The 140,703-nt window shown below is 56.0% G+C and overlaps 1 protein-coding gene across 1 annotated transcript; it reads right to left on the reverse strand.

The window, feature by feature from the left end:
* Positions 1-4,958: 4,958 nt before the first annotated feature.
* Positions 4,959-78,821, reverse strand: COL13A1 (collagen type XIII alpha 1 chain). Its single transcript, XM_073878895.1, has 36 exons — positions 78,806-78,821; positions 76,431-76,481; positions 69,980-70,015; positions 69,133-69,159; positions 68,049-68,075; positions 63,365-63,391; positions 63,242-63,268; positions 62,429-62,455; positions 60,507-60,563; positions 55,617-55,724; positions 53,496-53,522; positions 52,680-52,715; positions 43,287-43,331; positions 42,342-42,374; positions 41,604-41,630; positions 39,168-39,221; positions 38,276-38,362; positions 36,712-36,765; positions 35,512-35,556; positions 35,067-35,135; positions 33,995-34,018; positions 32,142-32,195; positions 31,047-31,091; positions 30,520-30,672; positions 29,808-29,906; positions 28,446-28,490; positions 26,138-26,179; positions 25,216-25,242; positions 24,215-24,295; positions 20,886-20,921; positions 18,088-18,141; positions 16,905-16,958; positions 15,928-15,963; positions 10,750-10,836; positions 6,875-6,913; positions 4,959-5,404 (listed from the first exon to the last, which is right to left on the reverse strand). Exons 2-36 carry the CDS (start codon positions 76,458-76,460, stop codon positions 5,402-5,404), a joined length of 1,722 nt encoding a protein of 573 aa, XP_073734996.1. The 5' UTR covers positions 76,461-76,481; positions 78,806-78,821; the 3' UTR covers positions 4,959-5,401.
* Between the last annotated feature and the right edge of the window lie 61,882 nt (positions 78,822-140,703).

Below are 140,703 nucleotides of genomic sequence, written 5' to 3' on the forward strand. Positions count from 1 at the left end.
CTGTCCGGGGGCAGTTCCATCTTCTCCCTCCTCCAGGGCAAGGCGCTTTCCCCAAGACTCTGGGCTGGCTGGGCTTCACTTCTTGGCCACCAACCATGGACTCTGGCCCTTGAGGAGGCAGAGAGAAAGGGATGTTTGAGAAGGGGCCTCACTGGGGATTGGCTTGTGGGGACACCTCCCTGGGCCAGGGGGATCCCACAGACCTGGCCAACCCCAGTGGACTCCCAGCATGGACCCACCCTCTCTACCCCCTTTCTTCTGCAGAAATCTCATTTGCCTTCCCCTGATTTGAGAAGCAAGTGTGGCCCAGGCTGATGCTCCAGGGAAGGGGCTGGAAGACGAGGTAAGGGAGAGAGTGCTTGTCCACGGCAGCCAGCTCCTCTCTCCTTCCTCGGTGGCAAACTCCCTCTCTGTATTCTGGCCACACTGGCAGCCATGCAGTCCTCTGGCTGTGCCCTCATCGAGCACTTAGCACATACGTCTTTGCATGGCTGGGCAACCCTGTTAACTCCTGGAGGGCAGACTGGGTCTCGGAGTCCATAGTAGCCCTGGCCTCCTCGCCCACTGCTTACACATAGTAGATGCTTTACTCAAGTAGACTGATGACTCAGCAGGTCATAGGTGTTTATGAGCCTTGACCATGGGACGGAGACATTGAGCTAGATCTCCAGGTCCCTAATGAATTAGAAAGTCCCTTCCCTCCAAGAGGTCACCGTCTGGTGTGGAAGACTGATTTTTCCTCCTCTAATAGAAGGTGCAGGAAGAAAAGAACACAGAATTCCAGGTTTTTCTAAGGAGGGAGACTCACCCAACTTAGGAACCCAGAAAAGTCTTCCCAGGGCCCTGGTGGTCTGAGCTGGGCCTTGAAAGGAGGGTAGAATTCTGGCAGGTGAGAAAGAAGAACCATGCAGGCAAGGGCCTGGCGTGGGTGCGGGTGTGCAGGGGAAGGCAGAGGGTGAATGCAGGGACCTGTGAGCCGACCCAGACTGGGGAAGGCCCTGCGGGGCTCGGCCTCAGTCCCGCTCTGCCTCTGTCTACACCGCTCTTCACGGATGCTTGGCTGTTCCCCGGAGGCAGGCCTTGGGACCTGGGGTCCTAGGGACCAGGGGGGTCACTTTGTGTGGGGAATTCTGCCTTAGCATATAAAACCCAGATCCCTTTCCCCGCGCCATCTACCCTCCCCCGCCGCAACCGCAGTGAGGAGCCTGCTGCCTCAAGGAAACGCCACCTCGAAAAATCTGCTCCTTGAAGAGAGGAGCAGCTGGTCCCTCCCTGGTCCTTCCTTCCCTGCTCTCCCTCTTCGTGTGTGCCCTCTTCCCCGGGTCACTCACCAGCGGCCCACCCTTCCCTTCTTTTCAGAGGCATGGAGCCATAGGTGCCTGACTCTCAGGGTGTCTGAAAGTGTGTCCAGGCTCAGGGCTGGGGGTGGGGGGTGGCCAGGCTGTGCTAGTGTGGGGGAGTACACCAACAGGGGCGCAGAGAACCAGGTATAGGGGAAGGCCGGGCGAACCTTACCAAGGAGGCACGGTGTCCTTGAATATTTGCGGGGTTTTAGGGACTCCCCCTGTGTGCCAGGTGGTTACACCTGTGTCACTTCACCTTTGATGAATTTAGCAGTGTAGACGCTAGTCAGAGAAAGAGTCTCTGCTGCCATCCCTGCCCCAGGAGAGCCGACCCCACGCACCGACCCCGCCAGCTCCGGCTACTCGCAGTCCCGTTCTTCAGGGTTACGGAGCACGCGCGTGCAGCCCACAGCGTAGCCATGCCAACTCCATGCAGCACACTATCCCAGCTGGAGAGCGCTAGCTAGAGGCGGTGGGGGACGCTCCAGTGTCCCAGTCCTGCCAGATGCCCACCGGGCCGTGGAACCAGTGGGTTTGAGGTTGTCAGAGGTCACCCAAGTCAACCTCCTCATTTGACGTTTGGGGATACTGAGAGCTGGGGTAAGTCGTCCTGTGCCACATAGCTGACCATGGAGGAGGGACTGGAAGCTGAGCCTCCTGACCTGCTGGCCAGCGCCCTCCCCCTCCCTGGGCTACGCCGAACACCCCCCAGGTCTGTGGCATTTCATTCTGCCGGATGAAGACAGGGCCCCCGGCAGGGAGGCCAGCTCTTGGCCTGGCAGGGCAGAAGCACAGAGTGAGGCAGAGGTGGGATGGTGTGGGCCTGGGTAGAAGGAGCCATTCCTTCTTTAGCGAGGTGGGGCTTTCTTTGGCCCACGTGACCACAGAGGCACAGGTCACTGACCTCGGTGAGAACAGTGATTTGGGCCTGGACCACCCCGTTCCACTGTCACCCGCGGGGGCACTGGCTCAGTCTCTTGTGAAGCCAGGTGTTTGCAGGCCTGCGGGTGGGCAGTGCTGGGCAGTAAAAGGGTGCCTGAGCCAGTGCGCCGGGCTGGACACGGTAGTGAGCCCCTGAAGGCAACGGGTCTCAAGACCCGGCATTTGACAGTTCATAGAGAATGTTCGCCAACAGGACTGTAATTTGCCCCGTGGGGCGGGGTTTGGGGGCCGTGTCCACTTCCTGGGCAGGCGGTTCTCAGCAGAAGTGGCTGCGAGTCCCGGGAATGGAGTGAGCATCTCTAAGCTCCGTGAACGCTCTCTGGTACCGGCCCCGGGCACTGCCCTCCACTGATCTGCGCTCCTGCAATGCTCCCATTCCTCTCCTTCTGGCGCACCGTACTCCTTGTGCTTCTGGCCTGCCAGATCCCCAGCGACTCTGCAGACTTCCCTACTTCTAATCTCCCTGCACCACCTCTGACCCAGATGCCAGTTGAGTGGAGAGGCCCAGGGGAGCCCCGAAGTCAGGCCCTGCAGGGAGGAGGGTCCGGGCTGAGGAGACACAATGAGCCTGCACACAGAGTCCACCTCTGTGAACTGCTTCCTTCTGGAAAGGGTGGTGTGGTCACTGAAACCGGGCGGATTGTTCCTTTTTGTCTCCGACTATGGGCAGCTTGCAGGGAAATGTGTGGAGGACCTTTCCCGGCCCATCTGGGCCTCTTGTCACCTCCTCTGTACTTATTTCTCCTTGACACTGACTTTTAGACTTTTCCTCACGTATTTCTTTGCTATTCTTTGTATTCTTGCGAGGGGCTCTTGGATCCCTGTCGTGTTAGCTGGGGTGTAATAAGGAAACGGATAACACCAGGACTTAAAGAAAGTGCGAGAGGTTTCTACTTGGCCAGTTACCAGGGCGTTCAGCTCCCACAGAAGCTCAGGGTCTGGAGCCTTCCCGCTAATGTTTGACTCTAGTCTGAGGCCATCAGTGGGTTCGGACTGCTCCAAGGAGAGCCCGAAAGGGAGCAGGTGTATGAGAACCAGATTGCCCTGATTCTTCAGGACCTCCATTGGGGTGGAAGGAAACAAAAGGAAGGGGTGAGGGGCAGCACTGCAGGTGCCAGAAATTAGCAAATCTCCGGCCTGCCTCCCCCCGCAACCGGCAGAGGATGTGGGCGGGGCTGCATTGTGACTTTCGTGGGCCGCAGACACTTTCGCCTTTGTGGCAAAAATGGTATTTTATGACTGCTCTGGTAGAAAGATGAATGTAACCCTGGCAGGATTCATTATTGTAGATTCATTTTTCCCCCTGAATTTAAAAGAAATAAAAATGAAAATATTTTCTTAGCCCCTGGAAGTACCGCGGGCCCAGGCTTGTGGCACTTTGCCTAAGGCATTGGCCCTGGCTCAGGGTGAGAAGTGTCCCTGGACTCAGGCTGACTTGGAAAGGGCCCCATCCTGGAGCTCTCCCACCATGTGCCAGCTGGTGGCTTGGGCGCGGGGCCCTGGGGTTTCTGCCCCGTGGGGAGGGGACAGGTGAGCTCCGTCTGTGACCAGAGAGTGCCACCATTTTGCGTTTCAGACAAGGAAGGTGAGACTCGGAGGAGGAAGCTCTCTGATTCCCAAAACACGGAGTGGACATCTAGAGTGGGAATGGTTGGTCCCCGTGGGTCTGGGCAACCTGTGGGACCCATTACCACCATGTGGCAAGGGTCTCCTGACCGAGAAGCCCCCTCACGTGGAGTTCATGGGACTGTGTGTGGGCAGAGTCTAAGTTTGCCACTGTCCTGTCTATGAAGAAAGGACCTATTAAGAAAAATGAAAATGATGGGCGCCTGGGTGGCTCAGTTGGTTAAACGTCCGCCTTTGGCTCAGGTCATGATCCCAGGGTCCTGGGATCGAGCCCTGCGTAGGGCTCCCTGCTCGGCAGGGAGCCTGCTTCTCCCTCTCCCTCTGCCTGCCGCTCCCCCTGCTTGTGCTCCCTCTCTGTCTGTGATGAGGGGGGATGGTTACGCTACCCAAGCAGTTTGTTATTTTCAAGCCCCAAAGCAACACCAATTTATGTTTTCAACCACCACACAGTAAACCTTCGGGCCACACCACAGGTAGTTCATACATAGTCTTTCAGGCACGGTTCCTGAGACCTTTACTAAGCTGTGCGCTGCGAACAGAACTCTATAACCCTCTATTTCTTAAAAAATAAACCCAACTTCAGATGGCCAATGTGGCCCAGATTTGTGAGTGTTTTCTGAACGTTCTTGCTTGGAGCAGAATGGCAATGAGGCACACCTCTCAGCTGCTGGAGTGAGGGGGCCTTGCAAATCTGTACCCCATGACCAGCCACCAGCAGCAATGGCTGTCACTACTCACTGCCCTCAAAGGGAAGAAACACACAAAATCACCCCAATACCAAAAGCAGTAACAAATAGCTCTTTGGAACCCTGGGGATTTCAGCAGACCTGAACTTGACCTTGAAACGCTCAAATGGCACCACAAGGAACTTGGGATATGTTACATACAAGAGACTTTGCTTAAGCGACCCCTCTGTCCCTCTCACTGTTGGACCTCACTTTTCCATACGCTACCCTATACTTCCGAGGACCCCTCCTTCTGGGACTTCCTGCTTTCGCAAGAGTGAATGTATTTAATTTAATGATTGATCAGGATCATGAGTTGCCAGGTTTCATTTTTTTTTAATAATGAAAATCCATAAGAGTTTAAAATATTCTTAGACACACCTAGTGGGCAAACACCACTGACCTCCACGTCCCCGTGAATTCACACATAAGCTAGCGAGCACCTTGGTGCTGGCTGGCCCCCTTTGGCACCAGAACACAATAATTTATTAAGCTTCAATACTTAATAAGTGTGCACAAATATCATGCAAACATATGCCCATACTCACAAACAAAAAGTGTATTAGAGTTGTAGACTTATACAAAACATCTTGTAAACAAAGGGAAAGAGGTTGGCATTCTCTGTACAAAATATGCAGGTTTTTCTTTTTTTTTAATAATCTGTAAGATGCATCATACTTCTGGCATTTTCAAAAAGTGAAAACTGTATAAAAATAAATATTCTATGTACAAACACACACACAGGCCAATCCCAGGTTAGAGGTATCACTGCAAAACAAAAACACACACAACAAAGTAGAGTTAGTGTCGGTGGGTTTGTGGGTGTCTCCTTCCCTTGTGGGAAAGGAGTGTGCTCTTTGGAGGGCTGGGGTGGTGGGCAGCTTTGGATAGGGGCACCACCGCCCCCTGGGTGGAAGGCCCTGGTGCTGTCTGCACCCTGAAGACAGAGCATCGCTTTCACCGTCCTGTCACCCCCTTGGTGGACACTAGAGGGCATCTGCTCTCCATGTGGCCTTTGGAGGCCCAGCTGTGGATGAATCACTCCATCTTCTGGACTGCATTTATGGCGTGAACCAACAGAGATGAGGCTCTTGGGCTGCTTCCCCAAGACACTGTAGCTCTTGATAGTGACTCTTCTTCCCCTGCTAAGCTCAACCACTCGCATCTCCTGGTCAGGGATGCTTTGGGTACCTGGGCGTGTAGGGACCCCGCCTTGGGCCTGGTGTCTTGGTGGTTTCACTACTTTTAACCGAATCCTGTGAACTAATGAGATTCTGGGCATTTAGCACAAAGGAGCTATCGTCTGATTGTAAGTGTGCATCTGCTGTCACTGAGACAGGGCTAGATTAGCTAAGCACCAACTCGTGGACATGCTGGGGTCTCCAGCCCCTTTATGAGGACAAACCAACACCTGGAGACCACGGGGTGAGGGCTGTGAGACATCTCAGCAGGAGCAAAGTGGAGAGGGGCTGTGGAGGAAGGGTGAGCAGCACGTTAGGGCTTCTGGATTAGCAAACTGATGCCCTTGTCAAGGTGAGGAGCCCTGTGCTTTGGGGGCCCTGGCTGGGTGGGGTGATTTTGTGCAGGGGCACAGCACTGTGGTGTCAGACAGTTTTAAGGATGGCAATGCCAAGGGCGAACAAATGAAAACTCACTGCTGGTAGGAATCCTGGGACCCCGGGAGGGGCTGGGCTGCAGGACTCGTGTGTGCAAACATGGAGCTCTGGCAGTTTAAGTTCAAGGGGAAGGGTAGAGCGGTGACCCGGCCAGTCTCTAGGAGGAGGTAAGGAAGTGATGGGAGTGTATAGTTTAAGCAACTCAGATTTCCTACATCTGGATAAATGTCATCATGTGGCTTAATGGCTTAAATGACCTTGTCTGAACACTGTGAGAATAGCTACTGATAACTAATTTTAAAACGTGGTCTAGTAGTCCTTGGAGGAAAGGTGCTGTGGAAATTAACCACACAAAGCATAAGATGTCAGCTGTGTGGCTACATGGAAATTCGAGACGCTGGGGTGTGTGGATGCCTTAAAAAGCATTTTAAAAAGTTCTCTAAGTGCATGCAGTGTGTGGGATGTTTAATGGGCACCCTGCCTTCGGGAGCATTCCTTCCTTGACCCACGTCATTTGCAGAGAGGCCCAGGATGGAAACTGCACGTGCTTAATCACACTTGAGAAGGGGGCCGCAAGTACACCTGTGCCCTCAAGGCACCGCAAACCACTGGGCAGCCTTACCTTGTTCCAGCAACCCTGGACTGGTAAGCCGTCTTCACCCTATAGTGAGGAAGGAAGGCAGACGGCTCAGACTCCGAGACAGCCCCCCAAGCAGGTGGGACGGGAGACAAGGGGCACAGACACTGCGGCAGCTGATCAGGATGCAGCCCACCTCTTGTCTATTTCTCTTCTCTGCTGCAGGGCAGAGCCTCGGAAGGGGCTGGGAAGCCAGCCAGGCGGACTTCCCATTGACTAGGGTCCCATGTAGTTGTAGTGCGAGGCCAAGAGGGGCTGCCCTAGCCTGTCGGGTCAGCCCTAGCCTGTTAAGGACAGCCCTAAGCCCTGCGGGTCTCTGCTCTGGCTGGACTGAGGGCTAGGGTGCTCATGGGTAAGTCACTCAGCGCTTGGCGGCCTGTCTCTTCCTCCGTAAAACCTGGGGAGGCACGGCTATGTGAGATGGTCGCTACGGTGCCCCCAGCTCTACTATCTCAGTTGCTTCTCTTCCTCAGTGGTAAGAGGAAGACGTCTAGGCAGGTCCATGGGGTAAGCATTGAGAAGGACGGGCCACAACGGGGCAAGCCGCCTCACAGCGATCACCACGTGGCCCTGAGGTGCCTTCCGCAAGGCAACGCAGGCCTCTGGCACAGCCCTGGCCATCACTGGGAATTTGGGGAGGGGGGTGAAGTGGAGGATGGGATGCTGTGCGCCGTTTGTCTTCTTTGCTGGCGGCCCCCCCGCGGAGCACCTGAGTCTTCTTGGGGCCCGATGTCCCGGCTTCTCTGGCATACCCTTTGGGGAATCTGGAACTTTTGTGAGACAAAGTGGGGAGGGTGGGGCTGAGCTGGGGCACAGATCTGGCTCTCGGTCCGTGTCTACTAGAACTGCAGCCCAGATTCTAGAATTCACAGTCCAGGGCACAGCAAGGATGGACACAGGGTTTCAGGGGGACCGGAGCAAGTGGTCAGCCCAGAGGCAGTCGAAGGGGAGCCCTCTGTGCCCCAGACCAATCCCAGCACCACGACAGGTGCCTAAACCGCTCACCTGGCGTTCAGCAGGCAGCCGGCCCGACACGGAGGGCCGAAGAAGTCTAGTTACCTTGTGCTAAGATAGCTGCCCCTGCCCCCACATCCACAACAACACAGCGCAGGAGACGGGGAGAAGAGCAACGGCAAGAAACACGGTTTGCATTAAGGACCAAATAAAGATGACCTTCGTTGTCCCCTCTGGGTCAGGGAGGGTCTGCAGGGGGAGGTGGGACATTCCAGGGCCTCATGAAGACCTTCTGCCCCCTTCCCCAGCCTGCCACGGTGCAACACTCCACATGACTCTGGAAGGGAGAGGAGCCTCCGCGGGCCACAGTGGCATTCCCATTGGCACATGAAGGGGGGGGGGGGGGGGGTGCGGAGGAGAGCGAGGCAGGCAGAGGGAGCGTGGGAGAGAGGTGGCTGAAGCTGCAGCGGGCGGGACTCAAGGCGCTCAGACCGTGGGAGGCATGTGGCAGAGGGGAGACCTGGCTGGCGATTAGCGGAGGTCTCTGTAGGGGCCAGGGAGTCCTCCCATGGTTGCATGCTCGGGTTCATGGGGCCGGGCGGTGGGGAAGTGGGGGCGGAGAGCAGGGGTGTCAGTGGTGGGGAAACAGGAAGGAAGCTACTCTGTGCTCTTTTGTTGCGTGCAATGGTCCTAAAAAGTCTCTACACGGGGCTCTGTGGTCACCTCTCAGGGTCACAGAGCATATTTTCTTATAACTTTTTCCCTTCTCTTCAAAGATAATTCCCGTGGGACCCTGGGGCGGGATTTGGGACCCGGAGCCCTCATCTGACTATTGCTTGTATAAAAATAGCTCCATGAACTCCAGAACTCCTGGGGACATTTAGGAGAGAAGGAACCTTTTAAACCAAGTGCCTTGGCATGAGGGGCCATCTTCTATTCCCCTTAAAGGGAGGCGAAAAGATAGCTGTGGGGGCGAGAGTGTCCCTGCCCCGAGGGGGCTGGCGGCTGGGGCCCAGCTCGAGCCGCACTGTGGCCACTCCGCCGGGACATGCTTGGAGAGTATTCCTAAGTGCCTCCAGTCTCCTGTCTTCCCTTCCTCAGTAACATTCCCAACCATTCCATTCTCTTCCAGACTTGCTGGTGGTGAACCATCTAAAGATGGAAGGAAGGGAAGCCAAGGGAGGATCTTCTAGGGTCTTCCAGGGTTTGAGCAAAAGGGACGAGCCCTTTAGTCTCTAAAATCCTGCTCTTGGACTGTCCCCTGGTGCTGGTGGTATCACTGGGGCAGCGACCCCAGACCCAACCTGGAAGAATGGGCAGGGTGGCCCCCTCCTCTACCTCCGTTCTAGAACTTCCCAGTCTCCCCGTGTTTATGAGCATGCCCATCGGTCCCCTGCCACCTCACGAGATGGTTGAGTGGGAAGGGCTGTGGGACTGTCTCAGGCATCTCATTCAAGTGTTTTGCCAGGTGCTCAGCAGATGCTTTTGCCGAACCAACTGCCGTGTGTGAAGGAAGAGGAGTCAGGGTTGCTACGAGCCTGCCCAGAGAATCCACTTCCCTAGCTTTCTTCCTGGGGGTAGGATGGCTAGAAGCAGCTGTGAAAGGAGAATCATATGCAGCCAAAGCTGGCTTAGGGGGCGGGCGGGACGGCTCACATGAAGGGGATGTGCTTTTGAAGCAGCTGTGGGAAGAAGCCAAGAAAACATCCTGGCAAACTTTGCATGCTTGAGGGGGCATGGCGGGGGCCCCTGAGGACCGGCCAGGGCAGGGTGACCCTTAGCGTCTACAGAGAGAAGGGGCGGGAGGCATGTAGCGGGGGGCGGTGTGTGGCCAGAGAGGCATGCAGGCGAGAACCACACACGTGGGGAAGCCCGAATCGGCCATGCAGGCAGGGGAGGGTGATGCCATACCAATGGGCATGGGGCATCCAGTCCGTCCAGCCCTGGTAACCCCGGCTCCCCTTTCTCTCCTTTAAAACCTCGGTGTCCCTGTTCACAAAACCAACCACGATGATTATTTAGGTCAAGGCTGGCCAGCTCCGACTGTGGAGTGGAGAGGCCCAAGTCCCACCCCAGCCAGGATGCAGGACCCTCGAGGCAGCTACAAGTAGGGCCCCAATCCCAGCGGATTCCCACTTCCCAGATTCAACTTTTGTGCTCTCTCTGGCTTCCACGAGAGCTGAGCTTTGGAACATGAACAGCCAGCCCCCTCTCCTTTTAAAGACTCACTTGGAATAAACATGGATGAACTTCAAATTTAGCGTATCATAATTTTCGGAACCTTCAAACGGATTGTGAGGGCACTTGAGAAGCCCAGCTAATGTGCTACAAATCCTTCCTTATAAGCTTGTTTGGGGGCTCCTGGAGGGGCTCTGTCTACTGATTTTGGTCTACGGCTTCACAAGCTTTAGTTGCATGGCTAGTGGCCATGGGGAGGCTGTATATTAAAAGCCCCCTTTCTGGCCTTGGTCTACCCCGTCTGGGGCCTGGTGTCCTGCATCCCGACGGAGGATTCCAACAGCTTGAACTGCTGGCCACAGAGGTGGCCACGAAACGAAGAAGGCAAATGTGTGGCTCGCAAATGCTACGCTGGCTTCCAGAGCTATCCTGGAGCGGAGGGCCGAGGCCTGCTCCAAGATCCCTTTCCTCGGGGACCGGGTTCTTGTTTCCACACATCAATTGTTCTGCATCTTCAGAGGAAAGGGATTCAGCCAGAATGACTTGCAGCTGTGGTTTGAGGGCACCACCACCAGCAGGCAGAATTTTCCTGGCCAAGTGACAGGATAGATTTGACAGCATCAGTGTAAGTATTCGCTCACCATCTTAGCTTATTTGCCTTCTTGGTTTCCAACTTGCAAACCTCAAGGAAAAAACCAGAACAATGCAAGTGATAAATGAAGACATACCAACGGGCAGGGGGCATCTAATCCAGGCGCTCCTTGGTCTCCCTTATCCCCTTTGGACCCTCTAGAGCCTTTCTTCCCCCTCTCCCCCTGTAAATAATGGTTTAGTCCAAGAGAAAAAAATAACATCAAAACTTTAGGATCATTCATGTGTTAAGGTTAGAAACAGAAAAAGAAAAAAAAATAAGGAGGGAAAATAACATGGCTTAAATAGGATATTCTTCCCAATAGGATTTGAGGTCAGCACCCATCCCCACCCCTCTATAAGCTGGGAACCTTGGCTAAAGCCAGTGGGCAGGGCGGCAGGGGAGGAAATCGAGGCCTGCGGGCTGGGAGCCACTAGGGCTCAGAGCTGGAGGTGGAGGGAAATGTAGGAGGAAGCTACTTGGGGCCAGTTTTGCTAATTCTGAGCCCAGAGTAGGCCTGGGATGAACAGGGCGACCTACTTCCTTCTCCTGGAGGGTCCATTTTTGAAAGACTTTGACCTGACAACTTTGGTCCCAATTGGTTTTCATTCCTTTGAAATTCTATTAGGAGGCAGGATGATTTTATTTAGAGCCCTGGGGTGTGTGTGTGCGCGCGTATGCGTGTGTGTGTGTGTGAATGTGTGCACATACTGTGTGCACGTATGTTTGTATGAATGTGTGTGTGCTTGGGAATGTGTATACACGTGTGTGCTTATATGAGTGTGTGCTTGTGCATGTGTACAAGCTCACACATGTACGTGTGTGTCCAGAGCTCCTGGGTGGCCCCTGGCTCTCTGATAGGTCCTCCCACTGTATGTGGGTCTCTGGTCTCTGGTCTGAATCAGAGGCAGCTAATTTGTACACAGACAAGTTGGTTCAAGGAACTCATTTGTTTCTGAAAAACTTCAGTAAGCTTCATCTTTCTAAATCGAACCCCCTTCTGTATGTGTCGGGGTCACTCTCCATTTCAAAAAAGGCTACGGGGACTTCTTTGCAGTGAATTTGAGTTTGGATTTTCCTATGTTGGGTCTCCTTACAAAGGGGCCAAGTGTGCCCGTGGGGAGTCTTCTTGGGGACAGTTCTCCTCTGCTGCAGAAGGCTGACACTCCCATGCGGGGGGGCTTCCAGAATGCTCCTCGAGGTGGACAAGGCCTTGAAGGCAGGCAGCACAGGGATCAGAAGAAAGGCTTGGAGCCAGAGCGGGTCCCGCCTATGACCGGCAGTGTGTCTTTGGCAAGTTACTCAACTTCTCTGAGCCTCATTTTTCTTCACCTGTACCATGTGGATAATAGCACCTGCCTCAAAACTTTGTTGTGATGTCTTTGTGCACATTTAATGGTGCCATTTAATGGTGGCAGAGAGTCCGTGCTCGGTAATGATAGCTGCTTCACCGTGATTACTGTGGTGACAATGACTTCCCGCGAGCCTGTCCTGGAGCCCAGCCGGCTGCCGCGGTTTGGCCCGGCACGTCTACCGTGTTCCCATAGTAGAAGGTTGCACGGCTCGGGGGGGGGGGGGGGGGGGGGCCAAGGGCAAGAATGTTTCTTATGTTTCTCTGAATCTTTGGAAATGCCTCAAATTTCTTGGTTCCAGAGGTTCCCTATAATCGCCAGTGGATTGTTCTGAGTTTTCTAAAGTGCAGACGCTGCCTTGGAAAATGATGTGTTCAGGAGGAACACACGTGTATAAGCGTATTAGGTGCCATCCCATTGGCTCTGAGCTACGCCCGCTGATGAGCATGCGACGGCGTGAATAGTCCCCGAGCAGTGGACCAGCAAAACTGCTAGCTGTTTGACGGGAAGCCCCAGGGTAAACTTTCTCAGCAAAGTGGTCCCTCTTTCTCCTCGGGTCAGGCCAGTGTAAAAGTGAACGCAGTCGCCTACGTCCAGGGGCTGGACAAAGCTCCCGAGGAGTTGGTGGGGGTGGGGTTCCAGGTCCCGAATGATTTGCCTTCGGGCAACAGAGGGTCGGCAGCGGTGGCCCTGACTTTCAGGGTGTGTGGCTTGCACTATGGGGAGGCAGGTCCTAAGGGCCCAAGAAATGGCTTTAAAGCGGGTGTTCTTCGAAGGTATTAGAGTACTAGCTTTACCTACAACCGCCCTGCCTCCCACCCCCAAGGAGTGACAAGAAAGTGGCCTTGGTAAAGAGGGGATAGTAGGCGGGGAAAGGGCAAATAAAAGGTTTCTTTAAAAAATACAGATAAGGAACTTGATTTCAGAGGAACTGAGTTGAAGCTGGGAGAGTGGAGGGGAAAGATGAGGGGGATGGGGTCTGGCGATGGGGCGAGCGCGTCTGCGCCAAGTACCGAAGGAGAGAAGGAAGGAAGAGTCTGGCTTAGACCAAAAGAGATAAGGGAGGGCGGAGAGATAAGGAGGCCAGGCGGACCTGGCAGAGCAGGCCTCTCGCGCACACCCCAGCATGCGCGCACACCCCAGCCGGGGCATCTTGGAGAGTGACAGCAACCGCCCTGCATGCACGCAGACTTTCCAGTTGGCTGGCTTGCAGGCAGCTCCACCCCTGCACCCAATTTTCCTGATGCCAAATGCCAAATTCATGCCACCCTTTATCTCCCCGCCCTTTTAAGTTAGCTCCACGTGGGACTTGAACTCACGACCCTGAGATGGAGACCGAGCTGAGATCAAGAGTCGGACACCTAACCGACTGAGCCACCCAGGCGCCCCTGGGGCACCCTTTATCTTGTGACGAACCTTTTCATCCTAAACGTGGCTCCTGGGCCAAATTCTCGGGGCTGTTAGAGGCCGGGAAGGGTGTCCCTTGTGACAAGGACAGGGCATTCTTTCCACGGCCATGTGTGCTCCCTTAGAAAACGGCCTGTTTTGGGCTCTGGGCCTTGAGTGCTACCACAAGGACCTTCTTCATTTCAGGAACGGGAGAGAGGCTCCAAGACTGTTTGCCTGGGTGGGACACAGAAGCGTAGTTTTAAGACGGGGTCCCCGTTCATGGTAAGACGGAGCAATGGGCTTGCGGCGCGCCCACTTGGGCCTCTCTAACGGGCCCAGGCATGACGTGCAGCGAAGTTCGAGAGCGGCCTGAGGCAGCCACCTTCTCATGCCTGGTGGGGCCGGGGCTCGGAACACCTGCAGCTTCGCCTTCACGAGCAACGGTGAGGCTTCTAACTAGAATGTCATCGAAGCCCCTCTGGTCTTTTCCTTTGACCAAAGCGTCACTGTTCTGAGCTTCCAGGCCTCAGGAAAAAGAACTGGCCATGGCAAAGTGCCGACTCTGCGTAGAACTTCCTTTGTTTTGAAGGCTTTCTTACGAAGCCCTCACATCTCCCCACAAGAGGTCTGCTAGGGCCAGTGGTATTAAGAGGTCTGTTTGAAGAGGTGAGGCGCAGGGGGCACTCTTCCAGGACATTCTGGCGTCCTGAGAGTCAGATCTCTCGAATGGAGGACACAAGCTGTTCCTTGATCCGCAAACCTGCTCTTTGGAACTAGTCAGTTGTTCTTTAGAGGTTACCGGAAAGCGAGTTCGTGCAACCTGTTTTCTGGACTTGACCTTTACTAAGTGACCTATTGCTAACTGACAGGTGGGGCAGGGGAAGGTTTGTAGGGCCTCAGGGAGGAGAAGTGGAGGAGAAATATTCTCCCGCTGATTCCTGGGGCCTCACTGGCTCATTCAACAACCCCAGAGCCTTGCCTCAGCACCGCCTGCCACCCGCCACCCGCTGCCCCTCCACCTGTGACACGGGCATCGGCCTGCCCCACCTCCACCTCCAGGGGAACGTGATCATCACTGCTTGTGCAGCCTTAGAATGGCTCACTGCCGCAAGCCAACTGAAAAAGTCGTAAGAAATAGTTAAAATATTAATTGAATATGCTAAAGACAACCAGAACACTTTAGAAATAAGTTAGAAAGGAGATTAGTATGCCAGCTAAGAGGTGGAATGATCAATTTTTTTTTTCTTTTTCCTTTGTGGCCTCAGTTCTTTGATGACACAGGAAGGAAGGTGGGCTTTCCCGCCTGCCTGACCAGCCAGCACATTTCCGGAAGTAGGTCTGATAATTCCAGTGGTTTCTAGACTTGGTCTTCCATGGACAGTTTGGTAGGCCTCACTCTGCCTGCTTCCTCTTCTTTATAGAATATATGGAGCAAATTGAGTTACTTTCGACAAGCTGCCAGGAAGGAGAACTTAAGGCTAGAGAAGAGTTCAATAAGTATCTTAAATGGAAGAGACAGGAATTGGTGCAGGATATAAGCATACAGATTCTGGCACTTTCTATCCATGAACACGGTTATCAGTGTTCAAAGATCAGCTGGAGGACCTGGGATCTGGGAGCCACCTGTTCTGCCTCTAAAGCTCTGTGGGAGCTTGGTATATTTTGTCGTGGTCCTGGCCTGTCTCTCTCTCTGTTCTTCCACTCGTTCTCTCCTCCCTGAGACCCTTGGACAACGTGACCCACTAGAAGATGCGCTGGGGCCTCTACGTGCTGTGGGTCACACTCTGGGGACCACTGTGATGAAGCAGCAGGTGAGACCTTCTGTGAACGGACCCACAACTCATCTCTGCGTCTGAGGCGGTTAAATGGTCCCCGCTGGGCCCAGACGTGGCCTGTGTCAGATACGTGGCATGTGTCGCATCCTACCACATGGCTGTGGGGCCTGTGGACGTTCAACAGCTCTGTGTTGGTGATGATGGTAGAAACCAAAGGGACAGCAAAGGACCTCGGAAGATGCGATTCATTTCATGGTCCTGCGGGCTCTTTCCAAGAGAAATAATGGCTGTGATCATTTTTTAAAGTGTTGGCTGCTTACAACAGAAGTGCGCTTGTGCTTGGAGCCGGAATTTTTTTGTCTCTCACCAGTGGCCTGGGATGCCTGGCGAAACGAAATCTCAGAAGGCTATGACTAGGCAATGGTGGGTCTAAAAATACCATTGAGGGGTCCATTGGCAGGGCGCTGCAGAGAGTGGGCACATGGCTCCCGTGGCTGGACGGCAATGTTAATCTGGTGACCACTGTGGGATTCAGTCTTCCATTGCCAGGTGGGAAAAAACCATGCTTCCATTTCAGCATTAGGCCCCAGGCTGCCTGCACGCTAGAGTAAGCTCTTTACTACAAAGCCTTTTAATTTCAGATGATTTACCAGGAAGAACTGTATTTGCCAGTGTTGGGTCAGGAATCCCCAATTGATCATTCCACCACATCATGAAGACATTAGTAACCACAGCCAAAGTGCAAGGGCTCAGACTCACCCGGTTTCCTTTGTCTCCGGGTGGTCCATGTAAACCCTGCAATAAATCAAAGAAATGAAGACACGTTCATGAGAAAGGACAGGAGGGCCGTCCAGGCCTTCCTTCCAGGCTCAGAAAGGTCTGATGCCTAATTCATCAGAGACAGGCTTAATTATCCCAGTTTTACAGAAAGGGACAAAGGGACTTGCCCTCTAGACACATAATGAGGTATGGACGAAGCCAAGAATAAAGTTCCGGTTTTCTCTCTCGGCAGCCGAGGCCCTGGCCTGCGGCCCTGTCCCTCGCCTGTCCCTCCTGCTGACGGGCGGCAGGTGCTGAGGACATGGTCTGTGCACGGAGCACTCTCCCGGCAGAAGAGGTGTATGCATGGCTCTCCCGCCAGGCTCTTGCCAGAAAAGTGACCCCAAAGCTGCTCTTTTCAATTATAGGCTGTCCTCCACGACTTCAGCTAGGGAAGCAGCACCAGGCAAAGACTGGCTGGGGTTGGCTGGAGCAAACTTGCTTGGGCAGCCACGCATGGAGCTGATGAACAGATGTACAACCTTCAAGTGGGTGGAAACAGTGGTCCTGGCTCTCTTAGGCCATCCACTTTTACAACAACACAGCAGGAAAACTGGGGGAGGCAGTCCTGTCATGAAACACCTCCTTCTTGCATTATAATGATCTGGCTTTGCTTCTGTCCTTCCTCGACGGCCATGCACATTCATCTGTGAGACCCCCCCTGCATCCCATCAGATGGTCCACGTGGCTGAGGACCTGGTACCCCAACAGGGCCCATGTGTCCCCAGGTTTGCCTCAAGCAGTGCCCAGCCGGGAAGTTCCACGACCACGGGGCTGTTGGCAGCTTCCTCTGTCATGGAAATCAGCATTCTCACTCGGCTCTGGATGTTTGCTCCAGGCTCTGGGTAGTCTGCCCCGGCAGGGCTGCTACGGGGGTAGGGCTGGGGGAGAGAAAGCTCCAGTCGCGTGACACTTACAGGAAGGCCAGCTGCTCCTGTTGGTCCCGTCACCCCCAGGTCGCCTTTGCTGCCCTGAAACAGGAGAAAGAAACCCATGAGCCCCCCCCTGATGTGGGAACCACCTTCCGCCCACTGTTTTCTGTTTCTGTAGGAAACTCCGGGAACCTCTCCGGTCCCCTTCAAAGAGCCCTCTATGAAGCAAGGGCTCAGCGGAGGGTGTGACCCGTGTGGACTCCACCGCGGGGCGGGGGGGGGCCTTGGAGGCCTCCCCGCCCCTCTCCAGCGGAGCCCATCCCCCAAGGCCCTCCGGAAAGACTGGACAGTGCCCTGAAGCTATTAGGTGGCCTCAAGCAGAAGCGGGGGGGGGGGGGGACAAGGAGCAGGAAATGAGCATGGACAGAGAAGAGGGGGGGAGAGAGGAAAAGAGCTTTGCTTTCTTCTTTGAGGCCACAACTGTCACCCCTGAAAGCAGCCATCCTGGTCCCCAAAGTGGCTGTGATCTCGGGGAGGGACATCTATGCCCCTCTTCAGAAGCTCCCCACCCTCTGCACCCTCAGCCATGTGGTCAGTGAGCGAAGGGGACGGAGCCTCCCCTGTGGCAGAAGGTCCACAGATGCCCCGCACAGGGTCTAGCGCCCCCGCAGCCCTCTGGTGATCTCCCGCCCCAAATGTGCGGAACCTGGGGCCTGGCCGGGAAGAGCGGACCCGGATGGGATGGGCGGCCCTCCTCCTCCCCTGAGCCAAGGCCCCCAGCAGCACGGCACACGCACCCACTCCACGGGAGACAGTGACTGTGGGAGCTGGCCTAACGCCCCCCGGCCTCCTGACTTCTTGATGTTGCCCGGGATTTTCTTACACTACCTGGCACTCCGTTCCATGCTGTCTCCCTAAATCATCACAAGGCTTAGGTGTGTCTGCTCCCTGGGGAGCAGCACCTGGGGCCCGGCCAGACGGAGCCTGTGACCGATGCCAGGTGACCGGGAGCTGGGCACAGGAAGCTGTCCGTCTGTCCACTCATAGCGATAAAGTGAGCAACCCAGTTCGGCCGGCTCCCCCACAGGCTTTTGTGAGGGTCACCGGGCGAGGTCACGGATGAGGTGCTTGCTGGGCTGGGGGGACGGGTTGGGACTGAGGACCTGCGGCTGGGCAGGGGCGCCGGACCCCTCCTGGTGTGCAGGCTCTCTGGAGTCTGAGCACTCACCCTCTCGCCCTTTGGTCCCGCTGGGCCTGGGACTCCGATTGGTCCTGGAGTACCCTGGGGGAGGGGGGCGAAAGAAAGCAGAGGTGAGAGGGGCCTGATGTCGGTGGGGAGCCCCGGGAGGCCCGCCCGGCACTGGAGATGAGCAAGGTCCAAAGGCCCATTTTCAGGGTTGGCGAGGGCCAGGCTCGTTCAGGGCAGTCATCGGACTGGGGCGTCTTCCTGTTTGGGGTGGGGGCCTCAGGCAGAGAGGCCTCCCCCTGCCTCAGAGCCAGATTGGAGGAGGGAAACCCTTTTGCTTCCCTACCAAGCTTGCCAAGGCTGAAAACAGTAGGAGAACTGCTGCTTCATTTGCTCCCTGAAGCGCTTGGGGGGGAGGGGGGAGGCCATCGGGGTGGGGGCAGGGGCCGGCACCTGTTTGCTGTTGCAGCTCCACATGCAGGGGTGGGGGGCTCATGCCACAGAGACCGATGCAGACGCACACACACAGAGGCAGGTGCGGGGGTGGGTCATTCAGCTACTGCTCACCCCACCCGCCCCACCGTGGGCCACCCTGGCCTTCAGCCTCTGTCCCCGTGCCCCGGCCCTGTGGGGCAGGCCAGACTGGAGAGTGATGGGTGCGCTTCCGGTGTCTGCAGGCACCGGCCTGGCAGCGAGGGGGGTCCCACCCGCTCTGGACTCAGGGCTCCGGGGGAGTCGGGGCAGCTGGAACCTTCGGCTTAGAGGCAGGGCGGGGTTAGCTATGGCACACTTAAGCACCTTCCCCAGGTCCCCGATGTCCACCCCGACTAGAAGGAGGTCTATAGTTCAGGTCTATATTGCGCTGCCTCCGTGTTTAGGCTTCCTGCTCAGACGAGGCCCTGAGGATGTGGGGCTGGCAAGTGGGCAGTTCCCGGCGCTGCTCCGGGCTCGAGCAAGTGGGGAAACACCGACTTACGTTACAAGAAAAAAAAAAAAAGAGCCATAAGACATCCTCCGTGCCCCCTCTGCAGCTATGAGGGAAGACTATGGGGTGTCAGAAATGAGAGCGGCCTGATCAGGGGTCTTGGCTGAGGACAGCACTGCAGGGTCACTGGCCGGCTTCAAGTCCAGCCTCGAAGGCCTATCAACGCTGAGATATTGGAGAAGCTTCTTGGCTCTCTGAGGGTCCGTTCCCCCCCCCCCCCCCGTAAAAGGGGGATGATGACACGAGTGTTTGCTTTTGAGGCCGCTGCCCGGTTGAAATGGATGAACGCACGTCACGCATTTGGCACCGGTAAATGTTAGTATTGGCAGGGCAGGTTATTCCTCCCATAACACTTTTCCTTTAAGGTTGTGATGTTGATTTAATGAGATAAATACAACCTGAGGTCCAAAGGGGACAGAATCTATGACTTTGCCCGGCTCCCCTCTGTCCGGCAAGAATGGAGGACAGTTTTGGATTCTCGGATTCCAGCCACAGATCATCCCCCAGCCCTGACCGGCCACCTGGGGAAGGCACGCCAGGTGCGAGGAGGGGGCAAAGGGGCGGACTCGGGGGCTGGGGTAGGGAGCACAGCCCAGAAAAGAGGTCTAGTCTCTGAATGGGAGAGTCTACAGTGTGGCCTCCACAAACGCGTGGTGGGGAGGGGCTCTGGAAAGGATGTGGCCTCGGGCGAGGCCCGTCGCCTCCTCTGCTTTCTGAGGGCACATGCCATAGGATGAGGCTCTAGTGGGGCTGCGCTTGGCCCTCCCCCTCTCAAAGCTCTAGGCTCCCGTGGGCGCCAGCTGTGGATCCCCTCCGCCTCCAGGCCTGTCCTCCCCTCCATAAATGAAACCCTCCAAATTCATCTTCCCCCCGAGTGTCATCCCAGCCAGCTCATTAGAACCTTGTCTTCCAGGCCTCAAAACTGTCCCACAAGGGCCAAGCCGGGACTCCCTGGCTGGTAGGGGCTGAGCACACACAGCTCTGGTTATGGCTCGTGGGCGGGGAAGTCCAGCCGCAGGCCCTGGACGGTCAGTGATCCCTAGACCCTGGGAAGGTGCCAGGCTTCAGTGGGAACGCCGCTCCCCTAAAGACCTCACGGGGCGCTCTGGGAGGGGCCTGGAAGGTGGACAGGAGAGGAGAGACTCTTCCTGATGCTTCAGTGGTTTGTCACCGGAAGAAGGGCCAGGTGCTTTCTAGTCATGAGTAGGTGATGCCTGTTTTCTGGAATCAGAAAGAATGGAGAAAGAGGGGACCCAAGTGTTCCTCCTTTGCTCTGCATAAACCCCGTGCTGAGTTGCGGGGCGGCCAAGGCACCACAGGAAGCAGGGTCACGGGCCCGCAGATCCCTGAGCTGGGACTGTCCCATATGATCCTAGATGCTACACCCGGCCTCACCCCAGTACATACCAGAGGGGGCTGCACAGGACTAGGAAGCCCTTGTGGGCAGACAGGAGATGGACAGAGCTCACAGCACGAAGACAACACAGCATGACGGGCACATACAGACACTGTTGTGCTTGGTGGGCACGAGTCGTGGTCCCCGCCCCTGGGGCTGGGCTCCCAGGCCTCACTCAGCCCTCCACCCCATGTCCAGCGGTCAGGAGACCCAGATCTGAGGACCCTGGATCCATACGATGGCCAGGGGAACGCAGAGGAAGTCCACCCATCTTTGGTCAAGAGGCCTGAAGAAGCATTTCTGAACTGGGCACAGGTGGTACATTTCTGGTGTTGGTGATGGGAGAAGGCAGAACTCACTGGGAAAACGAGGCCACAGCGGGACAGGGACAGATGAGAGGGGTCACAGGCCGGGGGTGGGGTGGGGCGGGCTGAGGGGTAACGGAGAAGTGACACTCACCGGTGGCCCAGGCCTGCCGTCCAAACCTGAAGCTCCCTGGATGAAGGGAACATGTTTGACCGAAAGAAGGGGAGGGGAGGAACAGGGAGGAGAAAAAGGGACCGGGGGAGGGAAGAGGTGAGTGAAGCAGTGACTCCGGACAGACACAAATGCTGGTCATCAAACAAAACGGGAGAAATAAGCTTGGGAGGACAGGGGATGGTATTCACACGGAAACCAACAAAAACGGACACCGAGGGGCAGTGTGGCCGGCTGCCGAGCAGAGGCCGGTAGGGAGCAGTGCAGACGGCCCTTCTCATCCTGTGCCCCCTGCCCCCCTCTCTCCTGGTCGCGCCTCCCAGAAATCCCTCTGCCAAGGGGTTGCAGCGCTCTGGGGAAAGGGGTGCCGAAAGAGAATTCATGGAAAGGTGTCTGGAACCAGAGGGAGGGCATCCTTCCCAGGACGGGTCTCCCTACAGAGGGACAAGCCTATGTGAAGGGTGGGTTGTCTTCCCAGCCTTTTTTTTGCACGGCTGCGGAGACGGCCAGGCTGGGGAACCCTGAAGAAATCAGTACTGAGTTATAGCACCTGGCTTGGGAACGTGGCTAGAAGCTGGCCTGCGCTGGGGGTGGCAGAGGGGAAGGCCCTCGGATGTTGGTCCTCCCGATGCCTGACCTTTCTCTGGCACTGCGTGGTTTGCAAAGCTCAGCACAAACGCAATCCGTTCCTGTTCTCCCAGACAGGGGCCCTTTTAGAGAAAGAGGCTTTGGGGGCAGCTGACTGGGACAGAGGTCTAAGGCCACCTATGCCCTGGAGTAAACTGGCCGGCGGGTGGGATGCTAAGACCCACTTGCTATGTAGCATCCGGTGATATATGAGGTGCAAGCAGGTGCTCTGCCTCCAAAGCTGGGCTGGGAAGCTGCCCCCAGGACACACCTAGGAGACCCAGAGGGAAATCTGTCTAATGATCGCAATGTGACAAACCAGAGAGAAGGCAGTGGGGACACTCTAGCCCAGTAAGGACTGAGTTCTTAAAAACGGCTACCAGCTGAGCCTCAGAAATGAGCCTAGGCTTCAGGATTTTAAAGGTGGGGGAATGCCCCCAGGCAAGGGAGGACAGGGAAAAAGGTATTGGGTAGTAGGAGCCTCCAGGGTCTCCCTTCTCAGATTTAGGATCACACACTTAGGGGATGATCCTAACTCATGGCCTAGAGAGCTGAGGTTCTCCACCCCACGGCATCATCAGCATTTCCTGAGGGGAGAGGGGGAGCATAAAATAATAGAGATGCTTGGGCCCTCCCCCACCTCAATTCAACCAGAGTCTCCAAGAGTGAGCCCAGGGTAATGACTTGTTTGAAAAGCTCCAGGCAACTCCAGTGTGCAGCCAGCACTGAGAATCACTTCCGTAGGGCCAACAGGAAGAATTCCATAGGATGTTCTGGAAAAACAGGCTGCTACTCTATGGCATAAACTATGGAGGTGAAGCTGAAAATCCGAACTTCAACTAAATATCCACAAACTTTGTCTACGCAGTATCAATACCGACTTATCTTGAGACATCTGGAGCAGGGGGCACGGACTGGTAGTTTTCAGGCCATGTGCAGGCCACTGACATATTTGGCATGGTCTGCGGAGTTGCAAGTAATTTTGATTTAATGTTAGAAAATGGGGAGATTTCACATAAAATGCCAGATGTCCAGCTTCCTTGGAAAAATGAGACCATCTGGAAGTACTGGGCCCTCATTCCCCCGTGACGACAGTTAGCTGAACGGAGGAGGGACTGCTCTCCTTAAGACGGGATGCGTGGCCTCCAGCGTGCCCCAGTCCCCACCACTCCCTCTTGCCTCTCTGAAGTCCCCGTTGGTTGCCATTTGTGGAGATGCTGTGTTGTTTTCTTAAGCTAGCAAAAGTATTTCTCTGTACCCATGTCTCTACTGAAAGTTGACAACTTAAAGACAGGACCGGGCACTTTTGTCTTTCCTCTGGCACTTTCTTTGTTTATACAACCTGTTTGGTCTCTGCACCATTTGCATTTCGACCCCGGACTAAATTCTCCAGTATTCACTAGGGCCTTGGGGCTCTGAAGGTGGACAAGGGGAGATTTGTGGTTGAGTGGGGGCAGGAAGGCTCTTTTCTTGTGAGGAGTACTTAAACATTCTGGACACAGCTCAAGACATGGGAAGATGCCTGTTAAAGTCATCAGTTCCCTATAGTCTGTCAGGCACATCAGCTCCTTACATGTCCTACATCTGATGCACTAATGAGGGAGTGATCATACCTTTTGCTCTTGCTGTTTCGTTGCTGTGATTATATTAACCAGACCTTCAAGCTCTGCCAAGCTGGGGTAATTGGGCTTCTCTTTGTTCTCCTGCTCTTTATGGCTTCCCAGGGTGGGAACTGGCGTCGCGCCCAGGACAGAGGAAGCCCCAGTGGCTGGAAAGAGCCCCTTTGCAAGGCGATGGCCTCAGCAAAGGAGCGGCCTCTGGCATGGCCTAACCACTGACTTCATATGTGACCTCAAGTGACTCTCTCTTCTCTGGGCCCATCAGTAAAATGAGTAGATGGATCCGTGACGTCCATTCCGGCTTTCGAAAACCAAGCCACAAAGAGTGCCAGCCCCACTGGGGGATGAGGGAGGAGGAAGCCCAGGGCTCCAGGGTGGGTGGTAGAGGGCATGCACCTGGACAGAGGGGAGGCATTGATGGGGCCAGGAGCCCACTGGGGCTTGGGGCCAAAGATTCACCCAGGCCAGGCCCCCACATCTGGAAATGTAGATGCCTCCCGGGCAGCACCTCGCCCCAACCTGGGGTCTGATCTCAGGACAGGCTGAGATGAGAGATCTGAGTGGCCTTAGCCTGCTGGGACCAGAGAATCTGCCTTTGTACAAGCTTTTCTGCTGTAGCGGGTGCTGAAGGTAGGGAAATAGGAGGGAGCTGGAGAACATTTCACCGTCTTGTTGCTCCCAGGTCCTCCAAGCTTGGCTCCCATCAAGGGCAGATTTTTATTGCCTCCGAATCAGGCACATGTAGGGCCTGAGGCTGTTCTTCAGGCCACTTGAGGCTCTCCAGCTGGGGGCTCCTTGGGTGGGGGGCCCTGTCTTATTTAGTTCTGCCTTCTCTCCGACACCCAGGTCGGGACCTGGCCCAGAGGAAGCCCCCGGGAAGGGAGTTAGAGTCTACAGTCTTGCCCAGGCAGGAAAGCAAAACCACACGGAGTGTTCTGGAATGCTCAGAACTTTCGAACCCCCAGTTTTGCAGCAGCCTTCTCCCGGGGTCCGGCACGCCACCCCAGCCTCCTCAGGACCACCCAGCTAGGCTCCTCACAGGCTTGCTGGCTCTGAGATACTTACGGGTAATCCCAGCGGCCCTCGATCTCCTTTCTCTCCCTGGACACCCGTCTCTCCCTTTGCTCCATCTAGTCCTGCTTCCCCCTGAAGGAAAGGGAAGGGGGAGATCACACAAGGGTATGTCTCAGACAACTCGTTCTTGCATCCTGGGGTCCTGGAGACGGGGTGGGTTGGGGAGACGGGGGCAGGTAGAGGATGGAGGGAGGAGGGGACAGGGGTGGCTGGCCCACGGACGGAGGCTCAAGGAATCCTTGAATTCCTAGCCTGGTTCTACCTCCGTTAGACTCCTCGGTATCCCTGCGGTAATTGTGAGGTCCCCAAAGGAAAAGGGGATGGGTGGAGCAGAGACAGACCCACAGGGCAGTTCCAGATCAGGCTTGGGCAGAAGTGACCGTTTGCAGAGCAGAAGACTGGGGCCCTGCAGAGATTGGCTGGCAGGTGCCTAGAACGCCAGCATGGGAGCTCTGAGGCTCCCCAACTAATTGGGACGAAAAATTGCCCAACAGTCTCCTGAGGAATACTGCGGGGGGGGGGGGCACGGGACAATATGCCATCAGTCCCAAGGGCCTCTTATCCAGTTGAAATGCTTTTGAAGGGGGAGATTGGGAGACCCCCCCACCCCGGCCAGAGACCAGTGGGCTTGGACCCAGGGAGGGGGCCCACACTACACCCCTCCCTGTCTCCACCTCTACTTCAGGGTGAGTGAAAGGTCTGGGGCAGGTTACTTGGAAAAGGATTTCATCCTTTGCTAAGACTCCAACCCATTACTCATAGGGTGGATTAATGGATGGGAAAATTCTAAATCGGAAGCCCGCCCAGTGTCAATGATGGATGTTAAAAGGACTTCATTCTCTCCCGGTTGTAGCCACTGGCCAGTGTCAACACGATTCCATTCAGGGAAGGGACCGGCTGGGCCACCCGTCTCCAAAGGACTTTCCTTCTTTTCGGCCCCCTCTGACACCGCCCCTTCCCACCCCAGCACCCGTCACGTGACCTCTTCTTACCTTTGGTCCAGGAACACCTTGGAGCCCCTGTGTTTGGAATCAAAACGAGGCCCATCAGAAATGCATTTCTAGGTAAGTCAAAAACACCTTGTCTGCAAGTTGGACCACAAAAGAGCAAGGGCCTGGGGTCCCTGCTCAGGGGAAGTGGAGGGGGTGCTAAGGGGGTTTGTGCTTGGGGCTCCCTGGGGTGGAGTCTGAGCCAGGCCTCCCCAGCCAGGGACTGACTGTGTCTCTCTGTGACCTCCCCCCCCCCCCCACAGCTGACCTAGAGCCTCATGAAGGGAAGATGCAGAAGGAACACAGCAAAGGTTGATTAGATTTATGGATGCGAAGTGCTTGGAGCAGTGTCGGGCACGTAAGAAGTCTCGGTAAATGCTGGCTGCCATCGTTCTTACTACTACTTCTGCCAATGACAATGGGTGACGCAGGGCCGTGGGGCCTGGGAACACCGCAGAGGAAGGACCAGCCTCTATTGGTTTAGGATGCTTAGGGGCCCTATAAAAGCCCCATCTTTTCACCTGTCACCGGGAAAGGCCAATCCAGTGGGGCTGGTTTTACATCACTTTCCATCTTAATCCAGATGTTTTTGCTGCTGGTTAGCCAGAAGGAGGAAGGGGGAGAGCAGGTGTCTGATAGCAAAGGGCAGAGCTTAGTGGCAGAGGGACTCCTGTGGGGTGGTGGGACCAGGCCCCGCGGCTGCCATGCCAGTCAACTGTTTCCAGGACAGCCGGCACGGCACAGTCTCCTTGGGTGTCATTGACATGGTGCCGGTTTAACATGGGAGGGCAAAGGAGTAGGGAGGGGCTCGTGGATGAGAAAATCCCACCCTGGGAGGAAGAGGTGACAGCAACTGCCGGGGGGGAGGGGATGGTAGGGACCCAATCACAGTGGGCTGAAATGCTGACAAGCCCTCCCCACTTACCGGAGGTCCGGGGGGCCCCTCTGGCCCTGGAGGCCCAGGAACCTAGAATCCAAAGGGAGATGGTTAGCCCACCCCCTGTTACACTCCAAGTGGCCTCCCCTTCTGACATGGCCCACAGTCCAGCTGGGGACGGCAAAGCCAGAGGAGGACAGAGCTGCCCAGCCTGTGGTCTCCCCAAAGAAGGCTGAGAACAGGGCAGAAACTCATGTTGAAAAAAAAACAAAAACAAAAACACATTGCCGGGAAATGCTGTCAAAACGTCTAGCCTTCCAGATTTTCTTGGGGAAAAAAAAAAGAAAGAAAGAGAAAAGAAAAATCTGGCAGCAGTAGGCCCTTGTTCGTGCATGGCCATAATTGCCTGGAACTGAATAAAAGCTTTCCCCTCCAGGTGGGGCATGAAATCTTCAGGTTACCCCAGTCCCCACCACTCCCTGTTGTCTGTGACCTGGAACTTTGCATTCATTTGTTGTGTGCCTGGCATTTGAACTTGAGACCTTTGGCTTACAGGAGCAGAGACTGGTTATATGGAATGGGGGGAGGCTGAGCAGCTTTTGAAAACATCCCTCAAGTCCCCTCGGGCTTGTAACAGAGACTGCTGGTCTCTGCTTCCCTTTAATTAAAGGCAGGAGGGAGGCAGGAGGGAGGCCTGCCTGCTTCTTTCTGAGCTGGTCACCCCATCTCAACTTTGGGGCTCTTCTTGCCTTCCCAGGGTTCGAATCCCACAGCGTGTGGCCAGAGTGGTGACCCCTCTGTCAGGCCACCAAAGAGGAGACCCTGAACTTGGGCAGACCGGGTTCCTCTCATGTGTCTCGGATCCATGGACTTCTCAGCTCAATCTCTGGAAACTCCAGATTCTTTTCTTAAAAAGTTCACTGCTTTCTTTCTCTATTATAAATAAGTGATTCGTGCATCCTGATTGTGGCGGTAGCTACAAAGACCTATGAACGTATTAAATAAAATTCACAGACCTATACACACTCCCCCCCAAAAGTCAATTTTACTGTACGATAATCTTGAAAATAAAAAAAATGTAAAGTAATAACAGACCCATTAAAATATTTTGTAAATTAAAGGGAATTGAAAGAATGGAAAGAATAAGTATGTGAGTACTCCTAATACTCTGCTTTACTTCCTTCCACTCTTTTTTTGATGCATAAAATGTACATGAATATATGTCCATGCTTAATGATGATTTTTTTATATATAATTTGATTCTCTGCTGTTTTGCATTTAACCCAAAACCTGTTTTTTTATTTTTTTTTTTTTTTTTGCATGTTCCCCACAAGCCTCCTTTCCATGTCTCGACTGAGCGGCACGAAATGAGTTACTCCCCGGCTAGGGCCTGGAGCAGGGCTTGGCACAAGGAACGCTCCCAAACATGGGGACTATTATACCATTAATGTTATTACCATAAGTTATTGAATCATTTCCTTCTTGTTAGAAATGTAGCTTGTTTCCAATTTTTACTTCCTTCTGGAAGGAACATTTCTGTGTGTGTAGTGCTTTTCCTGAATCTTGGAGCATTTTATCAGGAGGCCATCGGTCTCTAACTCAGAAACATACCATCTCATCAAGTTCGCTTCCCTGACTGTGGACGGGCCCTGGTGACACTGAAGGTGACAGGGGTCCAGGGACCTCTCTGGGGGCTGCGAAGCCTTGATGGTCCCTCCCCTGGCTCTGTGTGGCACAGGTCCTCCCACCAAGCATCCTCTCCCTCACGTGCTGCTGAACTCTGTTGCTTTCTGGGCTCTTTCCCTGATATGCCCCAAATATGCCTGATTCTCATCTTATGAGAACCTGGCTTCCACCCCAGGACTTCTCTCTCCCCACTGTTCTCTCCTCTTCCCTTCACCGCCACACCTCTCAGAGTAGAATGCGTCTCTCTGGAAAGTTTACTTCTTGAGCTCCTAGGCAAACTCCTACACAGTCTTCAAGATCCTGCTCAAAGGACCCATCTTCTAGGATGCTCATCCAACTCCTCGAGCGGCTCACCATTCTAGCGTTTGCTGCTGGGGACCGTTCACTGCACAGAGGAGGTTCTGTTTCTTTTCCTACCTCCAGACTCTAGCACCGGGAAGGAAACCTGGCGGGTGCTCTGTGAACACCAGTGGGGGGATCGTGCCCTGGGGCTCCGAGGCTGGGCTACTGTGCTCAGTGAATGTTGAGCTTCTTGCTCGCTCCCCATGTCAGGCAGCTTTGCCTTTCCTTCTAGAGCATGGAAATGCTGCGCGTCCTGGAAGGACTGTGGGCTGAGGAGGTCCCTGTCAAATACCCCCCATGACACAGAAGGCCAAGCCGCACAACCTACCTCCACTCCTGGCTCCCCCTTCTCCCCGGGCTCTCCTTTCTCTCCCTGTGGGCACAAAACACCATATGCTATGGGTGCCGGCACTCGGGGGGGCCGGGCACAGGGACACCCTCACATCTGTGACAAACCACACTGGGACTAGACAAGGCCAAGGTATTGTCAAGGACCACCTCGGAGGCTGAGGGGACAGTCAGCCTGCAGTATGAAGATTGGGCAGGGGGCCCAAGATTACAGTCTTTGGGGATCTGAGGTCCCAGTACGTGGGAGGAGAGGCTGATATCGTGTGTGGACCCTGCGGTGACCTGTGACCTGTTTCTAACCAATAGAATATGGCTTATGGCCGAGGTGATGGGATGTCACTCCTGTGATTATGTTACAGGCTCATGTTACACATGCCTACGTTCAGGTTATCACACACACACACACACACACGCACGCACACATGCACACACACACACACACACAAACAGCCCTGTGTTGGCTGCAGGCACTCAGAGAGACTCCGGCTGGCCTTGGCTTTGAACAAGCAAGCTGCTCTAATGTGAACTGCCTGCTGTGGGCAAGAGCCTGTGGCCAGGAACCATGGGCAGCCCCTAGGAGCTAAGGCACTGACTTCGCCGACAGCAGCGAGCCTGGAAGAGGATGAGCATGTAGACCAGCGGCTTGACCACAGCCTCGTGAGCCACCCCCCCAGGCAGAGGACCCGGTGGAGGCGAGCCTGGACTCCTGACCCACAGACACAGATCAAAGTGTGCGTTGTTTTCAGCCGCTGAATGTGTGATTCATTACACGGCTACAGAAATGACTCTGGCTCTAGGTACAGGGAGAGGGCCAGGGGTGGGAGGTTGATGAGGAAGCTTCCGCACCACATCCAGGAGCAGTCCCTCCAGCCCTGGAGCTGCTCCGCGGTGGAGGGGACACGTCAGGAGGCCGGGGGCTGCCTGCCTGTCCCAGCTGAGTCGGGCAGCCCTGGGGAGTGGCTCCCGAGGGACGCCTGCACCGAGTCACAGGTGGGACTGTTTGACCTCTGAGGTTTTTTATACTTCTAAGAGGAGAATTCTAAGACTCTAGCACTTTCGAGCCAGGCTAGTGCCTGAAGGCAGAGGCCACCACACTGTGACCTGAGAAGTGGGAACTAGTGTTCACACTCCAGTGGTCCTCACGGAGTAGCTGTTCATCAGGAGGACCCGCCGGCCCCCTCCTCCCCCCGGAAAAGGCCAAGCAGGCAGAGGGTTAGTGCAGCCTCGTTGCAGGGCCAGGCATCCGCTAGGCTGGTGACCACTGTGAGGGGGCACCCTCGCTCCCATGCCCTCATCCACAGTGGCCTGCTGACAACCTCGATACCCCACCCTCTCGCCTTACTGTAAATCCCGGGAGCCCGATAGGGCCAGGCAATCCTGTTGCTCCGGGTCTCCCTTGGCCACCTGGTTCTCCTTTCTCCCCAGTTGGGCCGTCTAGACCCTACAGATCGACAAAGATCTCTGTTAGTCAAGAGCGAGGGCATCGGTTGAGCATCTGTGACCAACTGTGGCATGCACATGTGACTCCCTTCCTTCAAGGGCAGGGGTCCAGGATGGTGCCCACTTCACAGAAGAAAACCACTGAAGCCCACGGAAGACTCCCGGGTCAAGTCAGCAGCCTCCGCGGACTAGGCAAGGTGCTTTCTCAGCACAGGCAGCCTCCCCTGGGGGTCGGCCTTCTGCATGCTTGCCAAAGAGGCAGGATTACACCCATGACCTCATCACCTTCCCAACAACCCAGTGAAGTATCCAGGGAGGGCATGATTAGCCCCATTTTAGAGATGAGAAAACAGAGGTCCTGCAAGCCTCAGGGACTTTCCCAAAGACACAGGAGATGACAGAATAGGCCCCTTCTCTTTTGGGGGGGGCAACTGGCCTTCCTAAAGCCAGGGACTTGAAGGAAACCCAGGGGAGTCCCCAGCCCCCAGCTCCCGACCCCAGGTTTCCAGCCCGGGCTGCAGGAGGCACCCTACAGAAGCCATGCTGGGGGTGGTGCACCTGTGCAGGCAGACATGCGTTCCCAGGAGAGGGTCCCGGCCGGCCCTGGCACTCACCGGGGGGCCTGCCTGTCCTGTCTCCCCTTTCTCCCCCTTCTCTCCTGGGCTCCCTGGGTGTCCGTGTTCTCCCTTCATTCCTGTAGGTCCAAACTTTCCTGGGGGGCCTTGGGGACCGGGAGGGCCCATGTCTCCTGGCTTGCCTCGAGGTCCCTTTAGAAGATATTAGCAACACTTATTATATACACTGATGGGGGGGGGGGAGAGCACGAAAGAATGGGAAGTCCAAGGGACATGGCTCTTCTGTGCTTGACTGGCCCAGGCAAGAGCCTGTCCACCTCCCTGGGAATCGGAGAAACCTCAGGACCAGCCCCAGCCCATCCCAACTGGGTCTTCCCGGCTCCTCTGGGGCCAGCATGTGGGGCTCAGGCTCCTGCAGGATTGGCCCCCACGTGCCCCCACTCCCTTCCCCACAAGGCTCACATCTGGGCCTCTTCCAGAGCCTTCGGCTCCCACCCCCCACCATCCCCCATCAGCCCAGGTCAAGGTCCGTCTTCGGACACTCGTCCGGGAGTGTCTGTTCTTACCTTTTCCCCGTCGTGTCCTGGAGGGCCCGGAAGTCCAATCTCCCCCTGTGGCCAGAACAAGGGAAGGTCAGTGTCAGAGCAGAGAAGAGGCACTGTCATTTACGGCACACTGCGTCTGTGCCAGGGTCACCCCGGAGCTCTGTACTTGCACTGCCCCCATTTCAAGGTGAGGACCCCAGGGCAGAGCTGTGCGCATGAGGCCTGGGGCGTGCGCAGCGGGCAGCTAGATCCTGGCTCCACAGTCCACATGTTAGCCACAGTCCCGCACGCTGCCTCTGAGCACCCCGGGTACCCCCTGGGAGGGGTGTCGCCTCCCAGTCCCCCTCCCCAGCCCAGCCCAGCCTGCCCCACAGGGAGCTCCCTGCATCTTCACATCAACCCAATCCTTTTCTTTAGGTCAGGGAGGGAGATAAAAGAGGCCTGGCCTCTGTCTTTGAGGCCAGTAAAGAACGAGCCACATCACCAAGGCAAAATGACGCTATGAGAGGAGCAGAGAGGAAGGGGCAGTGAATTCTGCCTGGTAGATCAGGGGAGGCTTCAAGGAGGAGGTGGCCTTGGAGTTGGGCTTGAAATATGAGGACTTGGAAAGGTAGGGAAGAGGGGAAGGAACTTCAGGGCAGGGGCCCTCAGGAGCAGAGGACAGAGGTGCAAACATGCAGGGCCTTCTGAGAAAATCACAGGGGTGGGGCAGAGTCTAAAGGGGAACAAAAGCAGGGAGCAAAGGAGAGGGGGAGATCGGGGAGGAGCTCAAGTGCCATGTTCCCTGGTGGGGGGGTCAGGGTCCCCTTGTGGTTCTGCCTGGAGCAGTGGCTTGTCTAGATCCAAGCTCTACCAGAGGAGAGAAGCCTGTGAATTACGGGAGCCCAAGTCAGACAGCGGGGGAAGAATGGCAGACTGAGGGGGCAGGAGTGGGGGTGGCTGTGGTGGGGGCAAGACAGGGCCTGGGGGGCCTGGGAGCAGTGGGAAGAGTCAGAGGCCAGGCTGCAGTGGCGGCTCTGCAGGGAAGATGGGAGGGTCCCCCGCTGGCTCCCGCACTCGGGGACACAGGCAGTGCCTCTGTGGGGTCTGCCTCTCCCTTGTCAGGACAAGTGTTACCTTCTGGCCTGGGGCTCCGGGTGGGCCTATTTGTCCGGGAAGACCAGGGGGCCCCTAGGAAATAAAAGAAAGACCTGTGGAAGAACTTTCCACCCAAGGAGGGGTGGCCTGTTGCCAGGGGGGGTGTATGTGGAGGCTAGTTTATGGGGATCAATCATTTTCAAACATCTCATCAGTGGCAGGAACATTTTTTTGTAAACGAAATAGCACGGGGACTCTACAATGTAAAGTGGGTAAGCACTGAGTGTGTCTGGGTTAGTGTTGGGGTTGGGGTTGGGGGGGATCCTGGAGCCACGCCTACCAGGCTCTCCCTCGTCCTCCCTCCGAGCAACCCCTGGGCTCCAAGAAGATAAATTTCACCTCCCCCGATAGGGACTTCAAAATGTCTCCAGGAAACAATGCAAATATCCATCAATAAGTGCAGGTGTGCGATAACCATCCAATGGAATATTACTCAGCAGTGAAAAATGAAGCAAGCACGGGGGCCTGCCATGTCATGGATGCAACCCAGACATTCTTTGCTGAGCTAAAGAAGCCAGACACAGATGGCTAGGCTGCACAATTCCACTCAGATGATACTCCAGAAAAGACAGATCGAATCCACCACGACAGAAAGCAGATCAGTGGTGCCCGGGGGCTGAGGGTAGGAGTGGGATTGACTCCTGAGGCACATAAAAGAACTTTCTGGAGTGCCTGGGGTGGTGGATACATGGGTATATACATTTGTCGAAGCTCATCAAACCTCACAGCTAAAGTGGGTACCTTTTATTGTATGTAAATTATACCTCGAAGTTGACTTTAAAAGAAAAAGAGATTCCATGACAGTTTTGTTTTGGATAGCTATTTCAAATAATATATTCTAATGTCCCCAAATGAAGCTCATTGATTTTAGAATCACGTGATGTTAATACCAACCTCTGGGGTTGAGGCATGATATGATTGGTGTTTGAGTCTGGGTCTGTGCATCCCCAAGTGTTCTGTGCCGTATGGCCACTAAAAATAGTAAGTGAAATGAGGGGCGCCTGGATGGCTCCGTGGGTTAAGCATCTGGCTTCAACTCAAGTCATGATCCTGGGGTCCTGGGATTGAGCCCCACGTCAGGCTCCCTGCTCAGCGGGGAGTCTGCTTCTCCCTCTGCCCCTCCCCCCACTCATGTTTGTGTGTGTGTGTGCGCTCTCTCTCAAATAAATAAATAACATCTTAAAAAATAAAAATAAAACATTAAGTGAAATGAAATTCCAATAGTTTGAGGACTTTGTGATCTCCTTTCTTCTCTCCGCCTGGAAGTTAAACCTCATGGTAGTTGTTTTAACTATAAATATTCACTACAAAAATCCACAGGCCTGTCACTGGTAGTAGGTACGCATGCAAAATCCGGGCTTGGAATTCACTGGTTTTCCAAGTGCAGAAAATGAAATTGATTTCTAGGAAAGGTGAAAACATGGAGGTTGAGTAGCTCCTGATTTTTTAGGGTTATGGATTTTATGAGCTGAAGGTTGAATACAAGGAGAAACATAAAAGCATCCTCCTTTGTACCTCCATCTCCTTGACACGGCTTTGCAGAGACCCAGCATCTATGCTGAGACAAGAGTGCGCAGTGGAATGGGTGAAGAGCTGCTCCAGAGGACAGTCGGGACCACCCCCTCCTCCGGGGTAGGGGAGGCTACGGAGAGCCCCTGCTGAGGCTCGGCTCACCCTCTGCCCCGGCACTTCAGGGTCAGTCCTAACCCAGCAGACCTGCACCGGCTTTCTGGAGGCCAGACCTCAAGTCCTTGCCCTCCCCTGGCCCCCAACCCCCCGCCCGGGCCCCCCCAGCCCTCAGCCCGGTGCCCAAGGGAAGGAGGAAGACTTACCATCAAGGCCAGCGTTCGGACCTCCTAAAAACCAATGCCATGCAATCAGTTGAGGAACAAGTCAAGAGCCATCTGGAGGGTCCCCTAGGCCCAGGCATGGAAACATGGGAGCTGGGCCCCCCTTAGGAACACAGTAAGGTGGGCTCCGTGCCTCCCAACTGCATGCCGCTCCCACCTCTCCCCAAGGTTCACAGAGACTGGACAGAGAATGCTCTCTATCTCACCCAGGCTGCTCTGAAGCTGTCCTACACCAGACTCAAACAGGCCCTGAAACGGACTGCCCACTTCCCTTCACTTTGCCAAGGAGGGAGGACACAACATCTCTGCTTCTCCCTGACCACTGGCTGGGACCCTCCCCTGTTCTCCCCTCTTCCCCAGAACCCAGATTTCAAGGCTCCGACATACTTCCTCGTAAACAACGAATGCAGAATAGGAAGATACAGAGCCACTCAAGAACCAGGGGGACTACTGTTGGCATGCAGACAGGATCGTACACCCCATAAATGGATCCACAGAGGTACAAAGTTTCCTTTAAAGGATTGGTTCTCCACCCGGGGGTGGCGCTTGGCCCCTGGGGACATTTGGAGACATACTGTGGCTGTCAACCGGGGGTGGAGTGCCCCTGGCATCTAGTGGATCGGGACCAGGGATGCTGTGAAGCGTCCTACAACATACAGGGCTCCCCTTCCCCGACAACTCCCCACAAAATGACCCTACGGATATTGGAGACATGGGGCTCCAGAACCCTGGATGGACCAGCACCCCCCAGGGTGCCAGGATGCTCCAATTATGGTGCTCAGTTCCCCAGAGCCAGGATAGCCCACCGGCCGGGCCAGACCAAGAACCAGGACCCCTGGCGGCCAAGTGAAGGGGGTGTATTTGCCTGGAGGCTGGAGACAGAGGCCAAGGGAGAGAGAGCAAGGGGGACACTCTCCTGGAAGCTCTGCCCAATAGCCTGCCCTCAAGCACACTAATGGGGGCATTGAAGCACCCCCTCATAGGGCCGTGGTGCAGGGCCCAGAGGCCCCTGAGTGCCTCCCGATCTCTAGTCTCTGGGCCAGCTCCCACTCACCTGGAGAGCCTCGTTGATGTTTCCGTTGTAGTCCACCATCTCTCCTTTCCCTGGTTCCCCCTTGGTGCCCTGCAAGACAAATGCGGCCTCAAACCCAGGCCGGGGCCAGTAGGGACGGGGGTGCAAGGCTGCCTGCTGTCTAACAGACGGGATCGTGGCCAAGGCAGGCTGTGCCTGGCTGCACGCGGGAGGACCCAGAGCTGTAGGCCGGGGAGTCAGGGGTTTCTGAGAGAGGATGCCTAGAGGTTCTAGAACAAAAACAGAAGACTCTTTGCGACAGACTCCAGTCTAGACAGACCTAGAGAAGACCGAGTCCCGTCATGGCTGCCATGACCGTAGAAAGAGGTCTCTCTCCCTCCCGCTCAAGGCCCAGAGTCCAGCCATTCACGCTGTGACCCCAGGGGAGCGAGATGTTGTGCTCTGACTCCGGGGGACATGCACGTACCTTGGGGCCGGCTGGTCCCTGGTCTCCAGCTGCTCCAGGCTCCCCCTGTTGCATGACAAAATTGGAGTGAAAGGGGGACAAGGCTGGATCCGAGAGCACCTGCTGTCCCCAGAGGGGCCATTGTAAGGGGCCCTGGAGGGGCTGGGAGGCTTATCTTCGCTCAGGCCAAGAGGCTGCCGACCTTCCTGTGCAGGGAAGTGCAGGCTCCTTCCCTTCAGGAAGCATCTCCACCTGCCTCGCCTCCTCTGGGCCTCCCAGTGCCTCTGGGCTCCTCTGGCTTCTCGCTGAAAGACCTTCTTCCTGGTCTGGGCTAGTTGTTAGGGACTGCACCTGTGACCCGTGTCTGCCTGGCCGCCTCTCCCCCGCCCCCTACGGCAGCCACCTCTTCGGAGGACCAGGCCCTTTGCTTCTCTTTATTTCCATTTGGCTCACAGAGCAAGAGTCCGTGACCTGAGGGGTCAGTAATTGCCACAGAGGGACCATGGGTTCTTTCAGGGGCCTCTCTGCATGTGACAGCCCCAAACTGCAGGATGGAGAAAGGGAGTTCAGCGGAAGGCAGTAGGAGCGCTCAACCTCCCCACTGGGTGGGGTTGGGGTTTGTTGCTGTTGGAAACATGACAGAGCTATGGGGAATGCATGAAAACAAACCTCAGTCCCAATGGTGCTGGGACAATGCTAACATCAAAGACAAATTTTAAAAAATCAAGACAGAAAGTATATGTAAAGGGACAACAAGCCTTTAATATAATTTAATTCCACACGACCTTGCAGCTGATCAGCTCGTAGAATGTCGAGCCACTATCACCTGCTGATGACCTGCCCCTACCCTCCCTCCTCCCAGAGCATTTTTTGTCCCTGAGCACCATGAGGGACAGGGCAGCCCCGACCTGACCCTCCCACAGGAAGTAGCTGGGGAGAAGTGGGAGCCCCACCTTCACCAGGGGCGTGGAAGCTAACAGAAGCAGGGGCTCTGGGTCCTCCCCCAGCCCAAGTGTCTGTCCCTGGACCAGCCTTTGCATGACTGCTGACTCCATGGAAGGCTCTCCCCAGCCAGCAGGAGAGATGGCCACCCGGAGTCACGGCCCCATCAGCTTTGTACCCCAGGGGTCCGGCTGCAGGGACGGCCACCCCACTTGCTCTCCCTGAGCTGGGGCGTGAACTCCCAAGCTGACCTCATCTCAGACCTGCGAGCCTCTGTACCTTGTCTCCTTGCCGTCCTGGGGGGCCGGCCTGGCCATCAACCCCAGCTTCTCCCTGGGGAAGAGGAGAGACACGGGTGTTGTCTTTGGATCTCTGTCTTTGTCTGCACTGGCTTCTACTGACTCACCTCATTCTTCCCATCTGCCTCCCACCCACCCGTGGGCCCAGTCTGGGTCTCACCTCCTCCTGGCAGCCTGCCCTGTCTGCCCCTTTCCTCCTCTGAGTTCTGCACCACCTCCTGGCGTCCAGCCGGCAGTGCCAGGCGCTCCTCAGCTCCGGGTAACACACAAGCCAGCTCTGTTGCAGCCCCCGGGTGGGGACCGACATGCACCCCCGGCTACCGGGAGGCAGGTCATTTTGGAACCTAAAGCACTTGGGAAGGCACAGCTCAGCAGTCCCGCCTGGGAGACAGAGGGGACCATGAAGCCTCCAGGCCCGAGAGGCCGAGGATGGGAGGCGCAGAGAGAGCCGGGAGGAGGCGCCCCCTCCCCCCCCGCCCCGCGCATACTTCCCTTGGTCGGCCCTTTGCCTGGTCCTGAAGGAGGACACGGGCTTGGGAACAGTCTTCTAACTTTCCCCTCTTGTGTCCCAGAATGCAGGGACAGTAGTGACCAGGCTTCCCCGACCCCAACTCAAAACCCAAAACCTGCCAGGGATCCACGCCCCATGGGGTCAGACTCCGACTCTGGGGACGTCCCGGAGCCCTGCGGGCAGGGCCACCGTTGGCAAAGCTGGTGCTCAAGCCAGGGAGGCTCTATTCCCGCCACGGTCAGATGGGCACTTGGGGGGTCCGCCCGAGACCCTTCCCGCCACTTCATCTTGTCTGTCTGTGGGCTTCCTTCTGGCCCCCGCCACGATACCCCTGTGAATCGTGGGTCTGCTTCTCCTGCGGGGTTGTGAGCAAGCTGAGGGCAGGTTCTCTGCAGCCTCGCAGCCCAGGCAGGGCCCCGCCCACAGCAGCAGGTGGGTGGAATGAATGCATGAATCATCTGAAATCATGTCCTTGCCTTATGAGCTCAGAAAGAGGCCATCCTCACTTCCCCGGGGCTGCTGGAGTAAACCGAGAAGTGCAGGAGGCGTCTGCTTCGGGAAACCCAAGCCTCACCACTGCAGTTTCCACCCAGGGTAAGGAAAGTGAGGGCAGTCCCATTGGCAGCTGACCCCACTTGCTGCTACCCGGCCCCCCGCCCTGCCCCCCCCCCCCCGCCGGGTGCCAGCACCGGGTGGGGCCCAACTGATCACTGATGTCTATTCAGAGCCTGGGCAGGGGGCCCTTCTGGCTGTCCTAAGCCCTGCAGCTGTCCGTCCCTGACTCAGTTACGTCGTAGCTGTTGAATCATTGGGACCATCCATCTGCCCTCGGACTGTTTCTCTTAGATAGTCAAACAGTCACCACTTAAAATCAGGAGCTCAGTCCAAATTGTCTTTCTAGAATCCACTGGAAAAACCACGTATCTGGAGCAGGAGAGAAGGCAAGGTGCCCAGGACGGAGTCCGCAAGAATGGGCTGAAGATAAAGGTCACAGGCAGCATCTCCCTCGAGTGCGGATCCCAGGGAAACTCACCTTTGGCCCTGGGGGCCCAGGTAGCCCTGGGGGGCCGGGCTCCCCTCTGCCCCCTCCGATGGAGTTACCAGCATCGCCTTTTTCTCCCTGGGAGCAGAATAGGGGAGAGTGGGGGAGTAACCATCACTGGCCTGCCTAGCTCCGGAGGGAGGTGGCCCATCCCTGTCTTTTCTCCCCTCCCAGTTCCAAGGAGTGGGGGCAGCAGACCGCCCCTCGGTCCAGGCTGGGCACAGAGGCTCTCAGAAGCCTGGCCTGGTCTGACTGGCCATGGGATTTGCAGAGAGAAGGGACATAGCTATTACAGCGGAGCAGGTATGGAGCAAAAAATGAGACCCCCTCATGCCTTGGGCCTAGACTCTGTCTCTCAGAGTGGGTCCATGGAACCCACCTTCTGGGGGTGGGGAATATTTGAAAGGTGAAGAAAAGGGTCTGGTGGCCAAAGGGTGTTAGGGAAGGCAGAGGGAAATGAAGAAGCTCAGGCTTCTGCCCCGCAGGGTGCTCTGAGCCCTGGCAGATGAAAGTGCCCTGTGACGTTCCAAAGGGGCCTGACTCACACAGCTCTCCCCACACTTATTCGACCTTAAGTCTTCTTTTCTTTTTTTTGATGGAATGTCATGGAGCTCATGTCCTAGGGAGCACATTTTCAGAGCTGACACAGACATCTGACAAGGTCACCGCTACTGGTCTTTGAATATGGGCATTTTTTGCCAATCAGGGCCTCCCACGTGGTACCCCACGCACGAATCTAGCTGTGTTCCAGCTTCTTTCCCCCAGTCTGGGAGGGACACCTCCGATACTGGGGCCCCTGAATGGTCAGGGTCGGGAACGTGGATGCGGATGAACCCCAAGGCCTTTACATAGAACCCACCATTTTGAGCTTGCTAATACCCACCTTCTGCCCCATGAGGCCGAATAGCCCAGGGGAGCCTACAGCCCCCTTTTCGCCCTGTGGAGGAAATACAGACAGTGCAGGGTTAGGAACGGTTTCTCTAGGATGCCTGGGAAGGCACCAGCCCCACCAGCATAAGGCCTTGGCTTTCTCTCCGCTGCCTCCCTGCCGCTTTGTGGGCCATCTCCCACCAGACCCCCAACTGCACCTGACTCCTTCCCTGGGCCACTTCACACTGGTGAGGGCCTGGATCATTGTTCTCCTTCTCCCGTATGGGCTGGGCCCTCATCATTCATGAAGCGAGAGGCGCTAAGAGCATTTAGCTCCTTTTGCTGGGTCTCCTGGGGAGAGGCGAGCAGTGTAGAAGGCCAGTAGTCGGGAAAGCTCTTCATTTTAACTGCTCTGCTCTTTTCATTTTGTAAATGTCTAGCATTTAGAGGCCCCCAGTCTCGGCCGACCTCCTCCCTGCCTCCAAGGAAGACAAACACCATCTCACTAGACTTCTCCTTTGGAGGACTATTTTGAGAAGTTTGCTTCCTGTGATGGGTTGGCTTGCGTCCTCCCAAAATTCCTATGTTGAAGTTCTAACTCCCTGTAGCTCCGAATGTGACCTTCGTGGGAAATAGGGTCATTATAGATGTAACTAGTGAAGTTATGAGTAGGGTGGGCCCCTAATCCAATACGATTGGTGTCCTCATAAAGGGGACATTTGGACAGGGGGACATGCACACCGGGAGAACACCATGTCAAGATGAAGGCAGAGATTGGGGTGATGCTTCTACAAGCCAAGGAACACCAAAGGCTGCCAGCAAACCGCTGAAATGAGGAGAGAGGCAGGGGACAGATTCTCCCTCACAGCCTGCAGAAGGAACCAGCCCTGCCGACACCTGATCTCAGACTTCTGGCTTTCAGAACCGCGGGACGATAAGCTTCTGTGGTTGAGCCACATGGCCCGTGGTCCTTTGTTCAGGCAGCCCTTGCAAGCTAATACTCTGCCCTAAGCATCTTCTTCCTCCATGAAGAATTTTCTCCCCCATGTCATGCTTCACAGAGCCCTGCTCTCACTGCACAGATAAAGAGGCTCCATGGCTGTGAACGACCCCTCCCGGCCTCAAGTTGCAGAGGCAGGCCCGCTCCCCAGCCCTCCCGAAGCTCCGTCTTCTACACCATGAAGACGGCACTTGGCCCTCCCAGAGTGGCCCGTATCGGGAGAGCACCCCAAGAGTACCCCACCAGGTCAGCACCCGAGAGCCCCCTCCACAGCTTGATGGCTGCTGGTTCATGTAGCTAATTATAGAAATGGAGGGCCCTGGGGTCATAATTTGCCAGGTGTCTCAGTGAATTTTCCAGCTAGAGCCATGGAGGATGCCACACCAAGTCTTTAGGTGTCATCCGCTTGCCACCTGCCCTGGGGTAGAAGGTGAATGACAAAACAGCCTGGGCTGTGCTGAGCTGGGGCATGCCCTGAAACAGGCCGAGTCTAAAGGGGAAGGATGCAGGTGCTGCCCTACGGAGGCCGGCCGTGCGGGCCGTGGGGATGGGGGGAGGGGAGGCCTTCCTTCTGCTGGTCTTTCCTCCTGGGAACCAATGCTTTCGAGGGGGGCGGGTGTGCTCCCGAGTGCAGGATCTCTGAAGCTTTGCCAGGCCACCGCGGCACTCCCCTCTTCCTGGGGACACATGCACCCCGAACACACTGCAGGCAGCACACGGGCCATGGGGGTGGGGCAGGGAGTGGAGGACCAGCAGAGGCCAGTCTGAAGGGGACACACACTCAGAGACACAATATCCTACCCTCTGCCCCCTCTTTCCCGGCAAACCTGGGGGCCCTGGCTTCCCTGCTGCTCCTGGGTCTCCCTTTGGGGTAAGAAGAGAAAGTCACTGATAAGAGGATTGGGGGGGTGGTGAGGGGTACCGTGGACAGTGATCATAAACCAGCGTTTCAAGAATACTAGTCCCATAAGACGCTCCTCTTAAGAAAAGGATGCTCTAGTCAAAAAGTTTGAAAATGCTGCACCAGAATTACAGTTTTAGAGCTTCCCAATATACATGTAGCATCTTAAAGGCCTGCAGTAAACAAACAAACAAACAAACAAACAAACCCCTGTGAAATATTTTTAACTCTGTACTTCCCAAACATATTTGGCATGGAAACTTTTTTCATGTTACATCCCTTATAGAATGAGACAAGAGAGACAGAGAGCCCTGCAGGCACAGGGAACAAGAGTTAACTGCCTGCTGGAGCTGGTGTGCAGGCAAACTGACCGAGCTCCAGGCCAGGATCCAGGGAGGGGGATTCCCTCCTGGGTGGACCCTCCTCTGCTCAGTCGGGCCCCCGGCTCCAGGCCAGCCTCAGGGGGGGCCGAGAGCATAGCAGTAGCTGCCCCCCCTCCCAATGCTTGATGCTCCGTGTAGCCCATAACATTCCCTCTGTATCAGTACCTTGGCTCCTGGGGTCCCTGGCTCACCCTGTTTGGGAAAAAAAAAAAAAAAGAAGACGACTCCGGTAAAGAGATGAAGGAGAGAGAGTGAGAGCTAGAGCACGAATAAATGAGCAAAGGTCCTCATGGGGTGCGTGAAGCATCTGGCCAGCCCAGGGCTTCCCTCTGCCTAGACTTCAGGTCCCAGGCCAAAGGAGGCCTCCTGGACTCTTCCCGATTGTTCCCCTAGGTGAGGGATGTGGCAAGTGTGAGCTCGGGGGGAGAGGAAGGAACGGCCATTTGCTTTGGACATGGTGCCCCCGGTCTGTGGACCTGCCGGGAGATCCACATCTGTGCTTCTGGGTGTCCCCATGCATCTGTCTGCCAACCAAATGTGGTTAGTGTGCGATTCAGGGGAAGGACTCCTGCTCTCCCCTCGGGAGCTTTGCGAGCACGCAGCTGTTGGGATTCTGAGGTATAAAGGAAAGCACTGGGTCCCCTTGGCCCCTGGCATGGTGCTGCTCTAGCTGAGGCTGGCAAATCTTAGCTACTTACTATGCAAGGCTTAGTTAAAACGTCTCTAGTTCGAGTTGTGCATAATGGCATACACGTTGCCTTAAGAGAAATGTTTCTGAATCCTGTCTGCCTCCTCCTTGGCCCAGGGGCCACCCCACAGAGTCCCTGAAGCCCCAACCCCGTCTTCCTCTCTCCTTCCCTCCCAATCTGCCCCTCATGTGCGCAGTGCTAACGTGCCACTGACCTTCATCCCAACCACAGCAATTCCAGGAGCTCCCTGGCGGAGAGAAGAAAAAGGCATGGCGACCTGGGGCGAGCATGGAGGGAGTGGCCAGTTCCCAGCCTCCCCTTGGGGGGAATGCGAAGGCAGACTGTTTGCTTCTGCCTGCTGACCGGACCCACGGCAAGGGTGGGTGGTTGCGTCTGGCACAGGGAGCGTGGGTCCCCAGGAAGGTAGAGGCTCTGAGCAGCACGGTTGAGTCCCCCCAGGCTTCCCACCACCTGCTCGGCTCCCAGACCCTCCTGGCAGGGAGCCCAGGAGTGTCCAGATGGGGGTGTCTCTGGGGTGCAATGTGGGATAGGAAAGGGGGAGGAGGCGCTGGGAGGGGAAGGGGGTAGAAGGAGCACTGCGTGGAAGGGAAGGACGGGAGATGGCTGATTTCACCCCTGAGTGGGCAGGTGGGATTCTTCTCACAAAGAACTCTCTGGATCTGTGCCTTCATGGACTGGGGGGCAGCTGGGAGTGAACCCCATTTCCACATCAGCCCAAGACCAGCCACTTTGCGGTAAATAGGCTGCCAGATGCAGCGCTTAGTCAATTGTAAGTGGAGGGCATATTTAGGGAGGCCTTACTCCCCACATGGGATGGCAACCAGAGCTGGGCTTTCCCGAGAAGCGTTTTTATGGCCCAGAGATGCCCGGGAGGAGGCCTGGCCATGTCAGGAGGGTGCTGGGGAGTGCTGGCTCGTGGGCCAAACAGAAGCGCCCAGCCCGGAAGAGCAGGCTGACACCGCAGGGGGAGAGGGTAGGGGGGAAATGTGTACCCCGTCTTCAGGTCTCCACGGCGGATATGGGAAGGAGAAGGAGCTGGGCCTCCCAGGTGTCCCAGAACTTGGGAGAAAGGGCCGGAGCTCAGGCAGGGGCTGCAGGTGGGGGGGGTGCTACCGGAGACAGGGGGAAGGGCAAGTACCTTTGCTCCATGTTTGCCCGGCATCCCTGGCATGCCCCGTTCTCCCTGAAGGAAGAAATAAAAGAAACACTGAGAAGAGGCCCAGACTCGCCCGAGGCCTCGGCCCTTGGAGAACGGCCTGCAGGGATGTCCACGAGATACTCCTGCTGGCTGGTCTGGAAGCTTGGGACGCCTGTCCAGCTCACGATGACCTCTGAGGACCTGGTAGCCACCGCAGGCCGTTCCTCTTAGCTACGTGAACTCACGGAAGGCCCCCCGAGAGAGAGAGGCTCACCAGCAGAGTCCGAGTCCCGAGGGGCTGCAGGAGGGCCTGTGCAGGACCTACCACCAGCCAGGGGCCCAGCTGGGTCAGAGCTCGGTGCACTTGGCCACTCACCCACGCATCCCTCCCTCTCATCGCCACCTAGCACTTCCGGCTCCGTTCTCACTCCAGAAGCTTCGCTCTCGTGGTACCTGCTGGCTGAGCCACACGGGCTCCTGCCTCTCCTCTTCATCTGGGACTCCCCTTCCTCCCAGCTTCCTTGGGTCTAACCCTTCCCAAGGGCATGGGGGTCTTGGTCCTGCACGGCGGAGGGCCAGCCTGTGGTTTGGGGGGTGAGGGTGGAGGCAGGGTGCTGCCTGGAACCCATCCATGGGCACCAGGAGAACTGTAGCTTCGGGACACTGTGGGGTTTGCTCTACGAGCTCAGCAGTGGCCCGTCTTTCTCCTCAACCTCTTTTGCCTCCCCGCGAAAACGCCAAACCACTGGGGCGGGGCTGTGAGCTCAGGACAGGAAGGAGATGGCGCTGGAGATGACAGCCAGTGACAGATGGAGGTCAAGAGTAGATGAGTCGAGGCAGACCTACTGTGTCCGAGAAGGGGCTGGTGCTCAGGAGAGGAAGGAGGGCAGCTCCGGTCTCGGCAAGTTGAGCCCCAAATGAAGCCCCAGCCCGGGCTCGGAATGCCAGCAGTGACAGGGGACAGTCAGCGCTCGGCTGTGGCTCCCTGTGTCTGAAGACAGCTGCAGGCTGGGGATGGCACCACAGGGTCCGGACACACTGTGTCCCGGCCCAGCCTCCCCACTCGGGTCCCAAGAGCTGTGGCCTTCAGGCCAGGCCCCAGTTCCCGCAGGCTTCCGGGCAGAGGGGGACACTGGTCCCACCTGGCCTCCATCTTTTCCGCTGCCTTTATCCCTTCTCTTCTGCCGTGTTCTGGGAAGTCCTATCCACCCTTCTGCTGGCCAAAGCTAGAACTTCTTCCACCCTCTCTGCTCCCTGACTGGGCCTCGGCGCTGGCGTCCGGGGAAGCTCCCCGGGACACTGGCTGGACAGTGACACTCCCTTACTGCAAAGTAGACACTGCCCGGCATTGACCGCAGAAACGGGGCCAGGCATTCCGTCCTCGGCTTCCTTCCCAGCCTCATCACCTGACATCCTGACACCTACTGCCTGTTTCCCTGAAAACACCACCCATTTTCAGGATTCCATGTCTTTTTTTTTTTTTTTTTTTTTTTGAGAGAGAGGGAGAAGGAGAGGGAGAATCTCAACCAGGCTCCACGCCCAGCTGTGGGCGTGGAGCCTGATGTGGGACTCGATCTCCTGACCCTAAGAGCGTGACCTGAGCTGAAATCAAGAGTCAGATGCTTAACCAACTGAGCCACCCAGGCGCCCCAGATTCTATGCCTCTCTGATGTTCCCTCGACACCCTGTTCATTTTTAGGGGCCTTGGTCAAATACCATCTCCTCTGTGAAGCCTTTTGCTATGCCCATACCCAATGCTGGTTCCTGGGTGCAGCGGGGACCACTCAGCATTTGTAATCAGCAGGCATGAATTAATGTCTGCCTGGGATGGTTCACCTCCATCCTCCTTGGATTCAGTCTCCAAATTCTGCAAAAGGCCCAGAATCTTTAGCTCCAAACACAGGAGCCCTTCCTCACCCTGACCCCTGACCCCTGACCCCTGAGTGACAGGCAAGGTTAGTGGATCCGTACTCAGGAGGTGAACACAGCAGATGAGTCATTGCCCCAGGCCCCAAATTCTGGGAAATCCCTCTTACAGGCCATTTACTGTGTCTTCCATGGGCCTGGCACAAGGTTAAAGGCTTTCCATCTTTCCTCTATTCAACCTCCAAGACTCCTCTCCGATGTGGCACTGGATTTTATTCCCAGTTCACAGGGGAACAAATGGGCTCTGAGAAGTCAGGTATGATGGCCAAGGTCATGCGGAGTAGGGATTTGAACACAGGTCTTTGCCGAAGTCCTGGTACCCATTTCTCTAAGCCAACCCCAAGCATCGATGGGCTGCTTCTAAAGCCCCTCTCAGCTGGAGGGCCCTCAGGTCCCTGCCTCGGAAGGGTGCAGGGGTCAGCGCAGGAGGGCAGCTCCTAGGGCTGGGGGGCTGGGTCTTTAACCCCACGCTGGGCGGGAGGACGGAGCTAGGCAGGGCCCTGCCCGCCAGCACAGGCCTGCTCTGTGGCCAGCAGAGGGCGCCACAGGACCTTGTCAGAAGTCTGGTGACTGTGGCCACGAGGGTGTCAGAGGCCCCTCCTCAGAGGAGTCCCCGCCGAGGGCCCCTGTCACTGTCTCCTTCCGTGGACCCAGGATCTCCTGCTAACATTCCAACTGGTCCAACCAGGTTGACTTAGCCCCAAAGACACCCCGAAGACAGAGTCCCCAGCAGTGGGGGGTCCAGGTGGGAAATCAGTTTGGCCCTTCCACTTCTGTCTTTCCCTCGCCTTCCCTCAATGACCCTGGCTGCCTCTTCTCGTCTCCATCTGGGGCAACTGGCTGGGAGTCAGGAAAGGCTGTGTGACCCTAGGTAAGCCTCTTTCCCTCTCTGGGTCCAGGCTCCTCCTCTGCAAAGTGAGTCAGACTAGAGTCCACTGGCCTGCTACTGCTCTGGCCCTTTCTCCAGCCACCGCCAGCCCTGCCTACCTGAGGCCTTTAGCCAGGAGAGAGGTCGGAGCTGGGGAGGGGACGCTGGGTCTGTCGGCAGCTGCAAAGCAAGGCTGTGGAGGTGGGAGTTTAGCTGTGGGGAAAATGCTGGTCTAGGACGGGTCTCAGGGGGTCTCTGCTTTCCCTCCCTCCTACCTGGAGGGACAGCTGCAGAAGCTTCAGCAAGGGGGGTGGGGTGGGGGTCTGCTCGAGCCCCATCTCTGGGCTTCTGTCTCCAATCTCAGCAGGAGCAGTGCAGAGCGAACCCCGGGGAGTGAGGGTTTCCCGCTAATTGGGGTTGTCCTCAGCCCGTGCCGGCTTGTATGTAAAGACAAAACCACCGTCTCCAGGGAATTCCGGGCCCCTTGGAGCCTCCTAAGGAGGCAGCCCTCCTCGTTAGCGTGGCTGACCTTCGCCCCTTCCCTCCCCTCTGGGTCAAGTCGCTTAATTCTACAGATGACCCAGGCTCTCTTGATCCCATCCCTCTGTCGGGCAGGAAGCAGGGGTGCCCCCGGCTGACCCCACCCTGCAGGCTCATTCCCCTCTCATCAGGCGGGGCTTACCCCAGCCTCACCTCTGCCCTGGGGACCGGCCCAGTCTGACACCAGGAAGCACTGATTCTTGGATCTGTGAGGTGAGACAGGGCTGAGTCATTGTCAAGGGCTTCGGGGTGGCTGTGGACAAGGGCACCTGTCTGCAGGGAGTGAGAAGGGGGTTTCTTGCAGCTATTGCTAAAAGGGGGACCATGACTTCTGTTTACATAATTTTTCCCCTCAGTGTGTCTTTATGAGGGTCCTTCTGCCCATTTCTCTTCTTAAAAGCGTTCCTGTTTAAAAGGTTTAGGTTCGGAATTGTGCTGATTCACTAACTCAAGTGTCTTCATCTTAAGTACAGAGGGAATTCTCATAGTCTGTTCAAGTCTAGGGTCCCCAATTTATCCCCTCTCTCTTTGCCTCCCCTTACCCTCCCAGTAGGACACCAGGAGCTCCCCCAGTGGGCTCCTAGCAACCCCACCTGGGCCACTCTGTAGCTGGGGAGGTGGGCCCTCTGTGCATCGCCCAGGGGCACAGAGCATGGATGGCAGAGGCTGTAGGGGAACCAGGCCAGAGACCCCCAGGCCAGGACATCCCACCACCGAGAAGCCTGGCTCTTTAACCTCTTGGTTAACCCAGGAACGCCTGATTGCTGGCCAGGAAGGGGTAGATTCCAGTCACTGTGGCTAAGAAAGCTCTGGGTGAGCACAGGTGGGTAGAGAGGGGGCTGCCTCGAATGACCTTGAAGGCCGGTCCCAGCCCTGCCTTTTATGATGCCACTAACTCTCCAGCCGGGCCTGGCACAGAGCGCCTTGCAGCATCAGTAGGTTTTCTATTCTGGTCCCGGCTTCCAGGTGGAGGGACCCCTCGATTACCGAGACGGGATGAAAGGCAGCTCCTTGGAGCACAAAATGGCCATGCTCCTGTCCTGTGGGAGTGGCCTCTTAATTGGTGATTTACTGTTTGTTGGATTAAGCAGGGCAGGGATTTGGCAAGAAGACACAGTCTGGAGGGGGGTGGGGGGCTTCAAGGTCAGCTCCCCAACCAAGCAGAGGTCAGGCCAGAGGAGTATGGGAGATGAATGGATCTCCCTGGGATGGAGCTCCCATGCAGCCCAGCGCCGTGGGGAGGGCCCCGGGTGAAGCAGCACCACACACAGACTCTTTGTTCTCTGCAGGGAGGAGGAAGGCCTGTCTGAGAGCTGTGCAGGGCTGGGGTGGGGGGTGGGGGCAGAGGCCAGCACGTGGCTCAGGCCTCGGGCCTGGACCAGGTCCCTTTCCTGGGCTGGGAAAGCCGGGCGAGGCAGGCTAATGTCTCTTTCTGCCCTAAGGGCAGAGGGTTCCTAGGCCTCCCTTCCAGGAAAAGGCAGCTCATTTCCTTCTTCGCTGCCCTAGCCAGCGCCAGACAGGAGAGGACTGGAACCGGGGAGTTGTCAGCTCCTCTGGTAATTAGGACCGGCAGGAAGTGATCTGGGGAATTACCGGGGTCAGGCGCCCCATCGAAGGCCGGGGCTTTGGAAGGGCGGCTGGTTTGTAATCTCGATTTGAGATCGGTTGATTTTGTAGTTAGCTCCAAAAAGAAAAGTCAGCTCTAATTAATCTGTGGGCTTTGGAGTGTGGGAGAAACAGGGCCCAGAGAGCACAAGCTGGGGGCTGGAGGCTGGCGGGGTGAGACTCTCAGCCCCCACTAAGGCCTCAGATCTGAGGCTCATGTCTCAGATCCCTGCTCTGCTTTATTTTAAATGGTCTGGATGTGCCCGGTAGGATTTCACGGCTTTGAAAGAGTGCTGTCCCCACCCCAGAAGGCTCCTGCATCTACCATATCCATCCGCACGGAGCGCTCCACTGTGCATGAATGCTGCGGGAGGCCTGGGGTTCCTCAGGCCCTCCGAGAGCCAGAGGGGTACAGGGGGGCCTTAGGAAGAGTGCACAAGTTGCCTTTTCCTGCCTGTAGTGGAAGTCCCGGGGCCATGCTAAGTCCTTGGGGGAATCATTTGGGGGGGATCAGTGCCCATGGACAAACACTCCACTTCCTGGGCTCTTTGACTGAAATGCATCAACCCCAAGGTTGGCTCGCAGAGAACCTAGGAAGCTCAGAGAAAGGCCCGAATCCAGCCCCAGCCTTCTCCCTCAGGAAGGAGATCAGCCCAGTTCCCACCTTCTTTCCTTCTAGGGGAGGAGGGCCTACGGGAAATGGGAAAACACGGCATCTGCCGCCTCTCCCGGCTCCTAAGGCCCAGGTAGTACAGTCATTTAGGGCAAGGATTTGGGATGAGAAAGAACTGTTTTTACTACTTCCTGGCTGTGGACCTTCCGGGACTCACCTCTGTGGGCCTCAGTTTGCTCATCTGTAAATTAGGGCTAAGAATAAAGCCTTCCTCTGAGGGTTGTTCTAAGGCTTCAGTAATATGATACGGGCACAGTGGCACGTCCACAGCTGGCCCGTTGAAAAGGCCAGTGAGGCAGCTGTGATAATGTTAGCTGTCATTCCGCAGACATGTGTCCACCCACGTGGCCCCCCGCTCTGACTGGCAGAGCGGAACGATCGTGCCCTTTTGCAGAACTGAAGAGGGGCGAGAAGGACCGGCATGGCCATACGGTGGGGGGGCCAACCTGGGCTGGGTGGGTGAGCTTCTGCCCCTCCCGCCCTCACCCCAGTGCCCTAGACATCTGACCTTTAGGGCCTGTCTGACCTTTGCCCCTGGGGGCCCCACAGCCTCCAGGAGGAATAACCATCCTTAGAAGCTGCTCTGGCACATCCTGCCCCCCCGCAGGAAGGGGCTGTGTGCTTCAGGCACGGTCCTACCCCCAAGACTGCCCGCGCATCAATGCAACCCCTGCTGCCGAGTCAGCTGGACCAGCTCCGACACACTTACAGATAAACTCTCACCAGGTTTTGTGATCCACATACAGTCTGACCATACCCACCAATCCCCTTGAAAGAGAGCCAAGGTTGTAATGTTTTAAACACACCTGGCATCTCACAACATATTTAAAGTAGATCGGTGGTCATAAATGCGGATCAAATTGGTACCACATGGGTGCGCAACCCTGCTCTCCGTGTCTAGGCAGAAGGGCTGGTCCCAAGCAGGGCTGGGGGCAGCGCAGGGCCTGCTGGCCACACTGGGCTTTGATCCGAAGGAGCTAGAGAGGAAGCCTGCCTTGCTAGCCTGGCTGGCCTTTGAGAGGATGCCAGGCTGGGTCCAGCTGCCTGGGGCGGGGGTGGGGGGGGAGGGCGGCGGAGGTGATGATGGACGGAACTAATCATTAGCAAACTCTGCAGGCCAAGAAACATCTTTGCTAAGAGTTAAATTCCCCCCTTGCTGAAAGAAAGACCTCCCTGTATGTGTATCAAGTCTCCGGGACAGGGCAATGGAAGCAGATGAGGAGGGTCTGTCGGTTACCCCATGGGTTCCCCTTACATCCCAAACACAGGGGCAGTTCCACTGCCTCTGTCCCAGCTGGGTGTTCCCACCACCAGCACTCGCTCCTTCCTCCTTGGGCGGTGGGGTGGGGACAAACTCATCCTCCCAGCAGCCAGCTGTCTCCCCCCCCCCCCATTCCAAGCCGAGAGAAGAAGAAGCTCGGGAGATAAGCCTCCACATCCCAGAGAGGGCACAGGGAGCCTAGGCTGAGACCCTCTGCGGAGGCACTCACTTCTGTTGCCTGGACAACAACACTGGCCTGGGGGCTCGGGCGCGTGAGACCTGGCTTCCAGTTCCAGCATGATCCTTCACCAGCTGTACAACCTTGGGCAAAGCAGTAACTTCTCTGAACTTCTCATCTGTGCCAGGGGGATAATGAGCTCTAACGGGTCACGGTGAGGACCAGGAGGGATGGGGACTGAGTGAACTTTGACCGAACCAGAGATGCGAAGTATTGCGGTACTTGTCCCTGGGCGTTAGCCTCTTGATCTCAGAGCTCTGATGGAAAGCAAACTTCTGCCTGGGGATAGTGGTCACTGGCTCAAGACCCCGCGGCCCCAGTGGGGCTGGGACCGTGGGACGAGCACCTGCAGCCTCCTGAGAGTCACCTGACACCACAGCCTTAAGCTGAGGCCTCTCCATCCTCAGAACAGTAGACCCCCAACCTCCTTTCCAGATGCACCGGGTTTTCAGTTGGTCCACAAATGTAGATGCCCGCCACTGGCATCGCTGTGCCCCCGGGGGGCCTGCACCGCACCAGGAAGCAGTAAGTCTCGCGAGTCTGCGTGCATGGTTGGAAGCAACCACAGAGGCTATAATTTCCACTTCCCGACACAATACAAACTTCTCAGTTTATGCCGAACTAATTAAAGGTCTCTCAGGTCTTGCCATTTCACCCCCCCCCCCCCAAACACCCATAAAACAATGCGGTGAAGGCAGCCTCCCAATTATAGAGTGCGAGGAATGTGCTTCTCTGGAGCACTCTGTCCCTTTCCCAAATCCCTCCCCCTTCTTGTTCCCCCTTTGCTTCCGGCCTCCTTTCTTCTCCTGCAGCCCAGGTCCGGGTTCGGAGCGCTGCACAGGGCTCCCCGCAATGGGTGGTGCCACCGGAAGGACCCAGGCCAGACTGAGTTCCTACTCTGCCGCTTGCGAGCCATGAAACTCTGGGCAAGCCTCAGGTTCCTCATTTGTTAGATGGGAGAACAGTACCAGCCTCGCAGGGCAGTCACATGGAAGGACAGCCTGGGCACACAATGGGCATTCAGTAAGTGGTGACTACTGCTAAGATTATTCTTTATGTTATTATCGTTATTGTAATGACCACCCCTGGGCCTGTGCTCAGATTGTTTCCCTGTCTAAAATGCCACGTCCCTTCAGATTTGCTGGTTGAGGGACCACAGTGGTGGGTTAAAAATGGCCATGAATGCTTTGCTATTCCTCCCACAAGAAGCAGAGGCAGAGTTCCCTCCCCTCGCCCCACTGACGCCACATGACTTGGCCATGTGACTTGCTTTGACCGACAGGACCTCAGATAGTGTGATGGCCTTGGATGCTTTGGAAAAGCTCTCATGCACTCAGACTTGGCAGGTTTGAACATGGCCCTGGGCCTACCATGCTGTAAGAAAAGCTGTGTAGCCTACTGGGAGCTGAGAGGCCATGGCGGGGAGAACAGAGCTCCCACCCCCACCCCCCTCGTGGCGTGCACCAGCCACCCAACATGTGGATGAGATGGCTTGGCCTCTCTATCCATCATCTGACACAACTGCATGAGTGAGCCCAGAGGACAGCAGCAGAACTCCCAGATGGCCCATCCATAGAACCAGAAAGAGAGAGAGAGAAATCATCCTTTTAAGCCAGGAAGTTCAGGATGGTTTGTTACACAGCTACAGGTTAACTGATACGCCCACCCAGTCACCAGGATGGGGCTCCCAGGCTGTCTTCTCCCAGAAGACTTCCACAGACTCCTCCCAATCTGGAATTAATCTCTCTACCCCCCACCACCCATATTCACACAATGCTTTGTAACGATTGCTTAGCACAATCTGCCTTCACCAGGGTTATTTGTACAGGAATCCTTCTGTCTCTCTAGACTGCAGGTTGTCAGAAAGAAGGTCTGGGACCCCCCCACCACCATAGCCCCCACCGTGCTCAGCATGGAGCTCTGCCCAAGGGCAGACCCTGGTCATCTGCTCCCATTTACCAGGCCCTCGGGGGCCAGTGAAGAACCTGGCCTGCCTGGGTAGAGACACAGGGATGCAGGTTGTCCGTGGGAGACCCACCTGGGTCTGGGGTCGGGCTGGGCCACTGATAGCCTGAGGCCCTGCCCCTCTGAGCCTCCTCCTGCCTCAGATGGAGACACAGACTCCTGTCCAACCCACCTCACAGATGTGAGGCTCACATTGGGCAAGCGTGTGTGCAGACATGTGTGTGCGTGACCAAGTCCTGCCCCTGCTGGCGCTGTGGTGGAGTCCTACTTGGGTTATCACTGGGGATGTAGGGTCCTTCCCTCCCCTTCCTCCTTACCTTCCGGCCGTGGTAGCCCTGGATTCCTGGGTCTCCCTGGGGGAACAAAGAGAAGAAAATTAGTGAGCTTTTCCCAAACGCCCCATTTTGGCTTGCGCACTTGCCCTCACATTGCCATTCCTCTTCTCAATGACTGTAAATCCTCCAGCCCTCCCTGGAACAATAGCTTGCTTCCTCTGAAGCCAACAGAGACTCTTCTTTTCAAAACAAGTCCCCATCCTGCAGAGGCGGAGGCGTGGTGGGAAGGGTCCACCTGGCAGGGGCCCAGGAGACCTGAATTTTGCTTTTGATTCCACTGCTGACTCTCTGCTGAACTGGGACAAGTCACTTTCCCCCAGGGCTCTCAGCCTCCACACGTGCAAAATGCTTGGGCAGGGTCAGTGCTTTGCAGCTCCTGGTCCCCCGAGTGCCAGGGCACCCCGCTTCAGAGGAGAGTCAGTTTGACACGTGGGCTTCCAGACAAGGTCTCCCAAGAGACCAGATGATCCCGAAGGTCCCTTCCAGTTCTGACTCTGTAGGAAACCCTCTTTTATTGGGATGTGTGACAGTGCCCCGGGCATCAACCTGGAGTCTCCAACCAGACCCTAAGCTCCTTGGAAGGTGGGACCACAGTGTCCATACCAGTCAGACTACCGGCTGTGCCTGGACACACAAGTGCAATCTCTGCGGGACCCAAGCTGTTACCAGGAGGAGGGTGACATTTTGAAGTGAACAAAGTGTGACCCATCTCTCACGGAGGCCACTCTCAGCGGCTCACTCGGTAGCCCGCAGAGAGCTCTCCCACCCATTCAGCGCACGGCCCGGAAGGGCCCTCACCTTTGGTCCAGGAGGCCCGGGTAAGCCCTGTGGAAGCAAGAGCAAGGTGAGTGGAAATGGAATGTGCTGGCAAACAGAGCAGGTCGGCGTGTTTGCTGCGGAGGCTTGGGGCAGAGGAGTGCTCATGAGCTGTGGGTGTGCTAGAGAACAGAGCTAGAGGATCCTGGAACGGGATCTGAAACCTGTGGAGTGTGTGTGTGCGGACAACAGGCTCATAGTGCCCTTCGGAGCCAACGTGGGGGCCGTGGGTGTCCCTGCTGTGCTCAGCCACTGGAAAATAGGTCAGCGGCAGCCTGTTAAAATGGCAAGTGTGGTTTGGTCCGCGTCCCTACCCACCCACCCACCTCCTAACCGGGACTCCTCCCTGGGACGCCAACCCTGCCCAGCAGAGCCTTGGTTTTGCCTTTGGCCCTGCCAGCCTTTGGGGGAGTCTTCTGTCTCCTTTGGCCCAGGGTGCTGTGACCACAGCCCTCGGCCGTGGGGAGGTGGTGTGGGCCGCGGGCCTGCAGGAGCCCGAGGGGAGAGGCGAGGGCAGGCTGGCTCCACTGCGGTCTGGGGCAGAGGTTTGGGCAGCACACACAGGCTGGAGGAAAGCAAGATGCCCAAGTCTGGTCTGTTCCCATGGGTTTCAAAACATGCTTCCTGGTTTTTTCCTTTATATAAACACCCTAACAACGAAAGCCACCTGGCTTGGGTTCAGTGAGTGGGAACCTGACATGTTTGGGGGGGTCAGGGTCAGCGAAAAAGTGGATTTTGGGTATTTTGGGGGGTTCTCTCAGCTTGGTTTGGTTTAGTTTCCTAAATTTCACTTCCTTTCAGGTTTTCCGTTTTCCCATCTACAAACCCATGGCAGTGAGACTAGTCTTTCTCCCTGGGGTCTCAAAACATAGAAGTATTTAAAATCCATTGTGGAGGTCGAGCTGGGCAGGAGGGCAGGCAAGTGAGGTTTTCACACCGAGCTGAGCTGCCACGCTGGGTGCCCTGGGTGGCCAGAGCTACCGCCGTGCCTAGAGGGGCCCTACACTGAGCCTCAGCATTGGCGGCTAGAGCAGCTGCGAGGCGCAGGTGTGAGGCTGAGCGACACGGAAGGCGGCCGTACTCGATGAGTGGCAGGGACGCCGCCAACCCAGCCATTCTATCACTGGGAATCTATTGCAGCGAAAGCATCAGAAATGCACACACACATTTATGTTCAGGGATCTCTATCACAGAAGGGAGCTCTTTACTCATAAATAGGCCCAGCAGCCCTAAAATTCATTTCATGGGAGACTCCAGCCCAAAGAAAGGGTGTGCTTTATGATGTTGAGTGAAAAACATAATGGGACACAAACTGTGACGTTACTCAGAATGCGACCAGCCTGGAAAAATGTTTACGAGCAGACAAGTCTAAGGAGAAAAATGGCAGGACCCTCCAAAATGTTAATGTTGGTGAGCTCTGGATATGGCAAAATAGACAATTTAAAATGTTTTCTTTGTCCATGTTCCAAAATTTTCACAATCATGCATGGTGCTTTTGTCATAAGAAACAAAAACAGTTCTTTTTCAATCATGTGAAAGAAACATTACTAGACAGACTTTGTCCTTCACCCTGTCCCTTCAGTAACATAGGACATTCGTCTTGGCTCTAAGATTGAAAGAACCCATTGAACTGCCCGGCTGCTCAGTTGCACTAAATAGGTCGAGAGAGCAAGGTCCTGGCCAGGGCTTGGAGAGGGGGCGCTTGGTGGACCCTGGGTTTGACCTACTGCCTGAGCGTTGTCTTGCCTGGAGGGGGCGCCTCTTGGCTCCTGGGCCCACAGCACGACCCAGCAATTCCACCTCTGGGAACCTAAAGCCACAAAAGGGGCAGCCTCTTAGCGATTTCCTCCCTGGAAGTCAATGACTGCCGTTGAGGCCTGGCCCCAGAGCTGGGTTTTCAGAACCAGAGCACAACAGGTGAGTGTGGCAGGGATGGGCAGCTTCTTGCAGGAGCCACCCACGTCCAGTGGCCTTGCTAAGGTGTTTCTACCGTTGGGTGGGGACCCAGGTTCTTGTCAGCGATGTAAGGTTTGGATGCTTCCAGAGAATTCTTGGGACAGATCTTGGAAAACGAGGTGGTAGAGAGAGAAAGAAGATACTTACGGGTGGCCCCATGGGCCCTGGCAGTCCCGGGGGCCCCAGAGGTCCACTTGGTCCAGGCGGGCCTGGTGGCCCCGGCGGGCCTTGGATGCCGGCCTGGCCCTGTTCACCCTGATGTTGGTGGAAACAAGAGTTAGGGGGAGAGCCCCGGGGCTGGGGAGCAGCTCCCGCCCCAGTACCATGCACCCAGTGAAGGCCCCGTGGAGGGCTCTGGTGGGCAGGCGGTGTGGCGTGGTGGTGATGATGCTGTGGTGGTGACCGCATGCAGGGACCAGTGGCAGCAAGGAGATGGCCAAGACACTAGGCCCCCAAGAGGTGGGGGGGGGGTTGTCCAGAGAGGACCTGCTGCACAAGCAGCTGGTCCCAGAGCAAGAGCCCTGCTGGGGCAGAGGCCGAGGAGTGAGCGAGATGACCCTGCCCGACCGCCGGCACGCTCCCGGCCCGCTCAGATGCCGGGGGTCCGGCCCAGGGGGTCCTCAGCCCGGCCTGCCTCGGCCCCTCCCTCTGTGTGGCAGTCACATCCTCTGTCTACGCCGGGCCTCCAAGGCATTCAACGACAGCAGCAGTCCCTTGTTTCTGCTGTCTGATTCTCTGGCCTTGAGTGTCATAGAGGGTCCTTAGGTCAGAGGCCACAGAAGTTGGCGTGGTTCACTAAACCACTGGGCACTAGATCTTGTGTAAAACATTTGGACTGGGGGCTTCTGATGTCGCACTGGGAGCCCTGGCACTCGACACCCACATTCCTGCGGGCAGTCACACCTCTCGGGCCTGGCCTGGGTTCCCCAGGTGCCTCAGCCCCCACTCCCCCATCCTTTCTGCGTGTGGCCTGCTTCTGTCACTTCCGTCATCTGTGCCTGGCCTCAGAGCACAGTTGAGTCTGCAACCCTGAGCTTGGTTGATTTTGACACTGTCAAGTGCCGTATGCCTACATGGGTCTCGATTAGTATTCTTCTGCCCTGCCCCCACTCCTCAGTCAGCTGCTCTGAGCCCAGCCCTCGTCACCCACTGTGCCTGTGTCCCGGATGGGCTGAGGGCCCAGGGAACTAGGGGTGGCATTGTGTTTCCTCAGGAGGAGGAGAGAGCCTGGTCCATGTGACCCACATCATGGGGCCGGGGGCCAACCAGAGTCCTCCAAATCTAGACCGAAGCTGTCATGTTATTTTCTAAGTGAGCTCTCCAGGGACCGTCTGGGCTCAGCTCCTGTGAGAAGGGGCCCATCCCTGCAGACTGACTAAAGCAGAACAGGCTGGCAGGCGTGCAAGCTCCAGGCTGGGATGCAGAGGGACCCGGGTGACTGGGATGTAGGGGGACACGGCCAGCTGGAGCTTCAGGCCGGCCAGCCTTCTCGGGGCGCTCTCAGCAACCCTCTGTGACAGGAACAGGGGGCTGAGGGGCCGTCAGCTGTCCTCCCTGCTGCAACCCCACGGGAGGAAAAGATGAGTAGAAACAAGGGGTGAGCAGCCTCAGAGTGAGAACTGTGGGATTCCAGCAGCACCTGCCGGAACCTCCCTCGGCTGGGACATCCTAGTGCAGATGGCACCCAGCATGGTCACGCTGGGGCCTGGCCTTCATCCTGCTGTACCCTCTGAGAAGCCACTCAAGGGCACAGAGGAAGAGGCGGGGGCAGAAATGGGTCATGAGGCCCATTCCACAGAAGAGAAAACAGGCTCAGAGAAGTTGAGCTCCCTGACCGAGGTCACGTGGAGAATTCCGTGGGGAGCCAGGACCCAAACCTGGAACTCCAGACTGTTCTTATTCATTCCAAATAAGCCCCCAGGAAAAAACCAAAACAAAACAAAACAAAACTGCTCCCTGTCCAACTTTCTGCACTTCGGAAATGACCTCCAACACCATCTGCCAAGTACATCATATTTCATATAGTTTCCTCTTTCAGCAAATGTCAGACTCAATGTTTAAGCGTCTTACAGAGCCTGTAAAGCAATATTGGTTTATTGATAGGAAATGGGCAAGCCTTTTTATGTCCCATGATGGCCAGCAGCAGAAAAACCCTAATCTCCAGGCAGGCTCTGCAGCAGGCAGAGTAGGGCCCCCTATGCTTCCCTCTCCGCTTTGGAAACCAGGTCGGGGCAGCACAGAAAGTTCTGGCTCGCCCACGCCTTGCTCTTGAAAAGGGAGGGAGTAACGTGCAGGGGCCTGGATAGAATCCTGGGCACCCTCTCAATTTCTGCATCTGTAAGGTGGGCATGATGACGACGGCCCCTGTACCCCCGGGTGGCCAGTGTGACCTTATACCAGATAGTCCATGTGGCATTCTTACCGCAGTGCCTGGAGCCCAGGAGGTGGCTAATGCAACTAAGGCCAGGAGGTGGCTCCTGGGGGCTGAGGCAAACGGCCAGTCTAAGAAGCAAGGACAGCTCTTCTGGAATGGGGTCTGACACAGGTAGGGGCAGGTGATGGGGGTGGGGGCTGGTGCTTCTCTGAGCTGCCAGGGGGCCCCCTGAAGAGCTGTGCTTGGAGTTGGTGTTGGGAGCACATGGAGGCTCTCGAGGATCTGGCTGCTGTAATGGGATATGCAGGCTCGAGTAGCCCACGCATCACGTGTCCCGCTGTATTTTTAGCTGTTAATTGGAGGGATTTTTCAGCCTTGTTCAATCAGGAGCCTGAACTGCTGGCCTCTGGGCTCCTGACTGCTGAGTGTGGCCAGATGGTGGCTCTGGACCCTGCTGTCCGGCTTTCAGAGAACATCTCAGAGCCCCGCCCTTTCCAGCATCCCCGTGACCTTGGGGGTAACCCCTGCACAGTGTGGGGAGGGCTGGGGGTGTAAGTGGCAGCCGTGGGCCGCCTGGCCTAGAATCCCGCTGCAATGCCTATGCCTGGATCCCTGGCTCTGCGGTCTCTTGTTTTCTGTTCTTTGCAACCTGGTTCTGTCCCAGCCTCCTTGGGTGCGTAAGGCAGGAAGAAGGAAGCAGTTGCTCACAATGATTACACCCGTTGGTTGTGGGCTACATTCCCTCTGCAAATTCCCTCACTCCTCAAACTCAGGTGACAAGTGATCAGGTGCTAAAACAATCCTTTTCTAAATATAAACGGTGTAGGTCCAACCGAGAGAGCCATGAATGTGGGGTCTGAAGACCTGGTCGCCGGCTTCCCATTCTGCCTCTCGCTGTTTGTGGGACCTTGGGCACAAATTCACTCCTCTGGGCCTCAAATTAAGAATAGCTCTGGAACCACGCCAGGAGCTATCCGAAGAGCTTTGCACACACAATAACCCTATGCAGTAGGAATGGTTAATACCCTCATTTTACAAACGAAAAAGCGGAGGCACAGAGAGGTTAAGCAATTTGCCCCCAATCCCACAGCTCATAAGCGTCCCAGAAGCTGAGTGCCCTGCAATCTACTGGGTGTGTGACCTCAGGCAGCTGCCTTCATGTCTCTGAACCTTGACTCCTCATCTGTGAAATAAGCGTGATCGTGCCTGAGTCATAAAACGGTTGAGAGAATGAAATGAAATCAGACCGGTCAAAGGCGCAGCCCTGTGGCTGGCGCCCAGTGGTGGCTGTCGCTGTTTTGAGGAGCAGGGGCGTGTGGTATTGGTGGATCTCCTGGGCTCGGGGGTTGTGTATCTCCACATCTGTGACATTCACGGGTCCCATTCTGTCTAATCGACTTGAACTGAAGTAGAGTGGGCTTCTGCCTTTGTCTACCGTCCCAGCCGGCCCGTCGGGGCCCGGAGACCTGCCAAGCCCCTGGGGACGCCACACGTGGTCTGGACAAAGGGAAGGTGTCTACCTGGAAGGTCCGTCTTTTTATGACTGGGGGTGGAGCCAGTCGCACTGAATTGAGGAGAGGCAGCAGCTGAAGAGAGAGATGAGTTGGAAGGCCAGAGGGCAAAGGCCAAAGATCGCAGATGTTCAGAATGATGCCGAATGTCGCCAGGAAGGCAGGGTGCCCAAGTGGGAGGGGAGGAGAGGAAGAGAGAAGAGTGATTAGCAGGCATGAGGCACAGGGAGGGAAGGTGTGGATGGCGCCCTCTCGCGGCTTGAGGGGGCGCAGCGCCGAGCTCGCCCTTGGATGGCCCAGCATCCCCAAAGGAGGAGTGTGGCCCTGCGGGTGTTGGCCAGCAGCAACCCCTGACTGGGAGAGTGGCCTCCTGACGCACAGCCCACCATTGCACTGCCGGCCCTGCCTGTCCCTGGCGGAGGACGGGGGCTGCTGGGCTGAGGGCAGCAGATGCAGAGGCTCTGGTCGGGAGCCACAGAACCAGCTAAATTGGTACTCAAAGCCAGGCTGGTGTGTGGCAACCACTGGGTTCTTTTTTTGGTTGAACGAGAAAGGCTAGCATCAGCGAATCTGAGGAGGATGGTCAAGGACAGTGCCAAGTCGGGCTCCCGGGGGCTGAGCCGGCTGAGGGTGCGGCCAGTGTGAGCACAAGCTAAGTGCTGCTGAGGTCTCCCGCTGGGGCTGGTGGGTTTGGAAAATAAAGGCTGGGGGCAAGGATGTCTCCAGCATGTTCAACCACTTTTGGTGGGGAGGCAACGTTCAATCACATTATCTAATGCGATTTTCATTTTTGGAAATTCTCCTTGCTTCCAGTCTCTCTACCAATGGAAGCTGAGTGCCCTGCGGCTTTAGGAAGTGGTTAGAGCCCATGTGACAACAAAGATGGTGTATAATTGACCTCTTGCTTTTGAAAGCATTTTAACTCACACGTGGCCCCTGGGATGAGTGTTAAGAACCAGGGGCCGCCTGGGCTGAGAACTGGGAGCCCAACTGTGGCTGGCCTTTCCAGGTCCCTGCTGCCTTTAGGGGCCTCGGCCGCCCCGAGAGCCCCGCCACCTCCCACTGTGGGGCCCGGCACGTGCAATGTTGGGCTCTGCGTCCAGGGAGTCTCTCAGCAGAGAGGGGCCCGGAGACCTTCCAGAATCCACAAACCTTGAGGGTAATGATCTGGTTGGAGCGCAGAGCCGAAAGAGTGCTGCTTAGGTGCTCCTGGCGTGGGAGGGGACCGAGGTGGCAGAGACAGGGCGACCGGGGCGTGAGTGCTGGAGCCCACAGACACCAGGTGCCCTGCACTCTGTCCCAGGGTACTCCGTCCCCCCACTCCCCACCCCTCCTCTCCCTCCCTCCCTGGGATGCTGCAGGCTGGAGCAGAGGCAGGGACCAGCCTGGATCTCCCATCATCCTGTGAGCCTGGAGGCCTGCCACCCCCCTCGTTCCTGCAGAACCCTGGGAAAACCAACAGGCCCCTCTCCCTAGATGCCCCCTTGCTTTCCTACCCACTTCCAGATCAACAGGGGGGTGCCCGCTGCCTTGCTCTGTCCAACAGCTGAGCACCCAAATCTGCTCTCACCCCTGCCTGACTCGTTCCCTACCCTGCCATGGCCGGCCATAGCTTTGCTGCACTCCATGGCCAAGGTGCTTCTGGAGCCTTCCATCCCTGCTCTCTCTCTCTCTTCCTCCCCCTCCTCCCCCACCCCACCCCCACACATTCACTAGGGACGGACAATGACACGCTGCCAATTACGTGTCTGCCGTTGTGTTATCTTTTGTGCCGGGGGATGCTGTCTTCCTTTCGGGTAACATAACAATCCTGTGAGCCCATCATTTCAAATCAACACAGCTGACCTTCTATTATTGTATCAGGACCAGGCGAGCCGGAATACCGGGGCCCCTGCGTCCCCAGGGCACACGCCACTCACGGGCTGTCTGTGTGGCTACCGGCCGGCGCCCCCTGCCCGGGGCCCAGCCCGGCTTTGGCCTCAACCCCTGCCCCAGCTGCTTATGGTGAAGGCCCCCTGCAGCCTCTCCCTGGCCCAGGAACCCCGGGGTCAGAGTCTGAGTGGCGGGGCACTGCTAGAAAGGCCTCCCGGTGGCCTTCCGGAGCCACGGTGACTCTGAGCCTGACTTGCACTTGTCTCCACTTCCTTGGTCTCCTTGCCTGATGGGGTGGCAGCCAGGGAAGCCACACCGTGTGTGTGCTTCTGGGCACAGTGAGGCCCGTGGCACAGGGATGGACACACAAAGATCCTAGGGTCTGAGAGGGACATGTTTCTAGTCCCAGCTCACTGGGGCTCTCAGCAGAGGGCCCACATCTTCGCCCTCCCTGTCCCAAGAATGACCTCTTACTATACTGGTGCCCACGTCGGCAACCGCCTAGTAGGACCGCAGCCGGCTTTGGGCTCTATATCTGGGGACAAAGCAAAGCAAAGGGAGGAGCTGGGGCCTGGGGGTGACCGGGAGACCATTCCAGCTCAGAAATCCCCACCCTGTTTTGGAGCAGGCCTCCTCTAGTCCTAAGGAGGCAAAGCAGAGACTTTATCCTTGAATCGATACAGCCAGCCCCCAGTTATCTCCCACCCCTGAGGTTTGGGTCATCTGCAGCAATGACTAACCCAAAAGTCCCTCTGATTCAGCCGGAGCAGGCAGCCAGACATGCACACCCAGTCACACACGCACGCCGGGCAGGGAGTCAGACCCACAGACTCACAGCTGCACAGCCTTACAGAGAAGGCAATGTGCAGAGGAGAGGCAGGGCCAGACACCCGGAGTTCCAGATGCACACACACGCTGGCAGGCTTGCAGGCCAGCCAGCGCAGGCGCAAACACCCGGAGACACGCTCGGGCGGGGGAACACGGGCGCTGGAGACCAGTTCTGCGCAAGCACACTATGGACCACCAGGCACACTCCTGGGGACCGGCTCCCCGCCCCCCACAGCTGCTCTCTGGCTGCTGAGCACAGAAGGGGGCTGTATGCTTCTGTTCCCCAACCTCTGTGGGCGCTGGGGGCCCCAGGTGGATGAGGCTGAGCTGGGGGCGGTGCCCCAGGGATGGATCAGTTTTAGGGGTTCACTTACCCGATGTGGGTACTCTCCACACTGACCCTGGGGAAGGGAGGGAAGGAGAAGAGGGCGTTAGGCACTCTGGGGAAACTGCGCCTCAGAAGCATCCTCAGGACCAGACCTACTCTCCGCCCACCAGCCCTGCGCTGGTCCTGGATTTAACTGAGGCAGGAGAACTAACTCCCTCCCTCTCCCCTGGCTGGCAGCAGAGAAGAAACCCTGAAGGCATGCCTGGACATGGCCCCATGGAACACAGGATAGGATTCTGCTGCCATATCCCACTTGCCATGACTGCAGTCAGGAGTTATGCTCCATGCCTGGCTGGAGGTAGCTTCCAGAAAGGTCGACCCTCTGCGTGGGCCCACACAACGGTCCTGAGCAGAAGCCCCTGGATGGGAAGTGCAGACATGGAGGCGGGCTGTGGGCCCTCGGAGACGCCTTTTCTGAGGTGGGGGTGCCAGGTCCCTGTACCGTTTGCCCAAGCCCAGCCCAGCAGAGTCTCCATCAGAAATTTAAGGAAATGGAGGATGTACGAGGCCAGGAAGGGAGCTAGACCAGTGGTTTACAAACGGACACCTCAAAATCCTAGAGGCACATGGCGGTGCATCAGGAAGCACCCTGGGCAGAGAAGGGGTCTGCGGAGGGCCAGGCTCCCAGCCACCCTTCCTCCAGAGCACCCTCCATCTTCTCTACTGCGGCACCACCGAGGGTGCCCTGGTTCTGTGGATAAATACTGGCATTTGAAAATAACCACTCTGGACCACTTTCTACCATTAGGGAGGCTGTTTCCTGCCATGAAAATTCCAGAAAAACCTCTATTAGGCTTACCTTTTCTCCTTTTTGCCCTTGAGGTCCCTAGGAAGAGACAGAAATGGCAGAGTTAGAAAGTGAGGCTAAGTCCCCCGGGGCCCGAAGCCTCCCTGCTGGGGAACTTGAGGGTGAGGTACCAACCGGCTGTCCTCGGGGACCCGTCAGGCCCTGCGGGGAGGAAACACACACAGGTCAGCAGGCGCACCGAGGCCGGGCAGGGGCAGGGGTGTGGGCCCCAGGCGGGGATCGTGCTGGGACCAGGGCTAATGCACAGTCCTGAAGGCTGGCCTCCACCACCCAGGGCCTGGTCCTCCTGTGCCCGAGATGGTCTAGGTGGTGTGGCCCATACAGTGAGTCTCAGCTTCCTCCTCCGTTGTGGGTGTGACTAGGTGACTGGCGCCCGAATGGGGCCATGATGAAGAGAAGACACCATCCCTCCTCCGTTCCTCCATCATCCCCTCATGGGCCAGCTGTGAAGGAGGCTGCATGGACACCTCAGGTGGGGCTCTGCTGTTGTGGACTGCCCTGCCTCACGCATGGCCTTCTTCTCATGAAGCAAAGAAGTAGAGGTCCAAAGCCTCTAGGGGACCCTGGCACATTCTGTCTTCTGCTCAGCACTGCCTCAGCATGAAACCCACTGAGCCAGAAGGGCTTCGGGGTACATGTGGGGGGCTTTGGAGAAACCTTTGGTGAAGAGAGAAAGCAGGAAGTTGGCGACTTGAGCCACGTTCTGGGCCCCTCAGAGGAACAAAAGGGGTCTTGGGGCTCCTTCTGGGGTGTCTTGTCAAGTGTGCAGGGCTGAGAAAGAAGTCTGGGTTCAGGGTGGACCCCTGTCCTTTGAGGAGGACACAGGGTTCAGCTAGTTGTCTCAGCAGCTGACCTGAGGCTGGTGTGGAGGGAAGAGGGGAGGACACGCACCTCGTGCTTTGAGGACCCGCTCCGAGGCTGGCGTTCAGGATGGGCTGAACTCACACCCACACTGGCCCACGGAGAAGACGCTCACGTCAGCTCCACCTCCCAGATGAGGTGATGGAGTTGGGGCCCTGCGGCTCAGTGAGCAGGGGTGCTGGGACAAGAGCCAGGGTCCGCTGACTGCAAAGGTCCAGCTGTTTACACTCTGCCACGCTCTCCGAACTGAGCTGGGGCTCAGAAGGCAGGGCTTCTAGACTTGGCTGGAGCCACAGGCAGTGTCTCAGCCTCTAGGGCCCTGAGGCCCCCTCAGGCCACCATCCTGAGGATCCACCTGCTGGACCCGTCTCTTTGGGATCTCCCTGCAGGGGCTCATGTGGGTGGGAGAAGAGCCTCTCTTGCCCCCGACTTGTCAACTGGACTAATCACCAAACTGGGAAGTTCCCAGCAGGTTCATGGGAGGGGACAAGTGGCCTTTGGGACAATCCATGGGGCACCGCAGCCCATCCGGCTGACCAGGTGTTCAGCATAAGACCCACAGAACATGCCACATCTGGCAGGGAAGCAGCCTGCAGGTGACCGGGCCGCCCCCTCTCATGACAAAGAGAGGCGAGGGATGAGAAGGGGAAGGCCAGCGGCTGAGGACAGCAACACAAAGGTTTGGGGCTGCAGAGCCTTGGAGGCTCCAATCCAGATGTCCCTGATGGTGGCCCATGGTACAACAGCGGTTCCCAGAGGTATTGCGTTGACACCACACAGTTTCGTGTCAGTGGATTGCCAACATTTAAGAACAAGGAGAGTATGACACAAATCCGGATTTCAAGTTTCTCTTAAATATTTCAAGGTCCAACAACAAACGGCACCAGTTAGCTCTAGCTGAATAGCGGCTGCCCCCATTAGATGGGTCACAGGGGATGCGCTAAGGTGCTTGGCCCCCCTCCCCTGGGCCGGGTACTGTCGTGAGCCCTTGGTGTGAATGCCATCTTCCCACCCTCAGGTCAGCTCTGAGCAATGGGATACGTGCACTCAAGAGTCCCGGCTCTCCTTCCTGGCACCTGTGGGGTCCCCAATCCTGTCTATACCTTACATTCAGTTCTGGGGGCTCCTGTGGGGCGGGTGGGGCAGGGGTGATCCCCTTTTGAGGTGAGGACACTGGCTAAGCATGTGAGAGTGAGCCCTAGCCCCCCATGTTGGACGCCTCGCAGAGGGGAAGCCACTTGGGGATGGAGGTGAGTAGGAAACAGATGATAAGCAGGCCAAGGTAATTACACTAGACAGTGTGTTGAATTAATAGCGCGGGGTCCCCGTGCCAAGCCAAACAGAAGCCTGATGGTTCTGGGGCCTGTCAGATTCTGATGGATGACTAAGAGGCAGACAGGGGATCTATTACACTGGTGTGGGCTCATGGGAGATGGGATGACCTTAGCCTTTCCCCCCCAAGTTAGTTCTGTCCCCCAAACAGACAGGGGAGACTCATGGGTGGTTCACTGGGGTGGGGCAGTGGGATGGCAGAGGAGATGCCCCATAGAAGGGTTCCTTTCCCTCAAGACAAAGGGCTCTGGCAGCAGAAAAGAGTGTGGTAAGACCCCACCACATGGGTCTCAATCCCAGCTCTGTGATTTAGAAGCTGTGTAGCCTTGGGCAATATACCCAACCCCTCTGTGCCTCTATCTCCCCTTTTGTAGAGTGGGGATAGTAAGCTGTTACGAGGATTACGGAACAGTGCCTAGTTGACCATCTTATTACTTCTGGGTTGCCACGGACTGTGTTACGGTTAGTGTCAGGCCACTAGGAAGGGGAAGAGGGTGGCAGGGAGGGGTTGAGGGAGGAAGCACCCCAAACGCCTGGCATCTAAACCCCAATGCCTCTGGAACAATGGCAGCATGGAAGGGTTCCTGCCTTGGTCTCCATTGCTTCCCACGTGTGCCAAGCAATGCTTGGAACAGGGGAGGGGCAACAGGACATGCACCTGCAGTGGGGCTGGCCGTGATGGATAGGAAAGCTGGCCGGGCACCTGGGCTCCAAAGCCAACTCTCCCATCCACGGCCTCCAGAGCCTCACTGCCCTTTTTCTGTGGCTATTTTAAGAACATGCCTGCCTCGGGCCTTTGCACGTGCTGTTTTCCCATGTCCGGGATGCTCTTCCCCATTCCTTTTTCTCTTAGTTAAACCCTCATCCCTCGGGCCACCGTTCACGTCTTTCTCAGAAAGCCTCTCTGACCCTCAGCCTGGGTGAGGTGCTGTTTACTGGGGTTTCTCAGGCTAACTGGCACTGCCTTTTTATAGCACGATTGCCAAGGTAATTTGTTAATTATGCGTCTGATTGTTTAAATGCACGTTCCCCCACTAGATGGTGAGCTACAGGATGGCAAGGACAGTGTCTTTCTTACTCCTGTCTGAACCCCCGCTACCTGGCACAGTGCCCAGCGTAGTGCAGATACTCAGTAAGAATGTGTTAAGGGGAGGCAGGGGGCGGGGAGATAGGGAAGGTGAGAGGGAAAGGGAGGAGAAAGGCAATAAAATGTGGAGGGAAGGAATTAGAGAATTGGATTTGGATCGGGTTTCTGATGCTCCCTAGCTGTGTGACTTAAGGCAAGTTACTTAGACTCTCTGAGCTTCAGTTTCCACCGTGTCAAGGGGCTACTAGTAGGACCTGGAGCACAGGCTTATGCTGAGGATGAAGGAGATGACACGCACAGGACTTAGCTCCGTGCCCACCACATAGAAAACCCTCAATGAATGTTAGCTGGGCCTGAGTTAACTGGATAGGCTGAAGCCCAGAGGGTGCTGAGTTGCTAAAGGTCCCATGCAATTTAGGGGGAGCTGGGGCGAAGGCCAGGTCTCCTTTCCCATCCACAAAGTTAGCCACCTCTGCACCCCAGTTGTGAGCGGAGGGTGTCCTCATGCCTGCACTTGGAGCAAGACGTGCACCAGAGCCGGGCTGGACAGGGAGGCGGGGAGCCTGCCATGCTACACATTCCAGGCCCTTCTGTAGGAGGGGGGTCCTCCCAGTGTAGAGATGACCACCCGGGGGGGGGCTGGATAGCATCCCAGCCCGGGGCTGGCCCATCTACTCCTTTTTTTTTTTTTTTTAAGATTTTATTTATTTATTTGACAGAAGGAGAGAGACGCAACGAGAGAGGGAACACAAGCAGGGGGAGCGGGAGAGGGAGAAGCAGGCTTCCCGCGGAGCAGGGAGCCCGAGGCGGGGCTCGATCCCAGGACCCTGGGATCATGACCTGAGCCGAAGGCGGCAGATGTTTAACGACTGAGCCACCCAGGCGCCCTTGGCCCATCTACTCTTAATGGCCCATCCCTTCCATGGAGAACTGGCCCCCTCCCCTGGAGGGGGTGGCCCTGGAGAAGGGGCCCTTCTGGAAGGAGTGGCCTGGGGGAGACCGTAGAGACAGGAAATCCCTTTACAAGGCTTTGCAGAAGGTGGAAGGGGCTGGGAGGAAGGTGGGGACACCCGTCCGACTCTCCAAGTCGGCTTTGTGCCCAGCCGGGACAGGAGCGCTTGGAGTCCTGGGGCAGCCCGGAGCAGGGCCGGCACTAGGAAGTCCGGTTGCAGAAAAAGAGCTAGATGGGCTCCGCCCCGCCCCGTCCGGTTTACATTCAGCCCTGAGGCAAAGGCGTGGCAGTTCGGGAGCCCCTGCCTCTACCTCTGTGGGACACTGGTGACCTGGACCCTCTCCGGACTTCCTTTTCCTCATTTTTCAGGTGGAGGAGCCCCCTGCCCACCTCTCCTCCCTGCGTTGATGTGAGGACCTAGGGGTTGCGTTGTATACAGCTGGGGAGTGACCGTGGGGGCAGCCACTTGAGGGTCCCTGTGGGTCCCCTTTGCGGGGCGGCACTTGGCTGCGACCAGGCTGACGCCCCCCACCCCTCAAGGGAAGGCAGGAAAGCTGGGGTCTTACCATCTCCCCTTTGGGTCCGGGGTGGCCCTGGAAGGAGAAGGGTGTGAGCGCCGGGTACACTGCACCCCGAAACCCCCGCCCTGCCCCCTCCATCAGCCACTGCTCATTTTGCACACGTCTTCTTGCTCCCTGCCCTGGGCCCACTGGCTCAGGCGTGGTCACCCGCCCGCCCCCCCTTTAGCTGGGTCTTACTTAGCAGCTGCCAAGCCCTCAAGAGCCCCTGCCCCATGCACACACCCGGGGCAGCTGGGAGGCACGCTGGGTCCTGGGGGCTGAGTGGGAAAGACCACCAGACCCCTCGCTGTGCTCAGCTCTGGGCTGCAGTGGGGGACTGACCAGGCGGGTGGCCAGGCCCTCACAGCGGGGGGCTGGGCTCCAGGGCGAGGCGAGTGCGTGGGGCTGGGCTTGGCACTCGTTGCCTTCCCTTGTCATCTCTGAGGGCAGCAGAGGGCTCCAGCTCTCCCCCAGCTCACGCCTTCCGAGGAGTGGGGCGGGGTCTCCCTTCCCCCAAGAACATTTGGGTCTGGGGCCCAAGCCCAAAGGATTAAAATGGACAGAGAGAGGAGCTACGGATGGGGACACAGACTCCATGTGGATGTGGGTATGTGGGGAGTCCACCAGGGCGGGAGACTGGAGGAGATAGGGTGGCGCAGGCGGCTGCCTGGTGGTGCTGGGGAGCAGGTGTGAACCGGTGCCCACGCTCCATTTCGAGTCAGCGGCTTGAGCTCTCCACCTGTCTTCCCTCCCTGCTGCCTCCCCGCCTCACCCCCTACAGCAGCCCCTTCCAAGGGCGCCTCAGAAACACCAGCTTCTAGGGCTGGTTCTTGCTCCAGACGCTGAGAACCCAGCTTGGCCGGCCGTGGACTCGTGCCCCGGGGAGGCTCCCTGGGGCCCCAGCGGGGGCAGCTCATTCCATCGGCCCCTCCCCACCTCACATTGGCAATGATTTCCTGCCCCGGGAACATCCATTCTCGCCGGAGTTTCTCCCGCCGAGTAAGGGTCTTGCAGAAGGACTGAGGACCCGGGGTTAGTGACCTGGATCAAGCGGGGGAGAGGAGCTCACAGCCCGAGAGGGTCCACTCACCGGTTTGCCATCGAGCCCAATGGGACCCTGAAAGGGAAAGAGGCCACGTGTCAAGACGACAGCACAGGTCTCCTGCCAAAGAGGCGGCCCGGGGTAGTGGTCAAGGGCACAGGTTCTGGACTCCAAGTTGGGGTTCAAGTGTCTGCTTGACCACTTCCTGGTTGTATGACCATGGGTAAGCTTAAGCCTCAGTTTCTTATCCTACAATGGGGATAATAGAGTCTTTCACGAGGGGTCTTTGTGAGGAGTGAACGAAATGCCACCTGTCCAGCACCCGGCATGAGGGACAACCTGAGGGAGGACAGTCACCAGGGCGATCGCAGACCTACCTCCTCCTCCTTCCCCTGAGTGGAAAGTGAACTGGGTGTTGCTAGGAAGCCTGGGACTGGCTAGCACCAAGGGCCCGGGGAAAAGGAGAGCTAGCTGCTTCCCTGCCCTCCTCTTGGAACCTGTCCTCGACCCCTCGGGCAGGGGGTCACAGGGCATCCTGAGGGCCACCCGACCGCCTCCTGCAGGCGGGTCTCCTCTCCAGACCAGGTCGGAGGTTGCTTCCCTGAGGTGCATCATCTGTCCCACATTCCAGGGTCCTGCTGGGGCTTACCCAGCCTGTGACTTCCCCCGCTTGTCCCTTCATTTCCCTATGACTGCCCCTGTCCTGTCTTGCACTCTGGGCTGAGTGTCAGCTACTCTCCTCAGCGGCTCTCTGGGAGAGGCTGCGGGAAGGGGTCCTTACTGACCGGAGTTTGGAAGGTCGAGAGCAGCTTGAGGGCTGGCCCCCCATGAAGGTTAACCCAGCCAGGCCCAGGGGTCCCCGGGGCCATGGCTCACCGGGGCCCTCCCTACTTACCGGAAATCCAGGGAAACCTCGAGTGCCCGGCTGACCCTGGAAAGAGCAGGAGAAGACTGAGGATGGGTGAGGAGGGGATGAAGCTAGACCGCGTCCCCTTTGCTCCCAGAGGGCCTGTGTGTTGCCTCCCACTCCTCTGGGGTCCTCCGGGGGAGATACTCCCCGTGGTGAGCTGGCTATAGGGGAGGCTGGAGAAAGATGGAAAGAACACCAGAGGAAGCCTCCTCCGGGGCCTGGGGAAAAGGAGGGGCCCAGCATCTTTCGGGTCCTCCATGCCCTGAACCCCGACATATGAGCCGGTGGCTGGAGGACATGGACAGTGGGGACCGGCCTGCCGCACTCTGAACTCCCGGCTGCGATCTTCTGAGTCCTTTTTATTTACGCAGTCGTTGCCAGGGCCGATTGCATGAGGATGGTTTGGACAGCAGAAGCTGACCTTCAGAAGGTGTGTTTTCAGGCCACACGGGTCAGAGCTCTTGTTTTTCTCTTGCCCTGGTCCAGCGGGCCCCGCCCCCAGTTGGGCAATCTCTGGGTCCCCCAATCTTTGTGCCCGTTCACGCCCATTCTCCTGCAGGTGCAGAGGGCCACTTGGGTCGGTATTTGGGCTGGAGACTAGAAGCCGCCGGTCACGGCCCGGTGGCCTCCGGTCCAGACTCAGGGCAACAGAGACGTGCTGAGGTCAGAAGCAGCGTGGGGCTGGGCAGACCCAGGGCTGGGGAGGGCTGAGCGGGCAGTCAAGGCCAGTGGTCCCTTCTTCTCACGTGTCATTCACAGCCGATCCAGTCTCACTAGCCCCGTTCCCGCCCCATCTCCCCCACTCCTCGCTCAGGCACACGGTTCACCTGCTTTCCCTGCACATACCCCATCTTCCCCACTGTCAGCCCTCAGCTGGGCGTCTCCCTTTGACCGAGGCGGCCACAGTGTCCTCTCAAGCTTGGGCCTCCGAGTCTGGCAGGCTGAGCTATAAGTCCTGCCTCCAGCAGCCTCAGCTGGGTGACTAAGTCCTTAGGCTTCCCTTTCCTCGGTCCTATAGCATGGGGACAAGAGCGTAACCTCACAGGGTCACTGAATCACATCCAATTGTACTTGTAAAGACTGCTAAAATGGTAGCTGCCGCTAATCCATCAACGTTTGCTGGATTGAACCGAACCAAGGAGCACCAGAATAAAGCCCTCGGAGCCATGGACGACGGTCCCTGCCAAGTGGCAGTTTCCAAATCAGATCCCATCGGGAGGGAGATTTCTCCACATCCATCTGCTGTGAAGCGGGAACATCTCCAGGCTGCTTGGGTCTTCCGTGAAGCCACGGCAGGAGGGCCCAGAGGCCTCTGCTCGGGGGACACGGCTGAGTGGGACGGGGACCCTGCCATCAAGGTGGGAGCGTCAGTCAAGTGGGGACGGACCTGCAGTGTCCTACGGGGTCGGTATGGGCTTGTGGCAGGCAGCCCAAGGGCAGGAGGGAGGACATGCCACTCAAATGTCGGAGAGCCCCGGGCTTCGCTCCTCTCAAGGGTAAGTGATGCTAAGAATAGCACTAAGGAGAAAACCCGGAAACCCTGAGATGTGGCCTCTGGAACCTCACAGTGTAAACTTTCAGCTACTCCGAATGCTGAGAGGCCCGAGGACAAAGGTCAGGAGGAAAGGATTCCAAGAAACATCTTCAGGTCCCGCTCGGGATAATGTTTACACGGTAGGGATAAGCACATGGTTTGCTAATTACAGAGCCTGCCCGGGAGCAGGATGCATCTCCCCAACTCAGAGCCAAATCCAGGGCTAACCAAGGCTTTTTCGGGATCTTGGGAAGAATGTTGTCACTGACCAAATGGAAACTGGGACTCTACTTCCTGGAGATGCTGGGCTGGGTAAGGCATCCTGGAACTGGATTTTAATTACATCTCTTCAGTTACACGCTGAAGTCGGACCTCTCTTGCAGTGTTTATTGGCCGGTCATTTACTGGTGAACCGCCTGTTCGTGTTCCTTACCAACAATTTCCCCTTGCTTGTTTGTTTCCCATTGGCCCGAGAGCAGCTCTCTGTCAAGGTCGGTAACTCTTTGAGGGTCACGTGCGTCGCCAATATTCCTTCCAATTTGGCATTTGTCTTTTTCATGCTGTATTTCCTGCCCGATGGAAGTTTTGCATTCAGGTGGACACACTTATCAATCTTCTCCTATGGCTCCTGGGTTTTATTCCATGTTTCCAGGGGACCTCCCATGGCGGACTTCATAAATGTCTGCTCACGCTTTGTCCTCGTATTTTATGGTTTCATGTCTTACATCTGAATATTTTATCCATTTGGTATTTATTCTGATATAACAAGTGAGGTACAGATTCAGTTTTTTTTTTTTTTTTGGTTTTACCTTTTGGTAAATGGCTTGTCCCCTGTCCCAGCATCATCTCTGAAACAATCTATTTTCCTCTTCCTACTGTGAAATGAAACCTTTACCACGGACTAACTTCCCAGATGCGTTTGGCTTTCTTTCTGGCCTTCCCATTCTGTCCCCTTTAACTGCTCTGTTTTTATAATACCCTGGATATCGAGTAGAACAACCAGTCCTGTCTTCCCCTACTCCCCTTACCCTATTTTTCAGAAAGTTCCTGACATCCTTATGAAAGCTTACTTTTTTCCCCCCAAATGAAATGAATATTATTCTGTTAGACTCCAACCCCATAAAAAATTCACTGGGATTGGGATCATATTAAAATTATGGATTATAGATTTATTCATAGATTAATAATGCATTAATACTATGTCCTTCCATGTAAGAACAAGGGGGATAAGCTTTACATCGCTCTCCCAAATCTCTTCTCTTAATTCAAGGCCAGGGTGGAAAGGGAGCCAAGTGGATCCCTGCTTTTTGGAAGTGGACCCCGATGCCTACTCCTACCCGTAATTCGTGTGGGGTAAAGCCACAGAGACAGACAGAAGGCTCACTCTCCCTTCCTTTCACTCTGACCCCTGAATGAGGGTCAGTCCCATATCTGCCCAGAGTCCGCCTCCCACTCCAAGTCCGTGCTGACTAACTTTCAAACAAGACCCCGTGTTGGTCAGTGTGTAATCGTTGGCTGAGGTGACAGAGGGTGGGAGAGAAGAGCCCTGCTTTCTATAGGATCTGCTAATCTCTGTGGTGTAAATAAACCTCCCACCACAGCTGATTTTAAGCTACCAATGTGATGCCACTGAACACAGAGTTGGGAGGGGGTGTGCACGATCTGCTCTCATGAGCCGGGTGAGCCAACTCCAGCTCTGACCTCCAGCAGCAAATGGGGGGCCAAACATCTCCCTTTGGACATTACAAGGACATCTCAAGTTCATCATGTTCTGGTTAAACTCATCTTCCCCAGCAAAATCCGCTCCCCTATCTGGAGAAGGCTACCACCATCTACTTGGTTACTCAAGTCAGAAAGGTGAAGTCATCCTGAACTCCTCCTTCTTTCTCAATCCCCAATTTTACCATCAGTAAATAGGTCACTTCCACCTCCAAAGTTCCTACCAGTCCAGCCCTTGATTACCGCAAGTGCCTACCAGCCAGTCCCCCACCTGTAGCGGCTTCTTAAACACGCTCCATGCCAGGGCAGGGATAGGAGATCTTTTTAAACTGCAAATCTGAGCACGTCCATCCTCAGCTGAACACGCACCAAGGCTGTCCACTGCCCTCAGGATAGAGTCCCGACTCCTGAACACCCCGTCCAGGTTCTTCTCGACTGGGCCCTTGCTCACCTCACTGGCCTCGGCCTTGCTTTGCCATGTAACGCACTTTCCCTGTTTCTCCGGTAGTTTATAAGAACCTCTTACCGGGGGGCTCCTCCCCAGCCTCACAACCTGGGAACCTCTGCTCTTCCTTGATCATAGTTTAGTTACCCCTCCTTCCTGGAAGCCTTCTCTGTCTGCCCACACCCCAAGGCAGGTGCCTCCTCCGCGTATCGTTCCCCATAATCCTCGGCCACAGAACGCTTGCCCACTTGGCCTCTCCCCCTTAATGGCAAACATCCCCTTGGTCTTCCCCTGCTCCCTGCGCTCACCAGCTCTGTGTGGCTTCCTGGGAGGAGTGGAGGTGGTTGCCCTGGTCTCTAGCGAGGACTCAGCGGGGGAGGCCCCAGTCTCTGGGGTGATGGTCACCCCCACAGGCCAAAGTAGAAGGAGGCTGGGCTTGGTTAGGCCTCCCGGTACTATAATCCCTCTCCTACCACCCAGGCTGCACCCACACGGAGAACTGTTTCTTCTCCTGAAGGTAAATATCCCTTTTAAAGGGTAGAGCTTGAAACAGGGAGGGCAGAATTGCGGTGAGAATGTTGGCTTTGGAATGAGGCGAAGCTGGACCAGCTCAAGCTCTAGCACTGACCTGCTGAGTGGCCTCAGGTGAGTTAGGAAAGTCTCAATTTCCTTCTCTGGGAGATGGGCTGGCGGGCCTGCCCCACAGCTTTGTTGGGAGGACCGACAGAGGCCTGGGCATAGGTGGGCTTCCAGCACAGGCCGTAGGACAGGATAGGGGCCCAGGGGACGGAATTTATCACTATTACCTGAAGAGAAGGTACTTCTTGCCACTGGAGTCAAATCCCGTGCAGGAGGTATGGTTCCTCATCATGCACACTGAGCCAGAAGCCAGGGGAGCTGAGGCAGACCCCTGCCCCCGAGCATGTCCTCCAAAGGGGGGCCTTTTCAACAACTTTTAGGTAGCTCGTTGGCACGGTGCTGCCAAAAGGGTGTTGGAGGACCGGGGTGATTGACACAATGGGGTCTGTGGTCAGACTGGGAGGCAGGCCGAGGTGGTGGCCAAGGGGTAGGGCCTGTACTCTGTTACTCTTCTGTCCACCCAACAGGCCGTCCTGGCTTGGTCCTGGCCGTTAGAGCCCGGGGACTGGCTTTCTCGGTGACCTTTCTTGGTGACCTTGCCAGGAGTGGCTGGGTTCAGGGCCTGCTCGTGGTGGTTCCTCTCATGAAGCTTACGGCCCATCGAAGCAGTGGCCACATGAGCCCAGAGGCCCGGATGCCAGTAACCCCATGGCCCGGCGGTCTGTTGCAGCGGTGGGGGGGTGCAGAACGTAGACTGAGCCACGCGGCCCGGGCTGAGCACCTGAATCCCCACGAGGCCGCAGTCGAGTGAATGATCTTGGGCAAGTCGCTCGGGCCCTCTGTGCCCGGCTTTTCTCACCCATGAAATGGAGGGGCTAATAGTACCTCCCGGTGGGTTTCTTATGAGGATTAGGTGAGTTACAGTGTGTAGCAGTCTTAGGACGCTGCCTGCCCCAAATTCAGTGCCACGCGTCAATCCTTAACATCGTCCCTGGGGTCAGAGCCAGAGGGAATCTTGCCCAGGAGGCCAGGTCTCTGCAGCCCGGGACCCTTTCAACCCTGCCTCCAGCCTCGGCCCCCCACCGGTCTGCCAGCCCTGCTCCCCAGCTCTGCCCTTTGGCTCCCCACCCTGACCCGCCCCCCGCCTCCAAGCAGCCCTGAACGGCAGAGCCTCAGCTCCTCGCTCTTGGCACAGCCCCTGCTGTGGATGGGATTTAGCAATCGGCTCTCTGGTCCTGCTCCCTAGACTATGGGTAGGAGATGCTCCCACTTGCACTGGCTCCTCCTGGTGAAGGCAGGGGAATGGGCGGGCTGGACTCCACACCTCCACTGGGCTGGCCTCAGACTCCCAGAGGCTGGCCCTCTGCTTCCCTCTCCCTCTCACTGTGCAGGCAGGACAGGAAAAGTGCACAGTAGAGCATGGAGATGGTGGCCTGATTTATGGGGGAAGCCCTGGGTGCCAAGGGTCCTGGGTTCTAATCCTGTCCCAGCCTCTATGTGTGGGCCCCTGGCCCCTCGCTGGGCCTTAGTTTCCCCTTCTGAGGGGGCTGTGCTAGACCATTGCTGAGGTCCTTTCTACCCTGACATTTGGTGATTGTCCTGATGCCCTGTGGTTTGGGCTCTCCTTACCATGGTCACAGTATCTTCCCACATCATCACCCAGGTCCCCTTTTGGTCCCTAAGGAAACATATTGGAGGGGAAGCCTCTGATTTCTCCGAGCCCCGGGCCACTGGGTAGAGGGACTAAGAACGAGGTCTTTAAGGACGAGTGGTGGGGCAGGCCTCTGCCGCGACCAGGAGTGGGTGCTTGGGGCAGCGGATCTGGATGCTGGGTGTCTGCTCCAGGGGCTTCTGGAAACAAGGCTTGTCCCCTGGAAAGCTGGAGCAGCCCATCTGGGGAGGGGTGAGTACTTTCCCCCTGCCTGTAAACAGCAGGGCCACCTCGCAGCTGCTGGCTTCCTGGCCAAAGGGTGGCCCTCGTGAACCCTCCCGAGAAGCTGCAATTTAGGTATATTTAGGCAGGCCTGGCCTGGTTGACCATATTATAGGCGGTGGCTGCCAGGCCCAGAGGCACAGCCAGGACTCGCTCCCCTCCACCCAAACCCTTGTCATTAGCTAGCCCAACACCCCCACCCTGAAGAAGAGCAAAAACCACTTACAGGAGGGCCGCGGGGGCCGATGATGGACATGCCGGCGTCTCCTGGGGCCCCCTGTGGGGGGGGGAGAGAGAGAGAGAGAGAGAGAGAGAGAGAGAGAGGAGAGGGACGGGGGGAGGGGTGGGCAAAGGAGGAGGTAAGGAAGCGAGGCTGGCAGGTGGGGAAGGGGAGTGGGGTGGGGGGTTGCCCAGCCAGAGGCCGGGAGAACAGAGGGGGCGGCCGGGGGGGGGGGGGGGGGGGGGGGGGGGGGGGGGGGGGGAGGAGACACCGGGGGCGCAGGGGGCATCCGGGAGGGAGTGAGAAGGGCAGCGGGAGGCCGGAGGAAGAGGGAAGAGGTGAGTGGTAGCATAAGATGTGGGACCAGGGAAGGGGGGGCGGGACCCAGGCAGAAGAGGGAAGAAGGGATTCAGTGCAGGGATGAGCAAGGGCAGCTCAGGGAGGGGAGGGCACACAGCTCAGCCACGCCGCTGCTCAGGCCGCAGAGGCCCCCTCTAGGCCCTGCCCGGTGCCCTCCAATCTGCCCCGGCCCCACCCTAGCCTCAGAGCCTCTGAGGCCTTCGCCCGCCCCCCCCCCCGGCCCCCCAGATGCCCATGTGGCGCACATCCCCGCAGCAGGTGAGCGGGCTGCTCCGTGGATGGAGTTGCTCGGAACAGGGGTGGGGACAAGACCCATGCTCGCTGTGTGGGCCCCACGGCCCTGAGCCTGCAGGCGGGGGCTGCCTCGGACCTCCTAGGCCTGACGTGAGAGTGACACGGAGGGGTGAAGTCGGGCGAGAATTCTCAGCCCCGAGAGGATGGCGGCTGCTGCTGAGCTGGGAGCTCCAAGTGCCGTCCAAGGGTGGCCGGGCTGCCCAGATATCTACAGCCGTGTGGGGGGGGGGGGCGGGGGGTGCTGGGGGCAGGGAGGGCGACAGAAAGATGAAGGTGTCAGGGACACAGATGGGGGTCAGAGACGATACCCTGGCAGAAGGATCTAGACCATGCCCTGCTGTGCGGAGGGCTGACTGCTGCTTCCCACCAGGGGGGCTCCCAGGCCTCCCTCCCAGGTCTTGCTCTGCCAGGCAAGTCACAGAATCTCTCCCAGCCCACATCCGTCCTCTGTGAACTGGATGCTGAGGGCTGCTTGGCTACCCTTCCAAGCAAAGGCTCTAAATGTATTTGTGACTGTCACGCCTCACGCCCAGGTGAGCAGTGATGTCAGATTTGTAACTGTTTACATCACGGCAATGATACAGTAATCACTACACGAGGCGCGGTAGTGCAATGGCTAGGAGCCAGCCAGAACCCTTGGGTTTGAAGCCCAGCTCTGCTCCTTCCCAGCTGTGTCACCTTGGGCGACTTAACTTCCTTCTGCCTCAGTTTCCTTACCTGTCTCATAGGATGGGTGTGAAAGTTTCATGAGATAATGTTGTAAAGTGCTGAAAAGAATGCCCGGTGCATGAAGGGGCTAGCAAGTGTTTGCAATTGTCCTTAGGCACCGTGTCTTTCATCTTTCTCCCGGGCAGCGTGGAGCCGCAGGAGGGAACGCCGTGAGGGTGGGGCTCCTCTCCAGCTCTGTCACTTGCTGCTGTGTGACCTTGGGTCTGTGAAGCTGCCTCTCTGTGCTCTCATGTAAATAAGAATATTGAAGCCTCCCTGGAAGGGCTGCGTCAGTGTTAGTTGGGAGAACAGAGGCCAAACACCGTGGCACCTGGCGGTTTGTGCTTAGTACATCATAGCTGCGAGTGTTTTGCTGCCATTGTCATTATTTTGGAGATGGAGAGACTCGAGAAACATGCACTGCCATGTACAGGCAAGGAAGTACTAAGCTGGGCATCGGGAGGTCTGGCTTCTCGCCCCTGCTCATCATTATTGGTGTGGGATCTTCAGCAAGCCTCACCCCTGCTCGGGGCCTCAGTTTCCTTCTCTGTAAAGGGAACTGGTTAGATGTGTTGCTCTCTGATCCTTCAGGATCCACCAGGGCTAACGCTCAGAATGGTCTCGTGGGCTTCTGGCTTCTGAGCGGGGCTTCACTCTAGGCCCTGGGAGTCTCTCTGGGGCAGCACGACGAGAATTTCTATGTCTGAGGGCACCAGCAGTAGGCTGGGGAGGGACTAGAACCAGCTGCCCCAAACAGCGATGGTGCTCCCCTTGGCTCGGGGAAGGGGGACAGCGAGGCCACAGGCAGACTGGGTGTGTGGCAAGACCCATGCAGCAGGGAGGCTGGGCCCTTAGCCAGGAGTCAGGGGCCCGGACACTGGGCCTAGAGAGCCTGTGAGGGCAGAGTGCTGGGGCCTGTATGCTGGGAGGGGGGCTGAGATGGGGGCCTCTGGAAGCACCCCGAGAATCCAAGGGGAAGAGACTGGGGCAGAAAGGTGGAGGGCAAAGTGAGGACTCACCTTCTCGCCTGGTTGGCCCTTTACTCCCTGGGGCAGCCACATGCAACGCAGGAGAGAGAGAGAGGGAGAGAAAAAGAAAAGATAAGAGAGAGGCACACGCGCGAGAATCTGTGTTAAAGGCACAATGACCAAACAAAAGAAATCGCTGTGAAGTAAGAAACAAAACAAAACATAGAAGTTGACACATGACAGGTGTCCCTCCTCCAACAAGCACAGTGCAGGGTTGGCTACCGATTTACCCCCCAGGGCCCGACAGTCTAGATAACTGAGAGAAACAGAGGCAAGATGTGTGTGTGTGTGTGTGTGTGTGTGTGTGTGTGTGTGTGTGTGTGTGAGAGACAGAGAGAGAGAGAGAGAGAGAGAGAGAGGGAAACCCATCCAGGTCAGAAAATCTGCCTGAGAAGCCACGAGAAGCCATGTCCCCAGCTCACTGGGTCCCCGGAGGTGGTGGTGGTTGGTGGGGAGGGAGCATGAGGGAGACTTGTCCAAGGACTATGTTGTGAAGTGGAGTTTAGTTGGTTTGAAGGTCCACGTGAGCACCAAGCACAAAGTTTTGCCAAGCTACACACGCTGGGAGCCCTCAGGGCTGGCCAGGCAAGATGTCGGGAGAGGGACAAGAGGAATACGGGAGGACGGACAGTAGGACAGACATCTGAGAGGATGGAGGATGGGTCTGGGATGCAGAGCAAACTGGGCGGTCACCAAGGGTCCCTGTAACCACAGCAATGCGCAGAGAGACAGCTCCGATCTACCCTAATCCACTGAAGCCGGGGGTACCAGCTCTGGTGAGAACCACAGGGGCAACTCAGGCATTTCACACCCCCTGGCCACCCTCATCCTTATCAGGTGGCTGGGGCCAGGACTCCTACTGGGCAGCCAAATGGGTCCATTGTCACATTGAAAATAGCACAAGTAGCATGAAAACCCCAAGTGGCTGGAAAACAGAAATGGGGGGCTTCCTGTGGCCTTCCCTCCTGCCCCCACCACTGAGGGTCAGAACTCGGCTCTTGATGGACACTTTCTGGGTGCACACGTCCACAGGGGCCCAAGAAGGAGGGCAGGAGCGGGAGGGCAGGCAGTGGCACTCAGGGTACAGAGTCCTGACGCCCACCTGTTAGGAGTCAGGATCTCGGCGTCTGACAGTCAGCTTGGGTGCAAGCCCCAGCTCCACCCCCCAATCCCGGGCAAACTGAGCCTCAACAAGCTCATCAATAGGACGGGTTCCTGGAAGGCTCCGGTGGAGAACGTGCCTGCCTCAGGCCCACGCACGGCGAGCCCCTGAGAAAGGCTGGCTGGCTCGATTCTCCCTGCTGCACACAGGAAAGGACCAGTGACAGCCTGAGGGACTCAGGATTTGGAGTGAGAAAACTAAGGCAGAGGGACAGGGTCAGGCAGGACCTCGGGAAAGACACTTAACATCTGAGCCTCGGTTTTCTTATCTCAACAATGGGTGGAAATTGTGCCTCCCTCCGGCAGCTCTTGGGACCCAACGAGCTAGTGTGAGTGAGGCTCTCAGCACAACACCCAGTGCACAGTGAGCGCTCTCGGGTGTTAACTGTGACTCAGAGGCCTTTCCTCTGAGCACCGGGCTCACACCAGGCAAGCAAACTCCCGCAAGGATGCCATACCCAGGCCTAAGGCCAACCAGTGAGGAGGTGAGGTCACGAGGCAAGGCATGTGAGTGGCATAGAAGGATGGCATGGGCGGAGTTGGGGGGCCCCGGGGAGCCAGAGGGAGGTAGAGGCTGATAGCTCTATCAGGGGAGTCGGGGGCCGACGGGGAGAGTAGCCTGGGCATGTCCTAGACTCACTTGGTGCTGGTGAGGCCGGCGTGTGGCCATCACCCCCTCAGGCTGCCCCCAGTGCCTGAGCTGCCCTTTCTAGCCCCTTGGAGGCTAGCAGGCACCTGGGACAAGCCTGGCTCTGGGACCCCGAGATCTAGTGCCGGCCCTCCCATTTCTGAGCTATCCCCTCCCTGCGGAACATTCCTCTTTCTTCTCTTGAGTTCTCAGCAGGAAACATTCAGTGTCTAACTCCTAGCCTCACGGTGAGGATTTGGAGGCACCGCCTGGGAGCCAGCCCTGTCCCCCACCCGCTTCTAGTCTCTGTCTAGGGAAGGCACCCCTGGAAGCCGGGTCCGCTGCAGCTTCCATGGGCATCTGAGGCTGCATTTGTCACCGTCTGTTGCTGTTCTTGCTGGGGGTGGTGGCAAAGGAGCTGGAAGTCTGGAGAGCTGCTAGCCTCGGGAGGTGGGGGAGCGGTGGAGCGGGTGGGAGTCCCCCTGAGGTCAGGAGGGGCTTGGGCCTCATCCTGTCCCTTGGGGGGGGATCAATAAAGAACTTTATCAGTGCCATTTCTTGGATTTTTCCTTTGCCATGGCAGCTGGATGGAGAGTAGAGTCATACTGCAAGATCTGAAGGATTGGAATAAGACCTCCTCCCTTCTTCTTTCCAGGCCCTCTCTGAAGCCGACTTGGGTGGAGGAAGAGAGAGGTCTGACCCCATCCTTGGGGCTGGGGAGGTTGCCATGGTTTGGAGGACAGGGCGGCACGAGGAAGCAAGCAACGGCCACCCAAGCAAGTACAAACGCGCCAACTCACCACACGTCCAGGCATCCCAATGGCACCTTTGTCCCCCTGACGAAGGAGGCAGAAACAATTAGATGTGGCTGGAGCCAGGCCAGCATAGGAAGGACCCCATGGGCTAGCTATGCACCCAAGACCTGCTTTGCATGGGCGGTTGGGATGATGCCCACTCAGCCCCCAAGGACTGTTAGGCAAGCAGCCACCCCTACCACGATCTGCTCTCAGCGAGGTGCTGTGGAAAGTGCACTAACCTAGGAGTCTGGTCCCCAGCCTGAGCCTCAGCTTCCCTATGGCGTTTCACGAAGGGTCCAAGGCCCTTCCCCTCTTAGACTTCTGCTGTCACAAGTCTAGCTTCGGCTTCACCCAGGACGTGCCATATCCTTGTCCCGCTCAACTCCAAGGCACAGAGCCCGGTGAGTGGTGGCCCCCGTGTGCCAGGGGAGCGGTCTATCTGTGCCAGAGCTGAGGCGCAGGGCCCACGTCCCCCAGGCCCCCCGTCCGAGGGTCTACGACAGCGTCCTCTCCCTGCCCTCCTCTCGGCGACCCCCGGCACCGACAGGAAGGACGGTGAGCCGTGTGGATACGGCCGCATGACGAGTTTCAGCCGCTCAGAGGGATCCACTTTGTTTTGTAGCCAGGGGTTACATCTTCTCCCTCTGGAAATCTGCTTAGTAAGTTTTGTTCCTCTCCCTTTTGGTAGAAAATATTTTTTTGCAATCATACGTGTGCAGACATCATAAAATCTGGGGTGGGGCCTGGGGTTCACTAGAAGTCTAGAAGGACAGAAAGCAATGGGGGCCAAAAATCAGATGGTGTTTGTTCTGGCTTCCTGGGCAGGAGAGAGCTGGGTTTGTGGGTTCCCCTGAAGGGTGTGGGCACTTCTGGGGGCGATTCTGTGTCTGCTGACCCCACTGAGGCAACAAGCTTGAGGGACAATTAGCATCTCAAGATGTATGTGGATGCACCCAAGGACAGCAAGTGCTCTGAAATGAGGGTCTTCTTACACACAGGGGTCGGTGGTGTCTCTAGGAAATGGTTCACCCTTTGCAAAAGAGTGGTGGGGTAGCAGCATTGGTGATAAGCCTGGATCTGTTTCCATGCCTCCCTCAGCACCCGTGTCTCTCTCAAGGGGCTGCTGGAAGGATGCAGTAAATGATGCCCTGGGAAAGCCTTCTCCCAGCGCTTGGCCCCTGGGGTGTGTCACATATGCAGTGTCTACAGGTAGTGAGCCCGGCACGGCTGCGGGCAAGGGAATTATACAGCACGTTTGTGCTTCAGAGTTTTGCATTTCACAAGGGGCTGGCTGCAGCAAATCTTTTTTGCGGGTCCCTCCCAGGTACCCCCACGTGGAAGCACGAGGGGGACGAGGACCCAGGGGTCGGCGGTCCGCCCTTCCTGCTGAGGACACCAGGCCTGCCGCATGCAGGCTGTGACACCCCCATGGCCCGCTCACTCCTGGGCTTCTGAATGATATTGCAGGCTGTGTATTTTGGTTTCTCTTCGTTTCTTTTTTAAAACTAATGTTCTTTGCAGTCCTGGCCATAAAATGCTCGGGTTAGGGACAGGCATGGAAGGGCCAGAGACTAGGAACTCTGTGTAGCAGCCCCTGCTCTGTGAATTGCCCCCAAATGCTTTTTAAAGGTGGACGTTGTCAGAAAAAAACAAAGTCTGCCCACGTTCTCCCCAGTCATCTGATCTTTCCCCTCCTTGGATTTCATGGGACTGATTCGCCCATCCTCCTTTGCCCTGGGGCTCGGTACTTACTGGGAGAGTTTCCAGTTTCAAGGCTAAACACCCTCCCACATGCATTTCATTAAGAAAGTCACTGCTGGACTTGAATTCTAGAAGCTGCTAGATGAGTCAAGACATTACAGTGTAATTCACGTCTAAAAGAAGAGTAACCGGGATGCACAGAAGGGTCTGGAATCCAATGGATGTGGCCCTCGGTGCAGGGAGGGCAGGCCGGGGCCAGCCCCGGCTCGCCCTCCACACTGCACCTCGGCCCTCTAGTTGGCTCCCGCCTCTCGCCCGATTCCCCCCCCCCCCCCCCCCCCCCCCCCGCCATCCCAGGGCCCCAGGCATCTAGCACTCAATGCATCTATGCCCCAGGCTACATCCCACAGAGCCATGTCTCTGAAGACTTTACAGACTGTTCTCAAATGTCAAGCATGGACCATAGGAAACAGAGGTATGAAATGTGTGTGACAACATGGCCCCCACGGGTCTCCACTGAAGCTTGGACAATTGGACAAGATATTTTGCCTCTCTGAGTCTCAGTTTCCTCATCTATAAAATGGGTATGATAACAGCCATTTCACTGAGCTGTTGAACAAATCAAATATATGAAGAGCGATGAGCATAGTGCCTGGCCTGCAGTAGGGTCTCAATAAGAGATGGCTAGTGGTATTACTTCTACTTTTAATCCAAAGTCCCCATGGTTACTTGACTCAGCCTCTCTGGCATTCAGAAATGGTAACTGGGGGGAAAACAAAGTTTTTGTGTCCCCTTTTACTGGAGGTCATAGGACAACGGAGGGACAGTGGTCTTGAGCTAAGCTGGTATGCAGGAGGATAGCCAGCGAGGCCGGCCAGAGGCTGCCACCCTTCCAGACCCCCATTAGAGGGCCTTCAGTCTAGAGGTCAGGTCCAGCCTTGGAAGAGCCTGCATGCTGCCATCTGCCTGCCTGGGGCCCCAGGAGGGCTCCCCAGGAGCTTCACCCCCGGCTGTAGGTTAGAGGTGCTGGAGAGAGGCCTCTCCCCCAGACACACCTGAAGGAAAGCAGCCACCCAACCTCGCCAGCCCTTGGCGCGAGGAGAGCAGGCAAGGGAGATAGAAAGGAAGGATGAAGTTGAAAGCTACTTACTGGGAAGCCGGGTCTTCCAGCAGGACCCTGAAATAAAGAGGGAAAGAGTAAGGTTTACGAAGGTCACGGTGTTAATACCTGAGCGTCCCACACTCTGCCCAACCAGCTGCGTGGCCTGAAGCCAACTGTGCTCTAGAAGCCTCTGTTATTTTATGAACAACCTGAAGGCAGGACCTTGATCACTAAGCTTCCTTTCAGTTTTAGCATTCATTCATTCATTCATTCATTTAGGAAAGCAGTTAGGAGGGGTCTCCTCCATGTCAGGCCCAGGGAAGGTGCAAGGAGAAGAAAGACAAGAATGTCCCCTCCCGTGTCTCGGCCCCTCATGACTCAAGGATCATCAGGCTGTGGGTCTCACTCACTTCTCTCTTTGAGTCTTTCTGTCTCAGTAAGTGCGATATTCTACCACTCTTTTCCGGCCCGGAGTGGCTCCAGGTGCCCGTCTTCACTGACCACAGCATGGTCTTTCAGCTCTGTCCCCATTACCCTCCTCCTCCTGCTTAGCACAATCCGGGGCACACACTAAAGCCTCCATGTAATGGATAGGAAATCCCACTGGAAAGAGGAAGACCTTCAACAAAATGTGTATCAGTGCTGATAATTACCATCTGAGCAACATGCAGAGCGGGTGGCTCCGAAACCAAGCAAATCCCAAGAAAATCATGTCTTTTTAGTTCTGGTGCTCAGCTTCCAGATGGATCTGCTACAAGAGGGTGGCTGAGAAACAGCTCAAATGGTGCCTTGGGGGCATCAGGGAGCACCTCGTAAAGGGGAGGAAACACCTGCAAAGAGCTTCTGGAGCTGAGACGCAGCGCTGGCAGGGCCGGGGCACGGAGTCCAGGAGAGGTGGTGACAGAGACGGTAGGAAGGATTTAGTTACAAGCACGGGCTCTGGAGTCAGCCTGCCTGTGCTCAAATCCCGGCTCTGTCACTCCCGAGTTGGCACCTTAATGAGCTGTTTGGTCTCCCTGTCTCTCAGTTTCCTCATCTTGTAAATGGGAGAACAATGACAGCTATCTCTTAGGATCACAGGAGATAATGTATGCCAGACACAGGGGCTGGCATACAGCAAGTGCTAAATAAATGCTACCTATTACAGTTATTGGAAAAGAGCACTGGCAGGAGGTGTGTGGAGCGGGCCTCGGTTTCTCCTTGCGGAGGAGACTTTTGCTACAGATGTATTTTCTCTCCTTCCAGACATCCTGCTCTTCCTGTGACGCCAAGGCAGGGACCAGGGTCCCGGGGTGCTCACTGGAACACCAAGACCATCTGCTGCAGGGCTGCTCAGGCAAAGCCGGGCAGCACCAGGAATAAGTCATCCCCCCTCTGGCCCTTGTTCCTGAGGACACCCCGGAGGCGGTGGTGCAATGACTCACCCACGGAGAATCGAGGTCAGGGAGTCCTTGGGGAATGCTGGGTAATGGTTCTCATGGGAACAGGATGCATCCCCATCTCTTCACTCTGCTTGATTTTGCCCCCATGGCACTAAAAAGTAAGCTCCCCGGGGCAGGGATTTTTCTGTTTTGTTCCTGAATGTGTTTCCAGTGCCTTGAGGAGTGCTGAGCTCATGGTCAGTCCTTTATTCCTATTTGTGGACCAAGGAACCTGAGGGCGAATGCTCAGAACCTGGGAACTCGGCCTCCTTCTTTCCCAGGCCCCCACAAAGACAGCTCAGGCACCAAATTAGCCCCCTTAATCCAGAGTTTTCGCACTGAGCCAGTACCATCTTCCTGTCACTTCTACGTTGCCTGGTCCTGATGCCACCAGGGAGTGGGCAAGACGTGGGGCAGCCACCTCCTTCACATCCCAGGGAAGGGAACAGGCCTGCTGAGGGTTTCCAACCCCACACAGTGGGTCTACCCCAAATAGGGACAGAAGGGACAGATTACTACCACTCCTCTGTACCCACCACCTACTCACCCTACCTCATCTGCACATGGGAGGGACTTCCTTTGGGTCTCAGTACCAGGAAGAGCTGTGTTTCACTCAAGCGCCAGGGGTGCTCCTACCTTCCTGCAGCCTGACTTGAACAAGTCTCTGCTTTCCTCTTTGCTCTGGCCACCAGGAAGCTCGGAGCCCAGTCAGTGGCTCATCTTGCATAAGAGGTTGTCATGTCATTAGCTCTGGATCCTTCCTGCCTCGGCTCCCCACCCTCCTCCATCGTTTCCAATATCTCGTTTGTAAATCACCCCAAAATGTTTTTTTTAGAATAAGGTGGGTAGAAATAGATGAAATAAATAAATTAATAAAAACCATAGAATAATCATTTCCTCTTTAAAATGAAAGGCTTACCAGAATCTTTGTGGATCCTCTAGGGTTTAAATGAGTTAATATATTCTAACTGGAAATATATTCTAACACACACTTGTGTGTGTGTGTGTATATATATATATATATATAAATACATATATATACACGCAGACACATACCATTACATATATATTCCTCACAACTCCTGGAAGAGGCAGACACTATTACTAACCCCATTTTACGGATGAGGAAACCGAGGCCCAGAGAGGTAAAGCATCTTGGCCAAGGTGACGTAGCTAGAAGTGGCAGAGCCGGGCTTCGGATGCAGGCAGTCTGCCTCCACAGCCCATGCCTGCATCACTACGCAAACACAACAGTGCCTAACAGCTAGTAAGGGCTAACTAGGATTTCAGCAAGGATCACCGTCAGTCAGGGTGGCAGCTGGACATCATGTATTTCCCTGTGTTCCTCCGGAGAAAGAGGCCTCCCTACCTCCCTCCGCCTTCTGTTTCAGCTTCACAGTTCCCATTAAGAAGTTCTGTGAAATCTACAGCAGGCGTGGCCCGCAGGTGTCAGCTCCAATGCGCAGACTCCAGTGGATTGGCAGCGACTGAGTAAAGCGTTCTGTTAGGAAGCCTCCTGATTGATTAGCAATGTCTGCCATGGGCACAAAGGGTGGGGGGGTGGTATCCACAATTTCTCTACCATCTAAATGTTTCTTGCTGCTACTTAAATCCATCCTCGTTGGTTGTGTTCTCTAGGCAGTGGCCGTCCTGTGTCCTTGGGAACCTGGGTCTTCCAACTGGAGGGGCTCCTGAGAGACACTCAGGGTGGCAACAGGCACTGCCACCAGCCACCACCTCTCTATCCCTTGCCTCCCTCAACAGCATTCTTCCTTTGCAGGAAGCAGATAGAACAGGGCTAGGAGGTGACTCCCACCCTGGCCAGCTTCCCATTTCCTCCTTGTGGTTTCAACCAGGGAAGGGTGAAGGTGCAGGCCACGCACAGAGGCCGGGTCGGGAAACTACTTGGGCACCGTCTCTGGCTGGGAACCATCTGGGGGGTGAGGCCAGCAGGTGAGGCTTCATCCCGAGCTGACACTGGCAGCTTGGCCCGGCAGCCTGGGGGTGGCGGGGGGATGGGCCGGGTGTCTGGAGGGGGGAGCTCCCAGGAGTGGGGGAAGTAAGGACTCTTTTTGGCTTTGTCAAGAAAGAAGAGTTTTGAAAAGCAGCCCATTTCCAGCAGGTGGTCTGTTGAAGTTTCCTATGGTGGAGTTTATTTTGGAAGATTGATGACAGGAATTGAGATCTGACATCTAAAACCTGCCATGATAAAACATCCCCCTACTTTTGGGGACTGACACGGTTTTCCTCCCTCTGTAAGCGGCGGTCGGAGAGCTGGGCAGGACGGGCAGCATGGACTCAATGAGCCTTTTCAGGACCAGACGGGATAGTAAATAATGGTCTGACTGCAAATTGGGCCGGCTGCTCTCGAAGGGCAGACGGAGAGAGGACCGACCGTGCAATGGCGGCTCTGAGCAAGGCCAGGGATAGCGCTGCTTTCAGGAACCTTGACAAAGATCTGGTGTGGGGGCTCCCCCTTTCGACTCCAATCCCGAGCTTCCCCCCGCCCAACCCGCCAACAACCTCTGGGCCTTTTGTTGGGGTATCAAATGCTGTCCTCAAAGAAGATGTGCTCCTATTCTCCGGATCCATTACTTCATGGAGACAGTCTCCTTGGGCTCTTCTCAGGTTCTTTGGAAGCGATTGGGCTCCCGGCCCCGCCCTGGGCCTTAGGACGACGCCAGGGGAAGGAGCCGGACCTGCGGTTATCTGTGTTGTGTCACACGGTCCGGCCCACTGAAACTGATCTCTCACATCAAAATACCACCAGCACCAGCGCCACCAGCAACGACCACCTGCTGACCACCTAAGTGGGCCAGAATGGAGCCGCCCACACAGCAGGGTGGACAGCAGGTCCCGGGGAGCAGTCCACGCGGAGCCACGTGCTGGCTGACCTGTCTCCTGAAAGGCCAAGAGACCTTTCAGGACCAGAACTGAGTAGAGATTATCTTTCTTCTTTCTTAGACCTGGAGCTTCTTTGAGTCCAGTTGCTTCCTCTGGGGACAAAGGAGCTGGGCCTAACAATGGGGCAAGCCAGCCTTTCAGATTGAAATTGGGACCCGCTGTGCCCCAGGGGCAGCCATTGTCTTGCCCTGGAGAGGTGCAGAGGTGGTTGGAAAGTGAAATGGAGGCCTCCCTCCCCGTGTCAGCATTCTGGAGGGACCCCGCAGAGTTGTGCGGAGAGTACAGGGGCTCCCCTGGAAGACGGCGGGCCCAGCTGTCAGTCCCCCCTCCCAGGGCCCGGTTACCAGCAGGGAGCGAGGCCTTTCAGATGTGCTAGCCCCGGCTGCGGCTGGAGTTACTTACAGGAGGTCCTGAAAGAGACAGAGAAAATGCCAGAGTCAGTGTCACTGCTGGAAGGACAGGCAGACCTGCCTCAGAAGCAGCGTCCAAAAATCCTTCGGCTAAGGGGTTTCCATCTGGTCTTCGACGTTTGTATTTTCCTGGCCCACTTTCACCAAAATAATCTCTCCCCCTTTATTTCGTCTCCACAGTTTCATTATTGGATGAGAAATCTAGAGGTCTGGGCCCCAGGCGCAGCCCAGCTGGGGCCCTAACTTCCCGCCCCGTAAAATGGGCTCCTGGGGGGCCCGCCCCAACCTGGGGACACAGTTGCTTTGCAGAACACAGGGCCGTGGGCACCGAGGCGACATTGCAGAACATCAACGGTGTGACAGAACCTCAAGAGATGATGGTTCCTGGGCACCTGGGTGGCTCAGTCGTTAAGCGTCTGCCTTCGGCTCGGGTCATGATCCCAGGGTCCTGGGATCGAGTCCCGCATCGGGCTCCCTGCTCAGCAGGGAGCCTGCTTCTCCCTCTCCCGCTCCCCCTGCTTGTGTTCCTGCTCTCGCTGTCTCTCTCTGTCAAATAAATAAATAAAATCTTAAAAAAAAAAAAAAGAGAGAGATGATGGTTCCTGGCTTGCTCGCTGTCCTCTCCACGCTTCCACGAAGTAGCACGGCAAACAAGCCGGAAGCAGCTGGGGCGAATGACATGCCTCACTAGGTTCCCCAGCTGCTGTCTATCTGGCCTGTCCTGGTTTCTGTTTAACCGTGAGTCAGGCGTTTCTACCCTCCTGGGTCTGCTGCCCACTCCCTCCTTCTCCCCGCCTTCCTGTGCCCAGGGGACCCCTCCCTCCACGCCTCTCTCTTTTTTCTCTTCTACTTCCTTTTTTTGTTTTAAGATTTTATTTATTTATTTAATTGACAGAGAGAGAGAGAGAGACAGCGAGCGAGACAGAGAGCACAGGCAGGGGGAGTGGGAGAGGGAGAAGCCGGCTTCCTGCGGAGCAGGGAACCCAATGCGGGACTCGATCCCAGGACCCTGGGATCATGACCTGAGCCGAAGGCCGACGCTTAACTGACTGAGCCACCCAGGCGCCCCTCTTCTCTTCTACTTCTGTCCACTCTGCCCACCCCCCGCCCCCCAGAGGCCTCAGCATTAGCCCCCTCGCATTGCCCATGACAGCCAAGAATCACAAACGCCGCGTTCCAGGAAGGGGGCAGGAGGGTGGGTGCAGAGCGACGGTGCAGAAGTGGGAGCCGCTGCAGGATGGTGAACTGAAGGCATTTCTGCCCAACGTGAGTCATGAAACCCCCTGGGCCCGTGGGATTCCCAGCTGGGCCTGGTGCGTCTGCTGGGCCCCTGGTGACCTGGCCACGTTAACACAGCTGCTACTCCGCTTCTTTTATGCTCGGCCAAGAAAGACTCCTCATGTTTCCCCTGGCCCCGCGCATTCCCCGAGCCAGCTTCCTTCTCCCTGCCTTCATCTGCCTGCTTCTCTGTCCGGCCAGGAGGAAACAGCCTCTTTCATGCTGGCCCCTGTCAGGCCATCACGTTAAGGAGGAACAAAATGTTTTAAATTAAGAAAATAATAAGTCAAGAGGAGTAGTGACTGGGTGGGGAGGGCCGGGGCAGGCCGGCTGGGTTTGCAGAACAGCCAGAGGGAGGGAGATGGCATGAGGCAGGGAGCATCTGGGACCTATTAGGCGGCATGGCAGGGCGATGTCACCCAGAATCTGAAAATATCCCTTGAGTGCAGCTTGCCGGAGGGACCTCCTGGCTGGGGGAAGCGTCCTCCTGAGAAGCAGGCTGGTGACAAAGTTCAGTCCATGGCAAGTTTCAGATGGTTTAGCCACATGGAGAGCAGATGCCCTGCACCCTCCGGGCCTGACAGGGCCCCAGCTGCCAGTGCCACAGGCTCTAGAGGAATCTCTGGCGACAGGGCCTTGCTTCGGCAATGGCCCAGGCTGCTGTTAGGCGCCCCTGCCGCGTGTGTATGCTGGATGCGGTTGGGCAGCCGACCCGGGGCTCTGGGACGTGGCACAGGAGAGCTGTTTGTTGGGTCCACCCCAGAGTGTACAGAACAGGAATTCTACTGAAGATTTCAAGGGTTTTTATATCATCCTCACCACCATCGACACTGCACACACCTCCATGGTCCTTACTAGGTGTCTGGCACGATTCTAAGCGTTTCCCATTTGGGGGAAGGTTCTATTATCCCCACTTTGCAGATGAAGACACTGAGGCACAGAAAATCTGAGCTACTGTCCCCAGACCCTTCACTACAGTGTCTCTCTCCACACCTACCCACAAACTGCTCACAGATCTGCCCCCTCTCCACACCTCTCCCTCTCCTGCCTGCCCAGCTTCTCAGCCTCTGGCTCTTCTCTCTAGATCCCTCCATCTCTCGGTTATAGGATCCTTCTTATGCAAGGGTATCTGGCTGTGTCAATCTCTTCCAGGCTCCCCCTCCCCCACCCAGACTTTAGGAATGGGGAGAGCCCCCGTTTGTTACTTGATTCTGTACCTTAGGAAGGGAAAGAAGGATAAGGGAATTATTAAAAAAAGAAAAAAGAAGAAGAAGAAGAAGACTATTTCTATCATAAACACGTTTCCCTGTCACTGATGATCCTCAAGTGTTCCCCTGGAAAATCTTCCGGCCCTTGGAAAACCTAACTGCTGCCCTGCCCCCTGCCAACACTGGATGCCACCATGCTGTATTCAATGCCCAGCAGCTGGAAGGCGGCTTGTGAAATCCACCAGTGCCTGGATGTTAGAGATGGGTCTCCCATGTGGCCACCTGGCCATCCACTGACCGACCTGTGCCACAGCCAGGCACCAAAGGGCAGGCTCACCCCAAGGCAATATCAAGTCCTCATTGTACAGAGGGGAAAACAGAGCCCAGGGAGGGTAGTGACCATGCAGTCATGGTGTGGGTGGGCATAGGGATGGGGCCAGAACCCAAGGCTCCTGACTCCCCAGCCCTGGGTCTTCCTAACAAAGTCACGCCCATACTGCCACAGCCCAAGGGAGGAGGGAGACACCTGACTCCACCCCCTGGGCCTGACACAGCGGGGGTGGGGGGGGGGGGGGGGGGGGGGCGTTGGGGAATTTCCAAGACCATGCCAGTGCCCTGGGGCGAGCAGAGCAGCCTGCAGCGAGGCTCCCAGGGCAGGGTCCACAGCAGAGGTTCTGCCTGAGACCCTCCTCCCTCTGCCTGATGTCTGTTACCTACCACCTCGGTGAGGACGCTGCTGTCCTCTCCAGGGTTTGGCTGACCTCCTTCAAGTAAACAGTGATGGTCCTCCTGAACAGACATGGAGGAATGGACTTCTAGGAAGAATCCTGGGATATCATTCTGGGTCATGCCTTTCTTCAACCATTTTTTGTATGTTCGTTCATTCATTCATTCAACAAACATTTGACAATCGCCTGCCATGTGTCATTCGCTGTGCCACGCTGTGCCGGGCTGTGGCTATATAGAGATGGATAAGGCACAGTCATTGCCCTTTGAGGAAGAAAAACTTCATTATTTAAGCACCTAATACCTACCAGGCCCCAGGCTAAGCTCTAGTGATACAGAGATGAATAACTCATTTCCTCTCCTAGAGAAGGCAACAGTTCCCTACGTTAGAAAGCTGGAGAAATTCCAGAGAAGAGAACTAAAATGAACAAAAGGATTTAGGGAGAAAGGTTTGCCGCAGGAGGATGCATCCATTCAATCAACAACATTTACTGAGTGCCTACTACGTGGCAAGCGTCCTGCTGAGCACGGTCATTAGAACAGCACATTTAATCCTTACAACAACTATGTGAGGTGGCCACCAGCATCCTCACATCCCGCATGAGGAACCTGAGGCTTCGAGGCTAAGCGATCAGCCTAAGGTGATTTCCTTGTCTTAAGTGGTGGTGTCTGGCTTTTATGTGTGTGCGGGTTTTTTTTTTTTTTTTTTTTTTTTTTTAGGCTGAATTTCCGCACAGCAGAGCCTGGATTTGAACCATGTCTCTCTTACCCAGAAGCCTGTGCTCTCGAGCTAGAGGTCATGAAAGTCATGAGGGGTGAGAGGGGATGCCTGGTCCTCAGCCTCACACCCTTCTAATGTGGGCAGGTAAGCCTCTTCCCCCTCCTCTGATGGTTTGGCCCTGTCCAGACCCTGGATCCAGTCCTGGTCCTGGAGGGAGAAGCAGAGAGCCACAGGGTGTGCCCAGGTTCCATGTCATATGAGCCGTGATCTGACCCTGCTTGACCGCGGGGCTCCAGGCAGCTGGGGTCCTAGCCTCGACCCATGCCTCCTGCTGCCTGCTGCCAGCCGCCTGCGCTGACCACCTGCCGCTTGGCTCTGCCACGTGCCAACCCACCCATTCTGCCAGGACACATGCTTTGCATCCAGGCTCTCCTTGGAGCTGGGGTGACAGACAGAGCTGGTCATGCTGTGCCTCCTGGAGCCAGGTTTCTCAAACGAGGGCAATTCTGCACCCCAGGGGATAGTCCATTGGCAATATCTGGAGACCTTTTTGATAATTACAACCGGGAGGCTGCTTCTGGTCTCCGGTAGGTAGAGGCCAGGGATGCTGCTGAACATCCCAAGACGCACAGGCAGCTTCCTACAACAAAGAATGAGGTGGCCCCAAATGTCAACTCTGCTGAGGGTAAGAAACCCTGCCCCAGACTAATGGGACTGGTCCTGTCTGGGGGCTCCTCATGTGCCTACAATCCTGCCTGTGCCCCTACATTGAGGCCCCAGCCGTCACTCAACCTTGCGGTTTGCCCACTTTGGGGATCCCATTCTTCTATAGGTTGGCCTGTTCTACCTCCACTCAAGACCTTGTTAGGACAAGTAATAATTCATGTATTGAGCATTTATTCTGTGCCTGGCACTATGCAAAGAACCTTAGGTATTTTATGTCACTCAGTCCACCCAACAGCCCGGTGAAGTTGCTACTATTATTATTATTATTCCCATTCTACAGATGAAAATGCTGTGGCCCAGGAAGAGTTTAAGACATATATTCACGGTCCAGAGCTCATGCATGCCTGAGATGGCACTCGAACCCAGATCTGCCTGACGCCACGGTGGCGTGAATGCAGCGGGACCCAGCCTTCCGGGACCATGGGCTCCTCGGAGCTTGAAGAAGTTACGTGCATGAGAAATAAATGGAGCCACTTCTGTCTTAAGCGGTGGTAAAGGAGAGAAGCATGAGTAGCCTCAAAAACCATCACGAGAAATTCATCAGTGACAGGCATGATGGCCTGTCAAGGGAAACTGAATGAGCTCCCAGGCAGCCTCCGTTTTTGAGGTTCACATCAAAGAGAACAAGAAGCCCTTCTTCCTTCCAGCCCCATGGCAGGAACACTGGCTTTCAAGGGAGGGCCAAGGCCAATTTCTGGGCAGCACCCCTGGATGTGATGCTCTGGGAGCGTACCTGACAAATCCAGCTCTATGACTGACAGAATACTCATTGAGCTTCACCACAGCCCAATTCCCATTTTACAGATGAGGACACTGAGGCTCAGAAGGGACATACTTGCCTATGGTTCATGGCTGGTAAGTGGGATCCTGAATCCTAGTCCAGTGCTCTTCCCAGAGCAGCCTACCATTGGCAGAGCACTGTGGGGCGGGGGGAAGGGGCTTTACATTTCTGAGAAAAAAATACACAACTATTCAGACAAGGGTGTGCCGAAGCCGCTCGTCCTATAGTCTTGTGAGAGCCAATTGTATGCATCTCTTTCCAACTCTATGTTCAGTAACTTCACATTGGCAGCTGGAAATTGGCCATTGTGGGAGTATTCACACCACAGAAATTGGCAAAAGCTACAAAGTAGCTCCCGGCCCCAAGAGCCATCTGTTAATCATTTCCTAGCACAGTGCAGCTTAGATCTGTCCCATGATGATGTCTCCTGGCCATAAGACATCCACAGACCTTTCCAGTGTGGCTGGTGGAGAGTAACAGGTCCTGAGAGGAGTGGGCAGCAGTTAAAATCACACACGCCATATGATCTCCTTCTGCACTCATTGCAGACATTGCTAATCAATCACAGCTAGTCTTTCCCCAACGAGCCTTGACAAGGCTTCATCATTCTTTCCAACACAGCCACTATAAATCAGCAGGAACTGGCACGTGAGATGGAACCTATTAGTCATCTTGGAACTAGAGGCACCTGTGGCTGAGACTCGGGGAAGCCAGTAGCAGGAGCATGAGGGTCCTTTTCTGACTTTTCGGGTGAGCTGAGTCTAGCCTTGGGGCATAGCAGAGATGGAGATGGAGAGGCTAGTAACGCAGGACCCCTAGATACACCTCACACCAGGGGTAGAGACTAGCTTTCGCTGCAGCACTCTCTTCCCACCCCATCCCACTGTCCAGAATGGCAGAGGGAGCGGGAGGCGTGAGCAGGGAAGGGAGCAGCCAGTGAGATTCCCCTCCAGTTCACTTCATCCTCTGGCCCCAGGAGGTCCCCAGGAGGTCCCCAGGTGACCTACTGCTGCCCCATCTGGAGCCATCAGAGGGCAATTCAAGTGGCCACCTCCCTGCAGATACCACGGAGGTGGCCTTCATCCCTGGCGGGGCCTCAGGCTGGCTCCAGGGGTTTCTGGAGCATTCTGCCCTTGGAAACCCTTCCCTTCAACCTGGAGACTGTCCCCTTTCACGTCCTGGTTTCCCATCTTCTTTGGTGAGTGCCTGGGGACAGGCAGAGGGTGGCAGGACGAGGGCAGGCTCCATGCCCTGCCTGGCACTTGGGGACCCAGAGGCTGTGCCTGGGTCTCACACTCTCTCTCGGTTGCCTCCCCAGCAAGGGGAGGAAGGAGGCAACCTCCTTCCTTGCCTCCTTCCTAAAGTGACCCTGAGTTTCCTTGAGTCTCCACCATTCTCCACATGGCCCCAGGTCTACAGAGGAGCCCAGCCCAGGCCCAGCTAGGAAGCGGTGAGGGTTGAGTGCCCAGGGCCAGGACCCTTGTGAAGATGGCTCTGGTGGGGTCAGTTTGAGCAGGCCAAGGGGGAAAGCCCACAGCTGAGGACACCAAGGGATGGGAGATCTGTTCACCAGGGAAGGACTGCAGTTCCCTCCACTGCAGACCCCCACAGGCCCTGTCCCCGGGGGAGGCAGCCCCCAGGCCCCGGAAAGCAGCTGGAGGGCTGCTGGGAGGGCTCCTATAGGCAGGGAGGAGAAGGAGCGTGGGGACCTGGCCGTGGGGGCCCTGCCCAGGGGACAGAGGGCCACGCCCAGCCCCAGGCGGGATGGAGCTGCAGCCCTGGGAGCAGGGCGCCTGGAAGGCTAAGTGGTGGGCAGAAGTGGCTGAGTTAGCCCGGCCTAGTCTGCCAGCCCTCGGTGGAGGCCGGGGCTTGAGGGCAGTGCTGGGCGCAGGATTAGGATGGTGAAGAAGTGTGTCTTGGCACACTTGAGCTGCGTCCCCACCATGCTGACGGCACACATGTTTCTTATCGCAAACATCCGCTCAACGCCGGCCGTGTGGGCAGCTGTGCTGGATGGGGTGAAATCACACACTACCGCTGTTCTTGGGGTGCTTCTTCTCCAGCTCAGGAGATGCCGCCCCACCTCCAAGCGACACCCCATCCCTGAGCCTGAGCTTCGGGCCAGCTTCTCCCTCCAGCAGAGCTCACACGCTGGTCACCCCACCTACTGCCGCCTGCAGACCTCCCAGACCCCCGAGTCAGCCCCGGGCCGCCCCCCACCCCCCGCCGTGGCCCCCCGGGTTCAGCCCCAGACCCCGAGTGCCATCTGGGCCAGGTGTGCTGTGGGTCTTGCTGTCCCCTCTCCCTTAGGGCCTTCAGCCACCTGAAGTGCCCACTCCCCACGGAGCTCCCGCCTGGGGTTGCTCTGTGGCTAGATTTTGCCTTCTTGAGGCTCTGGTTTCACCTTTCCTCATTTGATCCACAAAAAAACCCTGAAAGGTGGGAGCACTTATGGGGGGCGAACCATGATACAGGTGGGGGACTTGCTGCCCACAGCCTCTTGGGGACAGCCCAGCCAGGGAGCCTCTCCTCTGGCTCCAGCCATCTGTGCGGCTCCCGGCCTGCAGACCCGTGCTCACCGCCAGAGACAGCGCCGTAGGGGCAGGCGGTCCTCACGAGACCCTGCGCTGCCGCTCCCAGCCCAGAGCCAGGCTTTACTTTCTTCCCTGGGCTGTCACGTCAGTCCCTGCAGGAGGACCACACCTCTGACCCTGGTCCTTCTTCCTGACACCGGATCTGGCCGCCCGTATCTGATGTTCCCATGGAAGGCCCTGCTTGGGGCAGCTCACGCGTCACCACCCTGCAGGCAGGGTCCCACTGGGCAACTGCTGGAAGGAGAGAAGGGAGGGTGGCCAGCCAAGGGTCGAGGCCCTGGTCAGACCCACACAGGACATTATCCCTCAGAGGCCCGGGCCAGGCCACAGGCTCTGTAGTCTTATCTTTAGACACAAACCTCTACCTCCTGGGGAAGGGCTTTTTAATGTTCAGTCACATTTATTGATGACCCAGTGGGGGCTGGCCTCCTGAATCTTCTGTCTCAGCTTTGTTGTCAACACTAATAGGTCCTGAGTACTCACCAACCTCCAACAGGAGCCAAGCGTGTTACACGTCGTCTTATTGACTCCAGTCCTACAAGTAACACGCCTATTATCCACACCTAACAGATAAGGGAACTGAGGCACAAAGGGCAAGTTACAGGCCCACAGTCAGACAGGGGCACCCAAGCATATCCGTAGCCCCAGAGCTATGCAGATCCTCACCAAAGATCCCTAACAACCCTAGCAGGCAGGTTCGGTACAGATGGGGCTCTTGAGGCACAGAGAAATTACACAATTTATCCAAGGTCACACAGCTGGTAAGTGGCTGAGCCGACATCAGGAACTAGCTACACCCTAAAGCTTTTCTTTTTAACCCCTGTGTGTATTGCTTCAACCATGGAAGCAAGTAAGAGTCAACAAAACTTAGATGGTGGGGCGAGAGGGTCAGACTGTGGAGAAAGAAAATCCGCAGTATGCCCTTTCTAGTCCCCCTGAGGATGGTGCGACCTCATCCGTGGGCTTACTTCAAGACCCCCACCATCTCTTTCTTCAAGCCAGCGCCCTGAGCGCCCCGACTGGGGATGGCTGCCAACCCCGCGCAGACATTGCGCATCTGAGTGGGAACCCCAGCCAGCCACCTGCACACATGGTCTCATGGTTTCATTGTTCCCTCCTTTACAGAGAAGTAACAGAATAGACCTGACGTGACTTGACAGCTTGGGTCTTTTGCTTATCAAACCAGGCCCCCGCCCAGAACGGTGGGTAAGAGCATTGGTTTGGGAGACAAACAGCCACTGGTTCAAATCCCGAAATTGCTGCTTGCGAGCTGTGTGACCTTGAGCCAGTTGCTTCACTTCTCCGAGGCCCAGGGTCCTCTTCTGTAAAATGGGGTAACGATAGTGTCAACCTCATTGGATTTCAAGGAGTAAATGCGAGAATGCAGGTAAGGGGTTTTAGCACGGGTCCTGGCTTAGAGGAAGCACTCAGTAGATGGGAGCTCTGAACTTCTTCTGGTTCTGAATAATTATGCTACCTTCCTCTGTGTTCTAACTGGAAGGACGGCTAACCCTCAGCTCTCCCCATGCACCGAGCATCATTCTCCGTGCTTTAGGGTTAGTACTGCATTCGGCCCTTCCCGAGCCTTACACGGCGGCCACCTCTACCACTCTCATTTCACAGACAAGAAGACAGAAGCACGGCGAGGTGGTACGTCCCTGCTCGGGGTCACAGGCTGACTCTGGGGCCCCCGCTGTGAGTCCGTCTGCTGCACTGCCTCTCAGATGAGCCCCCGAAACCCTGGAAACCAGGGAGAACAAACAGACAGGGGTCAGAGCAAGCGTAGATCAGCAGAGCAGGATGGGGCTGGGTGACCATTTGACTAAAATAGTACAGATTAAAGTCGCCAGCTTTGAACCAGTGGGACAAATTACGCATTTCTTGCTTCCTTGGGCCCCTGACACTTCCCTGTTGGGGTCAGAATCAGAAGTCCTGAGTGAGGAAGTCTGCGGGGTAGGTCTTGCTGGTGGAGGTCACCGGCCCAACTCTAGATTCGGGCCAGGGCTGCTGGCATTGTTCTCTGGCAGGCAGCTTCCCCGACAGTCTCCGGCTCGGGGCAGAGGGGCCGAGCTGCCTGAGCACAGATGAGGGCAGGGGGCCGGGGCTGGGGAGAAGTTCTCCATCAAGTCACCTGCCTGTGTAGTCGGGGTGGAGATCCATCAAGGATGGGGCACCCATCAAGCTCTGCTGGGTCTGATCCCTGATTCTATTTTGATATGGATCTGGAGTCCCACTTGAACTTGTCACCTTTGACCGAATCTCCGAGAAGCAGTGAGGTCCTCCGTGTGACCTGGAGAGAGTTCTCAAGGAGATTTCCCACCCCAGCCCTCCCCTTAGGTCCTTCCCAGGAAGTGAGCAGCTGAGGAAGTCAGCAGTTGAGCAAACAGTGCTCCCCTCCCACATCTAAAATGCACAAAATGTTCTCCAGCAAAGGTCGCACCATTAAGTACAGCCGCTGCACACCACCTCTTCCGAGCAGTTGGCCTTGATTTACCACGACCCCATGGTACCATGCTCAATTCTCTCCCAAGCCCTCCAAATATTGAGTTAGTTGTCATTCTCATTTCTATGTACAGATGCTAATTCCCTGTTTTCCTTGTCTTGTCTTTTCTGTTAGAATGTGAGTTTTCTGATGGGTGCGCTCATTCACTTTTTAGTCACTAGTCCAAGAGGAGCGGAGGGAGACCAGATGCTGCAAACCCCAGGGGCCCTCAAGGGGCCAGATAAGTAACAAATGAATGGAGCAGGCCAGGTGCGCTGCGTTAGGGCAGGACAGAGACTGGGGCCAAGTGCTAGAGGCTAGCCTCTGTGCCTACAAAGGAACTACCACTCGTGGGCTCCAACCAAATACTGCCAAGGTGGGAGGCAGTCTCACTATTGTTGGATCTTGAAAATATTCAAGAAAAATGGGATGTTTTACGCAAAATCTTCTGGTTTCTAAATGTTGATATAAATTGAAGAAAATATAAAAAACTACTCTGCAAGGCAAAAAAGAAGCTGCATTTGGGCCGCCAAGTTGCTGATTCGCAATACACAGTCTCTGGGGGCCTTCCAGGCCTGATGTATTCCAATTCCATAGCCCGGAGCTGCCGGCCCAGAATGTGTGCTCGCTTAATCCTTGCCGAATTCGTGAATGAGTATGTGGGCAGGTCCCCTGGCTAGCACCCGAACTAAGGATCTAGGAAGGAACGATGTCGTCACAGCTTTTGGAAACTGACTTGTGTTGGAGCATGAGCTTTACCCCAGTGTGGAATTGCTTGGTTATGCCACCTTCAAGAGTGCTTACATCTCTCCCCCTTTGCCTCCTTCCTTCCACGAGGCATGGAAGCCCAGAGCCGAAGCCCAGCAATGACCAAGGCCCAAACCACAGGATGTCAGGAGTAAGATAGTGGGGCTTTACTCAGGCCTGGAGGGGAAGCAGGGTTACATGGAGCCATGACTGGGAAAAATTAACAATCAGTAAGGTACTTAACTGCCCCTGGCTATCTATTTTTCTTAAATCTTACTTTAATTTGTATACAGTTAAAATAGATATATCATGATTAGTAATTAATAAATGTTAATGCTCGGTCATACTACAGAGTGTTTTCATTTATAATGGCATAATCAAGTGAAAAATTTGCTTGTCTCTGTCTTTCAGTTAGTTATGTCTCAAGCAGCTGTGTTCTTTGCCCACAAGGCCGTGGTGAAGGCGTGCGTGTGTGGCTGTGGGCCAGGGAGCCAGAAAGAAATACATGGGCAACAGCCGGGAGCCCCTACATGGGCCTCCTGTCACACCACCTGCCTCAACACCACCACACACGCCTGAGCCCCAGGATGGCCACAAAAACACCTACTGTGTGCCAGACAGCAGCAGACTGCGTGCTTTCTAGTCATGACTTCTAATTTTCATAACACAACTTTCTGCAAATATGTTCACTTCCAGGTAGCTATAGGACAGTTCAATAAAGTTAAATTGATTGTCTAAGACCAAAATGGTGGGGCCGGAATTCTCACTGGGGTCTGTCAGACTACAAAGCCCACCCTCTTTCCACACCAGTGCACTCCCTGGAGCCCTGGGTGCTTCCACTCTTCCTTCCACGGGACAAAGGGGTACACCATCCACCATTCTCCAGGGAACCACTGGCAGGGCTGAGACGAAACCCAGGTATCAGAGCCCTATTTTTAGTACCAGACGACTCTGGGAGAGCAAATACCTGAGACACGTATCCCTACTCTCCAGCCGGGGCCCATGGCAGACACAACTAGTTGATTTCAGCACGGCTTCTTATACTTTTGGCAGCCACAACCAATCCCCTGGAGCTGGCATCTGTGAGGAAACATAGTTGCCTTCCTTGGCCAGGGTCTCAGCTGCAGCTGCAAGCGAAAGAACTCTCATAACAGAGGACGTAGAGGCTCCAGCCAGAGTCTGGTGGCAAGCAGAGATAGACACCGCTATCTGAGACACGTGACAGGAGAAGGACAGGAGGGAAAGGAGAGGAACAGGTGAGGCCCCGCAGGCTGTGCGCCGGCCGGACAGGCTGGCACGGGACCTCGAGAGGACGTTCGGGGCTGTGGGGTGCTGGGGGTGAAGGAGGATCCAAGAACTGGAGACATCTGAGCTGAGAAGAGTGAAAACACTTTGGATCTCACATTTGGCTTTGCTTTCTAAAAAAAAGGTTTGTTTTTCTGACATTTATTTATTGTTAAAACAGCTCTTTAAGAACATTAAAGGACATTTTGTGAAAGAAAAGCATCGTCCCTCACCCCCCAGCCCCCTGCTCTCCCACAACTGTTTCCAGTTTCTCCCCCTGTCTCTGACCCTCCTCCACACGGAGCCCTACATTTGCAGGGTGGGAAGGAGCACGCACGTAACGTGGCACACTGCCTCTTTCCCTTGACAAGGTAAACACATTCCCACATCGTGCAGCCTTCCAAATGCCATTTTTCAAAGGGCTGCACAATAGATCATGATTTAGCTAGATTTGTTGGCTGCTAGATCTGGAAGTTTCTATGTTTCTTCCTATTTTATGCTACAACGAATACCTTTGTGCCGTTAGCACCTTTGATAAATTATTTTCTTAGGCTAAGGAAGTGGGATTGTTGGGTCAACACAGAAACTTTGTATGAACATCGTGGTTATGACTTTTTGCTCTGGCTGTTGACCTCACACGTAAGAGGTCCCGGGAGTTTTCAGAGCACTGTACTTCGAGCTTGGAGGTTAGGAAGCTTACTCCAGGTCACCCAGCAGAAAAGAGGCTCTGTTGGAACTAGCACGTGTCCCTCAGTCTCCTTGTCCAAAACTCCTGCCCCCCCTGTAAGCCCAGTGTGCAGTGGTGGGGGTGGGGGTGGGGGCTGTTCAGGGGTAGGGGGTGCTGTGCAGACCCTACAGGAAATGGGGACAGAACCACAGCATCAAGAGGAGGGTGAAGTCTCTCTCAGTCGTGCCCACCAGCATCCCCTCCTCGTGGAATGTCCCTTCCCCACGGGAGGCCCTGTCTGACTTTTTAAACATGAGAAGAGGCTATTTGGGCGGGGGTGGGTGGGGTGGGCAGGTCCCCCAGGACACCAGGTTGTGTTACCAGGTGCTGATTCCCATGAAGGAACTCACAGCAGAGAAGCCTCTCCCCACTGCGGCTGTGCACAGAGCCCCTCCACCCCACCTTCCTGCAGCTGGACAGGAAGCCCCAGGCTCGGGCTTTGGCAGGGAGGGCAGGAGAGTGTGAGAGCTCTCCGCAGAGGGAAAAGCTGGGTGGTCTCCAAAGTTCTGGTCCTTTTCTGCCCGAGGCACCAGGAAAGTACAGTAAACACAGACTGAGCAACCTCTGCCCCAGTCCAACCCCTGCCTCAGCCCCAGCCCCGCCCCTGCCCCAGCCCCAGCCCCAGCCCAGCCTCTGTCTCTGCCCCAGCCCTGCCTCTGCCCCTGCCTCTGCCCTAGTCTCAGCTTTGCCCTTATTTCTGCCCCAGCCCTGTCCTCTACCCCTGCCTCTCTGCCCCAGCCCCAACCCCAGCCCAGCCTTAGCCACTGAGAGTCCACCTTGGCTGAGAGCACACTTCACTGCCCAGGAGAAAGATCTGTCCGTTTGGCCCAGCCAGGCCCACTACTCTCCCCAATCAGTCCACTGGAGTCTCCTAGGACTGAATGGGTGAGACTCTAGGTCATACTCAGTGCCACCGTGGACCTCACCCCCAGCTCACTGTTCCAGCCTGGCGGTCCATGGAGCTGCAGAGCCGGTGCCCACACCCAGGGCCAGGGCCTTCCTGGGGCCATATGGGCCAGCCTCCTCACCCAGCAGAGTCCTAGCCAGCCCAGGGTCAACAGTTACTTCTGGGGGCCTCGCCCTTGGTGTCTGACACTGTCCAAAGTTGCCACTGGGGTTACAGAGCTGAAAAAGAAAGTGAGTCCTGGCATGTGACGCTAAGCAAGTCAACCTCTGAGCCTTAGTGTCCTCATCTGTAAAATGGGCATGAAGCAGCACCTACCTCAAGGGGGTGTGGTGAGAATTCCATGGGACGATGTATGTGAGGTGTTCAAACTGGTACCCAGCACACAGTACGTCCATGTAAATTATTACATTTTACATTGTTACTATTCTTTCTAGTTGCAAGCAACAAACATTAAACAGAAATAATTAAGTGAGAAAATTCAGGCATTGGTAACTGCTACGAAGAAGTATGTGGTAATGCGCTGGGTCCAGGGCCTGGGACTGGGGAAAATGCTTTAGCCTCAGTGGTAGAGAAAAGCTTTTCTGAGGAAGTTATTGGAATTGAAACTTAACAAATGAGAAGGAGCCAGTGTGAGAGGATCCAAGGGCTGATCTTTCCACCCAAACCGTGACAAGTGTAAAGGCCCTGAGATAGGAACGAGCCTGGGTCTCAGGGAAATAGAGAAAAAGGCCTAAGTGGCTGGAACTGTGATGTCTCATATGGTAGCCAGAAGCTACCTGTGGCCATTTATGTTAAAATTAAATAAAATTAAAATTCAGTTCCTCAGTCTCACTAACCCCACTTCAAGTGACTAACGGCCACTATATCGGACAGCACAGGTATAAAATATTTTCATCATTGTAGAAAGTTCCATTAAGCAGCTCTGCCTCAGAGCTTTGGGAGAAAAGAAGAGATTGCCATGAGATTTGGCAGGAAGGCCACGCAGGGACCAGACTTCAAAGGATCTTGGAGGCCAGACTGACGAGCTTGGTCTCATCCCCGGTGCACTGAGAGACCTCTGGGGTGTCCAGACTTTGGCTTAAGGGTAGAGGTGGAGCTCCCTCTGATTCTCCCACTTGTCTGAGCCAGAGGAATCCTCAAAAGTCAGAGCCGAAGGGGAACAGATGTGTTCACTGAGTCTGATAAACCTCCCAGTTCTGAAGAGTAAACGGGACTGCCACAGAAACTTCCGGGGACCTGGCACTTTCCCAAGGGATGCGTGGCTCCCCGTCGTGAAGGCCGAGGTGGAGCGTCTGGTCCAGGCTATGTCCTGGCACCTGTACAAAGGCCCCAGGGGTGGGTGCTGTGCTGTGCCCCCTCCCGGTTCCCCTTCGGAGGGTGAAGGACAGTCCCCCAAGACGCTGAAAGCAGTGTCGTCGTCAGTTCTCTTCAGGAACTGTCTTGGCTGAAGAGCACCACCTCGTCTGAGCCGCCTCAGCCCCTCGGCTCACAGGAGAACAGCCTGTCTGTCCACTCACGGGTGGGAGACAGCCAAGGAGCTGGACAGCACGGCAGTAAGCACGAGGGCAGCACTCCGTCCAGCACGGCCCTGCCCAGAGGCAGCGTCCTCCTCCAAGCGCGGATGGCCACCCGGAGGTCCCCATGGGGCCCCGTGTTGAGAAATCCTATCTGCCAAGCTCCCCCAGCCACACAGTTTACACATGTGGGCCCACGTCCCCTCTCCAGGCCTCTCCCTAGGCCTCTAAGCGCGGTGTTGTAATCCGCATCCTGCCGGAAGCAAGGCCCAGGCTTTGGAGAGCCCATGATGAGCCCCATTTCCCCCAGCTCCCAGAGGCCAGAGCTGGGATTTGAACTCCCATCTTAAGAGATTCCAGAATCCACTCTTTTTGCCGGCACTGCACCGGACGGCCTAGACTTCCAGAGTTCCACACCCAAGGGTTCGTGCATCGAGGGACAAATCCATGTTACGGAACATGGACATTTGGGTCTCATCTCGCCTGTGCTGGAGTCAGGAACCTCTCCCTCCACCCCCTGCTCACAGAGCGGGTCTGATGGTGTGACCACAGCTACTGTCCGCCATCTATCACGGTCGCTACTCTTCCAGGCTCTACAAACACTGCTTTGATGTGCTAACAGCCCCTACTGGAGACAGTGGCTAATAAATCATTCGGTGGAGCCCAGGATGGTCAACCCAGGCTGCTCTTCTGACCTCTGACCTCACTCAGGCGCTGGCTGTGGGACCAGTGCATATCCCAGGCATGGGGGCAGGACAATTCAGGGAAGCTGCAATCTGCTAGGCAGCCCACAGTGGGCAAGGCCTGGAAGGAGGCCAGGAACATTGTGACTTCAGCAGATGGGAAAAAACACCCATAAAAGAGTCACTTGGGGATGACAGCGGTGACCCGCCCTGGGGACAAGATGAGGCAGCCTGGGAAGATGTCAGGAGATACTCTCCTTGTTGACAGCCCCCGAACGCGACACAAGACAATGCAAGGCTACACAAGGCTTCTGAGAAACCAGTTCCCCTATGCTACTAGGGCCAGAAAGTCCTCGGAATGGGGGCCCGGCGTGGGGGAGGCTGAGGCCAGGTTCAAACGGAGATGTGGGAAAAAAAAAAAAAAAAAAGAAAGAAAGAGAAAACAGCCTCTCCTCTTATCAAGAAATAAGAATAGAAAGCTGCTAGCATGAGGGAATAATCCCACAGCCCTTCCCCAAGAGCAGAGCAGAGGGCTGACCTGGCCGCTGAGTCTGGTCCCCACCATGGGCCTCCATGGCCGGGGGGAGGGACAAGGCGAGGGCCCCACTAGGGCACCAGGGCATCTCTGCCAGCCTCCAGCTGTCCTCCTGGAGGAAGTGGGAAAGGGATTTCAGCGGAGAGCAACTCTTATCTTGTCTCTGGGGGGACCAGAGAATGGGGCTGAGGCCTGGAAATGACCTTCCTTTGGTTTAGGGCCAGAAACCTATTGCTCGAGTCTACGCCATATCACCCAGAACATGCGCGATCTCGGAAGCGAAGCAGGGTGCGGCTCGGTTAGTACCTGCATGCGAGAAACCTATGGCTTGTCAGCATGGTGATTCAAAATGCTTTTACAATTCTAAGACATGTAAAAAAATGGTTTTGCTATTTCTCTTTGTTTTTGGTAAAATTGTTCAGGCAATTGCAGTCCATCTGAGCTGGAGGGGAACATGGAGACAAACTCCCCTCATGGCTCAGGCAGAGAAGGGGGTCAGGGGATCTTGGGCAGCTGGGGACGGTGACAAGAGCAGGAAATCCCATGGGGACAGTGTTGCAGGAGCAAATGTGGGCTGGACGTGGCAGCCCTTGGCTCACAAATGTCCAGACCGCCTGTGACATGGAAGGAGAAGGTGAGCTGTCAGAGGGGGGCGGTCAGGGGTGACAGGGTCCCCTTGCTTGTCCTCCCGCTCCCTGAGAGCACCAGCTGTTTCTTCTGGGGCGGGGCGGGGGGCTTCGTTCTGTTTTCATAAGGGGATGCAGGTCCCTTTTTGGTCCAGTGAAACATCCTGGTCCATACGTCTCCAGAAAGACACAACAGAAGTCTGGGGAGGGGAAGGCAGGTGAAGCTGACGCCATCTAGGAAACACAGAAAGTCAGGGTGCGCCTGCGGGCTGACCTCTCTTTCACTGAGCGAAGGTTGGTTTATACTCCCGACATCCTTACAACACCAGATTGGAAGTTTCCTTGCGGCTACCTGAGCTGTGCAGCCTAACAGACCTGGGTTCAAATCCCAGTGCCTCGTAGTAGCCATAGAGCCACCAGCAAGTTTCTTTTCATTTCTCTGAGCCTCCGTCTCATTATTTATAAAATGGAACAAATAGTACCAGCTTGCAAGACTATCGTGACGGCAGGACATACGGACGTAAAGGCCTTGCACTTCATAAGCACTTAATAAACTCCAGCTTTGCTTCTTGCTAGGAAGCCGTCACGTGGGTGGAGGAGGTCCGCCACAGGGTAATGTTAATTTATTTCAGGCACGGTTTGCTCACACTTTGTCACTAGCCTCGGACACTCATGCAGCCACCGGATCCCATCTGCCTGGCAACGTCTCCCCCAGAGCCCCTCGTCTCAGCTGGTTCCAGTCGTTCCCCCTCCTTGATCTAGAGGGCTTGAGCCAATGACCCTAGAGCTCAACCCACTATAGGACCCAGACTCGGGCAGAGGAAGGAGGCTGACTCGCATTCCTCTGGGTGAGGATCTAGCCTTGCGCAGGGAGAGGGCCCCCCTCCCCACCCTCCGTCTCTCCCAGTGGGCCGGCCCCACCCCCACTGAGGACCTTGATGGGGAAAAGCTTTCGAATGTTCTTTAAGTTTCTTGGCCGATTTTGTGGGGCCTGCCACATGGCTTTTGTGGGTCACCGACAGGGAGGGTAAAGGAGAGTAAGAGCCCCTCCTCCACCTTGGCCAAAGGCCCCTGTCCTTCCCTCGGAGGGCTCCGAATCCCTCCCCTGCAAATGCCTGTCCTCCCAGGCTGAGATGCTGCAGAGCCAGTGGTTTATACACAGACCCGTTATTTATTGAGAGGCTTAGGGCCAGAATGAGATTGTGGCCACATTCTCTTCTGTCCTGGCTCTTCTCACCTGGGTTGTAAGCAGGGAGGGAAGGAGAAAGGGCAGGGAGAGAGAGAGAGAGAGATGAGGGGACAGGAGGGGCGTATGTTGAGGGCCTACTCTGCGCCTGGTCTTGGAGGAGGTGTCCACAGGTGCTTACACTGAATGGATTGCAGCAGGTCACTAATCCACGTGCATGCGCAAGCAGTGCAGATGTGTGCTGGGAGATAGGATGGTGTCGCGGTCAACAGCATGGCTCTTGAGTCAGGCTGTGGTCCAAGCACCAGCCTTGACTCTTAAGGGATGACCTTGTATACAGACACAGTCCTTCACTTCTCTGAGCCTTCGTTTTGTCATCTGCAAAATGGGTAGGAGAATTTCTACTTCCCAGAGTTCTAGAGAAGCTGGAGTCAAGCCCCCAGTATGGTGCGTGGCAGCCTGCAGGAGATGGTGGCTGTCATGGGGAGGAGGGAGAGAGGCCAGGAAAGACGGAAAAAAATAGGAAAGGGTAAGGTGAAGTGTCTGAGCACGAGAACTCATCGCCTGTCTCCACCTGGGAGTTGGCCAGCTTCTGTTTTCTAGCAGCATCGTGGGGAGGAGCCCCTAAAGGATGGCGGATGGTGGATGGAGGAGGGCAGATGGCAACACCCGCTGGGAAGGCCCAGCTGAGAATGATGGAGGGAGATGGAGAGCGTTCTGAGCAGCAGAGCTGCCACGACTGCCCCCATCCCAAATTCCTGCACAGCTTGCTCATTGCAGAGCGACCTCAGGGGGTGGGAATTTGGTCCCCCCCCCCCGGGGGGCTTCTTGCTGAGAATCAAAAAAGCACCCTGTGTCTTTAAGGAGGCGCCTGTTGGGAGCACAGGAGGGAGGAAGGTTAAGATGATTAGCTGGTGCTAACAAATTTAGGATGTGGAAGAAGTCTTTTCTTGGCTGTCCATCAAAGGAAGGATTGAATGTCCCTGGGCTTGGAGCGAGCAGAGGACGGGAGGAAAGCACTGGGGGAGGGGAACAGGAGGGCAGTAAGTGTTTACCAGCTGAGCCTTCTCCCTGGACAGGCCTTCCCGGGCACTGGGGGTGTGTGGGAGCTGGGCAGGCGTGTGGGGACCTTGGCTGTGTGTCCAGATGCTGGCCTTCCCATCAGCCTGTCTGTCGTCGCCCCTCCCCCACTGCCCCAACCCCAGCTCAGGTTATGTCCAAGCAGCTGGGCTGAAAAGTGATCCTGGAGGAAGAAGTCCCTTCCTGTTGATTAGGAACCAGGACGCCTTCCCCCAATCCCCCTCCAGCCGGACCAGACCCCCTCCTCATCCAGGCTCCCTGTCCTGGGGCCACCCCCGGCCCCTTGTCACCCAGGGCTGGGCCACTCTTCATCTAGGTTCGCCCGTAACCAAGGGAAACTTGCCCGGCCTCCCAGAGAGATCGCAAAGCACTCAGGAAAGCCTTCATAAAAGGTTATTTCCGGCACAGGCTGGAAGGGGGGCCTGGATCCGTGCCACGTCCAGGAATGGTTCATTCAGAACTGCCTGGGCATGGCTCTGTGCCAGGGCTTGTGCCCGACACTGGGAAACGGGATAGCGGGGCCCTGTGTCCGTCCCTGCCTCAGGACCTGCCCCCGGGGACCTCGCCATCCAGCGGGGGTGGGGGGGGGAAGGAAAGAAGAGCATGAAGAATTCGCTCAAATGAAATGTCTATAGAACAGTGGTTTCCAGAACTCAACAGGAAAAGGAGGGCTGGGAAGGCTTATCCAAATGCAGATTTCTAGGCCACACCCTTGGAGATTCTGAGGCTGTAGGTCTGGTGTGGGCCCTGGGCATCTGCATGTTTAAGCAGAGCGGGTGATTCTGCTGCAGGTGGATGTCGGCATTGATTTGGAAGAAGGCCGACAAGTAGGGGACAGGGGTAGTGCCAGGAAGGGGTGTAGGGACGGGTGCAGGAGGCAGGAAGAGCTTTCCAGATCTGGTGGCCTGAGCTGATTCCTGCTGGGGAGGGAGGGCAGGCTGAGGGAGAGGAAAGGTGAAGCGGGCTAGCGGGGTGCAGAGGCTAAGGGTGGCGCGGCTGGAACACAGGAAGAGACCAGGCTGAGCCAAAAGTGAAATCGTGGAAGTACCCCGGGGGAGGGTCATGTCTTCAGCAAGGGAGGTCTTGCTTGGGTTTGCAGTTTGGAGAGACCTTTCTAGTTGCCAAGTCGCATGGGTGGAGGGGACCAGAACGGAGACGTGGGCAGGCATTAGGAGGCCGTGGCAAGAATCTCCACGAGGGCCGACAGTAGGGCGCAGTAAGATGGTGGCAGAAGGTGGGGAGGGTGGACAGTCACAGGGAATGCCAAGGAGGCTGAGTCCACAGGACATGGTGCCTGGAGGACGGAGGGGGACGGCCAGGGAGAAAGCCACAGTGGCTCTTCAGGTTCTAGTCTCGGAGGTGGGTGGAGAGGGCTGCTTCTCCCCGAGGCTGGAGATACAAGAGGGATGAGCTGATTCAGGGGAAGACGAGGAGTCTTCAGTTTTGGACTCGGCAACTGGGAGCTCCCTGTGGGCCATCTCAGTAGAGACGGACAGTGGGCAGGTAACGGGACATACAGATCCAGAATGAGGGAAGAAAAACGGGCTAAAGATATGGATTTGGGAAGATGGCAGAGCCCACGTATTTGTGGCTTTCAAATTTTCGACTCACCTAGTATAAGAAGGTCAGTCACTCGCAGAAGCAAAAAGCCTCATGAAATAGTAGCTCCCGGACCAGGCGCGATGCGCTTAATATTTTCTACTTCACTTGTTTCTATTTGATTTCATTTAATTAAAAGCAATGCTGGTCACAACCCCCTAAATTGATTTTACGCTGATAGGTTGGGGCCCGCAATTTGAGAAACACTGACGTCCGTGGAAACGGGAGTCACTGGAGTGAACGAGGTCACTAGGCGGGAGGGTTTAGGGGGCCAGGGTGGGCTCAAGGGGCCCCAACACTTCAAGGAAATGAGGAGGCAGAAAAGGTGACCGACAAGGGTCCCGGAAGAGAGGAGAACATTGTGAGAAGAAAGGAGGCAACAGGACGTGAAGTTTGAAGAGCACGTGGGACCCAGTGGGACATGGCTGAGGGGAGCTCCGAACCCCGGCCCTGGCCCAGACTCAGGGAAGGGCAGCACACGATGAGGCCTCAGGGGCACGCTGGGCATGCTACAGGTAGGGAAACCGAGGCCTGAGGGGGTGCAGGGCCTCACCCCCCAAGGAGACCTGGGACTCTCTCTCCTCCCTATCTCTGTTCTTCAGTCCCTGGCCTGTTACCCCATCTCTATTGAGTACATGTGGCCCCTTGGGGTCTCAGGAGAGATGTGTGTTCTCATCCTTGCTCGTGCTCGAGGCCTGCTTGCAGCTGAGTAGGACATGTGTGCTGAGGACCAAGAACCTTTGTCCCCTCAGCTGAGGCTCTTATCATGTGCTGAGGGCCTACTATGTGCCAGACCCCGTGCCAGGCCCAGAACCTCGGGGGACCTAAACTAATCGGGGTGTGGGTTCGAGACAGCTTGCCTTGCATGGGACACGTCATCTAAGGCCTGAGGAGTGAGTAGGAGCGAGCTCGGCCATGACACAGAACAGACTGTATCAGGAGCCTAGGGAGGTCTACCATGCACTTCCCATGGATCCTCTAGGACTGAGCAGTTCTGGGGTACAGAAATCAGGGACTATGTCCTGGGATCTGAATATTGGAAAGGTATGGGGAGCTGGAGACTGGAGGTGCTCGGTGGCCCAGAGACTGCCAGAGCCCCAAAGACCTGGCCAATGGCCCCTTCTGCATCAGCCACTTCCTTTGCAACTCAGGCCCAGACTGCCCCTCCCGTGACTTCTCCATCTTCCCTGCTGCCCGGCACCACTGGATACAGGGTTATGGGAAGTGGGAGAGTGCCCGTGGCTTGCCCCAGGCTGGCACTTTCACAGAGGGGACCTCGGGAGAAGCACCAAGCCTTCCACGGAACAAATCAGAAGATGCAACTCTGAAAGGATCTTAGGCACCATCCAACCAAACATCTTATTTTGCAAATAAAGAAACTGAGGGACAGAGAATCGAACGACTAATTAGGTGAGTAATTAGTGACATGGTTCTCTTACAGTTTACTCCAGTAAACTCCTACTCATCTCTCAACACCCGTATGAAGTCACCTCCCCTGGGACTCCCCAAATGGAACCCAGGCCCTCCAGAACAAAACCAGCATACCAACCCAGGAACTGAGACTCAGTCCCACCTGCTTCCCCAGCCTGGCTGTAACTGACAGTGTGGGACCCTCTCTCCAGGGCGCATTCACCTGGCATAGATACTTTATGGTTTCAAATGCCTTTAAGCTAGGTGAGGCATGGCTGGCCACGATTTTAGGAAATTTTAAGTCCTGCTCAAAGGGTCAAACAGGTCAGCCAACACTTCCCTTCTCCAAGACAGAAATGACAATCTCTGTCATCATCATGCCCACGATGACAGCTGACCCTTCCGTAGCATTTACTCTGTGTCTGCTACTGTGCTAAGCACACCACATGCATTAACTCGCTCAACCGCACAACAACCCAGTGGGGTGGCTACTATTATTTCCTGAAGCACCAGGACTGAAGCACCAGGTTCAGACCACCTTGAATTTGCGACGGGACCAATCTCGATGGCAGGATGTTCTCACCTCCCTTCGTGAGGTATTGCCCCTGTGTATTTGTGGGCATCTCTCCTGGACGTTGAGCACCGTGTCTTGTTTAAGTTTGGGACTTATCGCAGACCTACCACAGTGCCTGGCCCAGAGCAGACGATCAACACATTTTCCCTGACAGGTAAATGAAGGTCTGTGGATGCCTAGCTCCAGCACGTTCTTTTTGGCCAGCGGCACCTCTCCCGGTGGCTGCAGCAGGGCACTGAGAGTGAACATGGAAGTGAGCGCCCCGCCATCAACCCTCACCATCCTCATCATCCCAGTAAACATGAGTTGAGTGCTAACTATATGCTCGGTGCCGTGCGGCTGGCTGTGCATTCGTTGGCTCATTTAATCATGTCACGATCCACAGAGCGAGCCTTCTCGTTATCTGTACAGATCAAAGCTGTCCAATAGAACATTTGGCAGTAATGGAATGTTCTACATCTGTGCTCGTCCCATACAATTTCCACGAGCCACACGAGTACCTGAAATATGGCGGGTGTGACCCAGGAACTAAAATTTCAATTTTATTTAATTTTAATTAATGTAAATGTAGACTCCTATGTAGCTAGTGGCAGTCCTAATGGACATGGCCGTGTGGACGAAGGAAGATCCAAGAGGTTAGGTAATTTGTCCAAGAGCCCGCATCTAGTAAATGGTAAAGGTGAGGACTCATGGCCGGGGGGGTCAGGCCCTGACCCCCAGCCTTGGGCCCCCCATCCCCAGGCTGTAACTCCATCTTCTTGCCTCGCCCCTAGATTGTGGGTGCAGTGGGGAGGAGTTAACATCATCACACTAGTTCCAGTGCAGGTGGGTGACCTCCACAGCCCCCAGGTGAATCCCGGGACACTTTGTGTAGTGTGGCCGACCTATGTGAGACTCAGGACCTCCCTGGGTCCCCTTCCTGCTCTGACAGTGGGCACAGGAGGAGACGATCCCACATCCTCCTGCATGGACATCCCACAAACCACAGTTTTTTTGCAAGAGGACTTTGGCCACAGGCTCTGAAGCCGGGGAACATAAACAGTTTATTCTCACCGCATGGGGGTCAGCATCTGGGCGCCCACAGCCTGTGCTGGCTCTTAGAAACAAGGGTGTAGAGAAGACTACGGCATTGTCGAAAGCCAGGATTTGGGCTGGGGATAATGTTAGTGCCCCGTGAGCCTGGTCAGATGAATGCTGCGGGGGGTGGGATACAGTCCTTAGAGATGCCATGACCTGGGGGGAGTGGAGGGCTACAGAATATGAACAGCACATGGGGGCTGGGTATGAGGACACCTGGTTCTCGTCCCTGCTCTGCACAGAAGCCAGGGAGCTTTTCGTGACACCGACCTGATCAGGTCATGGTTCTGCTCACTACACTTCAGTGGTTCCCTGTTGCTCTTAAGATAAAGACCAAAACCTTAACATGGCCTGCAAAGCCCCGTACACTCCAGCTACTTGCTGGCCTTCCGAACCTGTCTCATACCACTCTGTCTCCCAAACTCCCTGCTCTGGCCACCCTGCTCTTCCTTCCGTTCCTTGTTCTTGCCATATACCTTCTCACCCCAGGGCCCTTGCACGAGCGGTTCCTCTTTGCCTGGTCAGTTTCTACTGTTTTTTTTTTTTTTTTTTAAAGATTGTATTTATTTATTTGAGAGAGAGATAACAAGAGAGAGCAGAGCAGGAGGGAGGGGCATAGAGAGAAACAGGCTCCCTGCTGAGCAGGGAGCCGGACTTGAGACTCAATCCCAGGACACTGGGATCATGACCTGAGCTGAAAGTGGACACTTAACTGACTGAGCCACCTGGAGCCCTCAATTTCTACTCCTTAAGGATCACTGCCTCAAGGAGCCTTCCTAGACCTCCCTGACCTTAAGGACTTTTTCTAGTTTTTCATGAAACCCTGTATGTCCCTTTGGTGCGGCTGGTTACCATTGCAATTTTACATTTGCTGGTGCAATTGATGGAAGCTGCCTCCCCCGTTAAACTATAAGTTCTGTAAGGTCAGGCAGGTGTTATGGTTTGCTCACCCTTGGGTCCCCAGCACCTAACAAAGACCTGGCATGGGGTGAGTGCTCAAGAGCAAGAGTTGAACGCATGAATGCATGCAAGGACGAAAGGATGCTATTGTGATTTTGTGCAAGGCAAATCTGTTCTTTGGGCCTGATACCTTAAATGATGACTTGTGGAGAATCTTCGCCATGCCAGATGCTGGGAAGGGCACAGACTGACTGTCTAGAGAGGAGACAGACATGCAAACAGCCATGATGACACAGCAGGGTAAGGTTTTGCTCAGAAGACCCACAAGCATTTAACAGAGGCATTTGGTGGGGGCGAGGCTGGGAATCGGGGAGGGTGTCCCTAGATAAGGTTCTGTGGGAGGACCCGCTGACCAAGGGCAAAGCAGGGGCAAAGGCCTGGCAGGGAGAGAGCCCCGAGGAAGGCTGAGCAGCAGCGAGCCCACAAGGTGGACGGGGGGCCGGGGAGAGAAGGGGCCAGACGGCCGAGTGAGACTTTGTTGTGAAGGCACTGGCGCCGCTGTGGGGTTTCAGGCAGAGGGTTGACAGAGGAGTGTCCTGCGTCAAAGGAGAGGACTGAGCAGGCAGTTTAGGGGTCCTCCAGCTCTGGCGCCCAGGGATATGAGGCCCATGGGGCTAGGTTGGGGGGGTTCCGGAGCCCACTGCCAGCAGAAGCCTCAGGGGACTGATTTCCTCTCTGACGTCAACATAAAGGTCACACAGATCCCAGGTCTCTTCTCAGGAGTCACTTAGGGCTCCAATTTGTCTTTTTACCCAGATCCCTTTGGGATCCTGTGACATTCCCAGCCTGGACCACCTCGTGGAGTAACCAGTCCCCTGAGCTCCCGAGTCACTATGAGAAGCAGGACTTCCTTTAATTTGTCCTAAACTCACATGGCTCAAGTTTCAAAGGGGGGCCCACGATCCTAGTATTTCGGGAGTCAGTGGGGAAGGAAATGCAGGAAGGGGAACTCGGGACATCTTTGACTCCAGGGCCCTCTGCATCTCATCAGCCAACACGCCGTACTCCCACAGCCATCAGGACGGGCCGCCCGTCTCCTCCTGCCCCTCAAGCCCAGGCCCTCTCTGCGGGGTCTAAGCCGGGCAAGCCTGATGAAGCAGAGGTGAAACCAGGCCATTCAGCTAACTTCTCGCTCTAGCACTCGGACGCCACTGCCGGGGGGCGTGTCAGTTACAGGGCCCCCAAGCAACCAGACTCCTTCAATGCCACCGACTGTCCTGTCTGTCCAGCCCGTTCTTCCAGGCCTGTCCCATCCCTCCTGGACACCGGCCCCCACCCCCAGCACCTCGGGCTGCAGCCCCTCTTCATTGCCCTTCACACTGCAGCTGCACGCTTCCCTCTCCCACCCCCATGGGCAGCCCGTCAGCAAGGCGGCCAGCATCATCTCCAAAACATCTCCTCTGTCACTGTCGCCTCTCACCTGGGCACCCACAATGGGCTCTTCTCTCCCTGCTTTTTCACCTCTGTAATCCATTCTCCATGCAGGCCAAGAGGAAGGTAAAATGTAAACCTGAGTGTGTGGCTCCCCTTCTCAAAACCCTTGGCTCAGTGAGGGTGAAATTTACAAACCCAGCGCCAGAGGTGTGCAAGGTGCCACAGGGCTGGCCCCACGACCCCTCTGAACTCCCTGTTTTCTCTCTCCTTTCCCTCATCCCATCAGGCCACTCTGACCTTTCTCTTCTTTAGACACTTCAAGCTCATTTCCACCTCAGGGCCTTTGCACATGCTGTTCCTGCTCAGAACGCTCCCTCCCCAGCCTCTGATTTAACTATTTAATTCATTTATTCAATCGGCACCTTTATTGTGCTTTATTCTATACCAAGCTTACTCTCAGCACATTTTGAGTTCGGATTCATTTGTTAACTCTTCACATGGCTAGTTCCCTCTTGTCAGGCCAAATGCCCCTTTCTCCTGGGGGCCTTCCCTGATCACCATCAAACACAGATATGCTGCTCCCCACCAATCAGACCCTATAGAAAGTATGTCTTGATTCACTTTCATCATAACAATCAATGGTATTTTCTTATTTATTTCTTAACGTGCTTACTGGCTATCTCTTCCACCAGACTGGAAGCTCCAGGAGGGCCGACCTGTCTCTCAGACTGATCCGTATATCCCTGGAGCCTAGCACCATGTCTGCCCAAGAGAAGGAATGAATGAAGGGGTCACCTCTCCCCAAGAAGCTTCTAAGACCACCATGCTTTCTAAACCCCACAGCTGGCATGTACAAACTACAGGATCTAGGTGGGCTATGTTTCCTGTGGACACTGCTTAGAGACCCAGTGAGGGGAATGGCTTCTAGAAGGAGGGGGTTTGGTCTTATCTACCTTCATATAAATATGAAAACAACAACCGGCAGGTTCAGAGCAAATGGCAATCCACTGTAGAGCTTTCAAAGGACCTGCCCAGATACGAACCCAGCTACTCCGTGAGGCTGTCATAGCCCCATTTGACAGATGCGGGAGCTGAGGCCCAGAGAGTCAGGGCCACACGGTGTGCACAAAAGCCAAGACTCGCCCCCATCTCCCAGCGCCGATCTCAAGTCTTTACAAAGGGCTGGGTCCACCTGAGCACGGGTGCTCTGGATACAGCATGGGGCTCAGTGGAGATATTTATGTTTGCTGCAGCCGCCAGGCAGCCTAGAGAGGCTCCTGCTCACAGCCCGCGGGAAGGGCTGGTCCCGAGGGCACTTGGGAAGAGAGGCAATGTGAGCAGTTAAAAGGGTGCTGGGCTGGGGTTCAGGAGAGCGGGGTCACAGCAGCTCAATGCCATTGATTAGGCACCTTCCCTGTGCCAGCCACTGTACCAAGTGCTTTACACACATTTCCTTAATGCCCACAACAGTGCAGTGCAAGCATTGTCATTGCCCCCATTTTGCAGACGAGAAGGCTGAGGCTCTGAGAGCTTAAGTCACTTTCCCGCTGGAACACAGTTGGATCCCGGAACTCAGCCAGCAGACAGTCGTGCCACTGGTTAGTCGGGGTACTTCCAGCAGTGGCTGGGTGACCCTGAAAGAGCCTCTTGTCCTCTCCGGGTTTTAGAGCCTACCTGTAAAGCCCCGGCTCATACAAGATCTTGTCTAGGCCTGTCCGACTTTAACATGAGTCAAGGAGGGATGAGACAGGATGTGTGGCCACTGGTGTTTCCTGTGGCCCCTGCAACCTGAGGAAGGGCCTGCCTGTTTGCCTTGGGGCAGCGGCAGACTGTGCTCTGCCCAGGGCACCATGGACGGAGCGTCCAGGGACAATCCATCCCCAGGGCCCCAGCCTCCTGTGCTGGCTGGATGACAGAGACCAGGGGTACACAGGAGCGGAGAAGGGCTGGGAGACCTTGGGGCTACCAAGAAAGTGACTCATCATATCCACCGGGGTGGGGCAGGGGGAGTTAAGGTGGGCAAATGCTATGAAGAATGTACACCCCATTGCACAGCCGCTGAAATGAACATCAGAAATGGGATCCCAGCCTGGGCTGCCTTTGGATAATAAAATCTGGTACCTTCTCTGTATGTCTCTCCCTCCCTCCCTTCCTCCCTCCCTCCTTCTGTGAATTTTTGAGCCTGTTGTTCTATAGAAACATGATTGCATGGCCTCCGGTGTCCACCCCTCAAGGGGGATGGGCATGGAGGACGGAGAGCTTAGAGCCAAGGCCAATTCCTAACTTTTGTGGGATCCGTCACCCTTGCAGAAGCCAGTAGAAGGGTGAGTGAGCAAGCGCCCCAGGGAGAGCAGAGGAGGTTGGACCTGACTTCATTCCTAGAAATAGTTGTGCGGTGGGTAGTGGCTTCAGGGGCCCGTTGTTTTTAGGGATGTGGCAGTGTGTTTTGTTCTGTCAGGAAGAACAGGCTGTCTGCTGGCATCCGGAACCAGACACCCAGCTTGGCTGGAGCTCTTGGCCTCGGGAGGCAGCAAGGCCCCGTGGCGCTGGCTAACACTGGTCATGGGCTGTTCTATGTCCCTCTGCCTTGCCTTCATTTCCGTAAAACGCCCGCCTCCCTGTGACCCCAGCAGTTGCTCTGGGGACCGTCTGGGGGACAGGATGTGGTGGGATGAGTCTAGCAGGAATGGAGAATACCTCCAGTCCCCATGGGGCTGTGCAGGTTAGGGCAAGCTCCCTTCGCCCTCTGGGGGCCTCCTTTTCTCCAACTGCAAGATGAACAAGTGGACACCAGTGGGTTTTACATCCCGAAGGGGCGCATGCATCCCCAGTACAGCTGCCCCATCCACACCAAAGGAATGGCAGAGGTCACCTCCGGTGGAACGGGGCATTGGCAGGACTGGGAGGGCAGACACTCCTGCTCCATACCTGGTCGGAGGGCTTGCTTGGATGCACAATTGGGCCAATCCCACCCCCAGAGTAAAGGCTCCTAACTCGTGGCTTGCTCCTCTCGTTTCTCCCTCCGCTAAGTTGGGGAGCACGTTGGCAGATGCCAATATTATAACTCTACGTGTTGGGAGCTGTATTCTTCTAGAGTTGAACAGACCTTCCAAAGTCAAGTTCTCTCTCATGGTAGGTGGAGGAGGCACAAAAGGCTGAAGTGGAGACAGGAAATGAATGATCTGTACCTACAAAAAATTAGGCACAGTGGGCATCACAGGCATGCCCAACCTCGATTAAGCAGAAAGGAAACTCGATTATCCAGAACATGGCCCTTTTAGGAGATAAGGGCACGTAACTTCAAAATAATGACATAACAGTGATGAAAGAAAGATCTCCGCGGACTTCCAGTGCCGTGCCTCAGAGTCAGTGCACATTCAGGCCCTTGAATCATCTACCCCTTTCTCACCCCCATTCCTTAAGGTAAAAACAGAGCATCGCATGCTGGTCGTTGCCTCTGAGGGCTGATCAGCAAAGAACAACAGAACCCGGGGTGATGTTGTCAAGTGTCTGGAACTCTAAGAATGCGGGACCCATGGACCGGAACCCGCGCCAGCCATGATTAATGGCTAAGGCCGCCATGTCCAGACTCACAAGCACCGTGCAGGAACAGAAATTCATTTGAGAAGGACGGGCACTAGGTTCCAGGCCTAAAGGGCAATGAGGGAGGCAATTTCGGCTGCCAAAGCCCCCCAGCTCTGGGCGCCCCAGAGCCTGGGGACACAGACGGGCCAGCCCACCATACCCACGCGCAGGCAGGTCTGGGGACACACGGCCAGTCTGCCCCGTCCACGCTGCCTCCAGGATGTCTGGGGCCCGCCCCGCCCTCCCTGCCGGCTTGTCATGGTAAGCTGGCCACGCTGTGACAGCTCACATAACTATGCGGAGAGCCAGCATCCACTTATATACCCGTCGCCTGCTGGGCATTTTCCTAGGGCTCCACGCCAGGCTGGCTCATCGCATTTCCTCCCCACTTGGGCAGGTTGAAGTGGCGGGCGGGCTCTGCTGGAGCCCTCTGCCCAGGTTCGACCCCCATCCCTGCCTCTGGGAGCCTCCCCAGGGCCTCCACTGGGGGGAGGAGTCGGCCCAGCCACCCCGCGCCCTGGGGACACTCCCACAGTGCCCGGCCGGCCCTGCAGCACACAGACAGATGGGCAGAGGCTGGAGGGGTGGCAAGAAGTCCAAAAGCAAGTCTGTGAAGTGCGCTGGAAAGAATGGCAGGCAGGCCCGCACCCAGCCCTGCTGCCACTCCACTTCTGTAGGGTCTGACCCCTTTGGAATCCTCTCTTCCTTTCTTTGTCTGCCCTGCCCTGCCCCCCACCCGCCTCTGCCACACCCCTGCACGCCCAGCCAGCTCCCCTCTGTGCCGGGGGCCTCTCCTGCTTCTCCCCCAGGAGCTGAGTCCCGGGGACCTGGTGCCTTAAGTAAAAAGGCCATCTGTGCAGGCCACCGTGTGGGTCTCCACAGCGTCCCTGCCTTGGTCTCTGCCTTGCCCATGGCCCAGGCTGGGATCCTGGGGCCGGGCCCAGGACTGCCGCTGGGCGGCTGGCAAAGCACGCACCCACCCCACCTGCGGGCCTGCCCTGTCTGCGCCCCGGGTCTCTGCAGCTGCTGCTGCTTGTGCATCCCTTCACCCGGACTGTGAGCTCCTCTTAGTCTCCTGAGGACGGGCCAGGGCACAGAGCCAAGGCTCCAGGCCTGTTTGTCGAGTGAGTGACGGAAAGACACGGAGCCAGAGAGGCAGAGAGAGGGAAAGCAGGTCTGCGTTGGACTTCTGGTTCCCTCGGCGCGACATCACTGTGGCTCCAGCACATGCCAGCTCTGGGGCCCTGGCCGCGTTACACACCTCTTTGGGCCTCGGTCCTTCTTCCATGTAAAACGAAGATAACCATAGTATCTGCCATATAGAGTACGTACGAGGCTTCCAGGAGGTAATGTGATACAGTGCTGAGAACGGCGGCTGGCACAGATACGCTTTGTTGCCACTATTAATGAACGTCCTCCAGCCTCATCTGGCACCGCCTCCCTGGACGAGCATTCTGGCCATTGCCAAGTCCTCGCTTGCTTGCTGAGGCCCAGGACAGCGCTCAGCCGGCTGCAGGACAGACCCTAGGGGACGTGCATCAGAAGCACCCATCTTCAGACGTTTCGGACTTGGTTTTCAGTCCCAGCCCTGCCACTGCCTGACGCTGTATCCCCGATGGGAGCACGCTGCGCTTCAGGGTCCTCATCTGGAAAACGTGGTCACGGGAGTCTTCCCCTCAGAGGGATGTGGGCAGGAGGACGTGAGGTGTGCAAGGCACAACGCGGCCATCACGCTGGCTGGATCGGAGACCATCCAGGCCGCCCTGATGGCGGGGCGGGACCCCACCAGGGAGTCTCTGAGGTGGGAGGCTGGCTGGGTTGTGACGAGGCATGGGGGCAGCCCGTGACGGAGTGGGCGGCCGGGAAGCTCCAGGAGGAGGAAGCGAGGGCTGCATCTGTGTGCCCAGCATATCCCACCTTCCAGTCCCTTATAAGGGCTACAGGCCCTTGCTGTTGACCGCCCCTTTTCTGTAAAGCGGCACTAATATTCTTCCAGCGACACTATGGTAGAGCCGTATGGGGCAGAGTGGGCAGAGGCTAGACCTGGGGACGCTCCACGGAGTCTGGGCCCGGGAGCCCCTCTGCCCTTGGTAGCTTGGCACAAGGCCCCAGCTCCATGGCACACATGGGGATGGAGCTGGCATGGGAGGAATGACTCTCCAGCAAAACATGCCCCTGCCCTCTCTGCGCCCTGAGCAGGGACCTCCGCAGCCAGCCCGATGAAGGCCTTTCTTCTCTAAGGCCAAAGAATCAGAACTTTCCGACCCCACTGTCCCGAGGATGAGCCCTCCCAGGGCCCTCAGCACTTCCACAGGGACATCCTGCCTCCCACCCAGCCCACCCCAGATGGTCCAGAATAGAGCCCTGCACCCTTCCTCTCTATCCGACAGCCCTCTGCTCTCTCCCTGTAGGCAAAGGCACTAGCCTTCAAAGCCTTGGGCTCAAGTCCTGGCTCCGTCTCCCAGCCACCACCCATGTGATCCGTGTGATCCGTAGACATCGGAGCCTCAGTGGCCTCAGCCTCGAACCGGGGAGAACCACAGCCCCACCTCACAGACTGCTCGTAAGCTGTGCTGCAGGCGTGAGCTGTGACGCTCTTTCTTGATGTAAGTACCAGCACGGCCATTAGCCGTTACCCGGGCTCACAGGCTTGTCACTGCCGTGCGCTGTCCCTTGCTCACATGTAACAAATGGCCAACACTTGCCCATTTTCCTTCTGTGATTTTTACCACTCCCCTTGGCCCCTTCCACATGCTGCTCCACGTCTTCTCTTAGTGGGGCCGGGCTGCCTCTTCTTGGCTCCTTCCTTGGCTCTAGCTCGTCCTCAGCTGCAGCTCCTCACAGCCGGATCATGTTCTGTCCTTTCCTAGAAACCCTCACGGCCTCTTTAGGGTGATGTCCAACCCCCTCCATGGCTACCTCTCCCACCCCAACTTTTCTTTCCAGCCTTATCTCTTACTCCATCCTTCTGTGGGAGCTTGCTACAGTCATTCTGGATCATTCCTCCATTCCCAGAGTGAGGAGGGAGTGAAAAAGCCTGGTCCTTAGGTCTCTACACTTTCACTACACTGTTCCCTTAGCTCACAATGTCTTTATATGAGTTTTTATTTACTGACGATTTACTTGTCTTTCAAGGCTTGCTTTCAATGACACTTCTTCCACAAAGCCTTTCTAGATCCCGCCCTTTAAAAGCGATCACTCCTTCTCTGGCATTCTCCAACCCTGTTTAGCATTTACCTAACCCTGGACAGGAGGGACTGTGATTTACCTGGTATTCCCAGGGCACTGAGCAGCTGCTAACCCTCTGTGGGTCAAGGTCACTTGCTGACGTAGCCCACGAGCAGCCCAGAGCTGTAAAGAATATATAGGCAGCCCAGAATTTTGTCCGCTGGGGTGTGGCCTGCCTCTGCGGGGTTGGGGCTAGGAGGTGGAAGGTGGGGGTTCACTTAATGCCTCTGGCCACAGTGTCTGCCCTCACAGGACAGGTTATAAGGGTAAGACTCTGACAGCTGAACGTCTGCTACAAACATGTGTGATCATCACAGGCTTGGATGGCTCTCTGGGACCTCAGGCAGTATGCCTCTTCTTTCTCCTGGTCTCCTCTGCTGGCTTCTCTGACACAGGGAGGTGGACAGACAGAGAGAAATGGACACACAGCGGGTGCTGCTGCCTACCTGTGAGCCCCCCTCGCCCCCCTCGCCCCCGTCGCCAGACAGCCATCCCTGATTCTTTGGAGTTTCTGCAAAATTCCAGAGTCACCCACACTCCACACAACAGCTGCTACAAATGTGGCTCGTTTCCCTCTCAGGACGCAGAGCGAAGCTGACAGCCCGCCTCCATATGGGTAAGGAGCGTGAACATGACCCTTCAGAAAAGTCCCACTGCCCGGTGGTTCCCGCTGCAGGCTGTTGCTGGACACAGTGGCATGCAGGGAGGGTGAGTCTCTTCATAAACCCCAGTTGCAAGGTCCTTGACCCACGGTATCAGCGGTGATCTCAAACACCCCGTCCAAGGAGCCAACCATCACCCTACTTGTGACTACCCCTCTCTCTGCCACAGTCCATGGCTCTCTGTGTCCCCCAGCACTCACACAGCCCACATCCCGCTAAGTAACTGCATTGTAGGCAAGCCTAGTTGCCTTTCCTCTAATATCTTCCATGGTATAGGACTCCACAGTTGACCGAGAGCTCTTGCAGTAACCCTGTGAGATCATTATTTATACGTAAGAGATTAGCTAATGGGAACTCAAAGGGGTCAGTGGCTTTTCCAATGCCGAAGAGCTAGGCACGGAGAGCTGGGGTTCACACGGGGGGCTCCTGCCCCATGGAAAAGGCCACCATCGCCAATTAGTGACAGAGTCCAGCCCGAAGGGCTCCTTCCACTTCGTCTGATCCAACAACATTCTCTATTCAGCCTTATGATTAAATAATGTTTTATCTTGAAATATCTCAGACATTCAATGAGCAATAAACATAATATAATGTATTATTGGGCAATAAAAAGGAATGAAGGATTGTTATATGTTACAGCATGGATGAACCTTGGAAAACGTGACACTAAATCCATAGAACTAGGAAGTAGATTAGTGGGGATGTGGGGGTGACAGCTAAAGGGTCCAGGGTTTCTTTTGGGAGGTGCTGGAATGTTCTAAACTTGATTATGGTGATGGTTGCACGGCTCTGTGAACAGACCGGAAACCATCGAATTGTACACTTTAAATGGATAATATAATGCAAATTATATCTCAGTGAAGTTGTTACCAAGAAATAGCTTGAACCTGGCATAGCCTCCATCCAGCTTAAATGTTACCAATATAGGGGTGCCTGGGTGGCTCAGTCAGTTAAACATCCAACTCTTGATTTCAGCTTGGATGGTGATCTCTGGGTCCTGAGATCAAGCCCGGTGTTGGGCGTGCTCCGCGCTCAGCAGGGAGTCTGCTTGAGATTCTTTCTCCCCCTCCCTCTGCCTGCCCCCTCCCTCTGCCCCTCCCCCATTCATGCTTGCTCGCTAAATAAATAAATAAATAAAATCTTTAAAAAGAAATAAAAAAGAGTTACCAATATAGCCAAATCCTCAGGGACCCCAGCCCCACCTCATCGCCCCCCCCGCCGCCCAACCCCAAATGTGATGCTTATCACTCCGGTGCATTTCTTTATACACTTATTACTTAGGCAAATATTCCCTGAATAATGTGTCTTGTTGTTTTGTGTTTTTAAACTTCATATAAATGAATTATATTGTACATATTCTCTTGTAATTTGCTTTTTTTCCCCTCGATAGGATGAGATTCACCCCGGTATTGCTTGGCCTTGAGGTCAAGTTCATCCACGCTCCCTGTGTATGATATTCCATTGGTGAAAGTACCACAGTTTCACATCCCACAATGTGTGTCTCCACTCTGCTTCTGACAAATATTTAGGTTTTCTTTTCCCTTTCCCCGCAGTGCACATGGGACCGGGAACACCCTGTCCTCCCTTATGCACGAGTGAGTGTTTCTCAGGAGGGGCGGCTCTGTGGAGGCCATCACACACTTTGTCAAATACTGTCCCATTATTTCCTCACGCATAAGGAAACTGAGGACCAGAGAGAGGATGTGACCTGCTCAGAGTCCCTCAGGGTCTGGGACCGATGCCCAGTCCAAGGCTTTTCTAGCCACAGCACACTGCCTTTCCAGAACCCTCCATTTCCTTATTTTTATTTCGCTGCAAATCCCAACGACCACCCAGCGGGCCTTATCAGAGCCAGTCTAGGAGAAACACATTATCAGTGCTGTCCAGGAGGGCTGGGGATCTGGCAGTGCTTTCGGGAGGAAACAGGGAAGAAATGAACTTTGGAGAATGCCCCAGGCAGCTCCGAAGTGCCGAGAAGGGCAGCCTTGGGAGGAGAGGCCCTTCCCACGCTGGCTCCCCTCACTGGGGACTTCCTTACCTCCTCGAGGTAACAGCCAGCCTCCCACCCGGCTAGCTGCTTGCCTGAAACGGAGCCAAAAGGCCGCAGGAAGTGCCTGTATCTGGAACCCAGGGTCTGAACTTTACTGACTGGCTGTCTGATTTCTAAAGCACAACACCCTGGCTCTGGTTCGGCCCTGGCTCCCTTTACCTGCAGCCTCAGCTCTGGCGCATGGGTGTTACCAGGGAGCCTGCTGGGCATGCAGCAGGGACACTGGCAGGAGGGGAGGCCTGAGGGGGGCAGCAGGCCACATTAGGGATTGGGACTTTTAACCTAAGGGCGAATGAAAGGAGGGTGTGCTTTAAGTAGGGTTGTGCATTCGTTTATCAAACACCATTCAGGGATCCGAGGAGGAGCTGTGAGGGGCTCCTGCAGGGAGTAGGGTGAGAGATGGTGGCAGCTGCAACAGGTGTGCTGGTGGAGGCGCCAGGGGCAACCGGCTGGGCGGGGTCAGTGGGGCTTGGTGGTGGATGGGATGTGAGGGAAATGGCGGGGTCCGGACTGAATCCCAGGTTCCAGCCTCGGTGCTGGGCCTGTGTGGTGGTGGTGGCACCATTCCCCGGGACTGGGAATGTTGGCTATGGGCCAGGTTTGGGAGAAAGATGCTGTCTTCAGCTGTGTGAGCTTTGAGGATGGGCGACCCGTGACATGTCCAGGGGGAGATGTCATGGAGGCTGCCTGGTGTGGTGTGTAGGTAGATTCAAAGGTTCTCCCTGCCCGAAAACCCACAGAGGCTCCTCTCAGTGTGTAAGAGGCTCAGGCTGAGTTTTGCTGTCAAGTGCTGGCAGAATCTAAATCCACTAAATGGTCAGTGATCACAGCCAAAGAGAAACCTTCACAGGTGTATACATCCTGGTCTGTTTTCACGTCCCACTTGAAGACACATTACTTGTCCCAGTAGGTGGTTTTGCCTGGATTATATACTGCGCGCACACCAGGCATTCTGTTAGCATGGTGACCAAACAGCAGAACGAAGGAGCAAGGCTCGGGTAGGAGAGAAGGATGGAAGGAGCTGCGGGGATGCGGCAGCAAGCCTGGAGCGGTTAAGAGTCCATCAAAAAAAAAAAAAAAAAGAGTCCGTCAGGTAGAAACAGAACAAAGCCATGAGAACAGCATGAGCGGCTGTGAATGGGTGAGACACTGGTGTAGGGGCAGGGCAGGTGAGTAGTCCAGTTTTACTGAAAGACAAGGAGTACAGCATAATAGGAGGCTGGTCGGAGCCCAGGCTTGAGAGATAAAAAAAGTCCTTATGACTGGGATGGGGTGTGTATGAGCACTAGGGAGCCATGGATGGTTTCTGAGCAGTTGAGTGGAATTGATAGGACACAGCGATGATGGAGTATGTGGGTGAAGGAGAAGGAGGCCTTGATGCTGCCTGGGGTTAGAGCCTGGGGGTCTGGGAGGTCAGATGGGCCGTTTGACAGGACTGCAAAGGCGGGAGGAGGAGGAGGTGGGCGGTGCCCGAGGGGGAAGGTTGCTGACACAGCACAAAAGCTTGGCCGAGGCAGAAAGAGGGAGAGTTGGAATACTATCGGAGGGTCTCTTATCAGGCTGGCCCTCAGGGATGTGCTTAAAGGATTAGCCAGGAACGACTCACAATTAACCCCTCAATTATTTGCATATAAAACAGAGTTTACCTGAAAACAGTATCTCTTTAGTGGCAATGTTCTGCCTAATGCAACCATCGGCTCTGCAATCTTTTTCTTTATTAATGGCACTCAGGGACACTTTGGTCTAAATGCTCCCTTTTCTGGGTTAGCTGAGTCTAAACAGAGGAGAACCACAGGGGAGGGGGCATTGTGGGTCTGCTCTGCTGTAGTCCAAGAGAGCTGAGGGGGGCCCAGTCTAGGATGGAAGCTCTGGCCATAGTCCCTGCCCAGGAAAATGCCCTGAGACTGCTGGGGAGGGGGAGATCTGCCACCAGGGCAACCAGGGTAAGGCTAGACAAAGAAAGGGCTTCAGGACATGTGAACACCAGCTCTCACCACATATGGAAGCTAACCAAGCCCAGGGGGGCTGTTTCAGCCTGAACATCAATTGCCAACTTTCCTTGCTGAAGGGGCTTCTCTGCCCTCAAGCCAGCCTCCACGTCATTGCTAGACACTGCTCTAGACTACAAACGGGATCAGGTCTCATCCCTGCTCCCCAACCCTTCTCTGACGCCACATCACCTCCTGAGGGGTAACAAAGCCAGAGCAGGGGTTACTGCTCGCCACGCCTGCACCCACAACAGACATCCCTAAGCGATGACCGCACCTTCCACTGAGCCTGGGTGGAGCCTCCGAATCCACGCTGCACACTGCGGGCAGCCATTACTAATCAGTCACCCTCAGGATGAAAACCGTTTCCCTCTCTTGGAAGGGGGAGAGCTGGAACTCCTCGGCCTGGCCCTTTGCTGTCTGTTCCCACCCTTATTTCAGATCACCGCTGCTATGCTCCAGCTTCCTCCAACTGCTTGTCGTTCCCACATATTCCGCCTTTTTCTTCTTCTCGGAGCCTCTGCCCGTGTGGGTGGAATGGCGTCTATGCAGATTGCTAGTCTTTCCTCCGTTATCCAGCAACAGACTTGTGTCCGGGCGCCCGGCGGCCCAGCAGAAAACCCCTGCCGGGCCTCCCGGGGGAGCTGGTAACCATGTGACTAAGTGCTGGCCAATGGGATACGAGCGGAAGTGATGCATGTCGGGATTTTTTTTTCCCCTTCAAGTTTTGCTCTTAAAAAACTTGGGATGGTGAGACCAAAGCAACTGCCAGCATCGTGCCGCATGAAGGAGCTGGCAAGTCCACCTTCCCAGCCCGGCACCACTGTCGTCCGGCCTGCTAAGGAAGAGACCTCCGCTCCGCCTTGTTGGAGTCCCTGTATCGGGAGCTCTGTTGTTATGGCGGCAGCTGAGGCTCTGCACTAACCAGATGCCCCACCACCAACCTCCAGTGCCACCTCCGCAGTGAAGCCCTCCCTGAGCCCCAGGCTCCTCTGGGCTCCCTGGCTCGTTAGCACACTGAACCAGTGGATGGCCACGGTCTCTCCCACAAACCAGGCTGAGGGCCACCTCCCTCCGGTTCATCCACGCTCCGAACCACGGCTGGCTCAGGTGCGAATGCACAGACCCCACCATGCCACCCCCTCGTCCCTGCTTTTGCAGTCCAAACCTCTGGAACTCTGGGCTCCTCTCTCCCCTCGGAGATGAAGCCCACAACGTGGAGCCACCTTCTCCCGCAGCTGGCTGTCGGGGCTCCTTCCCACCGCCAGCCCTGCCCAGCCCCAGCGTGGCGGGCCTGAAGGAGCTGCTTCCTCGCTGCCTGGAGCCCGTATTGTCCTGCTTCTCATTTGGTACTGAGAACAGGGACCGAAATGGGAGTTTCCCTAATCTTTGTATTCTTCTTCTCAAGTGGCCTGGGAAGTCTCACGGTGCGTTTATCTGTTCCCAAGGCCCTTCTCCCGTCCCACCGGGCCGAATGCTTTGCCAATGGCCCATGCTTACTCCTCTGAACTTCTGGAGGCTGTGACAGTCCGAGCGAGGCACACCCGTCAGCACCCTGGCCCAGGCCTGCAGGCCCGTCACAACCGTGGAACACAGTGCATGGGGCCCAGGAGCAGCGAGATCTCGGGGAGTGCATGGCTATTTTGGGACAGGGAGGATCCTGGGAGGATGCTGGTGAGGTCAGAGTAGGAGGGGAAGGAGGTGGGTTTTCTGCCCATGATTATGTGTCCTGAGCCCTCTGGAGGCCATCCAGGGGCCCAAGGCTGCCACGAGGAAGAACACACCCAGGACTCCGCCTTAGCCCAACCAGCCGCAGAGGCGGACTGGGGGCAGGCATGGGCTCAAGATCCTAGGCTTGGATCCCAGCGGCCACAGAAGGCAGGAGGAATGCGTGTTTATGTGTTGTGTCCCAAAAGCGGTGAGAGATCAGCATCAGGCAAGATGAAGGGCAGTCTTGGGTTGGGGTGGGGTAGGGTGTGTGGTGTGTGAAGGAGGGGGAGGTATCAGAAACCAGCCAGAGGGCAGATGGAGAACACAGGAAAGAACCTAATCGTTCAGGAAGGGTAATTAATGATCCTTTATTGGAGATGCATTGAGCATCTACTATGTACAGGCACGTTATGAGATGTTGGCAAGACAAAAATGGTAATGCTTTGACTTTGTGGGTAGCACTTTCCAGTTGTATAAGTTCTTCTGCAAATATCAGGAACCTCAAAGTGGTTCCTAAAGTGGTTTATAAACTCTGACGTTAAGGAAATAATCTGAGATGCATCATTTAGGCCCAAGAAGGAGAGAGGCGTTCTACTCTTGAGTTTGGAGGTTTGCAACTATTTTAGAACGTCAAAAACCCACTCTGCCTGTTTGGAGTGTTCTTGTAAAGGTCATCCATCAATATGAAGGGCTCGGTACTGTTCCTGGCACATAGCAGGTACTGGGTTAGGGGCTGTGGCGGAAGTGCAATGACTCATGACAGCTTGGCAGCCACCTGGTGGGCAGCCTTCAGTGTGGAGGAAGTAACTTCACCGTGTGGTGAGAACCCCCCCGGTTGGGCAGAAGGGGCAGGTGCAGGGACCCACCCAACAGGACCTAGCCCGTCCCAGCAGATGCATTTTACTCCGTGGTTCCATTGTCTGAGATGCCTCCGCACGGCCCTTCCAGTCCCTTCCTGCTGCCACTCCAAAAAGCTGGGAGAGCATCTTAGCCTTCTTCGGATTTTGCCTCAATTTTAAGTCCTCTGATTAAATTCTCCTGGTGCTACCCATCTGGCTCTGATCTCTAATCTGGGCCAAATTGCCCTCTGGGTGATTCTCGAACACCCGGGACCCCCCCCCAGGAGCCCTGGCTCTCTCCTCCCATCTCCTGCCAGCTGGGTCCCTGCTGATGGCTCCTCCCCACAGGGGACCAGCATCAAGCCTTTTCTGGTCCCCACTGCGTCCCTCCTTCCCCCCACTTCTGAATCGTTCACCGTGGCTTCATCACTTCCTCCTCCCTGTCCAAGACCCCTGGGGAGCCCACAGACTCCCAGAAGTGAGGAGAGATGAAGCAGCTTTGGAATTGTCCTCCTTCCCGCCACATCCTTCCCCAGCCTCCCAGCCTCCCAGGACCACCTGAGCCAGACTCTCCCAAGCACAAAATTGACGACTATCAGTTAGACACCCACTTGGAGGGTGGGCAGGACACATGAAGCCCAATCACAACGGAGAGGGAGAAGGGCAAGCCTCTGCCTTACCATAAATGTGCAGCCCACGGCACCCCCCCCCCACACCAGGACACGGTATTTGATAGGATTTCTGTACATCTTTAAGTACAGGAGGAACTGAGGAAATAACAGTAATAGTGCTTCCTAGCAATCAGGAACGGTACTAAGTACTTTCCATGATGACCTCACTGGGTCTCCACCATACACCTGCAAGGGGGCCCTTATTCCCACTTTCCACACTAGGCAACTGAGGCCGAGAGGTTAAATCATTCTCTAAAGGTCACACCCCTGGTAAATGTCAGAGCTGGACCTCAAGCCTCTATTTTCTGTGGCTCCAAATGTCCGGCCCTTCAGCAGCATTATGGACTTTGAGCGAAAGATGATTGCAATCGACTGAGAGCTACAGGTCAGGCTTATCTGAGGCCTCGGCTTCCTTAGAAACCCTGATGCTACGGGAGCTCTGCCCAGGCCCCGCTACCCTTCCCTCACCTTCATCGCATCTCATTAACCTTGGCATTCTTCTCCCAGAAGCTTTCCCGGATGCCAGGGCTCAATCTCCTGGGCCCCGAGGGAGGGAGGGAGGGAGCTTCCCAGGACTCCAACACCCTTTTAATTAACCCGGGCGACCCTCTCCCGACAGGCCAGCTGAATTCCGTCATGGCCCCACCGTTTCCTGGGGCAGCACCCTGAACTGTGACTCCCACCCCAGCTCCCTCACTCTTCTGAGAACGTGGGCCCTCCGTTTCCCATATGCTCACCACCTGTTGGCCTCCATTGCCTGGCCTGGGGCCCCTGGGTGAGGACTACCAAGGCCCCTGGGCTCCTGTGCCCTGCGGGTGTCCTGCCTGTGTCATGTGCCCACAGAGAGTGTCAAGGGGCCTACCTGGAGCTGGCAGAGGCCCTCTGTGATTACTCCAAAGTGTCCCCCACCCCAAATCCTTTTTGGAAGTTTCCTCCCTCACCCCCAAAGAAGGACAGTCTATTCCAGTTACTTATGGGAACAATGAGACTTGCCCATCTGTCATTCTCATAGCTTAATCATATGGCCAGCAACCTAGAAAAGTCCTCGTGAGCTATAACTTGTCATCGTTATTAATGGCAGACAGTGCCATTGAACCCAACATCCATCAGGGCGCCCAGCACAGAGCAGGAGCTCCAGGTGAGACGCAGAGGAAGAGTACTGGAACAGGCATCCTCACCAGTGATCGGAGCCGAGAGGGCCGGTCAATGGCAAAAGCAGAATCTGAGTCCAGTTGACGCCCCACATCACCTTGCAGCCTGTAGCCTGTGTGCATTAATGCATGCAACCGTGACGCCGCGCCCCGAACGCACCTGAGCCGTCTAGCTCGGGCAGGCCAGTCTTACAAGAATGGAGTAATCCATTCATCCGTGTAACACGACTGTACACCTACTATGTGTCGGGAGTTGGGGGCACAACTGTGAACTGGATGAGCCAGGTCCCTGCCCTTATGGTAAAGCTCCGTGATGTTCTGAACGTGGCCACACCCATCATCATATCTGATTTCGCCACCTGGCGCACACCCCCATAGAAGAGTTGACGAATGAATGAACACTTGAATAAATGAAACCCGCAGAGGGAAGGTAAGCCTCACAGATTTTGTCATTCCCATCTTTCACGTGAAAAGGGACGCTCTGAGCAGGTGCGGCTACAGCACACCCACTAAGAGGGCTTCTGGTGCCTGTCCCCCCATCCTTGTCTGCTATTCGCAGAGCTCCTTACCTGGCGGACAGTGACACCCTGAAGACGTCTTCGGGAGGGCCTCCCGGCGCCTCCGAGAGTGGAGCTTCCATTTCTGCAAAAGGAGAGAGGAGAGGAGTGACGGAAACGGAAGGCCAAGCCCTGGGAAGGGTCTGTGGGCTGGTGGGGACGGAGGGGGAGAAAGGGCCGCCTGGGGGCTGGCAGGAGGACTGTTCCGGGATCAAAGACTGGCCATGGGCGTCTGCGTAATAAGAAGCAGATGGAGAAGGTCCCATCTAGGGAATCTCAGTGTCTGATGTCTTAGGAGTGCTCTTAAAGAAATTAACCCCAACCCCAGGGCCCTATAAACCAGCTGTGGCCTTCCTGCACCCCACCATCATGGGCACAAAGACCTGCTTTTCTCGTCTCTCTGCTAATTGTTTCCTGTCTAGGTCTGGGCTCCTGATTGATCCCAGTGTCAGGGACAGTGACTGTTCTTCTAGGGTCCCTCACAGCCAGGCCCAGGCAGGCTGGGCAGGGGTAGGGGATAGGGGGCTGAGCAGGTCACCTGCCCCACTATCGAACCTCTTCTTTGCAAATCATTGAACCAATCAGGAAGGCCCCCAAGGAAGTGGCAACGAGTAGACCAGGACATCTCCTGCTCCCCAGGAGCTGCCATTTCCACGGTGGCAAACAGACAGGTACACGGCCGCAAGCACCAGGGCCTGGACTGTGTGCTTCTCAAAGGGCAGCATGCTGAGCCACACAGGGTGGGCCCCACTCGCACAGGAGTTGCAAGTGACGCGTCCAGGAAGAGGCTGCCGAGGTTCATGTGCAGTTCTCAGACCCTGGGCAGATTACCGGGTTCATGGGAGGACTGGGATGGTCGATGCATCGAAGGGAAGGTGCCTGACCCCTGGGAGGCACTTGTGATGCTCGAGTTACAGGGGAGGAACCCAAGGCGCAAGGCGGGGGAGGGGAGCAGGGAGATGAACACGACCAAGGTCAGAGGTGGACAGTGGCACTGTGCTCTCTGATGCTAGCTTAGCAGTGAGAACCTGGTAGCTCCCAGGCCACATCGGCCTTTAGATGTATTTTATTTGGTTCCTACAGCGGTTTCTTCCCCGCCCCCCCCACTGGATCTGTTTCCAGCAGTTTGAAGTGACTGATTTCACATGTAGACCTGGCCACAGTGGGGGGCTTGTCCCGCGGCTCACAGTTATTGACTATGACCAGAATACTGAAGTCCCTGCCATAGGAAACGGCCACCCTGCCATAAACATTTCTCCATCACTGGCCTCCTCACTGGCAGAGCCTGAATTTCTAGTGACACAGACCCCTGACATTTCCACGGCTTCATGACAGCCATGAGACTCTAGCACAAGTTGGATGCCATGGTGCACCATCCAGGCCTCGCCCACTGGCCTCGCTTTTATTCACCGCCACGATCCAGGTGAGAGCTCCGCAGGTAGACGGTGTCTCCCCGGCCGCATCAGCTCAGCTCGAGGCCCCTGCTTCTCCAGGCTTCCAGGCTCCCAACCCAGCGCCCCTCCCCCCACGCCCCCGTCAACGGACAGTCCTGAGAGAAAAGCAAGCAGAAGAGGCCTGCAGAGGCTCCCGCGGCCACCAGGCGACCTGGCCACCTGCGCCTGTGACCGCACCTGCCCCTTCTCTCTGCTCCTCCCATGCGAGGCCAACCGTCCAGCTGCGCACGGGGACTTCCCCACCCGCCTGCATCGGCAATGGTCTCCTCTAGACTCCATCCCTGGCTCGCATCAGGCTCCGTCTTCTCTGTAAAGGGCCAGCGAGTGAATATTTCGGGCTGTGTGAGGCACACGGAGACACAACCCCTCAGCTCTACAGTCGGAGGTGAGAGGCAGCCACAGAAAACTCGAAGACCAAAGAGGCACAGCTGTGTTCCCATAAAGACATATTTACACAAACAGGCTTCGGGCGGGATGCAGTGGTCGCTTACCCACTCCTGACATCATCACTGGGCCAACATGCTGGTGTCCCTCCCACCATGAAAAAGAAAGGAAAAGAAAATTCCTCTCCCGACCAAGCTCTGTCCGAGGCAAACTCCTCCTCTCTCTCTCCTGGAGCACTCCCGCCGGGCTCCTACTCGCCCTCCGCCGGGTGCCATCCCCCAGGTCACTGGTGACCTCGGTGCTGCTAAGCCCAGGGGACTGTCCTCAGCCCAGCCTGTCACAGTGTTTGCTAGCCCCGCCTCCTCCCTGACACACTTTCCTCACTGGGCAGCAGGATGCCCCTCTCCCAGTTTCCCTCCTGTCACTCTGTGCTCCTTCTATCTCCTCTGCCGGTTGCTTCTCATCTCTGCGGAGGCCGAGGGGCCCAGCCTCACTGCTTTCCCCTCTGCTCTGGCTCCTGGGGACCCTCCCCCCGCCTCATGTCTTCAACGCCATCTCTGGGTGACAATGCCACCCTCCCTGCACCTCTAACCCGGATCTTCATCCAGAACCAGACGCTTGACATCTCCATTGATAGGATCTCAAAATGCGCTCGGGAAAACCGGACTCCTCATATTCTGGCCCCACCCCCCGCCAGGCCTGCCCCTCTGCTGTCTTCCTTATCATAGGGAATGGCGACTCCATCTTGCCAGACCTTGAGATCATCAGGGTTGCCTCCTTCTCTCTCACTCCACGCCCATTTGGTCTGCAACTCCTGCTCTCTATTTTCTAGACACATCCAGGATCTGACCCCTTTCCACCACCTCCACACTACACCCAGTTCAAGCCTGGTCATCTCTGGCCCGGTCACGGCGATAACCTTTTGATGGGTCCCCCTGCCTTTGCCCCACAGAGCATTCTCAACACGGCCACCAGGGGGCCACACAGGCCTCCTAGATGCTCCTGCGCATGCCTGGCTTTCTCCTACCTCAGGGCCTTTGAACTTGCTGGCCTGCCCTCTTGCTCTCAGTGAGGCCTCCTCTGCCCCTGGTGCCCTCCTGTAATATACTTGCTATCCTTCTTCCTTGTTTTATCTTTTTCCGCTGGATTTTGTTGTACTGTTGGTTCATTTATCTTGCTTACTGCCTACCGCAATCACTAGAAAGTAAGTTCCACAAGGACATGGATATTTTGGTCTGTTTTATTCACTGCCATATCCCCAGTGCCTAGAACAAGGCCTGGCATATGGTAGGTGCTCAATAAATAGCTGTTGCTTACAAATCAGGAGACTTCACATAAAGGTCTGGATTTTTGGTCTCTCTTGTACAGTGGAAGGATCTGGTGATACTGGGCCATGATGATGACTGGGTGAGGCTGAGTGATGGCTGCCCCTGTTAGGTAGGCGGGCGTGTGCTGCCCAGGTCACCACAGTACCCTCTCCCTGGTCAGCTTCACCCTCTTAGCCCACCAGCCTGGCCCCCTTAGGCATCTGAGTTGGAGGCTCCTCGTGGGACATGCCCAGGATGAGGCTCAGGGTGGGCAGAAAATCTTCTAAGGTCCCGGTGTGGACCCCCAGCCGCCCTGGACAGAGCAGCCTTCCCGCTCCACCCCTGCTGGCGGCCAGGGCCTCCTGGAATGCCCTGCATGGCCAGAGCCGAAACAGCACCCGCCTGATCTTTGCAGCTATTAAAATGCCTGTATCGGTATCAAAGGGAAAATGCCAGGCGGCTACTCACTCCCCCCAGAGAATGCAGAGAGGCCTGGCCTTGGGTTTCTCCCTGCGCTTGGTCCCAGGGCTCTTAAAGGGCTCAGGCTCTACGGGGCCTCTGTAATAGGTGGGCAGCTCCAAGTCTTGGTGTGGAGGATGGAGCCCAGAGCAGGTGACTCCGCACTCCACAGCTGGGACCTTGACCCTGGTACTTCCCCTCTGGGGGAATCCGCAAAATGAGGCTGTTGCCCCCTAGCCAACCGCCTAAGTGTTGCTGTGGAAAGTGCCTTGGAAACCATAAAGCACTTACCAGGAGGAATTATTAAATAAGTTACTATTAATAATAATAGCTACACATATTGAGCAGTATATATCAGGCACTGTGCTAAGTATTTGGGTGGAAAATGTCATTTAATAGTTAATTTTTGATATTATTAGCGTATGACTCCTATCAGGACCCACCTGCCCTTGGCAGCTGGGGTAGGACTCTATTTGGGGTTAGCACAGACAGCTTCAAACTCTGCTGAAGGATCCACTACACGCAGAGCTGGGCAGTGTTGATATGGGCCTGTGCTATAAGGGGTCCTTGGGAGTACCAGGACTTTGGGTTCTGCTCCCAGCTCTCCCGCTGTGTATTAAGCAAGAGATATAATCCCTCCAGACTTCGATTTCCTCATCTATAAAATGGGGCTAATATCAGTTAACCACTAGACTACACAGGACAGATAGAGGGACAAAGCGAGATGAGAACCAAAAAACAGAGTGTCCAGATGTGAAGAACGGTGAGCACCTGCTATACTAGCTTGTTTTTCTCGGTGGCCAGGTGAAGGCCCCTTCTCTCTTGAGCTGGTCCCAGGCCTGTCTCCTCCCATCTGCCACAGTGAGGCTGGCCCGGCCTCAGGCCCTGCTGGGGACATGTGGTCAAGTCTCCTGCCATGCTCCTATTCCTGCGAAACACCAAACCCCTCTTCCTGGAAGAGGGAGGGAGAGTGAGGGTCCTTCCTGCCTGCCACCCTGCCCTTTGACCTTGAGGACTAGAGGCTGAAAAAAGGAGCTGCCCATTGAAATGACCACAGTGAGCGAAGCTCCAGTCCCTGCAGCAGCGTCTGATTACAATGCCTGGCACAGAGTGGTGCTCGATGCCATCTGCTAGAGCCCTTTTCATTACCCCTCACCATACTGCTGAGCTGGCACCCGGTGGGAGACCAAGCCAGCTTTTTGAGGGCAGGGCCTGGTCTGGTGTTTTGATCCACACTTGAACTGAATGAATCACGTTGAGGTCCACCCCCTAGCACCCATCCCTGGGGTGCTAGGGGGACGTAGGCTTCAGGAGCATTTGGATTGATGGAGATGGGAGAGGGAGGGCATTCCGGTGAGGAGCAAAGGCTCAGAGGCAGGACGGAAGCTGTGCGGGGCCAGCCCCTGGGCCCAATCGCAGGGACGGCAGGAGGGGGCTGGCCCCACAGACCAGCTTTGTTAAGGGGACAGGCCCATGGGCGGCTGCATGCCCCGGAGCACAGGCAGATCAGTGTAGGGAAATCAAAACGGAGGAAATTGAGACACTCAACCCACATCCACCCAAACTGGACTCACCCGGTCTGCCCTGGGTGCCGGGAGGGGGTGCCATGGGGTGCGCCTGGGGAACTGTCTTCTTCCTCCCTCCACAGTTCTCTTTGTGCCACAGACCTGGCACCCGATCACAGACTCCCAGGGCCATGACACAGGGGCCCGAGGGTCTGCCAGATGCCACGGGCTGTCTCTGCCCCCGTTTCACCAGACCCACACAGCGGTGTGGCTCCAGGCTCTGCAGATCAGAAGAAGTCAGGGGAAGGAGGTGAATGCCCCTGTGTGAGCTTTCCAACCTTCCTATGAGAAAGTCTTTCCTTTCAGCTAACCTCCAGCCCTGCTGCTGCCTCGGAGAGTCAGGGAGTGGGGCCCTGGAACGATGTAAATGGGCGTGGGAGCCAGGCTGGCAAGGGGTCAGAGACCACGGGTTCAAGGGGCCTGGGGTTGTCTCCGGTCCGCTGCAGGATGAAGCAGAGTCCTGGACCTGGAGCAGGGAGGGGCTGGGGTGAGAGTGTTAGAGTGGAAGCCAGGAACCTCTTCCCTCCTTCCCTCCTTCCCTCCTTCCCTCCTTGGCAGCAAATAGGTGTTGAGCATCTATGTAGATGGGAGCCATGCAAAGTGCCAGGACATGCGGGGGCAGAGCAGACACAGAGGCGGCCCTGGGGCCCTTACTCTCCAGGCAGGGGCACACGGAGTCTACAAACCACACACACCGACCAACTGCCACTGTCATTGAGCTCTGGCGAGCAGGGGTGAGGCTCTCCAGGTTGGTTCATCGTGGGGAAGTGACGGCAGGGCGGAGACCTGAGGGTGACCAGCCGCTAACCCAGGGGAGGGCCCAGGCACAGGGAAAACGGCTGACACCGGACACCATCATGGGCTTCTCATGATGCAGGCAGGGCTCCTGCCTAGATGGATCCATTCCACACTCCCAGCCACCACTCTGACGGAGGAACCCGAGACAGGGAGGGGCGGGCTGACTTGCATAGTGACAGGCAGCCAGCGGGGGGGTAAGGGGGGTGGATCTGAACCAGGAAGCGGGTTCAGAGCCCAGGTCCCTCCACTGCACACCTGTGTTGTGGGGGGGTGGGGTGGGTTTGACTCTTTTCCAGAAGACGGCCATACCGATTACTGGAGGGCCAGGCACTGCTCAAAGCACTCATTTTACCTTTTTAAATTCTAAAATCATCACTCAATAAGAGGGAGATACTCTTCATTATCATCACCCCATTTTTTAGAGGGACAACCCAAAGCACAGAGAGGTTAACCAACTCGTCCAGCATCACACAGCCAGGAACTAGCCGAGCTGGACTTGAACCCAGCAGTCTGGCTCCACAGTCTGTGCTCCTAACTATGCCAGGGTCCGGCCATGTGGCTGGACTCTGAAAGTGGGGGAAGGGGAGCTCTGAGGCAAGAGAGGGGGGCAAGGGCCCGAGCTCTTCAGGCCTCCTGGGCCACATTAAGAAATTTATTTATTTATTTATTTATTTATTTATTTATTTATTTATTTAAGATTTTATTTATTTGTTTGACAGAGAGACACAGCAAGAGAGGGAACGCAAGCAGGGGGAGTGGGAGAGGGAGAAGCAGGCTTTCTGCTGAGCAGGGAGCCCGAAGTGGGGCTCGATCCCAGGACCCTGGGATCATGACCTGAGCCGAAGGCAGATGCTTAACGACTGAGCCACCCAGGCTCCCCCACATTAAGAAATTTAGTGTCTGGCCTGAGAACAATAGGAAGTTACTGAAGAGCTGTAATTAGGGGAATGTGGTGACTATTTAGAGCTTTTGAAAGATCACCCATGTTGCTGTGTGGATACTGAAAGGGACAGGGCAGAGTGAACAGGAGCAGGTGAGTTAGGAGGCTCCTGCCACAGCCCAGGAGACTGTGGGTAGCCAGCTGGGGAAGGGCACAGTGACAGAGAGAAGGGGACAGGTCTGTAGGAGGCTGAATGGTGCAGGCGGCCGGGCCTGGAGTAGGTGCAGCTGGAGACCAGCGCCTCTCCAGATGAAGGGGTCTGGGGAGGGGGGGACTTCCTGTTCAGTTTAGCATGTTGTGGGGGAGAAGTAAGCCTGAGAACCAGGGATGTTGTGGGAAATTCCTGGTATAGTTCATGGCTCCCTTTCTTCCAACACTCTGATCCTATGGAGTGGGGGAGAGGCTGCAGGTAGCAGGACCATCCTCTGACCTCCCATATCTCTGAGTCTCCCCCTACCCCCAGGAAACCACAAAGGCCAGCTCACAGGGACTAAGGCTCTTCCTGGAAGAGCCCCAGCTAATGCCCCTTTAACCAGCCCCCTTTCTGCTTCCTTGTTCCCAGAGGTCCCCCTTCCCATCCTGCCCTCCAGGCCACCTTGTCAGAGCATGACCCAATGCAGAACACCTCCCCATGACGGCTTAGTGGCACCTTCCCGGGGCATCTTCAGCATAATAGGCAAGTCTAGGTGTCGAGTCCCCTGGATGGCAGAACCCCGGGCCCTGCAACAGCCTTCCTGGGGAAGATGTGTCCTCTGGGGGCAGCAAGGCCTCCCCTGCTGTAACTGAACCAAGAGAGAGGCAGGGAGCCTCGTGGCGGGAGGGCGGGCTGGACACGGGCCTGGGGGCAGTGAGGAGGCCAGAGGCTGGGGTGGGCAGGGGTGGGGAGGGGAGGCAAAGGGGCTGAAGAGGCAGCAGAGGCCCAGGCTGTGTGGGCTCTAGGCACATGGGGCTTCAGGAAAGCCCACAATAGGCTCTAGGAGAGGAGACAGGGGCCCCGGGTGCCCCTGGAAGGCTGCGCCCAGCCTCTCAGGCAGGCAGTTCCTCCCCTTTGTGTGTGGCTTGCCCTTGCCCTTTGAAGGGGAGCCCCGGCTGCCAGCAGCCTTATCCCCACCCTTTTGGCCACAAAAAGTTTTCTGCAGGGAGGCCCCCACCCAGAGCAGGGGGCATTTGGCATGCAGATGGGAGGTGGGGGCGGCGGGGGAGAGTCAGCCTGGAGCTGCTGCCAGGCTCTGCAGGCAGCGCAGACAATACCCAGGAGAACCGGGGACCCCTGTCTGCCCCAGCCTTCCCAGGCCCTCCCCAGATCCCGGCCTCAGTTTCCCTCGGAGAAGCCTGCTGACTTCCTTTACCCACTGAGGACTCTACAAACTGCTTCTGAAAGGGCCATAATCCCACTAAAAGAGGTGGGGGGTTCCTGAGGCTTCTGAAACCTTCCTTCTGGATGGCAAACCCTCCGTTGATGTGATTTTTCAAAAACAAAATAGAACAAGCCCCCAATCAACCCCCTTCTTTAAGCCCCCTCGACTTTTTTTTTTTTAAGCCCCCTCGACTTTCAAACTGTGCGTTGCATGGTAGCACTTTTATTGACACCTCTGACCCTCGTGACTGCCAGCCCCAG

This window comes from Callorhinus ursinus, unplaced genomic scaffold, assembly GCF_003265705.2.
Source record: "Callorhinus ursinus isolate GAN/ISIS: 27379988/994484 unplaced genomic scaffold, GSC_fseal_2.0 scaffold31, whole genome shotgun sequence".
Classification (NCBI taxonomy): Eukaryota; Metazoa; Chordata; class Mammalia; order Carnivora; family Otariidae; genus Callorhinus; species Callorhinus ursinus.

Excerpts from the sequence above, each read along its gene's own strand:
- COL13A1 (XM_073878895.1), bottom strand. The coding sequence starts at position 76,460 with ATGTCCATCATCGGCCCCCGCGGCCCTCCT. Across the intron at positions 25,243-26,137 it reads AGGGGCCCCCCGGACCTCCG|GGGCTCCAAGGTGTTCCTGG; the intron begins GTAAGTGGGGAG and ends TTCCAAACACAG. Across the intron at positions 24,296-25,215 it reads AAGGTGTTCCTGGACCAAAG|GGGGAAGCAGGACTAGATGG; the intron begins GTAAGAAGAGGT and ends CCTTTCCTTCAG.